This window comes from Pseudonaja textilis, chromosome 13, assembly GCF_049901715.1.
Source record: "Pseudonaja textilis isolate UNSWEBS1 chromosome 13, rPseTex1.2, whole genome shotgun sequence".
NCBI lineage: Eukaryota > Metazoa > Chordata > Lepidosauria > Squamata > Elapidae > Pseudonaja > Pseudonaja textilis.
In genome coordinates, this window is record NC_142002.1 from 10,806,164 (window position 1) to 10,950,342 (window position 144,179).

At 40.9% G+C, this 144,179-nt stretch overlaps 3 protein-coding genes across 8 annotated transcripts; 2 read left to right on the forward strand and 1 right to left on the reverse strand.

Annotated features, from left to right (window-relative positions):
* Positions 1-2,584: 2,584 nt before the first annotated feature.
* On the forward strand, positions 2,585-9,799 carry LOC113452419 (ras-related and estrogen-regulated growth inhibitor-like protein A). The gene is made up of 4 exons (XM_026723876.2): positions 2,585-2,789; positions 3,467-3,520; positions 5,759-5,835; positions 7,805-9,799. Exons 1-4 carry the CDS (start codon positions 2,651-2,653, stop codon positions 8,228-8,230), a joined length of 696 nt encoding a protein of 231 aa, XP_026579661.1. The 5' UTR covers positions 2,585-2,650; the 3' UTR covers positions 8,231-9,799.
* A 14,222-nt stretch (positions 9,800-24,021) lies between these two features.
* Positions 24,022-52,429, reverse strand: PEX11A (peroxisomal biogenesis factor 11 alpha). 5 transcript variants are annotated; one of them, XM_026709744.2, is made up of 9 exons: positions 52,222-52,429; positions 40,437-40,602; positions 37,926-37,990; positions 35,607-35,808; positions 33,036-33,118; positions 32,492-32,726; positions 29,330-29,502; positions 25,692-25,731; positions 25,224-25,438 (listed from the first exon to the last, which is right to left on the reverse strand). In XM_026709744.2, the coding sequence occupies exons 3-9, from the start codon at positions 37,971-37,973 to the stop codon at positions 25,338-25,340; spliced, it is 882 nt and encodes a 293-aa protein (XP_026565529.1). In that variant the 5' UTR covers positions 37,974-37,990; positions 40,437-40,602; positions 52,222-52,429; the 3' UTR covers positions 25,224-25,337. The 5 variants fall into 5 exon arrangements, with proteins under 5 accessions (XP_087797492.1, XP_026565528.1, XP_087797491.1 ...); XM_087941366.1 differs by lacking the exon at positions 25,692-25,731 and having other exon boundaries at positions 24,022-25,438; positions 37,926-37,984; XM_026709743.2 differs by lacking the exon at positions 25,692-25,731 and having other exon boundaries at positions 24,022-25,438.
* WDR93 (WD repeat domain 93) lies at positions 52,387-78,217 on the forward strand. 2 transcript variants are annotated; one of them, XM_087941364.1, is made up of 18 exons: positions 52,387-52,474; positions 53,413-53,725; positions 54,201-54,396; positions 54,677-54,741; positions 57,025-57,107; positions 58,481-58,637; positions 59,256-59,291; positions 63,828-63,915; positions 65,980-66,163; positions 66,833-66,903; positions 67,178-67,264; positions 68,147-68,278; positions 69,304-69,517; positions 71,226-71,286; positions 71,997-72,153; positions 72,574-72,733; positions 75,102-75,221; positions 77,093-78,217. In XM_087941364.1, the coding sequence occupies exons 2-18, from the start codon at positions 53,459-53,461 to the stop codon at positions 77,157-77,159; spliced, it is 2,145 nt and encodes a 714-aa protein (XP_087797490.1). In that variant the 5' UTR covers positions 52,387-52,474; positions 53,413-53,458; the 3' UTR covers positions 77,160-78,217. The 2 variants fall into 2 exon arrangements, with proteins under 2 accessions (XP_087797490.1, XP_087797489.1); XM_087941363.1 differs by lacking the exon at positions 52,387-52,474 and adding an exon at positions 52,479-52,573.
* The last annotated feature ends 65,962 nt before the right edge of the window (positions 78,218-144,179 follow it).

Here is a 144,179-nt window from a genome sequence, read left to right on the forward strand (position 1 = left end):
TAGCAGCTGTGGTTTACTGGATGAGAGGAATTTATTGCTCTGATTGCTGCTGCTATTACTCTGTAAACAATAGGCTGTAACAAGATGTTCAAAGCACGCTGGGTTTTTGAAAGAGAGCAAAACTCACTGAATTAAAATACATACCAAAAAACAAGCCCCAAAACACTAGATTCTGAAGCCGTGGAGCCCTAATAATGCTAGCGGGGCTCCTGCTAACTGATCCGGAGCTCTCCACTCCTTCCCCAGAGAAGTGAAGCTCTTTCCATCGAGCCCTATTAACCACACTGGTGGAGCTCTTGAACTGGATCACTTGGAGCCTTCAGAGTGCAAATATCGTACCTTTATTTAAATCCCTCACACAGCTGATAGAAGTATCTTCCACGCCAGACAATGCGTTTCCATTAATATCCCCCACACAGATTCCCCAGAGCCACATCATACAGCTGGCAGGGAGAAATAAGGAGGGAGGAGAAAGCCCTGAGGCTCTTAGGAGCCAAAAGTCATCCTGGATGGCAGAGGAATGCTTCGGTGGTCGAGAGGAGAGGAGAGTCTCCTCGACTGACCCGAAGAAAACCCCTCCATCTGAACTAAAAAGAGAACTGCCAGCATGGCTAAATCGAAACCAGGAAGGCAGCTGAGACAGAAGTGAAAAAGAAAGGAAAGATCTTGTAACAGCGTGCTTAGTCTTGGTAAGAATCACTCCAATTTCTGCAGTGGAATTTTCCTTGGAAAGTGGGACTCAAAGGAGGAAAATAGCTGCGATTAACGATCTGGAGTGACTGTCAGATTTAGTTTTTTTTTAAAAAAAGATATTGCAACTAGAAGTAACTTTAAAAGTAAAGGACAGATTGGATTGATTAACCCAAATTTCTGGACTGTATTTTTACTACTACTCAACTTGAAGAACTTTAGGAAACTATTGTAAAACAATCTTATTCAGAGACATATTGATTGTAGTTAAAGTGTTTTAATTCAGCAAGTTTTGCTCTCTTTCAAAAACTGTTCCCTTCCCACCAATGTGATTCCTATTTTTCTACTTGCATTTTACCTGCTTTGGAACTGCTAGGTTGGCAGAAACTGGGACAAGTAACGGGAGCTCACTCCGTTATGCGGTGCTAAGTGTTAAGGTAATTCCCCATTAGGAGAATGAGTGCATACAGGGAGACGTATAGAGAGTAGTGTTGGAATAATACACACAGAGCACACAGATACACTGTACAGTAAATGTAGGTTTTTACTTCCAGAAAGGTTTAAGCAAAGTCCAAAATAAGCAATCCAAAGTCATTCACAGGTAAAATCATTCAGTTTTTCAATCCAGGGATAGTTCAGTAACAAAGTCCAGTGTCAAAAAACAGTTCAGTATCAGACTTACATTAAATCCAGTAATATCAGTCAATTAGAAGAAATGGAGCAACGGCAATACTTTCCAACAGAAGGAAACAGAGATACACTCAGACACTCTCTTCTGAGACTCAGACTAAACAACCCAGGTTTCTGGCTCCATCTTATGGCTGTTTGAGAAACCACACCCAATTGCATGGTCTTGCATTCCCTTAAAGATATAGTACTAAAATGTTTATACTGGTTTATATATTTCTAACCCAAATACAACAATCTTCCAGTAATGTCACCTAACACTAGGGATTCGAACCACTGAACTGCTGACCTTTCTGATCGACAAGCTGAGCATCTTAGCCATTGAGCCACTGTGTCCCTTAATAGCAATAGACTTACAGTATATACTGCTTTACTGGCCTCTCTAAGTGGTTTACAGAGTCAGCCTATTTCCCCCAACAATTTTGGGTCCTCATTTTACCCACCTTGGAAGGATGGAAGGTTAAGTCAACCTTGAGCCTGGTGAGATGTGAATTGCCAAATTGCAGGCAGCCAGCAAGCAGCAGAAGTAGCCTGCAGTATTGCACTCTTGCCACTATGGCTCATAGTAGAATAATGGGACTGCTTTACAGGGTGGCAAGTATGACCAATTAGAACAAGAGGCACTAAATCTAGTAACTTTCCCCTCCTGGCAGCCTGGCAGATAAATATAAAATTAAATTTAAAAAAATTAAAATTAATACGTTGGCCTGAAACTTCCTCTTGCAAAACCTAGGGCCAGCCCAACCTACTTACGGATTCCTACCTTACATGAATATGTTCTATGTGACTCTCATGGCGTGGCTTTTCTGCATAGACACATTACTCTGCCTTTGGCTTTGAACATTGGTAACTGGCTCATCAGAGCCCCACCCTACATAGGGGAAGTATGTGCAACACACCGAAAAGACTTGAGTTTCTACAGATACAGAAGACTATGAGTCCCACCCGAATCCTTTAGTTACTCCAAGGTGGGTTCTGTCCATTGTTAGTTTTCATTTCATCCATGGATTTGGGGCGGAGTAGAATTAGCCTGCTAGATTTGTTAACTGAGTGATGATAACTCATATTCTGGTTTTATTGCTGTTAAGAATTTGTCAGTTAGTAGCTTCCAGGAAGGGAACCCCTCCCATTCCTCTGGCTTGGTATGATCCATGCAAATAACTCCCACTGGTGGCAAGTGAGAAAGGCTCATTCTTGTTTTGACTGAACAGGGGAAAACAGCTGAAACAGTTTCCCCAGCTGATAGTCTGGACAAAAAAATAGATCTTTATCAATGGTCCTCCGAATCCCCCTTCGCAGGAGTGCCAGCTTCACTCCTGACCACCAACCTGGGGCAGAGATCTCCACTTCGACCCCTGTGAAAATGGAAGCCAATGTGGTGGTCCTAGGAGCAGACCACGTGGGAAAGTCAGGTAAGTTGGCAACAAAACTACTCTAGGGCATTTGCTATTTTAGGCTGCAAAATAATCTCTCTCTGCTAAAAAACAACAACAACAACACTGAAAGAAACTTGCAAACATGCAATGCAAGCTTCTGCAGGGTATCAGTTAAAAGTAAAAGTTGCCCTGCCCAGAAATGGTAGACAGGTAAAATGCAATGCTGCAACATTTAATGAGTGATACTATTTAGATGTGGCTAAACAGTTCTCTGCTCCATTAACTAAACAAATTACTAACTGGCTTGTCAGATTCCGTAAGTGTTGCAGAAAAGCGAAAGGGAATTAAGGTGGTTGTTCACAATTCTCATCTTCCATGCACTTCCATTGCAATTATCTGCATGTTTAACACAGAGTGAGTCTTGTTGAATTCAGAGATCTCATGCCCATTTTTAGCTTGTTATTTTTGATATTGAAATGTACAGGGTCTGCACGAAAGATTAAAAATAGGGTAATGTGTTAAAGAACAAAGGTAAATGTTGAGAACACAGGTCTTTAAGTATTTGAATTTTATTTGGAAGCTGGGTTTATTTTTAATGGGCGGGGGGGACAGCTTCCAATTTTTTTTGCTGGGGAATGATAACATCCTTTCCCATTCCTCCTCCTGCCCCATCTGTTCTATATAACAGTTTAAACTCCCACTCTTTTTCACAGCTCTGACGGTGCGTTTCCTTACCAAAAGGTTTATTGGGGAATATGGAGACATGGGTGAGTGTTTGGATCTTTACACAGTTTGGGGCTGGTTAATAATCTCTTTCATCCTAGGAATGGTGGGTGATGGATGGACCATCAAATTGGACACCCACAAGAAAACTACCAGAATATCTCTTGGGTTTTCACCTTGGCTGCTGTAACATATCTGGACTTTAACACCTAGAATTCCCCAGCCAGCCTTGCTGGGTGGAGAATTCTGGGTGTTAAAAGTCCACACATCTTAAAATAGACAAAGTTAAGAAACAGTGGGCTAAGGGGTGATAGGGAAATAAGTAAGTTTCAGATTCATAGAGACATAAAAAGCAAACTCAGAATGCTACCCTGTGTTTATCTATGGGGTTTCAGAATTGAATAGAAAATAGGATTGGGTTGGGGGTAGAATAGAATAGAATAGAATAGAATAGAATAGAATAGAATAGAATTCTTTATTGGCCAAGTGTGACACACAAGGAATTTGGAAGGTACATTGGAGAACTTCTAGTCCAACTCTCTGCTCAAGCAGGAGACCCTATACCATTCAGACAAATAGCTGTTATGCTCCTGGTGGAGACTGACTCTGAGGAAGAAGAGGAACAGCCAACAGGGAGTGGAAGTGTGGCTCTGGAGGTTGTGGAGGAGGCTGGGGAAGGGAAGAGGCTGGCTGAGCAGTCAGAGGAGGACCCAGACCCATCTCCTCTCCATCCTAGGGCACACAGGGAGGAGAGGATAAGGGAGAGATGTGGTTTCCTCAGGAGGAGAGAACCTTGATCCTCTTCATGGGCTGCAGGTGTGACAACTGAAAAAAAGTTTGGATGTATGTACTGGCAAACGCTGGAAACAAATCATATAAATATATCTAGTTTATAGTCCCTCTCTGAGTTTGGTGTGTGTTATCTGTGGACATCCTCCATCCCTTATCTTGCCTAGTTTGTGTTGCTTTTTCCTTCTTCATGTAACTGTTGGTGTGGGGTTTTTTTTGTCTTCCATCAAAGATATTCGGAGCTTGGAAGCAAACTGAAGGAATAAAAGGGGCTTCCCCTGTTTTCTGTGACTGTGTTTTTTTGTATCCCACCCTTGATCATCACAGTCTCTTCTTAAAAGCCTCCAGTGATGGAGCACCCACAACTTCTGAAAGTGAGCTGTTCCACTGGTTAATTGTTCTCACTGTTAGTAAGTTTCTCATTAATTCCAGATTGGATCTCTCCTTGATTAGTTTCCATCCTTTATTTCTTCTCTTGCCTACTGGTGCTTTGGAGAATAAGCTAACCCCCCTCTTCTTTGTGGCAGCCCCTCAAATACAGGAATACTGTTTTCATATCAAACATATGACATATATTGTGTCATATATGCTATATGACCACATAGGTAAGATGGCTAACAACTTGAAAAAGAAAATGGATTTAAGTTTTAAAACATAATTTCAAATCAAATTTCAATTTCAAATGAAGTTCCATAGGCTTCAAAATCATTTAGTATTGAAAATCCTACCAAAAGAGATGGTGTTTTTTTCCCTCCAAAATGCTACGGTAAGAGAGGGGAAACTGAGCAGCACCAAATTAAACACAGTATTTGACCAAGATCACATGATACTCTGAAGTGATAAATGATTATTTTAAGATCACAGCGGGTGTTTTTAGAACACTTGAGGTAGAACCTAAACAAATCCAGGCCAATTTAGCCAGGCCATTAGCAAGCTTTACACATCTTGTCCAAAAGGAAAATAACTCTTATTTTAAAGCAATACCTCCAAAGAAGAAATTAGGCTGAAAAAAGCCAGGTTTGCTCTCCATGTCATCTTCAGACCATTTCATTTTAAAGAAAAATTATTTATGTAAAACATTTTCAGATAAGTGCACAATAATAATGGTAAACTACATGCCATAGTTTATATTCTAGAGTGGAAGGACTCACTATCATGCAATATCCAAAGTTGATTTGTTTCATTTGGCTTAATGGAATGTGTGAATTCAGTCACTTGTGGTTTATTTAAAAAACATTATCAAGCTAACCTTGGCTTGGTCACCACCTTGTTTGAGGACAAAATGCTCTTTCTTTCCTTCCGCTATGAAATTAACCAATATAATATCAGAGTTACATGGTGGAAGAAAAACGATTTAAAAGAAGACCAATGAAAAGCCAGCATAGGGCATGTATTAGGGCATTGAACTAGGACTGGAAACACGCAGGTTCAAGTCTCCCCTCAACCATATGGCTCACTAGTTTGTCCTGAACTTTCTGCTTTTCTCCACCCAGAATCTGTCTACACACACAGTTTGGCAGTAGAAGGCAAAGAGATTCTTTTTCACATCTGGGACTTTCCTTGCTCACAGGTAAGAAAGTAAGGATCACTATAAATATAAATCAGTGTCTGCATTTGTGTGCATGTATAGTTCAATATAGTTAAGGTTCAATGTAGTTATATAGCAGGGGTGGGCAAACTACAGCCCGCGGGCCACATCTGGCCCGTTGGTCATTTTAATACAGCCTGCCTCTGAAAAAAAAAAAATCCCCTCTGAAAAAAAAATTGGGGCCGGCCAAAAGAGACCCCGCGCTGTGCGCCATAAAATCGCACACACAACACGGAGCTGGGCAGCCACTTCCCTGGTGGCGGGGCTGAGGTCGCTGCCCAGGGAATGCCCACTGCTTTCCCTCCACCCGGGCTCCGCTCAGGTATCCGGCTGGGGCTGTCAGGAGTTGCTACCGCGGGCACAGCTCCGCGCGGCTCCAGTCCCACATTGCCTTGGGAAGGGAAAGGCAAAACCAGGAGCCGCTGAGCCTGAGCCTCTGGTGCCACTGCTGCCGTTGCAAAGCGCCACCGCGGCTCTTCCTTTTTGCCTTTCCCTTCCCAAGGCAATGCGGGACTGGAGCCGCACGGAGCTGCGCCGGCGATAGCAACTCCTGACTCAGGGGGCCTCCGAGGGGAGGGGAAGGAGGAGAAGAAGGGGGGGGGGGGGGGGCAATTCCCAAAAAATCTTGTGCTGACCCGGCCCGTCTGTCAAATTTTAAAAGTCAATGTGGCCCCCGAGCCAAAAAGTTTGCCCACCCCTGTTATATAGTTACCTTTCAATAACAAAATACGTGCCTAATAAAATCATTCTTCCCCTCCCCCACCTGCATTGTTTTTGGCTAATGACCATTCTCAAAGACAAATAAAGAAAATATATGCAGTAGGGTTGTGCATAGCTTCATTTTAGAAGCGGATTTTTAGAATAAATGGTTGCACAAATGCAAGACTTGTTTGCAAACTTATTAAAGCACCATGCCTGCATCAGTCTGGAAAAAGACATGGATTCCTTAATGAGATCAAGACAAGGAATGTGTTTATGCTCCCACCCATTCTAAAGCAGCTCATCTTACATCTAAAGCCCTTGAGTTGACATATATAGTTCTTTACTATCAAAGTATGGGAGAATATAGAACATGATAAAAACTCTATGCTGGTTGGTTTTGTAAAAAAAATATCCTTCCCTTTGCATTCTTTGAGGGGTGAATTCATTGTTATCTATATGGCTCCTGGCTACTTACCTATACTTTGGTTTAATTTTGAGGTCAGTTTTCTTTTCAGTTCAAGCAATAGGCATAGTATGTTGAGGCTTAACTCCAAAAAGGCTTGGGGAAGAAAAAGTGAGAATAAAAACTGGGTTTGACTTTTAATTTAAATTTAATGAAAATTAAATTACATTAATTAAGTACAATTATGTGAATGTTTCTGATGCAATCAATAATTTTAACCTTCTGACATGTTATGATTTGGTGGATTCTTTTGGAAGGACGCTGGGGCCCATATCCAAAGATTCAGCCGGCTGAACACCAGCTGAATGGGATTTAACTAACATAGACATCTCTCACACCAGACTTCATTTTGGTAGAAGTTGTGTTTTCACATTGCACCAAGCCACATTATGATTTGCTTGCTTGTAATTATGAACATTGTGGTTTATAAGCCATGTTGTACCTATTTTTATTCTATTGTTGTTGTCAGTATTTTCATGAAGTCTACCAGAAAGTTCTGATAGGTTTGGATAGTTTTTACAAAAGTATCCTTCCTAAGGATCTAGGAGAACCAAAGACATTGTGATAATATTTGGGCTGTTCTGGATGGTGCAACTTCTGTAATACAGGAGTTGAGGTTCTGTCCACTTTCTCCAAGTGCTTTTCCAGAACTTTTGATATGATGCCAAACACACAAAGCCATCATTAGCCCGACTGCTTTTGTTTCCCACATTTGCTCAAATAATTATCACTTTCAGACCAATCAATTAGCCAAAATGTTGCAAATGTACGTGTTTTCTTATTCAGGAGAAGTCAGAGGAGAACTCATCCAAAGACAAACGCATCCAATGGGCTGATGGATTTGTCTTGGTCTACAGCATCTGTGACCGTGCAAGCTTCAACAGTGTCCAACCCAAAGTCCAATTCATCAAAGCCACCAAGGAAAGTCCAAGCCAGGAGAAAGTGCCCATTGTTATTGTGGGCAATAAGCGAGATCTACACCATCACCGGGAGGTTTCCAGTGAAGAGGGACGTCTCCTGGCCCTCTCCATGGACTGTGAATTCTATGAGGTATCAGCAGCTGAAGCCTATCATGGAGCACTCATGGTCTTCCATGGCTTAGCAGAACGTATCTGTGAGGCTAAGCTGACCCTGAAAAAAGGCACAGGAATCCGCAATATTGTCAAGAGTGTATCCGCTGTCTTTGCTCGGAAAAGAACAGACTCAATGTGAAAAAAAAGCTAACTTTCTGTAAACACTGTGGGAGAACATCCTGGTTCCCACCCCCTTCTTATTTGGGTAGAGTGGAGCATGGATTTTGCTGATGTGGAGTCAGCCTCCTCATTCTGCTAATCCCAAAGGAAAATCAATCCAAGAGTTGGTCTGTATGGCTGTCCTGGGTGGAAATTCAAGAAGAATGAGGTTCTCAAAGGAAGGAAATGGCCATGCCTGTCTCTCCATGCTGAAACACCAGAAGAAAAGGATTTGCCCAAGAGAAAATTAACATCTTGCCCAAATCCACCTAATAAGTTGGAATTGGAATTTGGGAGTCTTATATTAATGTGGTACTAGTACTGTACAAGTTCCAGTACTGTAGTCACTTTGGTATTTACAGAGAGCTATAATATGGATGGAACATCATCACTCTGTCCCCTATGTGAACAGGGCTAAATCAGGGTACATCTAACCATAGTTTACTAGATTAACAACAGTGTAATCTTTAACACTGATCTGAAGCCATAAGGGGATATAATGTGATGACACCCTATTATAAAATTTACTCCAGGATGTCCAGGAGATGTGATAGAACATGGCTCCCAACCTTTTGGGCACCAGGGACTGGTTCCATGGAGAAAGGTTTTTCCATGGACTGGAGGGAGCGTGGTTTTACGTGCTGCCTGCATCCCACGGATGGGGTTTCACTTGCTTATATGGCCCAGTTGCTAGCATGCCACAGCCCAGTACTGATCCATGGACCAGTGACACCTATAGTAGAAGGTCTGTCTGGGTACTTGGAAGGTACCAATGTGGATGAGGAGGAGCAAAGTGAGACTCAACCCTAACAAGAGGAAGCGGTTGTCCATTCAGACAGTGACTGACTCTGAGACAACATCCTCCTTAGGTCTAGAGGACAGGGATTGCTTCCCCCGAAAAAGCTTGTTTCCAAACCAGAATGCCTGGATTCATATTCTACTGTAAGCCTAAACTAATTAAATGTAGCTTAATGCAATGGATGATCCCTGCCCATAACAATGTTGTTTTCTGGTTGAGAATTCAGTCTGAGTGCACAGAAGCTATTGATTTCAGAGGGATAATTTTAATAATCTCCTGCAAAAATAAATGGACCTAAATAGAGATCTACTAGTCCAATAGCAGAATTTCTGCTTTGCATTCAGAAGGTTCCTGATTTAGCTTGACTTTTTAAATTGGCAGTTCTCCAGATGTTGCCCCACTCCCTACCTCTGGATGCCCCATTGGATGGAGACTTCTTAATTAGATATGCCAAGTGTGGCAAACTGGCACCAGGCTTTAGCGGGAATCATTCCATGTTCTGGTGGGCTCTGGAAGGCCAACTGATCCAGTTAATACTGTAGTACTGCTTTACTATCTAAGAAACTAGGTGTTAGCAACATAACCAGAGGTAGGAACTGTCTATGGTTACTTTAAGCTAATATTGCACCTGCAAGGGTTTAATTTAAATATTTGTGCATGAAAATAACTGTTCTTCCTTGCTTCATCTCTTAAATCCAGTGGAATTTGAACATGGATAATTTGTTTGTTGTCTTAGTAGCCTCTCTATGTAGATCAAAGGCCACCTATCTCTTTGCCAGTAAGCACCTGCATGAAAAGAGAGAAAACAGCCCACCAAGGAAAGGGGAAAGGGGTGAAAGGCAAGGTAAGGCAAGGCAAGGCAAGGCAAGGCAAGGCAAGGCAAGGCAAGGCAAGGAAAGGAAAGGAAAGGAAAGGAAAGGAAAGGAAAGGAAAGGAAAGGAAAGGAAAGATGGATGTCAGGTCAGAGAGAGAAACTGGGTGGCCTCATCCATTTTTGGGTTTGTCCAGCAGCTCCTCCAACTCCCCTCACTGCTGTCATCAACTTGGGAGAACCATATCAGTTCCATCTCTCTGCTGAGATATGAGGACCTCTGCCAAAGTCTCCTCCAACCTCCAGTCCTGTCTTGCTCGCTTTTGTTGACTCAGTTTTTGCCAACCAGCAGCACAGCAAGTATGATGCTTAGAACTGGATGTCCTCATGCGTCTTTTCCCTCCCTCCTCCTTCCTCTCAGATGGCATACAAGGGCTCCTGCTAAGTGAGACACAGCACACACGCCTGTACAATTAAAGATGTGGCTTCCTTCCAGGCCCTTGTGTGGGTGTGTCAAGCCTTAAATAAGAATAGATAGGATAAGAGCTACAGTTCTTGTCTCCTGCTGGAAAACAACCCTCAGGCCTCTACAACTGATGAAAAGTGTGGGGGGGAAATCAAAAGAATTGATTTCCTAAGAGAGAGGAAATTCATTGGCAAGTATCTATGGAGATTCTCAATCATCCAAGTTGTGGTTGTCCCAGCGGTGCTTTTCTTTTCAAGAGGCAACTGGACTTTCTTGTTTTTCTTTGAAGACGTTTTGCTTCTCATCCAAGAAGCTTCTTCAGCTCTGACTGGATGGTGGAGAATGGAAGGATTTATATTCCCTGCAGACAGATGGTCATTTGAATTCTTTTAGAGAGTTTGTCTGTGAGACTTTGTCTGTGTCCTCAGGGTCACCTGAGTGGTGCAAATGGGTGTGGAGCCTTCTTGGAACTGCTGAAAGGACTGTGTTGTACATTAGAGATAGATGACATATCCTCCCGATTCTTTCACTGAGAAGTTAGAGCTGTGCTTTCTGCAGGATATTTTCTGCCCTGTGTCCCTGCACTGTTGAACACAAGTGCAAACTGTTGGGGATGAGTCTGCATTGTCTTCATCTCAAACTGAAGCTCAAATAGTTCTTGTAGTCTGTAATTTTTCTGGAAATCCGTTCATATTCCCACATAATTCAAAGCGTGTGACACAGCACAGAAAAGTCCCACAGAAAGCATAGCTCCACAACACAGTCCTTTTCAGCAGTTCTAAGAAAGCTCCACACCAGGGGTGGGATTCTACAGGTTCGCACCTATTTGCTCCCTTTTCCCTCCTTTGCTGGTACTTTGCTTGTGTGGAGTGACCATTCAAAGTTACAATGGCACTGAAAAAAGTGACTTCACACTTACGACTATTGCAGCATCCCCACAGTCATGAGGGGCCAGGTGAGGAGATGCGTGCCTCCATGTGAGTGATATTGAGTTGGCCACGCCCAGCCAATAACATGACCACCAAGCCATGCCCACCACCTAAGCCATGTCCACAGAACCGGTTATTAAAAATTTTGAATCCCACCCCTGCTCCACACCCATTTGCACTACTCCAGTGACCCTGAGGACACAAACAAACGTCCAAGTGGCCTCAACAACTCTTTAAAAAGAATGTAAATGACCAGCTGTTTGCAAGGAATATAAATCCTTCCATGTTCCATCATCCAGTCAGAACTGAAGAAGCTTCTTGGATGAGAAGCGAAATGTCTTCAAAGAAAAAAGTCCAGTTGCCCCCTGAAAAAACAGCTTTGGCACTGTTTCAGACAATCCTTCCCTCAGGATTATTATGAGTATTTTTATGGAAAGCAGGACTGATGTTTGCTGTGCTGAATTTCAAAGAGGCAGCGTAATATATATAATGAGATAATGATGTGGAGAAATGGATCAATAGACATTTCCACCACTATCATCATTCAGGCCAATTTATTTCCAATATTCAAAGGCAAGCATCATTGCAGAAAAAAAAGAACAAACCAAAAACTAAATCAATGTCAGTGCTCATCTCCATTCCCGTTTGGTGCAGCATCCACAATAGATGTGGTCATCCAGCCTCCACTTGAAGACCTTAGTGAAGGAGAACATATATCAGTCTCTATCACTGGTTCACAGCTCATACAGTCAAGAAGCTTTTTCTGATGTCCATCCTGAATCTTCTTGTTATTTTAACCCAGGTTCTGGTCCTGCTCTTTTGGGCAACAGAATAAGTCCCTTTCCTTGAAGACTTATGTTATTTCTCCTTACAGTCATCTCTTCTGTAGCTTAACCATACTGAAATCTGTTGAGCATTCCTTGGTTTCCAAGTCCTTCAATATCTTAATTACTTTTGTGATAAAGCCAGAATTTGTTGGATAAACCCACAAGCTGTGGCAAGCTGTATGGACCCAATGGTTTCAATTTTTTTTACTACTGGTTCTGTGGGCATGGCTTGATGGGTGTGGCATGGTTTGGTGGGCGTGGCTTGGTGGGCGTGGCAGGGGAAGGATACTCTAAAACAGGGGTCCCCAACCACCGGGCGGATCATTTGGTACCGGGCCGCAAAGAAAATAAAAATAAAATAAAAATGGCGGTTTTCTTCGCCTTCGGTGAATGCTGCTGGGATCAGGGATCAAGGACACAAATGAAAGAAGGGGAGGGAGGAAGCAACCAAAGCCTGTCCTGCTCTCCGGCTCAGCGGCTTCAGTTTCCTCCCTCCTCGTTCCTCTCTCAGTCGCTCTCTCGCTCCTCCACCAGCCCAGGAAGAAACTGCTTCAAAGAAGCCGGCAGGGTGGCTTTTCCTGTCGGCGCAGCTCCTCCGAAGCGCCCGTTCACCCCCACCCCGCCGCCCGCGGTTCAATCCAGTGCTCCGTTCTGCCTGCCTTTGTTTCTGGTTGTTTCGGAGTAGCTTTGGCTGAGAATAATAACTATTCGCCTCTTTTACTCAGCCGAAGCTGCTCCGAAACAACCAGAAACTAAGGCAGGCAGGCAGGCAGAACGGAGCGCTGGATTGAACCGCGGGAGGCGGGGTGGGGGTGAACGGGCGCTTCGGAGGAGCTGCGCCGACAGGAAAAGCCACCCTGCCGGCTTCTTTGAAGCAGTTTCTTCCTGGGCTGGTGGAGGAGCGAGAGAGCGACTGAGAGAGGAACGAGGCAGATACCTGAGGGATAAGGCGGAGGGAGGGAGGGAGGGAGACACCTGAGGGATGAGGCTGAGGGAGGCAGGGCTGAGAGGCCGGGCTTCTCAGCCATCCTGCAGGGACTTGTCCTGAGCCTCCCTGAACTTGGTGGTTTGCTGGCAGACGTTTTTTTACCCGACTAGGTAACAACATCAGATGAGGTAATCTAGTCAGGTAATGAAGCGTCTGCAAGCAAACCACCAAATTCGACTCCTCCCCTCCCCCTCCTTGAAAAAGTGTCTCCTCCCCCCCGCCGGTTCTTGAAAAAGTGTTTCTGCGTGAAACTGGTCCCTGGTACAAAAAAGGTTGGGGACCACTGCTCTAAAATCCCATTCCCTCCCCAGTCCCTACCTCACTAACCTGCTTTCCAGCTCCATTCTCCTGTGCAGGGCAACCAAAGAAGACCCAGCCAATCAGCTGGGACTCAATGGGAGGCAGAGAATAGATGGGGGTGGGGCCAGTCAGAGGTGGCATTTGCCAGTTCTCTGAACTACTCAAAATTTCCGCTACTGGTTCTGCAGAACTGGTCAGAATCTGCTGAATACCACCTCTGACCCAATCATGATTTAAGTGTCAACTAACAGTACTTAACAAAACAAAATCATTTTCTAATGCCCTTCTTACTTTTAACATTTGGAGTTAAGTCCTAAAATTTAAAAAGGAGTCCTGAGCAGGAGTCCTTTACCACAACTTTTCCTTAAAGCAAAGCCAACTTTCTGATTTTTGCATACAGAATACTCCGTTCAAATCTTTTGAGGTCCAATATTTATTTCACACTCTGTGATGCTTTTACAGCATCCTAATAAATGTAATTATCAAGCGTGTAAATAAATGTGTAGGTGATGTACTTTGGTTTTTAAAAAGAAATAAAAACAACACGCATATATCTCTTTGGCATTTTATTTTATTTGTAGCAGGTGGAGGAGAAAAAAAAGGAATACTGGTAGAACGTATGGAGTATATGGTAAACTAGAAAAACTTCTTGATTTGACTATGGTGTTAAAAACTTGTTGTTCAACATGACAAGTATAATATATAGCCGTGATGGCAAACCTATGGCATGCATGCCACAGTGTCACGCAGAGTCATTTGTGTGGGCATGCGAGCCCCAGCCAAACTTACCTGCACTGCACATGCATGCACCTCCCAGCTGATTTTTAGCCTGTTTGAGGCCGTTTTTGGCCTCCCAGAGGCTCAAGGGGAGCGTCTGCAGCCTTGGGAGGCTGAAAAATGAGCCTTCCAGAAATACTGGGAGTGCCAAAACAGGCCTGTTTTTCGGCCTCCAAAGGCTTCCCTCAAGCCCAGGGGTGGGATCCAACCGGTGTAACTACTGGTTCGGTGATTTTATGATTTGCGTGCACATGTAAATTGTTAGATCTGGGAGGATGGGTCCAAGAATGGAGACAAGACTCAGATAGAAACAACAGCTCTTTATTAGTGACTTCAGATCTGAGCAAAATATCCCAGCCGCAGCAGCCCCTTATATAGGGCTGGCTGCGGCTAGGCAGCCAAGGACGGTGATTTGAGTTTGCCGCGCTTGGTTAGACCAATCGCGGCAGCCCGTTAACTAGCCAATCAGATCAGTCTGAGGTGACCAATCATGATCCGCTGCCGGCGGGCCAATCTGAGTTGCAAGCTTTCAAGCCTGCTAGTCCGGAACATAAATCATCGTCAGCTTGCTGCCTGGACAGCTGAGCAGTGCTGCGTGCAAGTGCGCAGCAGTTGAAAAAGCCTCTTTTTTCCTGCTTTTTCAACCTCAGCTGTGCCGCGCAAAGCAGCTGAGGTTGAAAAAGCAGGAAATAAAGGTCAGGTAAGAGCCCAGGTGGGCAGGTGGGCCAAAACAGCAGAAGACATAGAACCAGTTCTATGTCTGCTGCTCTTCAGAGCTATCTGTTCTACAGAACTGGGCAGAACCGGTAGAATTCCACCCCTGCTCGAGCCTCCAGGAGGCCAAAAATGGCTGAAAACGGGAGGAAAATCAGTTGGGAGGCACGCACATGCGCAGTGCAAGTAACAGGGCAGGGAGGGGTATTGCGTGTGCATGTGCAGAGGGTGGGGCGCATTGCATTGTGGGTGCCAGCACATGCGTGCTTTTGGCACACCACAACAAAAAGGTTTGCCATCACTGGTATTTAGTCACAGAATAAAAGCTGTGGTGGGACAGTGGTCAGAATGCAGTACTGCAGGCTACTTCTGCTGACTGCTGGTTGCCTGCAATTTGGCAGTTCGAATCTCACCAGGCTCAAGGGTGACTCAGCCTTCCATCCTTCTGAGGTGGATAAAATGAGGACCCAGATTGTTGGGGGCAAGAGGCTGTCTCTGTAAACTGCTTAGAGAGGGCTGTAAAGCACTGTGAAGCAGTATAGAAGTCTCAGTGCTATTGCTATTGCTAAATCACTTTTTCAGTGCCTTTGTAATTTTGAATGGTTACTAAATGAACTGCTGTAAGTAAAGGACTACCTATATAAGTCTAGGTTGTATTGATATATATTTGTAAGAATGAGAAAAAGCTGCACATCCCTTTCTACATGGAATTCCAGCCATTGTTGGTTTCTGGGGCGGGACATACCTGGAGATAGGTACCCAAGTATACCTTCTGAAGAAGGAACGTTCCCTACTTCACATGCTGCTTTTTCTCAGCAGCTTGTCCCGTGGCTGTTTTCCTAGCTTTCTCATCCTTGCTGGATAAACTGTTCTTTCCAGTCTATTGACTATGCAGTCCTGGTTTCAATCAAATGGCACATGGTGTATACAGTGAATGATTTGCTGCATTACAGTACTGTAAACATGCCTTAAAGAGACCTCTGCCCGGAGATTTTAAATCATTTTAAGCACAGCAACATTTAGAGATGGATTGGGATTTAGATCCCCCATGAGAAAGCAGGCAAATGATGTTTTCAGCCAAAAAGACAAAGATGATTTCATGCAATTAACCTTTCAGCCCCAGAGGATTTTAGCTAATGCCCATATTACTTAAGCCCATCCCTATCCCCTTTGCTACTGTTCTAGAAAAATTGAGCAAGGAAATTGTCTTCTTAGCTTTATTCAATCCCTCTTTTCATGTGCTATTAGTCACCTCTGTGCGTAGCCCCCTCCTCCCCAAATTAAGAATTTTCTACTATTTCTTATTCCAGTTCTCCAGGGTGTACTCCCATTGTGCATCCGTCACTTTGTTCAGTCCTTGAGAATTATGGGATGCTTGTGTATTTAAGGACTGATTTAGAAATGCCTAGGCTAAGACTGAGAGAGCCAGGGATAAGGATTACAAAAACCAGTTAGTTCTGCTTCCTCCCCAGTTGCCTGAGCAGGGCCACAAAGGCATAAAGAGAAATTATTGATATCCAGTTAAGCAGTGATGGGATTCCAATTTTTTTGACTACTGGTTCTGTGGGTGTGGCTTGGTGGGTGTGGCAGGGGAAGGATACTGCAAAATCCCCATTCCCGCCCCACTCCAGGGGAAGGATACTGCAAAATCTTCATTCCAGAGGTGGTCTTCAGCAGGTTCTGACCAGTTCTGGAGAACCGGTAGCGGAAATTTTGAGTAGTTTGAAGAACCAGCAAATATCACCTCTGACTGGAAATTTTACAGTATCCTTCCCCTGCCACACCCACCAAGCCATGCCCACAGAACCGGTAGTAAAAAAAAATGGAATCGCACTCCTTCATTCCCTCCCCACCCCACTAACTTTCCAGCTTTCCAACTCTGTGCTCCTGTGCAGGGCAACCAAAGAAGACCCAGCCGATCAGCTGGGACTCGGGAGGCAGAGAATAGATGTGGGCAGGGCTAGTCAGAAGGTGGCACTTGCTGGTTCTCCAAACGACTCAAAATGTCCACTACCGGTTCTCCAGAACTGGTCAGAACCTACTGAATACCACTTCTGGAGTTAAGGCTTAGATAGGGAGCCCAGGAGCCCAAAAATAAAGACCTGCAGCCCAAATTTTGTTCAGTTCAAACCGACAACATGCATTTGTACCTCTTTTAGCTCGAGAGCTCCAGATTTTAGGTATGTTCCCCAGATTTGGTCCTCTTCTATGGTGAAGGACCATGGGAAAAAAAGCCACTAGGTCTCCAGCCTACTGTATATTAAAGAAATCTAGCTTGCTTTGGTTCCTGAATTCACTAATCAGTTAAGAATTTTTCCCCCCCTAACATTTAATCAGGAATGGCTTTCTCTTAACTTGATTATTATTTGCTATATAGTGGAACATTAGATACCATGGATTTCTTTTATGCAACTATTATTATGAGCCATGGAGCCATAGTGGCACAGTGGTTAGAGTGCACTGCTGCAGGCTACTTCTGCTGACTGCCAGCTGAATGCAATTTGGCAGTTCAAATCTCACCTGGTTCAAGGTTGACTCAGCCTTCCATCCTTCCAAGGTCAGTAAAATAAGGACCCAGATTGTTGGGGCAATATGATGACTCAGTAAACCACTTAGAGAGGGTTATAAAGCACTGTAAAGCAGTATATAAGTCTAAGTGCTATTGCTATTATTCAGGTCCTTTGGAAATGCTATTCTATCTCCTTGGAAAGGCTCATCTCCAGCTGATGTCTAACCCATTTATTCAATCTGTCATTGAATTTTTACTCTTTTGTTCCTCGTTATTATCTTTCTGCTTATTGAGGTTTGTCTGAATTCTGTAGTAGTACCAAAATACCAAATATTGGAAACAAATCACACATACAGAGTCACCCAGGGAAAGGGAAGCACAACTTGTCTAATTTCTGTTCATCATGCGGCTCCAGTGTCACAAATGGACACATCAAAGTCCAATTTGTTATTTCTTTCATCTCATGAGGTTTGGAAGAAACCAGTAACAAGATTAAGCAGAAATCTGCCATAACAGTAGACATGAAGAAAAGTAAAATGTTCTTTTTCACTGCTGCTGTTAAATGTCATATGAGCTCCAAAGACTTAGATGTTAATTTCGCTGCCAAGGCTGTACCACACCAAACCAGTCCTATTTATAGGCACTAAAGGTGGTAAAAAATTAACAAATTAAGGATTAGGAAGGTATATACTACAGGTAGTCCTCGACTTATGGCCACAATTGAGCCCAATATTGATGTTGTTAAGTGAGACATTTTTTTAAAGGAGGGTTTTGCCCCATTTTGCGATCTTTTTTTTTGCCAGATTTGTTAAGTGAGTCACTGCAGTTATTAAATTAGTTGCACGGTTGTTATAAGTGAATCTGGCTTCCCCATTGATTTTGCTTGTCAGAAGGTCACAAAAAGGGGATCACACAGGAAACCATCATAAATGTGAGTCAGTTGTCAAGCAACCGAATATAAATCGTGTGACTGAAATGAAACGAACCAAATGTTAAACAGTTATGATATTGATGTCATTCCTTACCAAGCACATCTAAATTATATTAAAGTAACCGAAATATCTTTACAATCCCCAAGGCATGTCCCTAAGCCATGGGGATGCTACTACGCTCATAAGTGTGAAAAATGGTCACAAGTCACTTTTTTCACTTCAAACGGGTCACTAAATGAACTGTTGTAAGGTGAGTACCATCTGTACATAAATAGATACGGGATATGTGTGTGTGTGTGTGTGTGTGTGTGTGTGTGTATAAATATATGGTATTCAGCTTTGTTCAGGTATTTTCCCACATCATTATAGTTGTGCTTTTAAAGTTGTAGTGAAGTTTCAGCAGAATATTCTGCCGAAATGTCGCTGCAACTTTAAAAGCACAACTCTGATGTGGGAAAATACCTGAACAAAGCTGAATATCATACATATAAATACCCGCAAAAACTTAAGAAAACGTGTGTGTGTGTGTGTGTGTGTGTGTACATATGTATGTGTATATACTGTATATACACTGCTCAAAAAAATAAAGGGAACGCTTAATGTAACTCCAAGTCAATCACACTTCTGTGAAATCAAACTGTCCACTTAGGTAGCAACACTGATTGACAATCAATTTCACATGCTGTTGGGCAAATGGAATAGACAACAGGTGGAAAGCATAGGCAGTTAGCAAGACATCCCCAATAAAGGAGTGGTTCTGCAGGTGGTGACCACAGACCACTACTCAGTTCCTATGCTTTCTGGCTGATGGTTTGGTCACTTTTGAATGCTGGCAGTGCTTTCACTCTAGTGGTAGCATGAGACGGAGTCTACAACCCACACAAGTGGCTCAGGTAGTGCAACTCATCCAGGATAGCACATCAATGCGAGCTGTGGCAAGAAGGTTTGCTGTGTCTGTCAGCGTAGTGTCCAGAGCATGGAGGCGCTACCAGGAGACAGGCCAGTTCATCAGGAGATGTGGAGGAGGCCGTAGGAGGTCAACAACCCAGCATCAGGTCCGCTACCTCCGCCTTTGTGCAAGAAGGGACAGGAGGAGCACTGCCAGAGCCCTGCAAAATGAGCTCCAGTGGGCCACAAATGTGCATGTGGCTGCTCAAACGGTCAGAAACAGACTCCATGAGGGTGGTATGAGGGTTGGACGTCCACAGGTGCGGGTTGTGCTTACAGCCCAACACCGTGCAGGACATTTGGCATTTGCCAGAGAACACTAAGATTGGCAAATTCTCCACTGGCGCCCTGTGCTCTTCACAGATGAAAGCAGGTTCACACTGAGCACATGTGACAGACGTGACAGGGTCTGGAGATGCCGTGGAGAATGTTCTGCTGCCTGCAACATCCTCCAGCATGACCGGTTTGGCAGTGGGTCAGTAATGGTGTGGGGTGGCATTTCTTTAGGGGGCCGCACAGCCCTCCATGTGCTCGCCAGAGGTAGCCTGACTGCCATTAGGTACTGAGATGAGATCCTCAGACTCCTTGTGAGACCATATGCTGGTGCAGTTGGCCCTGGGTTCCTCCTAATGCATGACAATGCTAGACCTCATGTGGCTGGAGTGTGTCAGCAGTTCCTGCAAGATGAAGGCATTGATGCTATGGAATGGCCCGCCCGTTCCCCAGACCTAAATCCAATTGAGCACATCTGGGACATCATGTCTCACTCCATCCACCAACGCCACGTTGCACCACAGACTGTCCAGGAGTTGGGGGATGCTTTAGTTCAGGTGTGGGAGGAGATCCCTCAGGAGACCATCCGCCACCTCATCAGGAGCATGCCCAGGTATTGTAGGGAGGTCATACAAGCATGTGGAGGCCACACACACGACTGAACCTCATTTTGACTTGTTTTAAGGATATTACATCAAAGTTGGATCAGTCTGTAGTGTTTTTTTCCACTTTAGTTTTGAGTGTAACTCCAAATCCAGACCTCCATGGATTGCTAAATTTGATTTCCATTGATAATTTTTGTGTGATTTTGTTGTCAGCACGTTCAACTATGTAATGAACAAAGTATTTAATAAGAATATTTCATTCATTCAGATCTAGGATGTCTTATTTTTGTGTTCCCTTTATTTTTTTTGAGATATCTGTATCTATATATCTATATCTATATCTATATCTATATCTATATCTATATCTATCTATATCTGTTGTGGCTCCAGGCTTGGATTCAGCTCCTGTGACTGATATGAGTTCAAGTGAGGAGGTCATGGCAGAAAAATATGAGCCGGCATGGCTCAGTGATTGGACTGGTAACCAGGATGAGGAGATGGACATGACAAAGGACGACAAACCTGATGTATTAGAATTGTCAGGACCTTTGACCTCCTCTGGTTCCTTATCTGATCAACAGCCGGGAATGGCTGACATGGAAGTTTTGAGTCTTCTAGTGGAGATGAGAACTTGGAAAATTTGTGGTTAAATGTAAAAAACAGAAGACGGTTGAGAAGGCAAAATCAGCTGGAGTGAATGAGGAGAGCGAGTCAGTAAATTAGCACGTTGCCTCAATGAGTATAAAGGACACAGCTGGGCTGGTACATTTTGCCAGGAACAAAGTGACTATTTGAGTGAGGACTTTACAGCAAGAAGCTCTGAGGCTGGAGATTTATTGCCAGGACTGGTTTGCCGGACAGAGTAAAGATTTATGCTGTGGTTTCTGCCAGCCGTTATCTTGTAAGACTTCTTTCCATTTGATTTAATTGTGAAACGGCTGCTTTCTGTTTTGTTCATTTGAATTTTGAAGGGGAGTCATAACATTATTGTTCCTGGCCACAAACAAACCATCTTTAAAGCAAGATGAATTCAAATCAACTGCAGCATTTGGTAGAGCAGCAACAACAACAAATTAACCAGCTACTGCAAAGCAATGTGACGCTTCAGAATCAGGTAACACAATTGCTGAATTATGTTTCCAGCTTATCAAGCCCTGCTGCTGTTCCCCCTGCCCCTCCTGTGAGGAAAAGCCCAGTATCCATGCCGGAGAAATTTTCTGGGCAAATGGACAGGTTCCTGGCATTTATGGGTCAATGCCAATTGTTTATCTCTCTGAGGCCTGAAGACTTCCCATCCGACCGGTCTAAAGTAGGATTTATGATCAGTTTATTAACCGGGCAGGCTGCTAATTGGGCTACTCCCTTGTTAGTTCAAGATAGCCCGTTGTTGAACAATTTCCAGGGTTTTCTCCAACAAATGAGAGTGATGTTTGAGAACCCAGTTAAGATACAAACTGTGGACAGATGGTTACGGGACATTAATCAGGGGAAATGTTCCCTGCAGGAATACGTTGCAGAATTTCGTTTGCTGTGTATGGACTCTAACTGGAACGAACCGGCTCATATGGCTGCATTCCAGGAAGGCTTGTCTGATGCCATCAAAGATGAGCTGGTCCATGCAGAGCGGGCTTTAACTTTGGATGCATTGATAGTTCAGTGCTTATGAATTGAAGCTCGTTTACAGCAACGTGGATGCAAATGGCTCATTATGGAACCATCTTCGTTTTCTCGTGCACAACCCACGCCACCGAGAGTTTTCCAACCCACAGTTAATGCTGAGGAGCCGATGGAGTTAGGCGCACTCCGCCCTCGCTTAACGGTGCGAGAACGTTCGAGAAAGTTCCAGGAAGGCTTGTGCCTTTATTGCGGGGGTCTGGGACATTTTGCTAATTCCTGCACTCGGAGAAGGACTCGCAGACCTGTGTCTGAAACCACTTCTGGCCCGTCGGGAAACGGGGTAGGCCCGACCTCAGGGAAACCCTAGGTCGGGCACATCCTCCACCCCCATCCCAAATTGCCGAAGTAAATCCTGGTCCTCCTCGGCATTTACTTTTGGACACTTGTATCTTCTTACAGTCCCAGAAGGAAGGAATTCCTGCCATTGCGCTGGTGGATTCAGGGGCTACAACCAGCTTTATGGACTGTGCTTTTGTTAAACATTTTGGAATTCCTTTGATTCCTGTGAATCCACCCATTAAGGTGGAAACTGTAGATGGGCGTGAACTCAAGTCGGGACCCATTCGCTGCGCTACTCAGCCAGTGCGTATGCTTATTGGGGATCATGAGGAGGCAATAAGTTTTTATGTCACCTCGAACCTTCATCTCCCTTTGGTGCTCGGAATGTCCTGGCTGCATTTGCACGATCCGTTGGTGGCTTGGTCGCAGAACGCCATTTCTTTTCCAAGCCTACAATGTGTGGACCACCTGAGGCATGTTTGCGCTGGCCAAGATATCGCCGCTCCTGCTGTCTCAATTCCTTCGGAGCCGTCGGACTTCTCTGATGTTTTCAGCAAACAGGAGGCAGACCGATTACCCCCACATCATGCTTATGATTGTCCCGTGGACCTGATGCCGGACGCTCCATTGCCAAAGGGGAGATTATACTCCATTTCGGAGCCCAAGTTGGTTGCACTCCGAGAGTTTTTGGATAAAAATTTAGCTTGGGGATTTATTCGACCCTCGTCGTCCCCTCTTTCGGCTCCCGTTCTTTTTGTTAAGAAGAAGTCGGGAGAACTGCGTCTTTGTTGTGATTATAGACGACTAAACTCTATCACCGTGAGGAATAGCTATCCCTTACCGCTCATTCCGGAATTGATGGAGCGGTTGCGGGAGGCTACTATCTTCACTAAACTCGATCTGCATGGGGCTTACAGACGTTATCTTGTAAGACTTCTTTCCGTTTGATTTAATTGTGAAATGGCTGCTTTCTGTTTTGTTCGTTTGAATTTTGAAGGGGAGTCATAACATATATCTATATCTATCTATCTATCTATCTATCTATCTATCTATCTATCTATCTATCTATCTATCTATCTATCTCTATCTGTCTGTCTATCTATCTATCTATCTATCTATCTATCTATCTATCTATCTATCTATCTATCTATCTATCTTTTCTGAGGTTTTTGTGGGTATTTGTATATGGATCTTTGGTTATTCGGGTTTTCTCCCGTGTAAAATTGGAAGTATTTTGGCGACGTTTCGACAAAATCTCATTTGTCATCTTCAGGCTTGTGTCTTTGGCTTTGTGCTTCTTGGAGTAATGTGAGCTTGCAGCTGTTTTTTCTTTTAACTGCCAGTGGGAGTGCAACTTGACTGGGTGGGGGCTTGGCTGTGTTCTGATTGGGTGGGGGTGTGTTCTGTTCAGGAGGGGCTTGGCTGTGTGTATATGTTCCAGGATCACTCTGGAATGCCAGATGACTTACCCTCTGGAAACAAATATTGTGGGGGTAAAACACCCCTAACACCCCTTGTGGCATTTTCCCTAAAATGGCTTCTACTGTACACACAGTGGACTTGCCATAGTAACAGCTTCACAGTACTCCACAAGGGGGCTCCCTCTCAGCCCTCCAAGGAAATGTCAGGAGATTGGCCAAGTGCAATCAAAAAAATGAAACACCAGCATAGATAAGAAACTCCTGAGGAGAGGAATAGAAGATTTGTGACTCTGCGCGACAGACAGTACAACAGGACTGGGATAAATAAATACCCAGGCAACAGGTATATAATAATAATTAATATAATATAATATTATTATGTTATAATAATATAATAGTAAATACTCAGGCAACGCTGGTTTATCCACTAGTTTTGAATAAACAAGAAATCAAGCTACCTTCAATGTACTTTGGTACAATTGTCTAAGAAGCATGGGATTGTCCTCACAAAGCCAGTAAAAGTTGGTCATTTTATTGGAGAATTGTTAAAGCTGTGCTAATAAAGCTAGCATTACAACAGTGGATGTAATTACTGGGTCACAAGGATCACGGGGGAGATTTCAGCTAAGTTAACGTAAGCAGTAAAATTAAGCAGAAGAGTTGGGTTGTCAGTTGCTTCATTCTCATAGCCCAAAGCCAGAATGTGGTTTTGTGAATCGCAGTGAATCCAGCCCTAGGGTTTTGTCAAGCCATGATTAATGGCTTAGTGTATCAATTGTGATTTTGCAATCTTTGCCGTAGCTAAGTGTGATATAAGATTTCAGCAACTTTGGAGTTGCTAAACTGTGTCTTTAACCTGTTGTATGAAGTCATCTAACAGTGACATATATAGCAACTCATAAGTGTCTACAGAGATTCTCAGTCATCCAGGTCATGGTTGTCTCAGATATGCTTTTCCAAAAGGCAACTGGACTTTCTTGGGTTTGTTTCCTTTGGAAATGTTTCGCTTCTCATCCAAGAAGGGAAGAAACTTCTTGTCAACCCCAAAATTGACATATGTGTAGCCATTTTATTTAGCCCTATTATATATTCCTTTTCTTTCTTTCTTTTTGCTGGTGGGGGGAGGGGTGTTGGGCTTGCCACATTCCTAAGGTGGGAGGAGTGGAGTGAGGTTTTTTTAGGCTAGGTGATTTTTCTTCCCATGGGAAATAAAATTGACCCGGCTGAAACCTGGAGGTGGAGGTTGATGACACCAAGCAACGTTGATTTACTTCTATTGGGGAATGTGACTTTTGGGGGCTATTTCTAATTTCCAATATTATGTGGTGTAATTCTGGGTTGTGTCAGATCCAGAATTACAACAGACTTTGCCAATTTGATGCTTTCCTAAATATAAGAGATTGTTTGGAAGATGGACTTTGTTCTTTCCTTTTTAAATGGATTTCATCACTTGGAAACCTGGATGACAAGCTAAATGTTTTCAAAGGGAAAAAAATGAAGGAAATCCAATCGCCTTGGGATAAAAGCACACTTGGGATAGCAATTCATACTTAACAAATCCTAGTTTAGCATAATGCCACTCTCTGGCTTAGTCTTTCTTGACAGCAGAGCTATAGAGTCTTGCGAAGTGTGCCCTCATATAGGTAGTTTCCAGACTGGTCCGGAACAGCCCTTCACTCCATCTCCTGCTGCTGGAGAAAGCAGATTTCTTGGCCACAGTAGATTCTGTTTCTAAGGGTGGGCTTTGATGAGGGGTGAGAGGCTCATCGAGATTGAGGAAGGGAAGAGGATAATGTCCCCGACTAGACCGTCTTTCTTGAAGCTTCTTGCTCTCAGGAGTAACAAACTGGACGCCATCTTGTTCTTGGCAAAATTCTGGAGAACCCATCCCCATTGTTTCCTCTTCTTTCAGCAAAACCCTTGGGAAGCTGAACTAGTGAGTGGAAAGTGAGAGAGAGAAAGAAAAAAAGAAGAAAGAAAGAGAGAAAGAGGGAGAGAGAGATCCCTGGTGATTTAAAGAATTATTTTCTCTTCCCCAAATCTATGTTTTCCACCCAACTTGAGGTCATATATCAATAACATTGGCATTTCCTGGACTTTGATACAACTCAAGGTCCCCTGGTTTTTGTCCTTCGGGAAAATTGTTTTCTATTCTTGGTTGGTAGGGAGTTCAAAGAATGACTGACCTATGTACGTTTGCTTGTCTGGATTTCCCCCGAGTGTTTCCTTTGGGAAAAGAAAGAAGAAGAATGGCTGGCTTTGTTTAATCTGCTTGACTAAAATTGTATTCATTGTGGGAACTTTAATCATAAGGTATATTACAGTGAATCAGACCATCGTGTTGAGGCATCCTTTTCTTTAAGCCTCTGAGGCATAACACAGACATTGTTCTTGGTTCCTTTTCAACAAAGATGTAGTATGTGGCATGAACTCAGACACCAACTGCCAAACTCAGTCAAAAATAGCCACTGTTAATAGTTGTTGGGGTGTCAGCTTAAGCAGCTGACACCCAACAGCTAACTTGCTTGTCTGCTCTAGTCTAGGATCCTGACAGGCAAAGGGTAACAGTTGATTGCATGTATTTTTCGTCAGGTGGGACACTCAAGGATTATTTATTTCAGTTCATGGTTAGTTCCTGGATGAAAGTTATTGTGGACTAGATGAACATTAGGGATTAAAAACAGCTCACAGCTGAGATGTAGGCATGTGTTGCTAGATTTAGTTCTCAATAACTCAAGGTGAGATACTCCTGTCTGAAATGTTGACAGTTGTGACTTAAATTCTAGGCAAGATTCCTTCCTTAGCAGTCAAGTGGTAAAAAAGAGAAGAAATTGTGACAACGGCTAAGAAAGAAGTAGCATTCTATTCTATTCTATTCTATTCTATTCTATTCTATTCTATTCTATTCTATTCTATTCTATTCTATTCTATTCTATTCCATATTCATCTATTCTATTATTTCGTAAATTCTATTCTTCTATTCTATTCCCTATTCTATTCTTTATTCATCCATTCTATTTTATTCTATTCTACTCTTTCATAAATTCTGTTCTATTCTATTCTATTCTATTCTATTCTATTCTATTCTATTCTATTCTATTCTATTCTTATTCCTATTCTATTCTATTCCTATTCCTATTCCTATTCTATTTTATTCCATTCCACTCCATTCTATTCTTATTTCTCTTCTCTTCTCTTCTCTTCTCTTCTCTTCTCTTCTCTTCTCTTCTCTTCTCTTCTCTTCTCTTCTCTTCTCTTCTCTTCCCTTCTCTTCCCTTCCCTTCCCTTCCACTCCACTCCACTCCACTCCACTCCACTCCACTCCACTCCACTCTACTCTAGCCCCATCTCCATCCCCATTCCATTCCATTCTATTCCACTCCAATATTTCATAAAGAGGATGCTAGAGACCAAAACCAAACAAGTGCTTCCCCTTTGAGCTACTGCCCACCCCCCACTTCAGAATGTAGGAAAGTTCTTCTTCACAGCAAGTTGGATTAGAATATGAGTCCATCTTGTTCTGTATTCCTTGCCAGAAATGGCTGAATGAGAACTGGATGAGCACTTCTCTTCCACTATTCCCTTTTAGACACCGACACTAAAGAACACAATGCCTACAATTCAGTAGGTGGCATTCAGCCATGCAAGCTGTTCTCCTGCATCTGTTGAGTCCCTTTTTCTAGACAGCCCCATTGGTGACCACATCTTACAATGAATTATGCATTGATTAAAAACACATCCTTTTAAATCACTCTCAAAATCTCTCTGGTTTTGGTTTCAATGAATCAAATTCAAGAAACATATAAAATCCAGCTCTTCCTTCCTTCCTTCCTTCCTTCCTTCCTTCCTTCCTTCCTTCCTTCCTTCCTTCCTTCCTTCCTTCCTTCCTTCCTTCCTCTTACTCACATTTTCCCTTCCTTCTTCTCTTAACTCATTTATTTTTCTTTCCTCCCTCCCTCCCTCCCCACCCCTCTCTTTGTGTTTGTGTATTTACACATTTATCTTCCTGTTTAAAATCAGTAGTCCCAATGGACTTTGAGAAAGATGTTAATCAAATCCATGAATAACTATATAAAGCCAGTTAAAAATAAAACAGCCTTTTCACCTTCACCTCCATGTCCCAGAGATGGAAAGGGGATCTTTACTAGAGATTAGACTCTCAAAACAGGAGGCAGCTGAGTTAAAACTTCTTCACCATGATTATCCTTCAAAAGAGACTCAAGCCAAATGCCAAACCCTTTTCTGCAGGGAAAACAAAACCCATAATGGGGAAACAGGGGCATAGTTTGAAAGCAGGATCTATCACTGGTTTCTAAGCAGTAGCTTTTTTAGTCAGGACTTGTCCTGATTTCTGAACCAAGAATCCAGATTTATTTTGTCTGCTCAAAATCTGGATAGTAGCTTAGGAAATGATATGCAGAGAATCTAGGAAATAGCTGAGCAAGGATGATTATGTTGTTCATTGGACAAAAGGATCCAAACCTCACTAAAATCCTGGTTTGGCTTTCTTAAGATAAATGCAAAGTTTATTTTTATTTGTTGAGTTTGGATGCTGCCCAACTTGCTTACATTAAGTGTAATGTGTACAATTAAATCATAAAAATCTAAAACCCACATAAAATACAATACCTCAAAATAGAGCCAGCTAAAAACAAGAATAAAATATGTTAAAAGTTAAAAGGTGAGGGGAAGGCTATCAAGGTGTCAATTGGCCCCAGGGATGGATCCTACTCAATGAGCTCCATGCTGGTTGGCAAAGCCAAGTCCTCAAAGTCCTATGAAAGACCAGGAGATCAGAGGCCTCGTTACCTCAGGGTGGGAGAAGTATTCCAGAAGGTAGGAGCTATGGCAAAAGAAAGTCCTCTTCCTAGACCCTGTCAATTGAAATTCTTTCACCCAAGGATCTTCAAACTTGGCAACTTTAAAGACTTGTGGACTTCAACTTCCACAATTCCTCTGCCAATCCAAGGAATTTTGGGAGTTGAAGTCCATAAGTCTTAAAGTTGTTAAGTTTGGAGACCTCTGTTTTAACCAATGTGATCCATAGCATACCTTCCCTTACTAACTGGATGAAATGGGTTGACATAATCAAGATGAGATTATTTCCAAGGTAACGCCATGTAGGGCTTTGACCAACACCTTGAATTGAATCTGGAAGCAAAATGAGCTCCTGCAGCCAAGGTGTTACATACTCGTTCAATTTGCACAGTAATCTACCTGAAGTCCTGATAAATTCTTATTCCATACTCCAAACTACTGAATATTCTGTGTCCCTGGAACAGCAACAGATCTTAGAGAAAGATCTGAAGAAAATTTTCTTTTTCTTTTTTCTTTTTTAAAGTATAAATTGAACACAAATGCCAGAGTAATTTCTCACAAGATGAAAAGCCATTTACTACACTGGTAAAAGGACATGGTGGTTCATTGGCTAAGACGCTGAGCTTGTTGATCAAAAAGGTTGGCAGTTCGGTGGTTCGAATTCCTAGCACCGCATAATGGAGTGAGCTCCCGTTACTTGTCTCAGCTTCTGCTAATGTAGCAGTTTGAAAGCATGTAAAAATGCAAATAGAAAAATAGGCACCACTTTGGTGGGAAGGTTCATGTGCCTTCAGCATTTAGTCATGCCAGCCACATGACCACAGAGATGTCTTTGAACAGCGCTGGCTCTTTGGCTTTGTAACAAAGATGAGCACCGCCCCCTAGAGCCGGAAATGATTAGCACATACAGTATGTGCAAGAGGAACCTTTACCTTTTTATACTGGTAAAGTACTCTTTGGTTCAAAAGCATATACAGATTTGTCAACCCAATGCTATGGCACTTACCAAATACGAGATCCACATAGCCAGTTTCAGTCCTGTGTCTTTGGTAACCTGGATGGCTTGAGATGTCTGTCTGAAAGCAATCTGGGAAACAGCAGCAACTGAAGACCTGATATTTGCAAGGGCACTGGAAGGAGTCGTCTTTTCTGATTCCCATCCCGCTGGAGACTTGTGGACTACAAGTAAGAAATGGGAAAATGGTATAATTAATAATAAACCAGACCGTTGTTCTCCTATAGATTAAAAGAAGTTAAATGATGCCATACAGTCTATGTCCATGGTTCTCAACCTGTGGTCTGTGGACACCTGAGGGGGCCATGATGTCATCACAAAGGCTTGAAGAAACATTATGAGTTAAATCTTAAATCTTGGGGGTCCGTGGCCACAAAAGGTATTTAAAGAGGGTCCATGGTGAAGAAAACATTGAGAACCACTGTTCTATATCACCAGAGCATCTCTGCCTGTGAGCAGTCTTGATTATGGATGAATGGGAAAAAGTAGATATTTTGATAGCTCAGGCAACATACATTTAATTTCAACTCTTCTTCCAAGCTGTGGAACCCACACCGACCTCTCAGACATTTAGAATAGAATAGCATAGGATAGGATAGGATAGGATAGGATAGGATAGGATAAAATAGAATAGAATAACAGAAAAGTTGGAAGGGACCTTGGAGGTCTTCTAATCCAACCCCCTGCTTAGGCAGGAAACCCTACACCACTTCAGACAAAGGGTTATCCAACATCTTTTTAAAAACTTCCAGTGTTGGAGCATTTACAATTTCTGGAGGCAAGTTGTTCCACTGGTTAATTGTTCTAACTGTCAGGAAATTTCTCCTTAGTTCTAGTTGCTTCTCTCCTTGATTAGTTTCCATCCATTGTTTCTTATCCTGCCCTCAGGTGCTTTGGAGAATTGCTTGACTCTCCCTTCTTTGTGGCAGCCCCTGAGATATTGGAACACTGCTATCATGTCACCCCGAGTCCTTCTTTTCATCAAACTAGATATATCCCCAGTCCTAGCAACCATTCTCTATACGTTTTAGCTTCCAGTCCCTTAATCATCTTTGTTGCTCTTCTCTGCACTCTTTCTAGAGTCTCAACCCCCTTTTTTGTCAGTGTCAATCCAGAAACAATGGAACTATGGAACATCAGCTTTCCACTTATGAAAAAAAAAGCTCCCTCCACAATTCTTATAACTTGGATTTTGAAAACATTGCTGTAGCAAATGATGTGAGTTTGTGTGCAGTGTTGAAAAGGAATTGTGACTCATATTCAGCAAGTTCTTTAACAACCTCAAAAAAACGGAAGTCGGAATGTTTCTAGCACCATCTTGTGGAAAGAGGGGTACTGGAGCCAAAGGAACTGCAACCATGTAACTTGACATTGTTGGCTAACCCCAAAATGTCTTATAAGAAATCAGGATTACAACATTTGAATTCTGAAACCAGAAAATACCCAGGTTTAATTTCTGATAAACAAAATGAGTTTATGAAACTAAGAAGACGAGCATCTCATCAAAGGAAAAGCTCTGGCTGCCAAACAACATATGTTGTTTCTTTTTTGAAAAAGGAAAAATAAAAGATGCTCTCTCTTTTTATTTGGATACAATATTTTAAGTGGAACCAAAACAACCATGCACAAATAATGACAGATTATATCCTCAATCTGATTTCTGTCACTTTTTAGTTCAGACTGTGGCAGAGATACAAAACTGCCTAATTTACATTCTATTTTTATATAATGTTATTGAAGATTTTTTTAAAAAAAGGTAGATAAATGCTAATACAAACTAATATAAAGTAAGAGAAAGAAAACAAGGAGAAAGCTAAGTGGAAAAAAGTAACAGAAATAAAAGAAAAATAGAAAAAAAGATACTAAGAAATAGTTTCTGATCTTTCTTACAGCAGTCATAAGTACAATTACAAATTTATCTCTTAGTCTATGATTACAACATAACAACATAATTCTTTTCTTTTTATAAGTTGTCCTGTCTAATAATCAGAACCATAAATCATGTTCATTTTTTCCTGTTCTATGCAAAAAGTCCATAAAGAGTTTCTAGTATGTAATAAACATATTGTCATTTTTTAATCAAAAAAGTCAACTCAGTTATCTCAGCAAATTATCTTCATCAACCTTTCCATCTCACTGGAGTTATAGACTAAAACAGTGTTTCTTTATCCCAACAGTTTTGCTGGCTGAAAAACTCTGGAAACTGAAGTCCACATATCTTAAAGTTGCCAGGGTTGAAAAACTCTGCTCTAGAGGTCTGCAAAGGGACAAGGTTAGCAGAATGTTCCCTTCACTCAGAGGTAGGAAGATAAGCCAGCTCTGATGACAATACCAGACAGAAAGTTACCTTCTTGTATCAGGAACATCTGAGGACCTATCTACTTTTTGAAAGCATTTTTTTTAAAGTCTGCCCAGTTTAAAGATGAAGAATAAGAAGCTACAGTAGGAGAAGTGGATCTTGAAATGGCTTATTAGGAGAACAAATTGGGCATATAACCTAGCTTAGAACTAGGAGATGGAGCAAACACAGTTTGAGATATTTATGGAGGCCCACCTAGGTTCAACTACTGGACTCTTTAAAAATTAATAAGAATTAAAAAAAAACAGTTGCGGGTTCACACAAATCATTATTTTGCTCTCAGATCCAGTTTGGAAAACAGTTTTGTCCCCTATGTTTGCAGCTGCTGAAAAGCCTAATTCATAAATTCAGTATGAACCTGTCCTACACCAATCCTAGTACAGTCTCAAACCTGTCACTAGTTATGGGCTTGTTAATAACGATTAGCCACTCTTCAAAAAGTTATATAAAGATTAAGACTAGGCAAATACTGTATTAAAATTTTCTTTTGAAAAAAAATAGATAAAATAAAATTTTATAATATGAGGAAACAAGCAATTTGTCTCGAACTGTGTTAATGTCAGAACAATTTAGCTCTGTAACAAATATGGAAATATATTGCAATCTCTCAATAAAACTTTATATGCAATGTAAAAAAAAAAATAGAATAACACGACCAGGTAATCTCCATTGAGGAACAAATAAGACAATCCTGAAATATCTTGCTAAGCAGAACACTAGGGTGCATATATGAAGTTTTCCAGCTCCAAGATGATTTTTTTTTTTACAATAGATCAACCGAGCACTATATTAACCTGAATTGGGCTCCATTTTCCAATCCTCCACCTTCTCCAGCTTGTCAGTTGCAGAGGTTTTAGCTACCCGGTTCGCTTGTCTGCTCTTTGCATTCTCTGTCTTGATCTTCAGGTTGTTCTTGGACTGCTCATTATTTTCAGCAGACAGTCCTAAGACTTTGTCCAGGATGTCCACGACAGAGCATATAGCATAGTGAAGGTGAGCTAGAATGGTGTCCTTCAAATCAGATGTAGCCTGAGGAAGAGATAATGGAGCAAGTTCTTTATGACCATTTTACATTTTCAAGCAAGATCTGTCTGGCAGAATTAGCAGAAAAGTAAATAGGAAGAAGGAGGTCCAGGCTAGTATAGTCCTAATGGAGAATTCAGCAGCTTCTAGACAGATACCAACATTTAAGTCATGAAAGCCTACATTTTTGAGATGAGAGCTATACTTGGAACATGGGTCCAGGATGAAATAAGTGCAGCTAGGTTACAATCCTGGTCTAATTCAGCAAGACAGTTTTCTTATGCTTTTTTTTTTTAAAAAAAAAAAACAACTTACTTCTTCCACTGGTTTCTGAAGGATAGGTATCTTCTTCTCCAAATGATCCAAACCTTGGCAAGCCAAAACATTGGCTGCTGCAACTGAACCAAAAAAAAGGAGAGAAGAACGTTAAAACAGTCCTGGAATGGAAGGGATGGTCAGCCACTGGACTACTTGATTCCCCTATATCTTCACAAAAATTTCACCAAGAATTGGAAGGGCAAAAGAAAAATCAAAAGAGGGAGAGAGAAAAGTTTAATAACTGGAATGAGAAATGGAGGGGAATAAGAATGGGATTACTAGGTATGTATTAAGAGAAAGGACCAGAAAACAAAGAGGAATAGGAAACAAACAAGGATGAAAAGAAAGTCCAAAGAGTGAGAGATAAGGGGTGAAAAAAAAGGATAAGGAAGGAGATTCCACAAGGTAATATGTTGTGATGTATAAGAATATATTGAAAATAGTATTTTGTAATGTATAGATGATTCCTAAGGTGTTTGAGAAAATACAATGTGGAATCTGAGAAAAAAATGTATATCTGTGTTATATACTAGACAGGGAGATTGATATTAAGGTAGAATGAAGGTGGTTAGCTCGAATTATTAATCAGAGGGGACAATTATATTTACAGATAAGGATTGATAAAATGACAAATGTGGCAGAAAAAAGTAATATGAGAAATGACAACAGAAATATAGATGAGAATTTTAGATAACATTCTAAAATAAGATATAAGAATGTATTAATATAACATGAATTTGAATTGGATAAGATAAGCTTAATATTTAACAATAATAAGAATGACGCAATATGAAACTAAACAAATATAATGAACAGGTAACTATGGTTATGTTTGTATTGAGATGTGAAACCTGGAACCACACTGCTTGCCAAATGAGAATTTTTTATTTTAAAAAATAAAATAAAAGCAGGGAGAAAATTGAATAATGGAATTACTAGGTATGTTTAACTGATATGGTGGTAGGCATTTGGAGAGAGTTTTGAAAGGTTGAAAATAAGCATTGAAGGATTATGAATTAATGTGAAATATATGCATTGAGAGATATGATTGATATTTTTAATTTTGCCTATACTAAACTGTATGATATATTGATGTCACACTGTTAATGTATTGTTGTGCATATGCAGATTGAAATAAAAAAAATTGGAAACAAAAAATTTCACCAAGATTCATAGACAATGTTTGAGTGGTGCACTAAAACCACAGTTACAAGACATGCTACCATGTTACAAATTGCATTCCTCATCGTAGAGTGTAGTTATGTGCAAACCTCCTTTTGGAGAATGGTGCATTTTGGAGAATTTTAATATGTGTCATCCCTCTGCTGGACTATGTTCTTCCAGAACATAGGGGTTGTTTGACAGTTATCTATAAGTCAAGTTTGCAACTGAAAATCATTGATATGGCATTCCATGGCATGAAACAGCTGGAGTGCTGCCAGACTTCAATGCTACCAGTATGGGGTATTCTGGAAAATCTCTGAACTATCTTGGAATGATCTGGTAGAAATTCAGCATGGTTCAGAGAAAGAACTTTATGGAACTCTATGGTTTATTATATTTTCCACAATGTTTCCCAAAGGTGCTTTTTCAGGAGGCAACTGAACTTTCTTGTTGTTGTTTTTCTTTCAATACATTTCGCTTCTTATCCAAGAAGCTTCTTCAGCTTTGACTGGATGGTGGACAATAGAAGCATTTATATTCTTGCAGACAGCTGGTCATTTGCATTCTTTTAGAGAGTCATTGAGGCTATTTGGAGATTTATCTGTCCTCAGGGTCACCTGAGTTTGAGCTGAAGAAGCTTCTTGGATGAGAAGCAAAACGTCTTTCAAAGAAAAAACAAGAAAGTCCACTTGCTTCCTGAAAAAGCACCTTTGGGATAACCATAACCTGGATGACTAAGAATCTCTACAGACATTTCCCACAATGTGCCTTACATAGCAATACTTCAAGCCATGGTGGGAATTCAAAGGCACTAATGTACAAAAGAATTGTAGTCAAATAAAATGATTAATATTTATTCACTTATTGAGTCACAGAACAATGGGCTGTAATTTATTTAATTCTCCAGAAAATCCAGAATGTGTCAGTAATGCATCTACCTGGGGCGCTACCAGTGGTGGTATTCTACAGGTTCGGCCTGGTTCAGGTGAACTGGTAATAAAAAATGCTACCATTTGGCTGAACTGGTAGTAAAAAAACAGCTACCAGTTCAGCTGAACTGGTATTTCTTTTTTCTTTTTTCCTCCTGATGATCAGCTGTTCTGATGATCAGCTGTGCTGGATACCCCTCGCTGTCTTACTGCTTCGCCCAGGAGGCAAAAAAACAAAAACAAAACAGAGCACACGGGAAGAGGGTGTTGCTGCAAAAAAGAAAAGCCAAGAAAACCCAGTCCCATGGTCACACCCACCTAGCCACGCCCACAGAACCAGGAGTAAAAATATTGCATCCCACCACTGGGCACTAAAGAATGGACTTAAAGGTTAAAGCAGCTGACATTGTGAGAAATGTAAATGGAGCGGGGGGGTGTTGGGACCTTTTCAGAATGAAGCTTGTGCAACACTTACGTTGAGGCTCCAGCTTGTGTACCACAGGCTTCACACTCCACAAAGCCAAGGAACTGGCATTCTGGAGAGCTCGCTCATAGGTGGCACATATGGATGCCATCAAGGGATGAATCTCTTTGGCACTGGCATACATCCTCTGGAGACTGCTGAGGGCTGAATTCACCACAGGAAACTGCAGAACTCTCTGTAACACACTGCTTTGCTGTACAAGAAAAAAAAAGAGGATGCAAATATAATCAGAGGAGAGAAAATATCCCTTGAAAGAACAGTGAGAACATTATAGTAACTATCATTTATTCTTAATCTGGTTTAGAATTGACTGGGATCTGGCACCTTTGCTATCCAAAGCATAAGTTATCTATGGGATTTCTTTCCTAGACAGACCTGGGGATGCTGTGTTAACAACAACAACAACAACAACAACAACAACAACATTCCAAATGGCCCATTGATCAGCCAAGCTTGGTTATTTATTTAGCAATCTCGATCTAGGGAGAAATATCCTGAGTGTGAGAACAATGATTCTGTAAAATGTCTTGCCTTCAGAAGTTGTGGGTGCTCCATGGCTGGAGGTTAAGAAAAGATTGGACTGCATAAGCTATGCTCCGTATCATACATAAAAAATAGCTTGTGTTTGTCAACCTTCAGAACAATCTTGACTTATGGCAACCACATGGACAAATCCATGTCCTTTTCTTGGCAACATTTTCAGAATTGGCCTGCTACTGTCTTCTTCCTGAGAGAGAGTCACTATTCCAAAGTCACCCAGGTGGCTTCACACCAAAGGCAGAATTAGACTCAAAATCTCCCCGCCTGGTGCATTTAACCAGTACAACAAATGGGTTTGAAAGAACAACCAGTGGGACAATTTTCATCCCAAAACAATGTAAAGGAAAGTTAAAAGTAAAGGTTCCCCTCGCACATACGTGCTAGTCGTTTCTGACTCTATGGGATAATGCTCATCTCCGTTACAAAGCTGAAGAGCCAGAACTGCCCAAAGACGTCTCTGTGGTCATGTGGCCGGCATGACTAAACACTGAAGGCGCATGGAACACTGTTTTCTTCCCACCAAAGTGGTCCCTGTTTTTCTACTTGCATTTTGACATGCTTTCGAACTGCTAGGTTGGCAGAAGCTGGGACAAGTAAGAGAACCTCACTCCATTAGGGGAAGGTTTCGAACCGCTGACATTTCTGATCGACAAGCTCAGCATCTTAGCCATTGAGCCACCACGTCCCCTTAAAGATACGTCTACCCATTTGAAACTTCATCCTTCCCCCCACCCCGCCCCTGCAAGCTGCTATTTACAAAAAATGTGAAAAAGGCAAAGAAATATTCTTAGAGCTTTACATTTAGGCTATGGAATCTTTTTTTTGTTGTTTCATATTATTTGCAATCCAAACTCTTTTCTGGAACAGTGGCCTGGGTTGCTCTCTTTCAAATGAAACAATTATGAAATACAGAGATAGCTTTAAAAAAAAAAATAGCAGGGATAGTGTCTAATTCAGCCAAGGTTAACATTTGCTTTAGCTTGTAGAAGTAGATCAGGTCTCCTGAACCTGTCAGCTATCTTTTTAAAAAGACATTCAGAAATAGTATAAATGGTGTCTCACCAGACATTTGCTGATGTTAATGATTTTTTTTTTGTAAATTTTACTGGTTTTTAAAGACAAACAAAAACAAACAAAACATAAAAACATCCAACTTTCTTCCATAAGTGTACAAACAGTGTGTTGGTTGGTTTACAAATTTTTTGTGCATCCATTTCATAGTCTCAATTACAGTTACATTGCATAATAACTCATATTATCAATCCAAAAATTGAATACCTTAATATCATTATTTATCAATCATTTGACTATAATTTTGTTCATTCATACTTTACGAGATAACTATAATTTACTTAGTTTATATTATAACAATTCATATAATCCTCCCAAATCTATCCTAGAAACATTTTATAGATATAATAATAAAAAAAGAAAAGAAATACATCTTTATATATTCGTTATTTTCTAAAATTCTACATATTCCATTATTATATTTTATTATCTAACCATTGATAGAAAAGGTCCCAAATTTTGTAAAATTGTTTATCCTCTTGTTCTCTAATTTCAAATGTCAATCTACTCATTTTAGCACATTCCAATATTTTCTTAATGGTTTCCTCCTGCAATGGTATTTTCTCATTTTTCCAATTTTTAGCAAATACAATCCTAGCCGCTGTTAATACATTTGGATGTTAATGATTTTTAAGCCATTTTGAGAGTGATAATTATAGCTTTATTATAAAAAGGAGGTTCCCTGTTGGATCAACTTACCTTGGGGCTTCCATTCTGCATTACTGGTTTGTTTTTCGCTGCCATCATCAAGCATTAGCCTGCAACTAAATCATGGGACATGTATAAAATGTTGCATAATCCAGGGGTAATATAGGGAATAAAGATGCAGGAGAGTTTCAATAAACCAAAGAAATTACCGCATATATTCACACAGCACCTAAGTAGGCTATGAAATTCGTGGCCATAACACAGAACAAGGTCCCCACCTTACAGCAACTATAAAAGGGGATTATATGATGACAATGCATTTCTCTTCAAGCTTTCCCATGATAGGGGGTGTTCATAATGTGAGTTGTATTAAGGATATGAAAATTACTTTGCCATGAACAAAATGAACAAAATGAAGAGGGGGGTCAACCTATTTTCCAAAGCACCAGAAGAAAGGACAAGAAGCAATGATAACAGATAACAGATAATCAGAGTTGGAAGGGGCCTTATAGGTCATCTAGTCAAACCCCCCACCCAAGCGGAAGATCCTACACCGTTTCTGACAGATGGGAATCCAATCTCTTCTTGAAGGTCTCAAGTGATGGCGCTCTCACAACTTCTGAGGGCAAGCTGTTCCATTGGTTAATTGTTCTCAATGGATGGAAACTAATCAAGGAGAGAACCAATGTAGAACTTAAGAGGAATTTCCTAATGGTGAGAACAATCAATCAGTGGAATGGTTTGCCTCCAGAAGTTGTAAATGCTCCAACACTGGAAGTTTTAAAGATGAGTTTGGATAACTATTTGTCTGAAGTGGTGTAGAGTTTCCTGATTAAGCAGGGGGTTGGACTAGAAGACCTCCAAGGTCCCTTCCAACTCTGCTATTCTATGTTTTATTGTTGATGGAAAGACAGATGAATATAGGAACCAATGTTCCTGACTCTTGTTCAATTAATCCCCATTCCAAAGAGGAAATTCCAGTAGTTTGCAGGAAATATTCTTCTATAAGATTAGAAAAGTTCATTTTTGCCCTTGCTTATCTACTCTTTTACAGAGGATCTGTGAATGCTGAATACGAGTCCCACTAAGCCATAATTCTAATGACTAATCTTTTCTATATATAAAAATTGGAATGCAATTCCAACCAAACTTGGTACACAGATGACTTACTCTCTGGAAACAAATACTGTGGGGGTAAGACACCCCTAACACCCCTCAGGGTGTGTGAGTACCTTAAAATGGCTTCTACTGTACAGCACAGTGGACTTGCCATGGTAACAGCTTCACAGTACTCCACAAGGGGGCTCCCTCTCAACCCTCCAAGGAAATGTCAGGTTATTGGCCGAGTGCAATCAAAAAAATGAAACACAGCGTAGACAAGAAACTCCCAAGGACAGGAATAGAAGACTTGCGACGCTGCGCGACAGACAGTACAACAGCGTGAGTCCCAACTACAGGATTTTCCTGTCTAATACAGGATTGGGATAAATAAATACCCAGGCAAAGCCGGGTTATAGGGTAGTATAGAATAAGAAGAACAAAAAGCTTTCTATTGTGCTCTCCTTCTGCATTTGGAATAGCCAAGTCTTAACTTCTCTCCTGAAACCCAGAAGAGAAGAAGCAGATTCGATCTCTCTGGGGAGGAAATAGAGACTATGAGAGCAGTGACTGAGGCCCCATTAGGTGGCATTTTTGTACTGAAATGGAAGGAAATGACCCTATTTGAGCCAATCCAATAGAAAGACAAATATTGAAGAAGGTGATTCCTCAGATGACCTTTAAAGGTGACAATCAGAACGTCAATCCCACCCAGAAGCAACCAATGCAGCTCCCCAAAAGGCTCACCTTAATATACCGAGATAAACCCATTATTGCCCAGGCCACTTCATTTTGTAGATTCCAAATTCATTCTAAGGATATTCTTATTTTTACCCCATTACAGTAATCTAAACAGGAAGTGACTAAGACATGAATGACTGCAGCATGGCCCCCATTGCTCATAATTGGCACACCAAATGTAACTACAGTATGCAAAAGCCCCCCTGGCTACAGATGCTACCTGCTGATCAGTTGCGAAACCCCCTCTGATGAACGCCATTCAGAGTCAGAGATGGCATTTCCGTGGACTCCTCTGGCCTACCAACCCAAAGCTAATCCATCTCAGATGGATTCAGTCCGAGTCTGTTCGTTCAGGTGCTCCAGGATTCTGGCTGCAACAATTATTCAGCCTCATTAAGAAAGGCCATTCTTTGCATGCATGACTGAATCCTGAGGATTTTAACAGGATGGGGAAAATTAAGCTCCTATTACATGGCTTTCAGCTTGCCCATGTACAAGAGAGGACTTTAATCTCTCGGAAGCAATGGCCAGGTTCTCACATCACACAAACCCAAACTTGTTTGTTTGGTTTGGCATGGCCCAGTGCACTAACCCAACTACTGTAATTATAAACCATGGCTTGCTGGTCAACATGTTAAGCAAACCCAATTGTGGCTTACTTACTTTTGGGTGGTAGCTAAAGTGATTCTAGAAACCAATTTCAAAGTAAGGGAAGGTACTCACAGGTTGCAGAAGTCAAGCAGTTTTGAACAGGGTGCCAGCAGTGCCGTCTCGACAGTGAAAGAAGAAACTCATGCTCCAGACTGTAATGCTATGAAGCCCCACCTTCCAGCTCAATCATTCTGCCAAGCTTCTTCGGGGATTAAGCAAGATGGCTCCCTTGGGCCCCCTGAAACTCAAACAGATGTCTGAAATACCATCCAAGTGCAACTCCAGATTATGGAAAGAATTGGCCAAGCAACATAACAAAATGTGAAAACTCGTGGGATCTTTGGAAAGTACCTAACCCAACTCTTTTTCGGGGTGGGGTGGTGAATCCAGGTGCTTTTAGGGAATTCCTTGCTGATCTCCCTGTCCTATTTAAAAAGGAACCTTGCCTGATTAAGATGCCAGGGTGTCAGACTAGGTTCCCTGTGGCACATGCTTTATTTTCTTTATCACCTTGGCAATTCTTGGCATACACCTGGAGGTACACAAGAGAGAGAAGTTCTGGTGAGAGAGAATTTCCCTGAAGATGGGCTCCAGCATGTGTTTAGAAGACTAAACCTCCAGACGGATCCAGACTGGATCCTGCAATACTACCTCTCACTTGTTAAAGACACATGCAGCTTTCCAGTGAATTGAATTGAATTGGCATCCTTTAGTCTCAAGAGACTATGGTATCGTGCTATGAAACTGGTAACTGCCACTTGCCGTGTTGTTTCCATGCTGTATGCAAAGCTGCAGTGTCCTCTCCAGAGCACAAGGCCTGGGTAATTGAATAGGGAGGATAAACTGTTACCCAAGCTGCAGATTCCCCCTTCTCCACGTCACTGAAATAGTCTAATGGAATGGTAGAGCCGATACGATTAGTTCCAGCTGCATCACAGGAGTTACCAGAATGTGATTGTACACAATCACAAACTGCTTCCAAGACTCTGGCTCCAGCTTTCCAGTATAGGAATATAAATGTATTAAGACAATGCTGTATGTGGAATCATCTGCTGTGGGTCAGGGGAGTGTGCAAAGAGATACTGGACCTGCCCAGAGTAAGTTCCCCATATTGTGCACTAAAAGCCAATGCAAATTGGCCCTTCCTTCTCACCGTATTCAGCCTCGACACCATTACATTTCATGTTAATTTGTGCAAAATCAGCAATAGCCTTGTTGTTGTCGTTGTCAGGTAGCACAATTGTCCTTGGTGCTGTCTGAGCTTAGTTGTTTTCTTGTTGAAGTTTCATTACCCAACTTCAGTGCATTGATAATGTTAACCTAGTTTGGGTAATGAAGAGAAAGCAACCAAGCTCAGAGAGCACCAAGGACCAGTTCAACCCTGAGCTACAAATATTCCCTTCTTTTGGCAAAGCCCTGGGGCTGGTGGCAAATCAAAGTATGTGATGGGCACCCTCAGAAAACTGCTGCTAAGTTAAAGTCTATCCAAAAGTATCCATCTACCATCCATGTCGATCTTTCTGGACCACGTCAATCTTTCTGGGAGTTATACATCATATAAGGAAGACCTTTATGAACCCAGAAGCATAATGCCAGAGCTTGTTGGGGGGGGGGTGGTTGTGGCATCGAAACCACCTATTTATTTATTTTTAATTACAAAATATTTTTGAGAGTCAGCTGCAAGAAGAAGTCTGCCAGGCTCCAAGGTAGATGTCTAGGACATCTATACTCAGTCATTGCCAGCTACTCCTTTATAACTATGAAAAATCCTTCAGTGAATTCCAGAGTTTTCAATATGTTTCATTTTCATGCTTAAGTAAACAAGATTTATTTTTGTTGGAGACGTAGGGAAAGATGGATCAGCTCTTCCTTGCCCCACCACTTAATCTAATACCTGCTTCTTTTTGACTCTTGAAAACTACCATTTCCCTTTGCATGTTTAATGCTTTTCACCCTAATCCATTACTCCATGATGTAGGCAAAAAAGCAAAAGAGATTATGTAAACTAGAAATTCTTCCCTTAAGCCTGGCAAAGGGTCACTGAAGCACAAAGGGCAACAGCCATTCCAAAATGAAATATTTGGCAACAACTTTACTGTTGGCAGAGAGAGGACTGAGTGATTGTTAAAATATATATACATATTCCAGAAGACAAATTCATCTTTGACTTAGACATTGGGGACATTAAAGGAGACAACTGCCCTTCACCAATGAAGACACAACATATGCAGAGAAATTTAACCAGCATCTTAGGACATGAAGATGTTGGCAGAGAAACTTGAAACTTCATTTAAATTCCACGTCCAGTTAGTTCTTCCTGCTTACTCTCTCATGTGGCTCTCATTTGCAAATGTCCTCTTAAGTTTCTCATGCACTTTGGTAATGCAGCTTCAGGGCCAGAGGTGGTATTCAGCAGGTTCTGACCAGTTCTGGAGAACCGGTAGCGGAAATTTTGAGATGTTTGGAAAACCGGCAAATCCCACCTCTGACTGGAGATTTTACAGTAGCCTTCCCCTGCCACACCCACCAAGCCACGCCCACAGAACCGGTAGTAAAAAAAATGGAATCCCACCACAGTTCAGGGCCCATAAAATCCAGTGAAATGACACAATGCTCCTCTAGAATGAGCTTTAGAAAAATCTAATGACTCCCATATCAAAATGGTGCTGGAGTTGAGTTCTGTTACCAAACTTTCCTATGAGAAACTATTATCCTCCCTTCCCTTCAGATCACATCAATTTTATATTCGATTTTCTTCTTTGTCAGTGCATCCTTCCACTTATTTTATTACCTTGTTGATTACATTTACTTGCCGCCCATCCCGCTGTGGGGCTAACCTAGGTGGCTTTTTAGAGTTTTGGTTTTTACCTTTTTTAAAGTTATTGTTTACAGTTTGCTTTGTATTCTTTTAAAAAGTAACTTCCCCAACTGGCTGCTAGCCAGCCCTCAGTCATTTTGCCAATGGGACCAGAGGTGGTATTCCGCAGGTTCTGACCAGTTCTGAAGATTTCCGGTAGCAGAAATTTTGAGTAGTTCTGAGAACCGGTAAATCCCACCTCTGACTGGAGATTTTACAGTATCCTTCCCCTGCCACGCCCACCAAGCCACGCCCACAGAACTGGTAGTAAAAAAAAATTGAATCCCATACCACTGGATGAACTGACTATCTAAAAGATAATGACTTGTGCCGCAGTGGATACATTAACTCTGATGTTACAAGAAAAGGAGGAGTCCGAGTATTATAGGATCTGGAAAAACGGTATGACTGGATTGAACTAAGATAGATGGATGATGAAAAATTAATGATAAGCAACATATAGGTTAAATGCTTACATTTGCATAAATTGTATATACTTGTAAATAATGCACAAAATAGTAGTATATGATGAATGCCACAAACAGTTAATGTCAAGATATTTATACTTTTTGTTTGTTTTTAAAGTTATAAAAGATTAATAAAATTTATTAAAAAATTGTTTTGAATCCCACCACTGAATGGGACCCTTAACCAACTACAGGTAGTCCTCAACTTATGGACACAACTGAGCTCAACATTTCTGTTGCCAAGTGAGACATTTGTTAACTGAGTTTTGCCCCCATTCTCGCCAGAGTTGTTAAGTGGATCATTGGAGTTGATAAAGTTACTAACCCAGCTGTTAAGTGAATCTGGCTCCTCCATTGACTTTGCTTGTCAGAAGGTCACAAAAGGGGATCACAGGGTCCCGGGATACTACAAACGTCATAAATAGGAGTTAGTTGCCAAGAGTCTGAATTTTGATCACATAGGGAAGCTGCAAAGGTCGAAAGTCTGAAAAACGATTGTCCCTTTTTTCAGTGCCGTTGTAACTTTGAATGGTCAATAAATGAAGTGCTATAAATCAAAGACTACCTGTATACATCTTACTATGCATTATAAACTAACAGTGGACTCATTTGCAAGGTGAAAGGTTTAGATATTCTTTTATTTACATTTTTTCCCTCAACCAAGTACAATTGCACTTATTTCAGAGAGAATCGGAATGCTGAAGAAAAAGGCACAATAGTGTTTCTTAGTCCCATCTGCCAACCAAGGTGAATGGTCTCATTTCTAGCAATGCATAGATTAAGTACAAACACACACACACACACACACACACACACAAACACTTCACCCTCATCTCCACTGAAAGCACCTGAAAACAATGCTCCAATACTGTATACCCTTCTTCCGGGGGATCAAATGTGTTTTTGATGAACATGTGCTCATCTTGATTTCACAGGCAAAAAAATGAGCGTGGCATAAAAACTAAAAGCATAAAAAAACTTCACACTCTGACCAGAAACAAAAATAACTAAAAGTTAGCTAGAGACAGCAATTTGGCTGCCTGTGAACATGTAGTTTAATGTTTCTGGTTAAAGAAGGTTTGTTAAGCTCCGGAATTCATCCCAGATAACAGCAATAAAACCTTATAAAGCAGGGGAGAGGGGATTACATAATCTGAGAAGGCCATTCTCTTTCAAATTAATTTCAAATCTGCTGCTCTCTATCCCAGAATAAACAATGGACTGGCTCCTCACCAAGGCTCAATACTGACACATCTTGAATAGTGTGAGTTTTGCTTCTTTGGTTGCATAGCTGGAGAAAGATCTTCAATGAAGGGCCCTTTATCCCTCTCCAGACTTAACCCAGGTCAAGAAGAAAGAATTCAGCTAGGGGTAAGAAGAACAAAACTCCATCATCAACGAAGGGAAGCCAATATGCACAAGGTGTGTGAGACGCCACTGTGCAAAAGGGGAGTCCTGAGAGAAGCTCAGTGTTTCAACCTTAAATGCGGCCTCATCACAGTAAGGATTCCCACCAGGGAGGAGATCAGGCCACACAGCCCTATAACTCCAGGGTTGGTCTTGTAGATGCCCAGACGATCCAATGGACTAAAGATATCGCAAAGGTTCTTCACCGTGTCCAGCAAAAGGGGTGGATAGTTCCTTAATGTGAGGAATGCAAGCAGGAGAAAAGTCTGTAGCTCACTGTTGGCCAGGAAAGCCATGTTTCGGAATTTTTGCCTGCCAGGAGTCAAGGTCTTTTCAGGACTTTCAGTCTGGATGGATGCTGTCTGCTTCATGCGCCAGCAGAGCTCATAAAAATCCTTGACCAGGTTTATCACCAGGGAATAGTAGTAACACTTGGTCGCCCAGTTGCGCCACTTCTTCTGGTTGATCTCCGAGAGGAGCCCAGCGCTCTGCACCCACAAGACAGTGTCACAGGCGAAGTACATAGCCCGGTTCACATTGGAGGCAGTCAGGCAGAAGCGAGGAATGGCGTGGGGCAACAGGGAAGCTTGATGGGCTGCCACTATGGCATGCACGATATTGCCAAGCCGAAACACTGCAAGAGAAACCAGAGCTGAAACATAGTGGTGGGAAAGGCTTAAGATGCCCCTGATGCATTCCATAGTGCAGCCATATACTCCATCAGCTTTGGACCATAACATCAGGGGTGGGATTCAAATTGCTTAACAACCAGTTCTGTGGGCATGGCTTAGTTGGTGGGCATGGCTCGGTGGTCATGTGACTGGCTGGGCATGGCCAACTCAACATCACTCACATCAAGGCCCGCATCTCCTTGCCTGGCCTCTCATGACTGTGGGGATGCTGCAACAGTCATAAGTGTTAAAAATGGTCATAAGTCACTTTTTTCAATGCCATTGTAACTTTGAATGGTCACTCCACACAAGCAAAGTACCGGCAAAGGAAGGGAAAAAAACTCCAGAGAAGTTTCTGAGACAGGAAGTCTAGTTCTGCCAAGAATGTAATAAGGGTTAACAGAGATGCAGTTTCTGTAAGCAACACTAGAATGTTTCCTTCCTGCCTTCCTTACAGGATTAGGCCAATAATTTCTTCTAACAACTGGTTCTCCGAACTGCTTAGAATGTTAAAAACCGGTCCTAGCGAATAGGTGCGAACTGGTAGAATCCCACCCCTGCATAACATAATTCAAGATCTCTTCTTTGGGCTACTTCAGAGGTGGTCTTCAGCAGGTTCTGACCAGTTCTGGAGAACTGGTAGCGGAAATTTTGAGTAGTTCAGAGAATCGGCAAATATCACCTCTGACTGGCCCTACCCCCATCTATTCTCTGCTTTCCAAGTCCAGCTGATCGGCTGGGTCTTCTTTTGTTGCCCTGCACAGGAGAACGGAGCTGGAAAGCAGGTTAGTGGGGTGGGGAGGGAATAGAGATTTTGCAGTATCCTTCCCTTGCCACGCCCACCAAGCCAGGCCCACAGAACCGGTAGTAAAAAAAATGTTGAATCCCACCACTGGGCTATTTCATCTCTGGCAGCTGCTCAGTCAATAATGGTAGAAACCATTATGACTGAGACTGTTAAGTGCAAAATGATTTGCCCCAGAATGTTCCAACCTCAGTGAGGTTTGAGTTTCTGGTGCCACTTCCTGAACACTCAGAATGGCCTGTTTCCCAGGTTCTCTTTCTTCTATCTATCTATCTATCTATCTATCTATCTATCTATCTATCTATCTATCTATCTATCTACCTACCTACCTACCTACCAACCAACCAACCAACCAACCAACCATCTTCTGTGTCCAGAAAATCTCTCTTTAAAAAGAGAAAACATGATGTTTAAAATTAATATAATAATCTAAATAAAAGAAAACTTTCAGTAACTATATAAATAAAGAGTATAAAAATTAAAACATAGAAGGAATTTAAAGCAGGTATGTGTCATTATATAGCATTTGAGGCCCAGAAAGTAGGTCTGAATAGCTTTATCATTGCCAGGAGCAAATTGTCCATTGTACATGCTCCATCAAGATTCTGGCATATCAATAAATGTTCATATCATATAAATTAGGCCTCTAAGGGTACCTTAGGGCAAGGGTCTTCAAACTTGGCAAATTTAAGGCTTGTGGACTTCAACTCCCAGACTTCCTGAGCTAACATGATTGGAGGAAGAATTCTGGGAGTTGAAGTCCACAAGTCTTAAAGCTGTCAAGTTTGGAGGCCCCTGCTTTAGGGTATAGGAAGAACTTACAGGAAGATTGCTTAATGAGCTGGGAGCAGAAAGCAGTTAGACCAGCCACAGAAAGAAAAAAAAATCTTATCTAAAGGGAAAAAAATACTCAGGTTCTTTGCTTTCTTCTGGTAGCTTTTTGAATGTTTTGAACCAAGCCACAGTGATGGGGTCCCTCACCATTCCTGCAATCAAGTCCCACCATTAAAAGAAAGGCTGGGGGGCAGATACCAAGCCCCCAAGCACAAATGAGGACATCTGTCATGTCAAAGCTCAAAATACATAGCTCCCTGACTTCTGGTTAAATGCCATTGAATGTGGATGATTTTAAATGGAAATGAAAAGACTGCTGTGCTTAAAAATGCAAGCACCCCATTGTACAATAGCAAAGGTAGGGACTGGGAAAGGATCAGGCCAGTCAAACAGGCTATTCCTTCCCCAGATAAAAAAATAATAATAACACATTTCTCATGTATGCATGGCATGCAAACTAATGAAACATAGATTGGGACACAAACAATCCAGGCCATGTAAATGCAATAATCATAAAGTGACATGCTAATTTAGAAATTTTGATTAATAAGCAAACTAGACTTTCCCAGGCAGGCACAAGGAATGAAAATCAGCAGGTAGGAAGCAGCATTCCTATTCAGAGAAACCCAAAATGTCAATCATTGCCCCACCTCCCACCTCCTCGTCTCACCTCCCCAAAGGCCATCAAGAGAACAGCCCAAATATTTATTGACTCAGGAAGGCAGGAGGAGAAAAATACAGAATTTAAACCTCTGAGCACACTTATTTAAAGGGCTTTGATCGCCAATATTCCTGCAGTGGACACATTTGGATATATTACATAATTCCATCCATAGGAGCTACAATAGGCACCAAAACTGGACAAGGTTGAAGTAAAGACAAATTCTCCATCTACTGCAACCAATAAGGAACCCTCGCCATTAAATTCCTATCAGGAGTTGTCCATGAAACCAAAATCTTATGCGGGTGACAAAAATTAGAGCACAATCCTAGGCATTAGGATTAAAAAATGCAATATTTTCTTTTCTGGGACCTCCTCCTAAATAAGGATAGTTGTGAACTTCAGCCTGAGTCGCTGTGCCTCAACATTAATAAAATCTTGGAAGCAGATCAAAATTGCTTCATAGCTTACACCTTCCCGTAACCTCAGCAAAAGTGAGTTTTGATTGATAAATCAAGGATAGGTTTCCTGTCCACTCATGTTCAGTTATCACAGACTCTCTGGAAAAGTACTTGAAATTTTCTTGGACAGGTTTTTTTTTTAGAAGCAGTTTGCCATTGCCTCCCTCTAAGGGCTAAGAGAAAGTGATTGGCCCAAGGTCACCCAGCTGGCTTTGTGCATAAAGCAGGACTAGAACTCACACTTTCCCAGTTTCTAGCCTGATACCATTACATCAAACTTCCTCTCAAGGAAAAGTTTACAATATTCCTAATTTGTAATCCAATTCTGGTACACAGTATTAATCTCTCTCCCTCCCTCCCTCCCTCCCTCTCTCTTTTAAATGCAACTGTTCTTTCTGTCCCACCCACCTATCCCTTATTTTGGGATGATCAGCAATCCATTTCTTTTTCTTTCTTCAATAGGCAGTATCTAAAACTAACATACTCACTCTTGCGTCCTGAGCTCATGCTCGATTCCAGAAGTTTGAGCTTCATAATTACTTTCTCCCGATGAGTCTTACGCTCTAAAATATAGCTAAGCAGCATGCATGAATATTGAGTTGCTCTGGAAAGGGAAGGAAAGAGAGGTGCATTGCTGGTCACACATCACAGGCAAAACACAGGCTGTGTCTACACACAATGAAACAGAGATATATAAATATGAGTGCAGGTCCCTCCCCATGCAAAAGATACTACAAGACTGTTTTGCTCTAAGGCAAATCCTCTAATATTTGGTTTTGCACACGGTAACATTGCTCAATCAGCAGAGACATTGCAAGTGGTGCATGAGAATCTATTATGCTCAATTATTCTGGAAAAACATGGTTATTTCCAAAAGCATTTGCTGGCAAAAAACCAAAACCAAAAATATTTGTCTCCTTCCAAACATCTTGCCAGCACTGGCTATCAGGAGATCAGTTGTGAAGCAACTATTACGCCCAATGGGATAACACTTTGAATCCTACCCAAAAGGTATCATAAATGGGATGGAATGAATCAACAAACAGCCAATTCCTTGCATCTATAGAGTACCCGTGATGATAGATCACAATAGTATTTTTTTCGTACCTTTTTCCTCCTATCTGTCCTGAACACCCATGGAACTGAACCTGGGAGCTTCATACCACCTTTTCCTGCATTACACATCAAGCAGCAGCTTGGTTTAACCAGCCAACAGTTCTAGTAGGACTTTTGATATTGGGGTTCAGTTCCATTTACAGTTGTGGAAGAACTGATTCCATTGAGCCTAGCGCTAACATCCAGTCCAATGTATTGCACAGATGGTTGCACTGTTGCAAAGATACAATTGGGCGAGAGATTGCTACCCACACATTGCCTCGAGGGGATGAAGGTGAGGCAAGTTGTGAAGCTGCCAAACAAATCCCTTGGATCACCCAGCACATAGTTCAAGTTTAAATGCAGCATGCGATGCTGAAAGATACGTTTATATAACACCAGCAAATAACAACACAAAGCAAGTAAGGTTGAGACAATGGTGGTTAAGGCAGGCATTGGCAACTCTTTGGCATGGATATTTTTTCCTCCTCTCTCAACAACCTTGGGGGAAAGAGATGGGGAAAAATTACTAAGTAGAGGTATATGTGGTATGAGAATTATATAGGTGTTCATAATTCTCACACCTATATAAGGCAGTAAGATCATCATGTTCACATTCTTTGTTTTACTCAAAAGCCTTCCCCTATTAAATTATCGGGAAAGTCTGTTTCTCCTACCAGATTTTCTTTTACATGCTCTTATTTATATTTTGTGGGATGATGCAGGGATCATTTTCCACTTTGGGATCTGGTTTCCATCCTATTTGTTGGACATCTTCAATCTTCCACCACCTTCTCCAAAAGCTTCCTTGGCTGGGAATCCAGGGAATTGTAGCACCAACATATCTGGAGAACAACCAGCTAAATATACCAGGATTGGGAATTTTGGCCTGTCTGGGGATGTAGTTTACGGCTCTGTACAATCCACAAGAGAACAGTGCTCCAGGATATCATGCTGGCCACATGACCACAGAAATGTCTTTGGACAGCGTGGGCACAACGGCCTTAGAGATGAGCACCATCCCCTGTAGCTGAGTTAAAAGGGACTTCTTTACCTTTACAATCCACAAGACAAGGCAACTCTGAGCCCCACCCAGCACCTGTTAAATCTCAGTAATTCTCCACTCTCTTTCATTGCTGACACTGCATTATTTTTATGTGTAATTTCCATACGGGAATGGAGCCATGTTTGCAAATCACTCAGAAAAAGGAGTGAAGCGCTATGAAGAAATACATCAAATATAAATTAAGGAAATCAGATCTACTGATGCCTCTGTTGAAGCAAGCCTCAATGTAAGTATTCCTACAATTCCTTCAAATTATCAGATTTGTGATTGCCATTACAAAATGGCCAAAAATGACTAATGTGAGCCTTAACATGTTGTGCAAACTCATTATGCAGCACCAGGGAACAGGTTGCTTCAGGAAGCAGATGACCAGGTTATGCAAAGATACCTATAGCCTACATTCACACATCCTGATTCATCAGGTCTCATGAAGCCCAAGGGGGTACAGGAATACACTGCCTTACGCCTGATTGGTTGTTGTTTTTTCTGTGGCTTTCAACTAATATCCAGAACCCATGAGTCCTTTGGACTTGAAATTTGCTAAATTTTATAAAACATGGTAAAAATGATCACAAAAGCCTCTTGTGATATAAAACGTCGTAAAACATTTCCTGAGATCCACTGCTGAAGTTTGACTACTCATACAGCTCCATCATTTGTTTAATATCTCTCAGAACCTCTAAAAACTTTTCCAGGGAAGGCGCTGAAGGATCTAATAAGGTCAACCTACTCCCCCACAGCACCTAAGGGCAGGACAAGAAGTACTTAGGTGGAAGATCATTAAAGACAGGCTCAACCTAGAACCAAGGAGACATTTCCTGACAAGTGATAAACAATTCATCAGTGGAACGGCTTCTCTCCAGAAATTGTGGATACTCCATCACTGCAGTCCAAAAGGTGCTTTTCCCCCACACCCCAAGAAACAACTGGACTTTCTGGTTTTTCTTTGAAGATGTTTCACTTCTCATCCAAGAAGCGAAACGTCTTCAGAAAGAAAAATCAGAAAGTCCAGTTGCTTCTTGGGGGAAAAAAAAGCACCTTTGGGACAGCCATGACCTGGATGACTGAGAATCTCCAGACATCCATCTGAAGCTCTTTTTGAAGCTTTCAAAAAGAGACTGGACAGCTATTTGCCTGCAATGATATAGGGCAAGGGTCTCCAAACTTGACAGCTTTAAGGCTTGTGGACTTCAACTCCCAGAATTCCTCCTCCAGTCATGTTAGCTCAGGGATTCTGGGAGTTGAAGTCTACAAGTCTTAAAGCTGCCAAGTTTAAAGACCCCTGGTCTAGGGTCTCCTGCTCGAGCAAGGGGACTGGGCTAGAAGACTTGTAATATCCCTCCCATCTCATTGATTCTATGTCCTATCTTAAACAGGAGTTGAAGTGGGGAGGGTCGTGAGAACCCAACCAGAAGGCGTGACTAAGGAGTGCCCTGGCCCAAGGGGGTGGGGGTGGGGGCTCTGCAAGCTCCTTGCAAAGGAAGGGGGGGCCCGCCACCTCCTTATTCTCCGCTCTTGCGCTGCTTTCCTCACCGAAAGAGTCGCTCCCGACCCTGCGTCTGGTTGGTGAAGTGCACAAAAGCCTCCATGCCACCTGCAAGCCCCACTGGACCGCTGCAAACTCTGGACTGGAATCAGCTGTTTCTCTGGGGGACGGAGGGAGGGGGGCGGGGCTGAACCTTGGCCACGCCCCCGCGTCCCATGCCCTGGACTCCCCTTTCCCTTCCTTCCCTTCTTCCTTCCGCCCTGGGGGTTGCCATAACAACGCGTCAACTTCCGGAGACAGGTGTGCGCTGGTTGGGGGTGGGTGGGAAGAGGCAGGTGTGTGCGCGGAGGCAGCCCGAAGCCAGGAAGAGCTTTGATTTGGGTTCCTCTGCCTGCTTGGGTGAATCATTTTTGGAGAACTTCTTTCCCAGTTTCTCGGGGGAACTGCAGCACCCATCATCCCCAGCTGATGGGCTTTGCAGTTCGGCGCCTCTAAAAGCCCCCAGATGGTCACCTAGTCCTAAGATGATGCCAAAGCGCAAGATTTCTGGTTGAGGTTGAGCTTTTGGAATGCCCTTGAATCTGTTTTGTTTGGTTTTGGTTTTGGTCGTTTCTGTTCTGTTCTGTTTCGTTTGTGTTTCATATTATTTGTTTTTATTTGTTTTTTGTTTGTTTGTTTCTCTTGTTGGTTTTGGTTCATTTCTGCTTTGGTTGCTTTTGGTTTGTTTGTGTTTTGCTTCCTTTGTTTCTCTTTTGTTTCTGGGTCTGCCTGGCTCATACTTAGGGGACTTTGGATAGTGTACAAAAAGTTCCCCCAAGAGAAAAGCAAAATGGTCAGTCAGTTATTGCAAAACAGTGTTATGCTATGTGGAGAGCTGGCAAGAGTATTGTGTAGGATTGCAGTAAAATAATAAATCTGTTGTATAGAGGGCCTGTTGGATGCCATGTTAAGGCACCTGGTTAGAAACCAGAACATTGTGAGTTCTAGTCCCACCTTAGGTATGAAAGCCAGCTGGTTTACTTTAGACCAGCCATTCTCTCCTCAGAAGATTCTTGTTGTTGGGAAAATAGGAGAAAAGAGTATTATGTATATTTGGTGCTTTGGGTTATTTATGAAAAATAAAAGTGGGTTTAAAAAAAAACCTTTAAAATAAACTTCGAGGATGATCTTTGTTTCTCTCTTTTTCAAAACCAAATTCTATCCACCCTGATTAATAATTGGATTGAACTTTATTGCAGAACTCAGTTGAGCCAAGTGCAGGGCAAGAACGCTGAAGAGAAAAAAATGCCTTTCTATCTTCGGAAGCAACACTTTGACATTCCTCCACCCACCGAAAAAGACTGGCTTAAAAAAGACGAAGAAGAAAATTTCTTCCTCAATGACCCTGACCAACTCCTAGACTCCTTGCCTCAGCCTTTCTGCATGATCAATAAAATATTGAAAGACTTATTTGAAAGAGCCTGGGATCGAATTGAAGAAAGACGCCCATTACAAGAGACGAAGCAACAAAGTTTCACACCCTTACTCTGTTACCCTACAAATAAATTCATGGTAATCTAAAGCTCTTTCAGATAAATAATCCATGTGACATAGGCACCATATTTTTTTCCCCTCCACAGTGGTCATCCTCTTGGACAACTAAACTGGTTTTATTTTGGCTTAACAATGGTATAATTTCAGTGAGATATGAATTGGACATTACCACAAAGACATACCCAATCTAAATATTTCTAGATCATTTCTTTACCTCAGAGACCTCTTATTTATAATTCCATCAAAACCATTAAAATTACCAAAGGTTTATTAATCATGTTTTAATGAGTCAGAGATGTTAAAGCAAGGAACCATTTAAATATCAGATGAAGTAAAAAAATATATCCCCACATATAAAGACATTGTAGTATAGACGGATGGAATTAAGATGGCATTCATATTGTACATGTTTCTGAGATAGGCATCATGTTCTCTTTTGAATCTTCACATTTCTGAGGTAGACATCATATTCTCTTTCTTTGGATCTTCCCAGGTATCGGGAAGGGTAAACTGCCTGTCAGCTTCCGAGGGGTACATCTTTATCGGACATTCCACTGGGATTTCTGTCTTCAGCTCAACCACCTGTGAGAACTTGTGTACTTGGGAGGTCACCAAACTTGAAATTTGCACTATTCAGCTAGCAGTTTTTTGTGGTACTTCCCATCTCCTTGGAACAGTGGATGAGATGGGTAGGTAGCTATGCATTTATATTTTTTAAGGAATGATTGATTAATTTGCAGATTGCTTTCACAATTTATTATGAGGGTCTTCAGCAAAGTCTTGCAAGATGAGTTTCAAGTTTTTACTAGCTGTGGAGAATAAATTGTTTTCTTCAAACAGAAGAAAATTTACATGATTTTCATTTATGGTAGTATTCTCAACCAATCAAAGTATGGTTACTGAATAAATAAAGGCACTTTTGAAGGAAAAATTGCCCTCCCCTAGAATCATTCTTGTTTTGTGTTCCAGGTTTTGCACGTCTTTTTCTCTTTGTCAGGGAAAACCTCTTGCATATAAAATCCATAAATGAAATGGTGAGTTTATCTCATACTAGTGCTTATCTTTATCTACCTGTCAATTTTCAGTTGTCTAAATTGCAGATTTTTGAACATCCCAGTTTATTAATGTCCATTGTGGCATACCCATATTGCAGTAATCTTAAAAAGTTGCATTTTTAATTGAATTTCTACTGTTAGAGTTTAAAATCTAAGCAGAATCGGAAATGGTTAAGACTTAAAGGACTGTAGACTAAATTTAGAAGGAAAAACAATATAGGAGAAGGGTGGGTCAAACCACTTGCACACTGCAGCCAAGAATGCTGCATGGACACTTCAACTTGAAGATTTCCCTTTTTTCTTCATTCATTGGGAGGATGCTTTGCATACATGTCTTCTGAGTGCACTTTTATGACACATCTGGTTAATGACTATGGTCAGTTTACAACAGTTCATTTCGTAACTGTTCAAAGTTACAACATCCCTGAAAAAAGTGACTTACTGTGATGACCCACGGTGGGATACAAAATAAACACAGTCACAAAAAACAGGTACAGCCCCTTTTATTCCTTCACTTTGCTTCCAAGCTGCAAATATCCTTGACTGGAGAGAAAAAACTCCCACACGAGCAGTTACAAGAAGGAGGAAATGACGTTTAAACTAAAAAACAAAAACAAACAAACTATAAATGTAAAGAGTAAAAATGTTTAGTTTAGTTTACTTTATTGTCATTGCACCTCGTACAACGAAATCAAACACCATCTTCAGTGCACATCATGACCACAACCATGAAAATAAACACAAACACACATCCTTCACACATTGAACCGGAAACCCCTGATACCAAACCAACGCTGCACTATACAGCAGAATTCAAAAGAGCTACTGCCCTGGGATAGAAGCTGTTTTTCAGCCTATTTGTCCTTGTTTTTATTATTCTGTACCATCTGCCAGGTGGTAATAGTTAAAAAAAATAGTTAAAAAAAGGGGGATGCCCAGGATGAGATGAATCTTTGAGGATGTTTTGAACTTTCTTAAGGCAGCGGGAGCTATACAGCTCTTCCAAAGAGGGGAGAGGGCAACCAATGATCTTCAGGGCAATGACGTTAGCCCTCTGGAGTGCTGTTCTGTCTGCCATTGTACAATTGGCAAACCATACAGAGGTGCACTAAGTTAAGATACTCTCTTTGGTACAGCGGTAGAAGGTCACCAGCAGTTTTTCATTTAGTTGTTTTCTGAGAAGTCTCAAGTAGTATAATCTCTGCTGGGCCCTTTTGACCAGGGCTGCAATGTGGGCACCCCAGGTCAGGTCCTCTTATAGGGTAACACCCAGAAACTTAAAACTGGCCACTTGTTCCACTCGGTCTCCATTGATAAGCAAGGCCCATAAAAATGCCTATAAATTTAAAGAGTATACTCTATAAAGAGTAAAAAACAACACAAACCAGGCAAGATAAGGGCTGGAAGATATCAACAGATATCAGAACACACACTGGGAAGGATGCCAAACTCAAGAGAGGAACAATAAACTAGAGATATTTCCACACTTTGTTTCCAGCACTCACCTGTACACATGCCCGTCCCCTTATCCAGTTGTCACAGCTGCAGCCCATGAAGAGGATCAAGGTCCTCTCCTTCCCAGTAGACTATATCTCTCCCTTATCCTCTCCTCCCTGCATGCCCTAGGATGGAGAGGGGATGGGCCTGGGTCCTCTGACTGCCCAGCCGGCCTCTACCCTTCCCCTGCCTCCTCCACAACCTCTCTGTCAGCTGTTCCTCCTCCCCTCAGAGTCAGTCTCCACCAGAGGCATGACACTTAAACGATCATTTTTCACACTTATGGTCACTGCAGCATCCCCATGGCCACGTGATCAGAATTTGGACGCTTGGCAACCGGCTCCTATTTATGACGGTTGCCGTGTCTAGGGGTCACGTGATCCCCTTTTGCGACCTTCTGACAAGCAAAGTCAATGGAGAAGCCAGATTTGCTCAACAACTGCAGTGATTCACTTAACAATGGTGGCGCAAAAGGTTGTAAAATGGGGGCATGATTAACAATTTTCTCACAGCAACAGAAATGTTAGGCTCAATTGTGATCAATAAGTCGAGGGTTACCTGTACTGGGCTGAAATTTTTTTTTGCCCCCAGACCTTCTCCAAGAAAGACTTTTTGCTGTAGAGCTGCACAGCTCCCTGAGAAGTCTGACAGAATTTTCAGGGAGCTTTGCAGCTCTACAGCAAAAATATCTAGTATTGGACTCCTTGCTATCCTGGTTGGACAGGCCTAGCCTGATCTCATATTTCATATTCTCCTGTTTGTCAGGAAGATATCAGCAAACGGAACATCTGCATGGCACTGGAGCTTTCGCCGGAGAGCGACTATGCAGGATTCTTGTTACAAGGCAAGTCTTAGCCTTCCTTAACCATCTGATGGGCTTAAGATCCAGATCCACAATTGGGTGGTGTTGATATAAAATAAGTCTTTAAAAGTAGCCCTTCCTACTGACATACTTAATACGTCCTACTGATGATGAAATTTGTTTGAGTCCATACCCTGGAGGCCCACCATTATTTTTATCTATCTATCTGTCTGTCTGTCTGTCTGTCTATCTATCCATCCATCCATCCATCCATCATCTATCCATCCATCATCCATCCATCCATCATCCATCCATCCATCTATCTATCTACTCAAAGATTTCATAATCTTGACATGGTTTTGTTATTTTCCTTTTATATGGAGATGTGGGAATACATTTGGATATCTTTATAATTCATATATACAAACAACAGTAATTTGCACCATAAAGAGCCAGCTTGTTTTTTTCTTTCTCTAAAACCTGATTTGTATCATAATGTGTCATTATCTGGTTAAGAACAGTTGTATTGAAATCCAAGCTGCATTATTAATACAGGAACATTCCAAATAGTATTTAATATTTCAGGTTTGGAGACAACGGATACTTTGGAATGTATGTTTGCTTTTTTTGTTTTGTTTTGCACTTTGTAAATCAGGCTCAAGCAGTTCTTCTGCCACTGACTTCCCTTTTATATATACTCAGAACTTTAAGGAATTTCCATTATAAATTTTCTAAAACTTCTGTAAATTGCTTGAACAATGGTAGACAACTTGAGCCTGTAAAATATTTCCCTATTTTACCCCCAGTCTGAGCCCGTTTCAACTGCAGAATTAAGCTTTGGACCATTTTAATAGCAATAGCACTTAGACTTATATACCGCTTCACAGTGCTTTTACAGCCCTCTCTAAGCGAGGTCAACCTGAGTCAACCTTGAGCCGGTGGGATTTGAACTGTCAAACTGCTGACACTCAGCAGTCAGCAGAAGTAGCCTGCAGTACTGCACTCTAACCACTGTGCCACCACAGCTTTTGTATCAGCATAGACTGCCCATAGTAGCTTTTGGTGAGAAAGGCAGCTATATGAATTTGACAAATAAATACTTAAATATGCTTAACATAGTTTCCAAAAACAGCAATAGAAAAGTCTTAGCTCAACTTGTATCCGTCCCACTTTGTCTCATCCCTAAATTGGTCCCGTCATCCATCTAAACTGGACAACATTTACAGCTCCCATTTGTCCCATCTTACTTGTCCTAGAATTCACAGTTCATGAGCAGGGGCAAAAAACTGTGAATCTGGTTTTGTTGTTATGGGACACTGTTAATAATAAGGACCCTCCTACATTTTAAAGGACTGTGAGACCTTTCTTCTCCTTCCTGATTGCTTAATGTACTTTCTTCTGATTTCTCAATAAAGGCAGCTCTGAGACTTGGCTGGAGATTTATCGATTGCCTAAGGATGCCTGGCAGAAGGAGACCGAACATCTCCATGCAATTGCTCTCCCAGGTTCAGGATCTGTCAAGGACATGGGACTCAACCAGCTGCCAGTACAAGAGAAATTACCAGAGAAATCTATGGTAAAAAACACTTTTAAGAGGTCCAAATGTTTGGCATCTCTAAAAGTTTTCTTTTAACTAAAGAAAGATCACTAATGTTCTAAAGGCACCTTACTGCTAAACTACCTTGATTCTTAACCCAACGTTTAAACCATACTGTAGATCTGCTATTGACAATGATGTTGCTATGTATTGCAGCATAGGTATGGCTGGAGAATGAGCCCATATTTCTCTAATTGTGTTAAAAGTGCCTAAAACAGCTCAGTTGTCTATGGGGCTCTTCCTGAGAATTAACCTTAATTCTGGATTATTTTCTTCTTAAAATTTATATCTGGTGAAGCCAGATAGAAGCATCCTGGCATTTTCTTCTGACATAATACTTCTCCTCTCTATGATGTCTATTCATCGTTAGCAATTAATTAGTGGATCTTTGATTAAGATGAGCCAAGTTGATAGAGTCCTTTTCAAATAAGAATCAGAACCTCGTTGGTTTTCTGGTGTTGCTGTTGTCTGGTTTGTGGGCTAAACTAATTCCACAGGAGTGTAGTTTTAGGTAGAGTCAGAATATCTATCTAATCCCTTCTACTGTAGTATTGTTCTATGTATTTCTAAACCATGGGTGTTTTTGTATTTCTGTAGCACAAGAATGTTGATATTCAAGTAACTGAAGACCTGGTAAGCAATCCTGTCTTTGAACTCTATAAGGCTGTTAAATGGCTGAAGCAACCTTGGTCAAACAACTAGATTGTCAAGAAGACTGCTTTGAGAAGGAGTGTCACGCCCCTGTTGGAGTCTGAATCCGAGGAGGAAGCCAAACAGCTGACAGGGAGTAGGAGTGTGGCTCCGTTGGCTGTGGAGAAAACTGGGGAAGGGCAAAGTCCAGCTGGGCAGAGCAGGGGAGAGGTAGAACAAGGGAGAGGGGATTCAGAGGAAGACCCAGGCCCACCCCCTCTTCATCCTAGGGCATGCAGGGAGGAATGGAGAAGAGAGCAACGTGGGTTGCATGGCTTATGGGGGAGGAAAGGGCCCTGATTCCCTTCATTAGCCACAGCTGGGAAGAGAGTTTAAAATAAATGCATGCTGCGTGTGGCAGCTGTTGGGAGCAAAGGTGAGTTTATCTTGTGTTGACTTTGCTTATCTGTGTACCTGGTGTCTTCCCAATTGTGCTGAGTTATTGCCGTGCCTTCATGTCTGGAATTCTTGCTCCTGCCCTGTTGGATTAATTACCTCATTTTGCCTTGATTGGACTTACAGTTACAGTTTTTGTTGACCATGTTTTGGACTTGATTCTCTGCAGCCAAAGGTTGTTCCTGAGATAGTTTTTCTCCAGCCAGAAGGTAACCATGACACTGGGGGCAAAGTTGGAGCTAATAAAGAGACTCCTACAGATTATCTGACTGTGTTGCCTTTGTGCCACGCCCCGGGTCATCACAAGGAGTTTATAAAATGGGGTACCATGGATACATTTTTTATTCTGTATATGTTACTCCCAGGTAACACACGAGAAAGCAATGTGTTTATGGTTGTCTCTAATGGAATGCTTTTGTCCCACTTTGAATATGTACATTGGAAAAAGCACATTTTTTAAAAAAAACAAATTTTATTAATTTTACAAAACAATATACAGACAAACAAAGCATAGGATATAATAACATAAGAGATCTTTTTCTGAAAAAACCAATAAGACATCTTATTTAAAGACAGAATAATTCCAAATTATCACATTTCCATATGAACACAATTTAATATATATATTTACCTTATATATTCAACTTCATATCTTATCCCAACTTCTCTTTATTACTCCCTTTCCTTCTATTTATTCAAATTATATTTCTTTTACTTTAGATTGTATACATTTTTTATATCCATCTGTCTTATTTACAATTTCATTATTCTCTTCCAACATTCTTCTTACATTCTTCTAAAATTTTATTAATTCAAATGTAGACGTACAAAACACAAAACATAAATACCTAAAACTTCTTTTGGAAAGCGGCTTACCTTGGGTTACCTCTTTTTATGCAGACATAAATCAAATTCATACTCACTTAATATACTGTTTCATATCTTAATTAACATTCTGTATTTTCTATATATTTTCTCTTCTCTAGTCACTCTCATAATTCTATTATATTTATTTCATCTCATTTTAAATAATTATACTTGTATCTTTTGTCTGTTCTCTTCAATTATCTATTTATCTTTTCTTTCTAATACAATATTTCTCCTGTAATCACTGGTTGAAGTATGACAACTTTTTATCTTTCCCCTAAATTTGACACTTGAAATAATACATACTTTCCATACTGATTCTGCTTAGCACAAAGTACTGCATTTTGAAATAGTGAAACAACAATAAAAAAGGGATTGAATTTATAGTATAATCAAAACAATATTCCATAGAGAAATAAACTCTTACTTTTAAACATTTTGTATATTCCCTTTAATACATTATTAACTCATAATATTTCAATTTTCTAACTCAATTTCAAGTACTAATATCTACAATACAATCTTATATACTTTTGCAGAATCATATATTAAATTATAATTTACCCTTGTCTCTGAAAAAAACCTTTTTTTAAATATCTTGTTTTAAACCTTTATGGCTTCTCTTCCCTTTTCCCCTTCCTTTCTTATCAATTCTAGTCTTTTTACCCCCCCATCTCTCAAATTCCACTTTTTTGATTTTCCCTCTCTAGTGTTTCTCTTTTCTGTTGCTTTCTGGCATTGTATCGATTTTTCATCTTATTTTCCCCTTTCTTGGTTGCTTTTTTAGGTTCTGAATTCTGCATTTTCTTCCCCCCCCTTATTCTTTTCAGCTATGATTTTTTGTCCATTAAATACTTCCTCTTGAATGTATTGTCCATTAAAGATGGCTTCTCCTTCTTCATCCCAATCCTCTTGTTCTTGTATTTCTTGGTAAGCAGAAATCGCCATTTCCAAAAAACGAAAAATAGAACCAAGAGAGTCCTTGCCTTCTTGTTTATCTTGTTGTAGCTTTTGAAATTCCATTTGTAATTCTTGCACAGATAATGCCATTTATTATTATTATTATTATTATTATTATTATTATTATTATTATTATTATTATTATTATTATTATTATTTTAAAGAGCAACCCAAATGTTTCTAGTCTTTCAAGAAATAGTTCCCCAAAAGTCACAAAGTCACAAAGCAATCCAAAAACAAAGCAGACAGTTCCATTAACACTTTCTTCTTCTTTTTTTTTCCCCTTCCTCCTGGGGTGAAATTCAATTAGACCGTTTCAAATAATTTTTTAGAAGCCTTATTGTCATTAATTTCTAATCTTATACATTTTAAGCAGTCTTCTTCAATAAAGTCTTAGGATAATTTTTTTTACCTCTTCCTTCCCACTTATAGCAATAAACTTTTAATTTTTAATTCCAATTTTCCAAAATCTTTTATCCCCTTGGCTTTAATTTTTAGGTTTATTTACCTTCTTAGCCGAAGCAGGTTTTCCAGATTTCCATCAGCTACTTCCGTAGGGAAGGAGAGTGAAAAGAAATAACTTTCCCTTTCACTTTCTTTTGCTGCTTACACAGTCTTTCTGGGAACAATGTAGGCAAATTCCAAGTTTTAAGGGCTCCTCTTTGTCCCGGTTCAGCCAAAGAAAAAACTTTCACTTTCTTCCTCCTGCACTTTCTTATCCAGCTGCAGACTTCTTTGTGGCGGCCATTGCTGACCGCTGCTCCACCACCTTGGGAAAAGGGGGTTTTGCTGGCTGGGGAGGGGGTCTGCAACACCCCCAAAACCCTGTCTGGATCCCCCCTGTCTTCAGCTGCCTCTACAGGGCAGCTATATCCCCCAAATCCACCTGGATTGGGGGTACCTCAGCAGCGAGCGCAGCAGGGATCGCGCGGAATTGCAAATCCCTGCTGCCGCCGAAGCCTTGCAAACCGGAAGTCGGAAAAAGCACATTTTTAACAACAACAAAAAGGTGGAGTGGTGGGATGCTCCAAAACAGGGGGATAGTCTGCGGCATCCCTTTTATTTCCAAGAGTGCCTGTGGACTTGAGTCAGGTCTCAAAAACTTTCATGGCAAATGAAAATGGTAGATAGCTGCAGCTCAGTGAACCCTTGTGCCAGAAGAAGAGATTGAGAGAATCAGGGATTACAGGCAAAATCCTGGGTAAAAGAGCTCTAGATGACAAAAGGGAAATTCTGATAAATTGATGGAGGGAATCGATTGTGTGCACCATGTGTGTGTCTGCCCACAATGCATTTGCAAAAAATCTATAGGCACTCACCCAACCCCCAAAAGATTGAATAGTCCTGATCTAGTAGATCCCGTTTTTTGATATATTTCATGACTGTCTTGTCAATCATGAATGGTGGTGAGTGAGAAGTCTTCAAGAAGTCTTCTAGGGCTTGTTTCCTCCACAAAACTTCAAAGAAAGCCACTGAGTTCTGACTTTAGAACTGAAATGGCACTCTGGGGCCATGAAGAACCCAGCCAGTCAACAGAATCCAGCTGATTTAGTACAGTGCCATGCTAAGCATCTGGTACCAGAGGCTGACAAAGTGGTGAAACAATGCAACATGACAACTTAGACCCTGCCTTTCAAACTTGCACCCTGATTCTTGACACAAAGACGTAAATCATGGAATTCTCATTGGGATGTTGCAATACATGTTTCATCATTTAACTCCTTTGCTACCACAACCCCCTCCTCCTCATGCTCACCTATGAACTCTTAGCCTGATTGGTTAATTATGTCTGAAGAGGAATGTTTTTAGGACAGGGCAGCAATGTCACCCAGAAGTCTGCAGTCTCCTTTAGACTGTTGGGCATATTTGGAATATTTCAAATTTAACATTGGGCTGTTAAATTTCAGCCATTTTCTAAGGCTGTGGTCTCCTTAGAAGATGCTTGCTGATAGGGAAAGAACAGTATTAAAGTGATTGATACTGTCTGCAGCCAATCACAAAGCACCTATTTATGATTTATTATGTTTTCCTCCTCTTCTTCCTCCTCCTCCTCCCCCCGCTCCTGAATATTTAAGAAAATCGCAAGAAGCTGGATCTCTGCTGGCCACCGCAGAAAATGATATTGGTGCTCACAGAACCATGCTGTCTATTTATAGTCTAACCAGAATCTGCCCAACTACCAAAATCCCAATTTTATTTATTTATTTATCCCAACAATAACATATTGTTCAGAATTACCATTTTGATTCTTTGTAGGATTTGCAACAGCTGCTAAGCAAAATTGAATCTAAGCTGCTTCCCCCCGTTTTACTGTTGAAGGTCAGGCCACCGAAGCCTCTTTCAGGTTAGAACTTTCTTGACTCCTTTCTGCTTTCTCAACATTTGTGCTTTATTGTGCTGGGGCAAACAAGCAAGAAAAATCAAACTATGGAAAGCAATAGGTTCCTGCCCTTTGGAATATCTTGCCCCTCGAAGTGAGGTCGGCTGCAGCCCCCCTGACCTTCTGCAAATGCTTAAAGACCTTTGAAAGCCTTGGAAAATCTTGCCATTTATTTCTAATAGCTCACCACTGAATTATAAAGACATGATTTCAGGGTGCTCCAGAGCCGTAGAAAGGTGGCTTGTAATACCTGTGGGATGTCGTATTGACTCTTGTCAGTAAGAGGTAGCAGGGAAAGGTATTATCTGGAGGATGAGAAAGAATTCCCCCTATAAGCTGAATGTAAGACGAGTTAGCAGAAACTACTGAAAAAGAAAAAGGAGGCAATGATCAGAAGGTAGCTGTAAGAAAGAAAGAGGAAAAAAAGGGAAGAGTGAGCGTGTGAGTGAGCTGGGGTGGAAGGAAAGAAAGACATAATGAAAGAGAGGTTCAAGAACTAAAAACAAAAATCACTTCCTAAGATCTCCGGGAGAGAATCTGACATTTCAGTTAGCAACACCATTGCTGACCCAAGCCTTTCTAATATTGTCTAAGAGGCTGGGTCAGTTATGTGAATTCTTATTGCTATATTATTATAATTGTTGATAACTACTTGCAATAAGCACTTTTTTAATAATGGGGTAATGAAATATTTATATTAATTGGACTGAGAGATGCTTAAAAGGCTTCATTCTTTAGGGGAGAAAAACGAAGCAGAGCGAAGTTTTTACAAAAGAGGAAATGTTGGACTTTGTTTTATAAGGCTGATTCATTGCACCTCCTAAGCTGCACCAAGTGGGACATGTATCTTCAGATACTATTACCTCCAATATTCTCAAGAGACCAGTTGAAAGGGAGGGGAAGAAATGTTAATTTTGAGGAGCTGCTGCCTGTGCCAGACTTGGGTGTTGGCAAACGGATCCCCTTGTGGTCATCAACATATGGAAAGAGCATATTTATCTCTCATATCTGTGGGTTTGCTCATGTTTCTTAGTCTTAGCAATTTTGAGATATGACAACTTCAACTCCCAGAATTCCTTAGCCAGCATGTATGGATTTTAGCTCCCAGAATTCTGGGAGATAAAATTCACACATCTTAAAGATGCCAGGTTGTTGTGGTCCATCAGCAGCCTGTGGAGATGGCAGCAGAGTTGGACAGTGTGGAGGAAGATGGGCCAGTCTGGGAGACTGGGGAGGACTCAAACAATGGTCCTGCATCTGATGCAGAGATTGGGCCAGGGCCATCTGGCAGTTATGTGTTGACTACAGAGCTTCCAGAATCTGACAGTAGCGAGGCAGAGGAACAAGGGGAGCCTGTTCCCAGTGCGCATGTGCACAAAGCTGCCAGAAGGCAAGAACAGTTAAGACAAAAGCGGCGACTTGGGAGTAAGGCTTGGAGGTGATTGGCCCTCCCATAAGACATAAAGGAGGAGCAAAGGGACAGGAATCTTTGCAGGAAGCAACTTTGTTCGTACTAGTCGGTTTGAAACCTGAAGCTCGTGTTGAATTTGTGTTCTGTTTTGGCCTCATATAACTAATTGGACATTTAGTCATTGGCAGCATTTCAAGGAAGATAAAGGTGCATGCTTATCAGACTTATCCTGAAGGACTTTGACAGACTTCCATGGGACTATTTACAAACTGTTCCAGGCTCATTATGGGCTGTGAATGACTAAAATTCACAGCCGTTGAAATAAAGAAAACAGGGTTTTGGGACTAATGTGTGTTTGTTAATGTCTCCATAAGCCAGAACAAAGGTTGAGAGACCCCTGCTTAGAAATAAACCACACTGTATTCCTTGGGATTTGCTCCCAGGCTTTCAACCTGAGCCTCTTACTTAATCAGTTCACCTATTTCTTTTTTCTAAAATGTCCAAGGATTATAACTTCTCCAAATTAAAGATAAACAAGCAAAACAAGCAGAAGCAGGTTTCAAGGATATTGGATTGACGGAAAGGGGGCTTTCTAACACCATTTCGTTGAAATTTAGCAAGTACATTTAGGAGTCCGTTTGAAGCGTTAATGAAGAGTGATGAAGGACATGTGATCGGCATGGGCTACAACACCTTGATCAGAGACTGCCAGGTGGAGTGGCTGCAAGAGCTTTTTAACAGCAAGTTCCAGCAGTATCTGGAGATCGAGGATGACCTGGAGAGCAAAGAGGAAACACCTAGGTAAGAGAAGGAGAGGATCTGCTTCTGCTGTTGATTTCCAGTTGCATTGTTGAGAAAACATAACCATATTATATAATTCTGTTACTGAGATCGAAGCTGGGTAAGGTACAGGGACCTTCATCTGGTTTCCTAAGATGATTTGATAATGTTTTTCTGATTTTTATAATAGCCTTCCCATACATTTTTCCAGTTGTTTTGGCCATCAGGATTTGAACCATAATAGATTTGGAGGGAATCAGCTTACAGAAGGCTATTTATAATCTGCATTTTAATTGGAAGATAGGAATAGTGGTAACACTTAGACTCACATCCTGCTTTGTAATGCTTTACAGCCCTTTCTAAGTAGTTTACAGAATCAACAAATTGCCCCCAACAAACTGGGTCCTCATTTTACCAACCTCAGAAGAATGCAAAGTTGAGTCAACCTTGAGCCGGTGAGGATCAAACTGCTGGCAGTGAGCAATGAATTAGCCTGCAATACTGAATTCTAACCACTATGCCACCACGGCTCCTTCTCCTTTTTGTGAAAATGTGAGCGACGTGCAAGTTACCCTAATAAATAATGCTCCCCTAAACCAGTGTTATTGGCTCTCCTAAACTGTTACTGGCTTCCTTAAATCTCTTGATAATGTGTGTGTTTTCACGAATTGTCATCTCTGTCTATTTTAGTTGTGCAAAATTCCATTTTCACTTACCTGGCCGCACCTTTCAAACTGGAACTGAATTAAAAACTGAGACAGGTAATTTTCCCATGCTGGGCAGGACTTTTGACAGTCTTGATGAAACTCCTTCAGCAGAATTATAGTTTGAATATGAACAGAGTCAATGTGTTTAGGCCCAGGAGTCTGCGCTCTGTGGGTGGGATTTGAACTTGCATGTTTCTTTCCTGATTTTCATTTTCTCATGCTCCTTCCAAAGGAGAGAACAGAGGGTGGGAAAATAAAATCCTTTGCCTTTCAAATCTTTCTCAGGGCCTTATCTCTGAGTGCCTTTTGTTTTGTTTACATTTTCTAGATACGCCTGTCGCATTCAGTGTTCACTGGAGCAACAGTCACAATCTTTGCTTCTATTTCCTGAGTCGTCCACCCAAGGAAAAACCTGGTAATGCTACTGTGGAGTCCCCTACAAGAATTTTCTGAAGTTTTAGGTGCATTTCAGAGTTTCTGGTGATATATTTCAGACACTTCAAGGCATAATCCTCTGTACAGACTGTTTTTTGGGGGGGTGGCGGGAGGGGGCTTGAAATTCAATAGCCAAATCCTGGTATCAGATCATATTTCATAAAATGGTGGGGGGGAAATCACAAGAATTTGACATTGGGAGTTGCCCCATGATTTTAGTTCCATTTGTTAGCAGAAAAACAAGAAAAGCAAAGTCTAAACAATGTGTATAGTTTTCGGTCTTGAAGAATAGCTTTAGACAGGCTGCTTTTAAAATTAGCCACTTGAAAAATTCTCTTTTGCAAAACATACTTTGAGATTACGCATTTTACTAACAGTAGTTTGTTTTTGTCATAGTTGTGTTGAATATGCCACAATTGATTAGATTTATGCAACATTTGTAGTCATAAATCGCAGTGGCTAAGTTTACATAGCATGTTAAGATGAAACCAGAACTGAAAGTCACTTCATGAGGGTTTAGCACAATGTGATTATTTAGGTACAGGTACTGTCTGGGTCAGACAGTTGGCCCATCTCATTCAAAGCTCATAAATGCTAAAACACATAATTCAGCACCACCATGGGACCCTGGATTGCCAGTTTCTGTAGTAATTTTATATAAGATGGACTCTGCTTATTCCTATGTGTATTATTATTCCTATGTGTATTATATTCCTATATTCCTGCTTATTCCTATGTGTATTATATTCCTGTGTGAATCAAAAAGAGAGAGGTGGAAAATCTAGAATGGTTCTAAGCAGAAGATAACATTCTTTTCCCTACTATGGGGCCCATCTCTCATATGATCTTCTGTTCCTTCCAGATTCTGATCCCAAACCAGATATTATTTGGCCATGTGCTGCTCCGATTGTATATTCAACTCTCAGCTCTTGCGCATCTTACTTTGCTTTTGTCTGTGAAGATAAGGCCATTACTTTGTGGGACACATCAGTAGGTGAGCTTTTCCCCTATTGGCTTGGGAAAGTTAGAAAAAGAGGAATTCTCACCCTGAAATTTTAATGCAGTGGCAAACAACTTTTTTTTTAAACCAAGAGATTTCTGAGTGATGGGCCAGGACTTCCCTCCTTAAATAGCTGGGTACCATTTTCCTCTGCCACCTCCATATAATTAAACATCTTATTTTATCACATATGCACCCCAAATTAAATTTTGTTGGAAACCTTGTGGGAGAGTTTAGACTTTGTGTTTCTCCGAAAATAAAACCCTGTCTTATAATTTTTTTGCCACCCAAAAAAGCACCAGGTCTTATTTTCAGGGGATGTCATCCATTGACTAAGCTCACTTGCGTGTGTCGCCCCAGCCTCCTTTTCGCTGCCAGAGGCCTTCAGGAACTACTTCTTCTGCAGCTGGCAAGGCTTTCAACTGAAGGCCTTTGCATCCAATAACAGAGCTCCAGATCGATCCAGAGCTTTGTTATCAGCTACAGAGGCCTTCAGGAAAGCCTTGCCAGCCTTACCAGCTGCAGAAGAAATGGGCTGGCAAGGCAGATGCCGGGGTATGCGAGGCCTGGCTACACCTGTCCAAAGGTAAGTAGAAGGGCAGCTCCACCCACCTACCCCCATCCCCACCCTAGCTTAATTTTTACCCGTGCGCTCTGGAGTGGGTGGGATCTTAATTAGGGCTTATTTTGGGGATAGGGCTTATAGTGGGCACATGTGTAAAGATCAAGATAGGACTTGCTTTCAGGGTAGGTCATATTTTCAGGGAAAATGGATACTTAAATGTTTAGGAGATTGTCCAATTTTAGAAGACTCTGGACAGCATACAACATGGGCTGGGCTTGTAATTTAGTTTCTAAGAAGAAACCTAATGGCATTTTTGGATAGCTTAAGCCTTAGGCTAATAGCCACTCTACTAATTTATTCAGAAAGCTGAACTCTGGCATAGTAAAATAAACTATAAAGATAACCTTGATGAAGAGGAGCCTGCTACCCTATGTCTCCATTTGTGCTCTTCTAGGATTTCCATTGTGTGCCATGATACTTCCAGAAAACTACACTGCACGAAATATCCAATTCATGCCACGTTTGCTACCATCCAGAGAGAAAATATCTTGCTGTAGCAAGGATCCTGCCCACACCATGGTGCAGCTTTTGGTGCTCAGCACAGATGGATCACTTTACCTGCTCACATCCGGGACCAAAGAATTTAAGTCCAAGTTATTAGGAATTAGGTGAGGCAGCCCAGCTAAGGGTCCAGGACATTTGGGCAAATGGGGATGATTCCCATGAGTGGCATTCTCTGGCCCTGATTTCCCCTGAAGAAGAAATGCATCCTATCTTGCCAACTCCCATGCCACGATTGTGTTCATGATGAAAAGGCATTACATTTTATTACTGTTGGGGGATGTCCATGGATATGACAAGCCAAGATCAGTAATATCCTCATTTGAAAAGAGTGTTGGGAGTTGGAATCCACTGTAGTTACAAAGTGAGGGTGTTTCTTAAAACAATGCTGTTCATTCTTAATTCATTCTGTTTGTTCAAGAAAACAAATCAGAATTTAAGAGAGCGGATTGGGAAAACAATGTATTAACTATGATGGGGCAGATGTATGAGAGTGATAAACATGCCAAGAAAAAAATGTCTCCATTGAAGAATGTAAACCTGTACAAACCAAGTTCAGAGAACTGGTTTAATTTTTTTTTTACCCTTCCACCCTTTTCCATGGCCTGTTTCCCTTAATTTCACTATCTATTGACACATTCTTGGAGGTTCAATGGTACTGTAGCATTTTATTTTTCTTAATAAAGTCCAGGTGGATTTGGGATGGTATTTTCTCATGGCCAATATGACTACTATTGTTTTTCCTCAAGGACAGAAATTTAATCTTTGTAGATTTTTAAAAAGATTTAGTGGGAACTTCTGGTGCCATCCTAGAATGTTATCCTGCTAGCATGAGGATTAATAACATATTCCGTGTAGAAAAATGGAATTCTGAGAAGTATCCAAGATGGATGGAAACTGAAGAAGGAGAGATTCAACCTGGAAATAAGGAGAAACTTTCTGACAGTGAGAACAATCAACCCATGGAACAGAAGTTGCCTTCGGAAGTTGTGGGAGCTTCATCACTGGAGGCTTTTAAGAAGAGGCTGGACTGCCCTCTGTCAGAAATGGTGTAGGGTCTCCCACTTGGGCGGGGGGTTGGACTAGATGACCTACAAGGTCCCTTCCAACTCTGATCTGTTATCCAGGGGTGGGCTTCAAAAATTTCAGCAACTGGTTCTCTGCCTGGTTGCTGGGTGGGCGTGGCCATGGTAGGCGTGGCCTAGTCAGCCTTCTGCACCACAGTGAAGGCGGGGGTATTTTTGTGTTCCCCAGGCTCCGGAGGATTTTCTTGAGCCTCTGGGAGTGCAAAAACAGCCTCCCCCAGGCTCCGGGCCCATTTCTGCCTTCCGGAGCCTCCGGGAGGCTCACTTTTTACCCTCCCTGAGCCTCTGTGCGGGCCCTGCACTTATCTCGCATCCAAAACAGGCTGCGTGGAGACTCCTGGGAGGGGCGGGGCAGAATGGGAGGAGGAGGGTGGGATGGGCGGGGCCAGCCAGGAGTGGGATTTGGCGGTTCTCTGAACCACTCATAACATTAGCTACGTTTCTCCCGAACCTGGGTGAACCCGTAGCAGCCCACCCCTGGAAGTACGTTTCTTGACCCCTGCACACACTATCTCTAGACTGATTTACTGAGTACACTGAAACAGGGTTATGGGCAATGCAGAATAAATCCCATAAGTCTTAATGATCATTTTTAGATCAGAATCAAAGAAGGACTGAAAACATTTCTCTTAAAAACAGTTGTATGACTTATGCCTCTCTTGGCCATGAACATGCTTTCCTCAAGATACCAAGTGAAAAAAAAGTACATAAAGTCTCTTTTTTTATATAGACCTGAGGTTCCTGATCAGACAATCAGTGCTGTGGCAACCATTCCAACATTGCCCGATGCTGTGAGTGCCATATTGTTACTTTCTTAAAGTGTCTTGTCTTTCCAGATCCAAGAAACTTGAAGGTGGGAAAGATCAGGGAGAAATGCTTAGAGATGAAATATCTGAACACAAAATAATCAGTGGTGATGTTGGATCTCTTGTGTGTCGATATAACACAGATGGCTAAATGATAGATGCTGTACTGGACCAAGATCTATGTTAATGGTGGTGGTGGCATTTTTTAAAAAAATTATTTGTATCCCGCCATCATCATCATCATCATCATGACTACAAATAATTCAAAGTGGCAAACATCCAACAACCTTTCCTCCTCCTATTGCCCCACAATAATAATCCTGCAAGGTGAGTTGGGCTGAGAGAGAGGGACTGGCCCAATGTCCCCAGCAGGCTTTCATGGCAAAGGTATGATTAGAACTCCCTATCTCTCAGTGATTGGCCCAAAGTCATCTAGGTAGATTGAATGCATAAGACGGGACTAGAACTCACAATCTCCCGGCAATTGGCCGCAAAACACCCAGCTGGCTTTAATGCCTGAGGCAGGACTAGAACTCACAGTCTCCCCTTTCTAGTCTGGTACCTTAACCACTAGATGAAACTGGCTCTTTGTAAATTGTAGCTGTTGGCTTAACACATAGAAGTCATTGGGTTGCTATAAAACAACACCCATGAGTGTATGGAAGATCTGCATGTCATTTTTTCATTTGTGCCAGGTACTAATTTTCTTCTGGATTGGCGTCATTAATCTGATGGATACCACGACAGATGAGATCATTTGCCGATTCATGATGGCACCTTCATATAAAGTGGCATCACCCTGGCAGCCAGTTTTTTCCATGGATACAAATGGCAGGTGGTTAGCCATCCAAGGTAAGGAGTTCTGGAAATGCAACGTACACCACAAGCACATAAGGAGAGGCAGGGTATATTTTCTTTCTTTACACATGTCTTGAATTTCTTCAATTGCTTTCTCAGCTCTCAAGTGCTGACTCATCTTCAGCTTTTCTTTCTGTCTCTACTTTAGAAGAGGGTTGTTAGATCCTGCTAGTATCCTCCTTGGAGCACTTCCACAGTGCCATCATTTTTTAAAGCATTTTGAAGGCGATTAACAGTTGTTTCCATGTTTGTTGGTCTCAGAGCACTGAGGAGGACAGGTAGCTCAGTATGTCTTACTTGATTTCTCCGTTAGTATAATTCTTGATTAATCAATCCAAAGCGAACCTTCTAGAATAGCATTTACATAGAAGGAAGGCCAGAAACATCTCTAACTCTAAGCTTGCAATCATGCAGGGGAGTCTAAGGTTGGTAAAGCAGAAATGGAGACCATCTTTATTTATGACTTCAGTACGTATTCTTTCATGGAAACGTTTGCTGCAAAAGCTCAGAATCTCCCTGCTGCCTCTCCAGAATTGACCTGGGACAGACGTTGTGATCTTTTTTTAAACAACAAGTAAGTTGACAAGCCACATTCCCCTATGGGGATATTCTTATGCAATGAGACTAACTTTTTTTCATGAATGACTGCTCTTTTTCTTTTCTTTTTTAAAAAAGCAAAATTGGTACCCTTCTAAAACTGCTGCCAAATTAATCATTTTGAAAGACAGAATTAAATATATTGTAGGAAGGCATATTAACTGTATTTAATGTCTTTAATTTCATTAAATATGGGGGTTTTTTGCTGTGGTTTTTCCCATAGTTTGGTTTGGTCCATTTACTTTTTCTGGAACGTAGCCTCTGGTCAAATTCAGTCCTCAACTTCCAAAAGCTTCTTTAAATTTTAGAAAAAGATCTTTACTGTTTCTAGCTGAACTATTTTTCCAGTCCTAGTTATCCTGCGGGGAAATGTGCACTTTATCCATAGAATCACTAGGTGGCAATATGACGTGTGTTATGAATTTATGAATAGTTAGTTCTACACTTAGAAGATGAATAAAGAGATAGGTGTTGCTTCAAACAAATGAGGATAATGTTTAATAATTATGCAAGCTATAGACAAGGAAAATTCCAGTTGGGTTTATTTGGTTTCATCTTAGCTTGCTATGTGAACGCAGACTACAAGCTTTATATAGTGCACAAACTGAGTCACTCTTGGTTTGTCTGGCCCAATGTTGTCCATGGTGGCAGCTATTAGTTTTGGGTGTGGAACTTTTTAATTCTTCAAAGTCTTTCATTGGAATTGTCAAAGGACAGACTTGGGGCCTCTAGGATCAAGGCACTTGTTTTTGTTCAAAGGCCATTTCTGCTCCCAGTGCCAAAATATTTCCTGCTTTGCTCAGCATTGGGTCTTTTACTATCATGGTTTGTGGCCATGACCTTGACAAGACACAGCCAAGGGAACAGTGAAATAAAAACTGAGCCCACAGATTTTGGGAAGAGCAAGAGGCTCGGAAGTGACCCTCCCTAGTTTCTTTGGCTGTAAAGGAGATGGTGGAGGGAGAGATGTACTTTCAGACTTACACAATTCTGTTCAGGTAACTTCACAATAACAGAATAACAGAGTTGGAAGGGCCCTTAAACCATTCCAGACAATCAGAAAAATGGCTGTTCTTAAAAACAGCGTTGGACCACCTACAGCTTCTGGAGGCAAGTGATTCCACTGATTAATCATTCTAACTATCGGGAAATTTCTCCTTAGTTCTAGGTTGGTTCTCTCCTTGTGTTGTGGCCCGCCGGTGGCTGACGGAGCTGGCAGCAGAGTCAGACAGCGAGGAGGTTGGGGAGGAACCTGGGCCAGTCCTGGAGGCTGAGGAACGCTTGGACGAGGACTCTGCGTCAGAGGCAGAGATGGGGCCAGGGCAGGCTGGCAGTCATCAGCTGCCTTCCAGCTCAGATAGCAGTGAAGCAGGGGAGCTTCTGGAACTGGTTCCCAGCCTGTGCATGCGCAGAGCTGCCAAAAGAAAGGAATAATTAAGAACTCAGGGTCCACAAGGGAGTAAGGTCACATGGTGAATGGCTCCTCCCATCAGGATTAAAAGAGGAGCAAAAGGGGAGGGGGCTTTGGCAGGAAACAACTCACTCGCTCGTTTGTTTGTTCCAGCCTCGTGAAGATTTGTTTGTGTAATCCAGCCCTTCCCTGTCAGCACTGCGTGTGGAAATATTTACCGGGCAACTTTCCAAGATAGATAAGGTCTGAGCTAATTAGTATATCTTTGTAAGACAGTTTGCCAAGCTGTTGGCTGAATGTGAATACACTAAATTCACATTCATTTAATAAAAGAGGTCTTACCAGGACTAGGAGTTGGTTTAGTGCTTTTGGGGGAAGCCTAAGACAGAACATCTTGATTGGTTTCTTTCCATGGTTTCTTATCACAACTCAAGAAATCAGGGTCTCTTCTTAGCCTCTTTCCCTGTCTATATTCCTGCTGAGAGCTCAGGTGCCTTTTATCTGACCCTTTCCTTGCTGAGTCTCATTGCTCTGCCTTTGATGGTCATTCCCACATGCCATGACAGTTACCTTTTGGATTGGGTGCTTTCTCCCAACTCTTCACACTCTGAACAGAGGGAGCTTGCCAGGAATTAAACCAGAGAAGAACTCTTTGGTAGAACATATTTTCAGTATGCTAAACTAACACTCTTTAGCAGAAGCAGCTGTTAAGCGCAATGCCCTATTTATAGAGTTATTGTGCCAATCTATTTGCAAAGGCTGCTAAAATCCTTTTGCTGGAAGCACTGTGAAAACTTAAAAGTGCCATACAAATCCAGGAGCAACTATTTGCAGCCTGGAGAACCTGGTCACAAATAAGTTAACCCCCAGGCAATGAAGACCAAATGGGTTCAGCCCAGGGAGCTGGAATCACTGTTTTGTATCTCCTGGATAGTTTGCAGAGGCTGTCCACAATTAGCCAACAGATGCCAGAATGCTGGAGCCAGCTGCAGGAATATGCAGCTACCTTGAAAAGGAAGATGTTTGGTGAAGTGAACGTGTATCAGGAGTCCAGGTTGGTTCTCTTCTTTGTTGTCCCCATCCCCCCGAGACAGATGCTGAACCATAATTGCTTTGACCAACCCAGAACAGATGTTGTTCTTTGTGTTTCCTATAGCAAAGATGCTTGGCAGATATTTTGCATGTCAACTCAGGCTAATTTCAGGCAATAGAGAATTGTACTTCAGATATGTGCATGGTAACAGATTGAGTTCCCTATTTCTATACTCACCTCCTTCATTAGCTGGGTTAAAAAGTGCCCATGTTTCCTTCGCTCCACCGCTTTTGACAATGGTTGCTACATGTCACGTTTAAAACCACATAGCTGAAGAAGTTTTTTTTTTTCAGAAGTGAAATGAAAAAGATTAATTAACCTAACCACTTGGTGAATTTTAACAGCCAGAATTCTCAGCAGTGGCTGTGCTGACGTGGGCATTCTGGCGGGTAACATAACATCCACTTGTTTGAAAGTTCATTTCAAGCTGAGCAAAATATTTTGGATATAATTAGACAGGTTTTGAAACCGAGCAGGTCTTTTGATGATTATTTGCAAAAGTCCTATTGTGTTTATTTATATATATAAAAGCGAAATACCATTCATGCATCATCACAAAATTTCCAGAACTGTAAAGCCTATGTACTTGAAATTTGGCACGTATGTTCCTCTTGGCTTCTAGGTGCTCACTAAGAAAGGATTTTTCAAAATGACCATCAGAGCAATAGTATTTCCTATATTATTATTAACACGCTCTGATGCTAAGGAGTTCTACTCCCCTCCCCACCTAAAAAAAATCTCTTCCAAATGCAAAATACAAGCAGAGGAGGTTCAGTTTCAGTTTTAGTTTCACAGCACCAACTAGCATTAGTACAGAACAGTTGAGCTAAGCCAGGCCCAGGCTCTTTGTTGTTTCCTTGCTCAGACAGCAAATACTGCTTCACTTTCAAAACAGCCCTCAACTCTCTTACACACTGACAGGACACTAGCCAGATGTATACCAATGGATGCTGGTAGGCAGAGGCAGAATTTTTTCCCCTTATTTTCCTCTCCAAAAACTAAGCCTGATCACATAGTTTCGTAGCGAAGCATGGGTATAGAGCTAGTCCTGTATATTTGCTGTGATATATTAAGGAGATACCACGGATGTGGCGAGACTCTGTTTCAAAAGTTGACTCTGGCATGCTTCTCTAAATCGAACGTCCAGTGAGAAGGGAAATCTGTGAGTACACTTTCTACTCAAACCTGCTACTCTTGTGCAAAGACTGGATTCAGAGATTTCAGTCAAAGGCAGCTTGAACAAATCAGATTTTTCTTCTGAATTCATACAGATTTTAAAAAAATGACTCTAAAGTCCAGCAACTTGATGGCTTCTTGTGCATGCATACAAGGGTACTTTCCCCAAGTCTTTCTGAATCAGTTAAGGCAAGCTGAGGTTTTGTTTCATCCCTCAGTTTTTAAGGGTTGGGGAAAGGAGGCTTGCCTTTGCTTTTTAGACCGCACAGAGCCCATTTTAGAAAGTACACTAAACTTTTTGTTTATTTTCCATCTCAAAAGGAGGGAAAAATTTGCAGTCAGACTATATTGTATTTGCAGAATTCTGGAAAGGATCTGAGGGCCACAAAAATGGGTTGGCGGACATATTATCTATCCTAGCAATAACCTGTCCATTTTGTACCATACCTATTGATAGGCCTTCTATTGAAGGGCAGGCAATCACTGGACAACGGAAAAATTAAAAAAATGTACTTAGGGGACACTTGATTCTCTAGCCACTAGGAATCCTGACTACTGATATCTAGAATCCGGTGCATTTGCCTTTACTTTCCACTTTATGTTATTTCTAACATCATAAAAATAAGCTCTCTTACATCAGTTCTTTTCTGTTTTAGCTTTTTTCCTAGGACTAGTGAAGAAATATTACATGTTGAACCGACACCTGAAACACCATCAACCTAAGTAGCAACTTTGCCATCTGATTCCATTGTTGGATCCTTTTGAATAGCATCTGGTTTCTAGAAACTACATTTAGAGGAAAGGAACAAAGTCAGAAACCAGTAGTGGAAGAATTCGACATGGGAAGAGTCTCCAGTTGCCCTTAGAGGTTCAAGGGGTAATCTCTGTTATACAGTTCAAAGTGCAGGAGAGAGGGACCAAATTCCTGGGAAATTAAGGTCTGTGATGCTAAGGAACATATAAGAAAACTCTACCAATATACTTGTTTCTCTTCCTTTTTGCACCTGCTCAGACAGATCTTAAGCCTGCCGATAAAGCCTTCATTTGGTTATTTATTTATTTTTTTTAAAAAAAGATGGACCTGAGCAATAGATGTCATTAGTACTCTTTTTACAAATAAACATAGCTGTTACTGTCGTAATATTGGAACTTTCAGAAAATGAAATAATCTGGTACGATCGGATTACAATTTCAATTTCATTGGGTAGACGTCCACTGATGGTTAATGCGGTATTCCTAAGCCAATAGAGGGCATTCTTCAACAGAATCATCACCCATTTAGGAGGATCAGATGTAACAACAGATCATGGTTTAGCACTATGTGAGTAAAGGAAGAGAAACCTGGGGATCTTTTTGCTTTCCCCCCGCCATCGCAATTCCATTTCCTTGATTACGTTCAATGTGACCGTGAAATAACGAATTGCTAAATCACAGAACATTTTAAGTCATAATGTTGCTTGTGTGCGGTGTGATGTGTTTTGTGAATCCAGTCATTGTTGCTTCTGAATCACTGGCTAGCTCAGTGAGCTTGGCAAACCCAGCAAATTAAGCAATTCAGAGTTTAGCACAAATTGAAAAACCAGTTATAACCTGGGCTGATAAATAGTTGGCCTGCTCTCACTCATCGGCCTTTGGTCAAAACAAAACAACAAATTGTAATTTAATTCTTACAATCCTGAAATAAGTAACTTCCTTTCTCAGTTTACTTGGTCTGGAGATTCTGGCTGAAACTTTACTTGTTTGGTGTGTGTGTGTGTGTGTGTATGTGTAGAGGGAAAATGTTTCAGGAAGCTTGTTTCTGTGGTTGCAGATTTGCAACAGCTGTCCATTGGTGACTATTAGAGGCTGTATTCAATAAATAGAATTTTAGCAGCTTGGCAGTCCACAAGAGAGCACTCATACAACACATCCCAATTCTATGGGTTCCTTTAACAGCTTCTGTTTGCTGCAGGCCAAATGGACATCAGCAATGTGTTTTAGGGAACTAAATAGGAATGCTCAGTATTAAACGCAATTGGCTTCGTCCTATTATATCAGCCTGTCCCAGGTATATTGTAGACCCCGTAAGCTAAAGAACTCTGATCGGTGAGATCCAGGAAGAGAACCTTCTCTGCTGTTGCCCCCACCCTGTGGAATATTCTCCCCCCTCTCCCCCAGAGGTGAGGCCCTACTCTCTGGGCCTTCCAGAAAGGGGTTAAAACATGTCTCTGGGGTCTTGTGTGGGCAGGGGTGGGATTCAATTTTTTTAACAACTGGTTCTGTGGGCGTGGCTTAGTTGGTGGGCGTGGCTTGGTGGTCATGTTATTGGCTGGGCGTGGCCAGCTCAATATCACTCACATCGAGGGATGCATCTCCTTGCCTGGCCTCTCATGACTGTGGGGATGCTGCAACAGTCGTAAGTGTGAAAAATGGTCATAAGTCACTTTTTTCAGTGCCATTGTAACTTTGAATGGTCACTCCACATAAGCAAAGTACCAGCAAAGGAGGGGAAAAAAACTCCAGAGAAGTTCCTGAGACAGGAAGTCTAGTCCTGCTAAGAGTGTAATAAGGGTTAACAGAGAGGCAGTTTCTGTAAGCAACACCAGAATATTTCCCTCCTGCTTTCCTTACAGGATTAGGCCAGTAATTTCTTCTAACAACTGGTTCTCCAAACTGTTTAGAATGTTAACAACTGATTCTAATGAATAGGTGCGAACCAGTAGAATCCCACCCCTGTGTGTGGGGAACCCAAAGGAGCACACAGTCATGGGGTTGGTTGGTGCCATGATAGCCCACCCTGTCCCTTTGTCGACTAATTTTTAACAGGAATTAATTATTTTTGACTCCTAATATTTTCTTTTAAAACATTGAATTTTTAATACTAATGTTTTAATTCTAGCATTTTAATTTTTACATACTGTTTTTGTGTTTTGATGTTTTATCATACACCACCCAGAACCCCTCTTTGGGGGAGATGGGGCGGTGGTGTTGAGGATTGTGAAAAATAAACAACAAACAAACAAATCCAATAGATCATTGTAGATGCTCCATTGCTGGAGGTTTTTAAGAGCCTCGGTGGCGCAGTAGTTAGAACTCAGTACTGCAGGCTACTTCTGTTGACTGCTGGCTGCCTGCAATTTGGCAGATCAAATCTCACCAGGGTCAAGGTTGACTCAGCCTTCCATCCTTCTGAGGTGGGTAGAATGAGGACCCAAATTGTTGGGGGCAATAGGGGGGCAACTCTGTAAACTGCTTAGGGAGGGCTGTAAAGCATTATAAAGCGGTATATAAGTCTAAGTGCTATCACTATTGCTATTAAGAAGAGTTTGGACAGGCATTTATTTGAAATGGTGAAGACTCCCAGGCTTAAGCAGGGGTTGGACTAGATAGAAGTCCTCCAAGATCCCTTCCAACTTTTATTCTGTTATATCCGTAAATATGGAAAGCTCCAGTTTACTGCTCTGCCTGTATATTTCCTATATCTTTTCTCTCTTTCAGGACTACACAGTTATTTATATAACTGGCCTGGCATTGCTTTTTCATGGTTGTTTTTGTACATGTTTGGAAAAGAAGCTAATCCATGCATAATGATGGAGCAATGGTCCTTCACCTTCTGTCTAAATTTTATCTGAGAGACTGGATCATACTGTCTCTTCTACCAAGACCGCTCATTGCCCGTTCGCTGCAAAAGTATATGTAGAAAAGGAGAGCTTTAACCAGTTTAAAGGGAGCAGGGAGGCGGGGAGCAAATAATATTGCAATATTGTGAGCCACAGTGGTGCAGTGGTTAGAATGCAGTAGTGCAGGCTACTTCTGCTAATTGCCAGCTGCCTGCAATTTGGCTTCTGCTGACTGCAGGCTGCTTTTGCTGACTGCTGGCTGCCTGCAATTTGGCAGTTCGAATCTCATCAGGCTCAAGGTTGACTCAGCCTTCCATCCTTCTGAGGTGGGTAAAATGAGGAACCAGATTGTTGGGAGCAATAGGCTGAATCTGTAAACCACTTAGAGAGGGCTGTAAAGCACTGTGAAGCGGTAAATAAGTCTAAGTGCTATTGCTATTTTAAAGTATTTATTCATTTATTTTGTCAAGTGATTATTAAATAACGGGTATAAGTATAAACATGGTTAAGAATACATGAAATGGATATGAATAAGAAAAAAAAGAAATAGGACAGGGACAGTAGGCACGTTGGTGTGCTTATGCACAGACCTACAGACCTCTTAGGAAAGGGGTGAGGTCAATAGTAGACAGTCTAAGGTTAAAGTTTTTGGGGTTTGGGGCAGAAACCACAGAGTCAGGTAGAGTATTCCAAACATTGGCCACTCTGTTGCTGAAGTCATATTTCATACAATCAAGTTTGGTGCAGTTTACCTTGAGTTTGTATCTATTGTGTGCTCTTGTATTGTTGTGGTTGAAGCTGAAGTATTCATTGACAGGTAGGACATTGCAATATATAATTTTATGTACTATACTTAGATCGGACCAAAGGCGGCGTAGTTCTAGGTTGTCTAGGTCTAAAATTTGAAATCTGGTGGCATAAGGTATTCTGCAACGAGTAGAGGAGTGGAGAACTCTTCTTGTGAAATATTTCTGGACTTTCTCAACTGTATTAATATCAGATATGTAATGTGGGTTCCAGACTGATGAGCTGTATTCAAGTATTGGTCTCACAAATGTTTTGTATGCTGTAGTTAGTAGTGTGATATTACCGGAAAAAAAGCTATGCAAGATTAGGCTAACAACTCTTAATGCCTTTTTGGCTATGCAGTTACAGTGGGCTCTAGCATTTAGATCATTTGAGATGAATACTCCAAGGTCCTTGACAAAGTTTGGGTCATCAACAAGGTCTTGACTATTCAGCTTGTATTTTATTTTCTGATTTTTTCTGGTAATATGTAAGACAGAGCATTTATTTGTTGAGATTTGAAGTTGCCATTTGTTTGACAATTCTGATAAATAGTCGAGGTCTTTTTGAAGGGTAGCAGTATTGCCGGTGGTATTGAATAGCATTACATCATCAGCGAAAAGAACACAGTTGCTCTTAATATGATCACAGAGGTCATTTATGTAGAGTATGAAGAGAGTTGGTCCTAGTACGCTGCCTTGGGGGACACCACTGTTGACAGGTACAGTATTTGATAGGATGCTCCCAATTTTGACCATTGGTTGCCTGTTTGATAGGAATGCCTCTATCCAGTTATGCAGATGTCCAGAGATACCATAAGATTTAATTTTAGGAGTAGTTTGTCATGTACCACTGAATCAAAGGCTTTACAGAAGTCTATGTAAATTGTGTCAATTGCTTTGCTCTGATCAAGTTGTGTAGTCCATATGTTTTTGCAGTGTAAGAGTTGCAGATTACAGAATAGTTTTTTCCAAATTGTTTATTAGAGAGTAGGTTGTTTGTCTCTAAGTGGAGGATAATGGATTGGTTAATAATTGATTCCATGACTTTACAGGTGACGCAGCATAAAGAGACTAGTCTGTAATTTTCAACTAGGCTGGGGTCTCCCTTTTTGAAGATGGGGATGACCATGGCTTGTGACCATAGATTTGGCAAGGAGCTGGTCCTGAAAGATTTTTCAAAGATTATGCTTAGAGGTTCTGCTATGGCAGTGGATAGCTTTTTTAAGAAGTAGGCACATATTCCATCCAGTTCAATATATAAGATGGTTTTAGATTGCACAGTGCTTTTTCAACATTGTCTTCTGTAAAATCGATATGTATTAGACCCCACCCGTTTATTGGAGAGAGAATGCAAATGCCATCTTCACAGCCTTTCTATTCCTTCTCACATTTCTCCGCTTAAGCCATCTTCACTATGGTCTAATTCGTTTTGCAGTCTTCTGAAAAGCTGGGTCTTGTCAATTCGGATAACTTGAGGCTGGAACAATTGGAATTAGAAATTAGAGTTAGAAAACAAAGGGCTTTATTTATTTATTTCATTGTCACCAGATGACAGCGCAAGCTAAAAATCATTCTAAGTGGTGTTCCACCTCCCAAGAAGGTCATCTGGGAGTTACAAAGCACCAGCAGAAATGATTGATGAGACATTAACAAAGGGCACTACAGCATACTTGCCAGTGAGAAGACCAGCAGGGCCGAATTTTAGTGTTGATTCAAAAACATCTTCCTTGCTCTATGGTGAGAATGGCACATTTACAAAGGCTGTGTTTTCCCTCTTTTTGAAATCCTATAATTTGGCTACAAGAGAAGATAGAAATGTTTCAAAAGAAAAATGGAACAAAGCGGGCCCTTTATGTTTTGTTAAGGTCTAGTTTTGAAATAACCCCCTGAGTAAGTAGGGAAAAATGATATCTCAAGAAGAGCAGGGAGGGGATTATGGGTGTCAGACCAGCCATTTTACTGCCATTGTCCCTCCAAATACTTTCAGGATCAATAATAAATAGGTTATTGAAAATGCTCCTGATTAACAGTGGATTTGTTTTGGTAATTGGCAATTCTTTTTGAAAGCTGTCCAGATCAACAGTACTGTCTGAAACTTGCACAATCTTTTATTAAGATCTGTTGTGGGTGGAGGAGAAGCAGCAGCAGAGCCCAGGGGCATAGTCAAGAGAGGAATCAGCCTACAATCTTTACATTCCCACAAACAAACATCAACCCCTCTTGAATTCCATTAGCTCTTATCCAGTACCAAAATAGTGCCAGCCATTAATTGACTAGATTCCCATGCTTAGGCATCGAGAACTACGTCAGTTTAACTGGAACTTAATGTATAGCTCTCGTCTTTCGTATCTGGCATTAGGCTAGTTTTTAACCTCTTGTGCTGCCTCATTCATGTGATTGACTTAATTCATTTGCTCTTGCCAGAGTTTGGTCCTCTCTGAAGCCTATTTAAACAGATCATGAATTGTGCATATTCCACAACACATCTAGACCAAGCCCCTGGAAATGGTGGATTGCTTGAATATTAACAATGGTGCAATTCTCCATCTTTGCAAGTTATGCCACAAAGGGCTTATCATGCTTTTCTGGTAAGCACTGTTCTACTTCAACACCTTTCTCCAAGCTGACTCATTCCAAATATTCTTTGGACTGCAATTCCCAGAATCTTCACCAATCATGAGCTTTCCTTCTCTGCCTCTGTGGCTACATAGATGGAAACAAGCTATGCTATCAATCCAATCCCTCCATACACAGTCCCAAAATAATTGGGTTCATTTCCATCATCTTTAGCATCAGTTTATTTTTGAAAGTAAAAAAAAATAATCCGTGCTTGTTCCCACCTTCCCAGCATTTTCTAATAGCAATTTAAATAGCTATTTAAAAATACAAGTGGTTTGTAGGTCACTATTTCCCAAGGAGCATTATCTGACATTGTACATTGTTCTTTTCTGCACTAGTAAAATCATTTTGTTCTCCCAGGCTTTTTGAAGTCCTGGGGTTTTCTAAGAATTTTTTAATTGAAAAGATTAAAACATTTATCCCCTGTTCTTTCAGTCTGAAAGATTTTTCAGATCTTTCCTACCTCGTGGAATCTTCAAAGATAGATCAGAAAAGGAAGAAGTCCAGAAGTGTTTCTCCTAGAGCTACAGTTCTAATGGAGGGTGTTGTCATAGTTTGTGGAAATGATTTTGAGAGATAGGAGGAAGAGTTGCAGACTGGACAACCATGATACAAAAAAATATCTCAGCCCACAGAAGGTAAAGAGCTCTGGAAAGTATATCAGAGAAAAGGGAGAGAGAGAAAAAGAAGAATTCTCACATGCCAGAAAAAATAAAGAATCTTCTATGTCATGAAACTTCCCGATTAAAGCTTCAAGCTGTGCTACTGAGGTGGATGAAAAGGCATACTTTTTGAACTGCTGAAAATTTAATAATGGCCAATGGTGATTTGTCTTGCCCATAATAGTGCATTTGATGCTGCTTCTTTCATTTTCTGTTCATATTTTTGTTCAGCTACCCCTCCACTCAACTACATATGGGTTACAGAAGAAGAAGTTGTAGAAGAGAAGGCAATGAGGAGGACTGTCTGGTCATCTGAATAAGCTCTTTTTATGCTGGCTGGGGAATTCTGGGAGTTGGATCACGTTGATGCTTGAGAAACAAGTCTTAAAGTTTTCAAGTTTGGACACCCCTTTACTCTATAAAGAGACCCATGAACATAAAAACTACATGCTCCACTCCCTAACTTCCATCACAAACAAGGTGTGATGCTTTATCTTCTACCAAAGTTATTAAAACTGGAAAGACAAAGTGTTGCTGTGCCTTTTATCATTAGTGACCTATTTGCCACTGAAAAACACAAGGACAGCATTTTGTGCATGAAGTCACTGTTGTAGCCGTGGCTGCATTCATGTCCTCCCACCCACCCACCCACCCACTGGGAGCCAGGTCTCAAGGTTTTGTCATTTATTTGTATTTCTTGCTTCCCCACCCCCCTTTCACTTCTGAAAATGAGAAATTCCCCAATAAACCTGCTAGCCTTTGTCACCTACCCCCCATCAGCATATATATTGAACAAACTACAAACTACTTGAAGTGCAACAAAGATGTTTAGGGGACTGGAGGCTAAAACATATGAAGAACGGTTGCAGGAATTGGGTATGTCCAGTCTAATGAAAAGAAGGACTAAGGGAGACATGATAGCAGTGTTACAATATCTCAGGGGCTGCCCCAAAGAAGAGGGAGTCAAGCTATTCTCCAAAGCACCTTAAAGGCAGGACAAGAAGCAATGGGTGGAAACTAATTAAGGAGAGAAGCAATTTGGAACTAAGGAGAAATTTCCTAACAGTAAAATTAATCAGTGGAACAACTTGCCCCCAGAAGTTGTAAATGCTGCAACACTGGAAGTTTTTAAGAAGATGTTGGATAACGATTTGTCTGAAGTGGTGTAGGGTTTCCTGCCTAAGCAGGGGGTTGGACTAGAAGACCTCCAAGGTCCCTTCCAACTCTGTTATTCTATTCTATTCTACATTATAGGGATTGCTGACCATTATGACAAAAAACATTGTCCATAAGGCTTCTTGAAGAATTTTGCCTGTAATGGGATTCTGATGGAGGATCCCATATACAAGGAAGCGATAAGGTTATGGGTGGCCAGGGGAAGAATCTCTGGCAATTATTCTTAGACACTGGCATAATGAAGAGGAAAGAAGTGAAAAAATGTGGCTTCTAAAATGTGTGCACTTACATTAATATACCAGTTTTATTCTTCTACCCAGGTTGGTAGCTCTAGAATATTTTTTTCTGCAGTGAATGGAGCTCTCATTTCAAAACAGAATGCAAGGCTAAAGATCCAATATCATAAGCGTTCTTCTGTTCTTTGCTGAATAAATGACTAAATCATCTCTTGGAATTCTTTATAAGATTTTGTGGGAGAAAAATGAGAGAGACCAGTCTACCAATCGTTTTCAGAAAGGGGTAAAATTCAACAACTGGATTTTAAGCTCCTTTTCCTCATGCTGTGGTTTTTTTTTTCATATAACTGTTACACAACAGTAACTAATTTATTTATTAATCTAATTTTTGTGCAGTTAGTCCTTGACTTATGACCATAATGGAGCCTGGATTATGGTTGTAAATTGTGGAAGTAGTTAAGCAGGTAACCATGTAACCATGACCAATTTTACAATCTTTTTTGCAACCATATCTTTTAAGCAACCATGGTTTTAAGCAAACCATATCCATATTAACTTTTCTGATCCACGTAATTCTTTTTCATCCCTCTGATACCAGTTTTAGTCCATGGTGGATTTGAGCAATGGGAGATCTAGTTGTTGAAACTGGGCAATTCCAGGTTAAGGAAAGATGACCACAATCAAAGCTAAAATCTCAAAAAGACCAGAAAAAAGGGTTACAGCTCAATTATTTCAACTACTTGGGTCTTGATATTGCTTTGGAAACTAAACATATTGTTGAAGCCAAACGCCTATTAGAATTCATTTTTCAGTTAAAGGTCAAAACAACAAATTGAAACCAGCTGCAGTCTATAATTTCTATCTACATTGTAATTTGTGCGTGAGTGCATTATTACACTTCCACCAAACTAATGTCTCTGGTGGAATTTTGCTCCATATGCCGGAGTGGCTATTAGCAATTCTATTCATTAAGAAGTGTTTCACAATATTGATAATTAAAATACATTTTTTAAAAATAAAAAGCAATGAATTCTGTATTCAGGTATCAAAATTCATATGGTTCTCAGGAGGATTGGAGAAACTTTGGCTTTCGAGCCTCTGGTGCCCTCAAAGGACAAGATCCTGCTCTTTTTTTGTCATCAGAAATATTAAGATGCTTCCTAGTTTGGTTTTATTTTTTTTCCTGCATTGTGGTTTCAGATCACTTATGAGAATTTTGCTGTACTTAGAAAATGATGCCCTTTGAATCCAGAGTAAAGTATCCTGAGTCATAAAATATCTACAAAGGTGGGTAAAGACAAGCACATCATTCTAACAACATTGGGGTTTAATGCTAACAGAAGTTTAAATAATTATAGAAATATTCATACAACAATCTGCTTCCCCAAAACTCCAAGTGCAAATTGAAATTGACTTCTGCATATATACTAAATTGGTTGAGTGGTGTGGTGGCCTGGAGGTGGAGGTCTCACCTCACAATCAGGAGGCTGTGAGTTTGATTTAGGTAGAGGCAGATATTTCTTTCTCTGGGCATGCTGAGAATATATCTGCTACACAAAGCTCTGCATTGGTGACAGGAAAGGCATCCGGACATTAAAACTCTCTGCTAGCTTTATTCAGTTGCCCAGACTCTACCCCATGAGAGATTATGGGGTCATTAAAAAAATAAGATATATACAAAGTTGGTAAAGCAAACTTTACTACCGCCATTCCTTAGCACAGATATCCAGTAGATGTCTCAGAGATATAACGTACAGGTTGTCCTCAAGATATGGCCATAATTGAGCCCAAAATATATGTTGTTAAGTGAGACATTTGTGAAGTGAGCTTTGCCCCATTTAACAAGCTTTCTTGCCACGGTGGTTCATGTGAATCCCTGCAGTTGTTAAGTTAGTCACCCAGTTGTTAAGTGAAACTGGCTTCTCCCTTGACTTTGCTTTTCAGAAGGTCACAAAAGGGGGTGATGTGATCACAGGACACTGCAACTGTCACAAACATGAGTCAGCTGCCAAGCGCCTGAATTTTGATCACGTGACTGTAGAAATGCCACATCCATTGTAAATGTGAAAAACAGTCGTAAGTCACTTTTTTCAATGCTGTTGAACTTTAAACCAAGGATCTTCAAACTTGGCAAGTTTAAGACTTGTGGACTTCAACTCCCAGAATTCCTGAGCTAACATGACTGGAGGAGGAATTCTGGGAGTTGAAGTCCACAAGTCTTCAAGCTGTCAAGTTGGAAGACCCCTGCTTTAAATGGTCACTAAACAAACTGTCTTCAGTCGAGGGCTATCTGTGGGCATCATGACATCAACCCCCATTACATGAACTATTATGTAATTTGTGTGTCATGCCCCTGGTAGAGACTGACTCTGAGGAAGAGGAGGAACAGCCAACAGGGAGTAGGAGTGTGGCTCCAGAGGTGGTGGAGGAGGCTGGGGAAGGGCAGAGGCTGGCTGAGCAGTCAGAGGAGGACCCAGGCCCATCCCCTCTCCATCCTAGGGCACACAGGGAGGAGAGGATAAGGGAGAGATGTGGTCTCCTCAGGAGGAGAGGGCCATAATCCTCTTGATGGGTTGCAGATGTGAGATCTGCATAAGAGTCCGGACCTGCATCCTAACAAATGCCAGAGACAAATTAATGTTTTATTCCTAGAGGAGGTTTATCTTGGTTGGCGTTCTTCCAGTGGATTGTACCTGGTTATCTTTCTGAAGTTGGTAATTATTTATCCTGGTCTGTCATGGAGCTTTATTCAGTGCAGTTTGTTTTTTGGTCTTTGCTTCGTTATCTGCTCTTTGAATTTGAACTGTGTTTTCTTCATTTGGAATGTTATTTTGAAAATAGTTTAATCTTCATCTGTGAACAATTAAACAGTGAAGCCAAGTTGAAGGCATTAAAGGACCTTTATTTACATTTTGGTTTTTGTTATATTTCTGATACACTCTGGGTCATCACATTGTGGCCATCACACAAATGAAATGATGGCCACAATTTATATACTTCATGTCACATGGGTGATGCTGTGACGTTGCTTAGCCATTCATTCATCCACCATAGCCTTTATTTTTAGGAAGCTGCTTCCTAAAGGGACGGATTTAGTTTTTTGATCAACCTAAGTAAGAATAGAAAATAGGGAAAATATGATATTCTAATGACTTCAAACTTATTCACTGAGTCCTCTCACATTAGACTGATTCATCACGATTGTCCCAAATAAATAAGCTGCCTTCCTGCCTGGTTGCTATCACCTCTTTCCATAGTTAGAGTCTGTGCACACTGGGCAGACATGTAGAGGAGAAGCTATTTCAATCACCACATCTCCATGATGAGAGAATAATTAGGTAGCTTCTGCCTGTTATTTGCAGATGTGAAAAGCACGGAATTTACTGATTTAAACAAGCACATAATCACAGCACCGACTTTGTCTTGAGAACGATGTCTATTACCATCCTCGGCACAGTTCCAAAAGATTTTTTTTTTTAAAGAATAATCTTCAGTCCTGAAAAGGCAACAGTTTGCCAAAACAATTAGGATGAGCATGTCAGGGTTCCAAGTAACGCCCCCAACAGAATCAAAACTCCAAGGCAATCATCTTCCTCAAAGCAAGAACTTATTATTAGAAATGTTATATTGGCACATCTGGGGGAAACCCGAATCTAAGATCCCCACATTTTCCCTCCACCCAAATCCAAAATCAAACATCCATTCCCTTCCATTCCCATCTGCATCACATGGCCCAATCAGGTACTTTCTCAAGTTCAGCCAAAGTCCAGTCACTCCTGCCCAGGTGCTGTTGAGATGTCCTTGAGTCCCAAGGGAAAGAATGTTGTTTATGATTACACCCCATACCATTCTCCCCTCCCCCACCCCGTTCCCACAGCCTGCTCAACCATTGTGGTGGCAGCCCTGAGGGCTCTCATCAAAGATGGCACCACAGCTGACAAGACAACGGTGGGATTCAATTTTTTTTTACTACCGGTTCTGTGGGCATGGCAGGGGAAGGATACTGCAAAATCTCCATTCCTACCCCACCCCACTAACCTGCCTTCCAGTTCTGTTCTCCTGTGCAGGGCAACAAAGGAAGACCCAGCCAATCAGCTGGGACTCAATGGGAGGCAGAGAATAGATGGAGGCAGGGCCAGTCAGAGATGGTATTTTCCGGTTCTCCAAACTACTCAAAATTTCCCCTACCAGTTCTCCAGAACTGATCAGAATCTGCTGAATACCACCTCTGCTGACAGAGCTTTTGTATATGCGCATGCATATCCACACACATTCATCTGCATTTAAGGTTATATATTCATACAAGTTTCAAAATTACAAATGGCAATTTACATAGAAACTTGCATAGAAATACAGAATAGGATTCTGTAGGCAAGGGATTTGTATCTCTTTCTAACTTGCAAATATAGAGTGCTTATGAATGATTTCCAAATTCTGTTCTATCTTTTAATGATTTTTTTTTTACTTGTGCCCGCACAGATTTTCCCCTTTACTTCACTGAGTAATAGTTTACCAATCATGGATTACTGAATTAACTCAATTAAATCTGGCTTTGCGTAGCCTATTGAACTAATCCCCAAATGGGATTCACTCAACACATTCAGCAGTAGTATCTGGTGTGTTATGCAATCCATCTATTGTGGCTTAGATCAACCAGGCTTTGTACATGGGTCACCTAAAAATAGTAATCTCTGCTATTGTGCTACTCTGTCCCTCTGGAATAGCGCAATATCGGAAAGTAGAAACTCCTGGACAAAATGGCAGTGGCACAGAGACATCATCATAGTACTCACAAGCAATGTTTAAGGGCAGATGAAAAGAAATAGCATCTCGAATAAAGACAGGGCACTAGGCAGGTAGCTAACTCAAGTTCCTCTGGTAGGGTTCAAGATATAGAAAAGGTCAGGACATAAATACTCTTCTAGCAACAGCTTGCTACAAACTACCTACACTCAAAAAATATACTAGTCCAGTTATTGACCTGTACTATACATTTGTATTAGCAAATGGAACTCAATTAACCTTTAACCTTTAATTAATGGGCTTACATTCTCTGTCAATAACCTACAGTAAATGATCATAAGTTTGATATGACATGGAAACACTACTGTTTTCTTCAACCGACATTGCCACCATGATCTTTCTGAAATTAAACTCAGTGTCAGCCAGAGGTGGTATTCACCAGGTTCTGACCAGTTCTGGAGAACCAGTAACGGAAATTTTGAGTAGTTCAGAGAACCGGCAAATACTACCTCTGACTGGAAATTTTACAATATCCTTTCCCTGCCATGCCCACTAAGCCATGCCCACAGAACCGGTAGTAAAAAATTTTTGAATCCCACCATTGGTGTCAGGTAATAGTATTTCAAAGTTGGGCCGTATAAAATGTATTTAAAATAAGAGTTTGCACATGACTGGGCTGATTACTTTTGGAAAAGTCTTACTTGTAAGTTAGCTCATTGACTTAGGCTTCCTAGCGGGACAAATGCTCATTTCAAAGCTGTCTCCCTCTGAAGATTTAAAAGCATATGTTTGGGTGATTTTTCTCTTAATGAAAAATGCAAAGTAGATTTGGGGAATCTCAGATTTTAATTCATTCATCCATTTGGTGGAGTCAGGCAGCGTACAAATTTAATAAATAAAATAGTAATGTGTAGCCTGTCTTCTTTCTTGAAAAGGAAAAGCAGCATCCATAGGGGTTACCGTTTACCCAAAGATGCTTTTTTCAAGAAGCAACTGGACTTCCTTTGTTTTTGCTTGAAGACGTTTTGCTTCTCATCCAAGCAAAATGACTTCAAGGAAAAACCAAGAAATTATCATTTATTTACTCTCCATCACCAGGACCCTGTAATACAGGGTGAAGAATGAAGTTGAGTGTACATGTTGCTGTTGAGCTCAGATGTAAACCTAGATCTCTCTTGGCTAAGTCTAGTGTCTTAACCATTACATGAGTTACATTTTGCTTTGAAACCTTTGTACTGCATATCCATATTGTTGTTAAATCAATAGTAATGGTAGTACGGACCTTACCTACAAAAAGGTTGCATATTCTTGAAGCAGATCAACATAGTGGCTTATAGTTTTTGGACTCTCCTTCAGAATTTAGTTCTGAAAGTGATTCCTCAATGAACCCCTTAGCTGCAAAAATCAAAATTATTCTATAGCCACTGGAAAAGCATTGCTCCAATCCATCACTTGTCATCTTTGTTGTTTTACTACTGCAATCTTCCAATGTTCCAATTCTAGAACAGGCTTCATTCAGATCCATCTTCCCATCTCTTTCCGTACCCTTCGGTAACTCTCCATGGATGTTGATGGTGCCCTATACATTATTAGCTGTGTTGATGGTGCCCTATACATTATTAGCTGCCATTTTTGGAGTTTGGTTGCATTTGCAGCCAGCAGCCTGGGCAGAGAATACTGTGATGCAGATAGATGAGATAGTGAATTTGATATAGCAAATTTCATCGGCTCTCCTTAGTCATTTCTGCAGTTGGGGGGAAAATTGGAAAGGCTGCCAAGCTGAGTATTTAGGAGAGGAGAAAATATAAATTGGCTTTCTAGGCAGAAGAGAAGCAATGCATTATCATACCGAATTCCAGTTGTAGCCTGCAACTGTTTCTGTCAAGTTGCAGTTTCATCCTGATGTAGGTTTGGCTTAGACTGATAACAAGCAGTCAAGTGGTATAACACATCTTTTGAACCCGACAATGTATTGTCAGTTTTGATAAGAATGTTAGTATAACTTCTTCCCCAAGACTCTTTCTAAGGGGTCTAAAGTTTCATCCTCTTCTGCTTTGGTTAACTATGAGAGATCTCTGTAGTCCTTCTACAGACAGTTGCTATGAGTAGCTACATCCCAACTGGGGCCAGCTGGACTTGAAGGCCATATGAAATCTCTTACCTGGAATTTCCTCCTTCTACTTGTGGTGTGCAGAGGTTCAAATGCAGTTATTGCAGGCAAACTCTGCCCACAGTCAGAAGTTCAGTCTTGACTGGCTCAAGGTTGACTCATCCTTCCATCCTTCCGAGGTTGGTAAAATGAGAACCCAGATTGTTGGGGGCAAGAGGATGACACTGTAAACCACTTAGAGAGCGCTGTAAATAACTGTTAAGCTGTATATAAGTCTATGTGTTATTGATGCCCTCTCCCAGAAAACCTACCCTGCCAATTTCAGCCTCAATATCAATTGACAGCTTCTTTCCCTGATAGTTCAACTGTCACAAGGGCTCTTTCATAGGTCAGATAGTACCCCAGAAGGTTTCTTAGTGGCATTGCTGGCTACCCTGCTTAGAGATGCAACCAATCTTATTAGACCTCACCTGTAGACCACATCTGGCTTCCTAGGCCTGTAGCTGCTGGATCACCTCCATAAACTCTTAATGAGTCTTTCGGCTAGAATGCTAGTTGTGTTTTGTTCATGTAAAGTCAGTGAGCTAGTACAATTCTAAATGAAAATGCTCATTTCATGTTCTCTTGTGTTTTCATTTCCTAAAGCTCATGTGCTTTCCATCCCAATATTGAAAAAGTTGATCAATTCTGAAAGTTCTTTTTCCCCCCTCTCTTTAATAAAGAAAATGACATTCTCATGTTCCATCAGCCAAATTCAATTGACACAGGCACTTTCAGCACTCAGAGCAATAGACCTCACCTCCTGCCTTACATAACTCTTAATATAAAGAGAGTTAAAAAAATAATAATCAGAAAGGAAGTGAAAATCCTCAATCATTATCCAGCTTGGGATTCAACGTAGGTAGTCGTCAACTTACAATAGTCCTTTTAGTGACCATTCAAAGTTACAGCAGCACTGAAAAAAGTGACTTATGACCATTTTTCATACTTATTGCTTTTGCAACATCCCCCCTGGTCTCAGGGTCAAAATTCAGATGCTTGGCAAGTGGCATGTATTTATGTTGGTTGCAATATCCTGGGGATTCCCTTTTGTGGCCTTCTGACAAGCAAAGTCAACGGGGAAGACATCCACTTAACAGTTGTGTTACCAGGGGTGGGCTTCAAAAAATTTAGCAATGGGTTCTCTGCCTGGTTGCTGGGTGGGCGTGGCCATGCTGGGTGTGGCCTAGTCGGCCTCCTGCACCATGGCCTGGGGGCCCATTTTGCCCTCCCCGGACTCCAGAGGCTTTCCTCAAGCCTCTGGGAAGGCGAAAACGGCCTCCCCAGCCCCCGGAGGCTCTCTGGAAGCCAGAAATGGGCCCATCTCCGGCCTTTCTGAACTTCCGGGAGGCCCATTTTTCACCCTCCCTAAACCTCTGCATGTGCCCTGCACTTACCTGAACCCAAACGGGGCGCGTGGAGACTCCTGGGAGGGGAGGGGTGTGGCCAGCCAGGAGTGGGATTTGGGGGTTCTCCAAACTGCACAGAATCTTATCTAGGGGCTCTCCTGAACTCCTGCCAACCCCCAGCAGCCCACGCCTGTGTGTTACTAACATAACAACTGTAGCAAGAAAGGTCATAACATGGGGCAAAGCTCACTTAACAAATGCTCACTCAGCAAGAGAAATTTTGGACTCAATTGTGTTCGTAAGTCAAGGACTACCTGTATGGTAAAGCTCCCTTTCTCCTATATTCTTAGTCTTTAAAATGTCAAGTCCTTTTTATGCAATTATTCCCATGGCCATTGACCCGTTTATTCAATGGTAGTTTTTTCTGTCCCTGTTTTCTAGTTGTGTGGTTGAAGATAGCTCTGTTTGGTGATTAACTTCACCTCTAATTTCCCTTCCTCTTTACTGCTTCTTTGAAGGAATTGTATTTTAATTCAAGGTGACTAATTCTGTCAATCTAATGTATGCAGATTCTCTCCACCGCTATATTATCTTATCTGTCCTGACAGTGAAGCGGCTGGCGTCCTTATAAATCAGATGAATTATCTCATTCAACGGTAATGACATTTCTATTTTATAATTACTTAGTGGTGATACCCTTGTAAAGCCTTCCGCCTAATTTGGAACCACAACGGTCAATCAAAATGCACTTCATCTCAGGATATCACAAACACCATCTTATCCTTTTAAATCTAATATAATCCTGCAAAGGTTTAGGAGATAATTTCTAGCTTAAGGTTTGCAAAGGAGTTACATTTAACAGTAGTGCTTCTAACTTTCTCCCCAGGGAAACTCACCTGGCCTCTAATTGGAAGTCATTTAGATGCCGTGTAATCTTTGTAAAAACAAAACAAAACAAAACCAAATATCTAGACTTCAATATCCTATTATTATTTCTGAATTTTTCTTGTACCTTTAAATGAAACTCTTATCTTGTGCTTCAAGATAATTATTTCAGGTATTGCTAGTCAAAAAGGCATTGATAATTATACTGGTGCCAAAAGAAATATGTAAATTATTCTGGATCATCAGTGTCTTAAGACTATGGCTCTCTTCAAAAAAACATCCTCAACCCATTTATCTCTTTTCTGAATTCCCATTATATAGTGAATCATGAGCCAATTAAATGAACTGAGCTTTTAGAACATATTCAGCTACCAAATAACCTCCAAGCTTATATCAACCGGTGTTGTCTGTGAATATAGTCACTTTATCTTTAACTGACCCAGTTAAACATGTGGCATGAGCTCAATCCATACATGAATGCCAGGAGAAGAACTTGACCTGAAAAAGAACAGAGTTTAAATCCTTTTTTTTTTTTTGCATCTGTTTGTTTCTTCCATCTTTTTTCAGCTTCCAAAGTTGCAGGTTTTATGACATGTTACCTAAATGTATAAACATTTGAGCAATTGGTAGCACAGTGGTTAGAGTGCAATACTGCAGCCTACTTTTGCTGACTGCTGGCTGACTGCAATTTGGCAGATCAAATCTCACCAGGCTTGAGGTTGTCTCAGCTTTCCATCCTTCCGAGGTGGGTAAAATGAGGACCCAGATTGTTGGGGACCATAGGCTGACTCTGTAAACTGCTTAGAGAGGACTGTATAAGCACTATAAAGTGGTATACACATCTAAGTGCTATTGCTATGGTAAATTCCAGCCGAGCTAAGGAGGCCTCTTCCTCAGAATAGGATCAGGTTAAGGAGCCAAGCTTCAGTCCTATCAATGAATACTCACTCAGAAGCAGAATCTTGGTTCTGAGGCTGAGAATTTGTCTTAGATTGAGATAAGGTCTCCAACTCTCAAGAATGCAGGAAGAAATGGTGGACTAGTCTAGTGCAGTCATTCTTTTGCATTTGGTTTTCTACTCATTTCCTCCTAAATTTTTCTAGTGTCCTAGATTCACCTACAATTTTTGATTCAAGTTTATGAGGTTTTACTAAGAAATGATGTTTTCCAGACTATGTTCAAGGTCCAGAATGAGCCACACTTGCAGTTCTCAGTGGCCTACAATTCACCTACGTCACTACTATTGCGTGGGCTCTATGTTACTTTCTGGATGTATTGAAGGTGTTGGTTATTACTTTTAAAACTCTGTGTGACATAGAGGCTTTATTGCTAAGCTAGCTTTGTTTATCTTCTTTTTGCCTAAGGGTTGTACCTCCGTTTTTATAATATTTAGTTTTTAATGCAAAATTTATAAATTTTCTATATTTTGAGGGGAGTGTTATATGTGGTTTTATCCATTTGCTTTGCACTGCCCAGAGTCACCTTTGGTGATATGAGTGGCCATCTAAATTTGATTAATAAATACATGGTTTGTATTGGTTGTTGTCAGCTGCCTAGAACTATGATGGTGCAGATGGTTAGAGTGCAGTACTGCAGACTACTTCTCCTGATTGTCGGCTGCCAGCAGTTTGGCAGTTCACTCCTGACCAGCTCAAGTCTTCCATGCCTCCAAGGTTGGTAAAATGAAGACCCAGATTGTTGAGGGCAAAAGGCTGACTCTGTAAACTGCTTAGAGAGAGCTGTAAAGCACTGTGAAGCGGTATATAAATCTAAGTGCTATTGCTATTATGTGAGATAGTTGGCCATATAAGTTCTATAAATAAATAAATCCAGTACATGGAGTCTCAGTTGCAGTAGGGGGAATATATAAATGCCTGGGGTAATCAGAAGCTTGATATTCTGCTAGAATAGCTGAGATGTGCAGTCTTACCTTAGTACTTGTCTTGCCCCTGTTGGAATCTGATTCTGAGGGGGAGGTCGAGCAGCTGACAGGGAGTAGTAGTGTGGCTCTGGTGGCTATGGAAGAAACTGGGGGAAGGGCACAGTCTGGCTGGGCATTCAGAGGAAGACACAGGGCCATCCCCTCTTCATCCTAAGGCATGCAGGGGGGAATGAAGAAGGGAGCAATGTGAGTTATATGGGTTATGGCGAGAGAAAAGGGCCCTGATTCCCTTCATTAGCTGCAGCTGGAAAAACAGGATTTAAAAAGGGTGTTTGCACAACGATGCACAGCACCTTGCTGGAAGCAAAGTGTGAATTATCTTTGTCAAGTCTTATCTGGATTCTGGTGTCGTCCCAACTGTTTGTGTTTTGTTATCTTTTGAAGTCTGCAATTCCTTATTCTGCCCTGTCTCGTTAATTGCTGCAGCGTGGTTTGCGTTGGTTTTTATTTATAATTTACATGTACTTTGGGTTCGGATTGAATTTCTTCCCTTTAAAAACTGTTCTTGGGAGAGTTTTTTCTCCAGCCTATGATAACTGGAAATTGGGGGCCAAGTTGGAGGAATTAAAGGGACTTTACCTACTTTTGTGACTTTGTTGCTTTTGTGCCATGCCCCAGGTCACCACAGCACTGAAGATCTCTTTCCTATTTGTATGTCATCATTGATGACTGGGCTTGATTGTTGGTTGGATTTCACCCTGTGCACCTTAATGTTGGATGTGAATTGCTTTCTGGAACCTGGGATGTTGCAACTACCTAGCTTAAGACTATGGGCAGATTTATGGTTTATCACTTGGAACTAGTTACTTGGAACAGTAATTTATAGTTGCTCTGCTTTACCCCTGGCCAGCATCTCATTAGGCCATGAAGCTAGGTGAAATGAATTTGAGACACCTTCCTTTTCCCATCCCAGAAATCGTGTTTAGGGATATATATTTGGCAAGCAGCTTGGGTTACACCTTATAAAATGACTAACGTCTATTATCCTTCTCTGCCATTTATCTGTTTGCATAGTGGCTGCTGTCTTTTGGAGTTTTGTTTTGTTTAGCCACCGCAAGCTATTTCTTTAAAGTTTACACACATCCTGGAACAATGGGGAACAGATGACATGTAATAAATAATAAAATGGATGATCTGAGGTAGTGAAAAGAAAGATTTCATAAGGCATTTTCCCACCTTCTTTGCAGCATAAAAGCAGGAACTGGGGGAAAATGGTCCTTTGATAAATCTTAAGAAAACTGCAAGCATCATGTTAGCAGATTATTTTGCAATGAAGCAAACTGTATGCTTGTGTTTAGTACATGCTTGGATAATACAACCACACATGACTAATAGTAATACTTAGGAAAGCATTAGGAAAACACCCTACATTTTCATGAACATATTATGTTGAATATATAGAAATCTATTCATTTGTTCTACTTACACATCATCAAATCAATTCCGACTCACAGCAAAAACATCCACGGTTAAATTGTCTAGGGTAAATATAAACAAAGCAATCAATAACTAATTGAAGTTATTCATTGTAGCCCTATTACAACATATCAGTAAATTATCATAGAAAACAAATCAACAAAACCAAATGAAAGAGTATTAAGGATTAAGTCATTAGATGTAATTCAAGGTTAGTTAAGAATAACAAGTACAAACTATTCAAGCAAAACACTCTTAGGAAAAATTCCATCAAACTGCAGAAACTAACAGCGCCAGCTGAGTTTGGACAACACAAATAGACTAGCCTGTCATTAGTGGTTTAAGCTCTGATAGGCTGATTAAAAAATAAAAACAATTTTTCAACTATCCTTGAAGCATCAGCTAGACATAAGGTCATGTTCAGGAGTGGGATCCTGCTTTGATAGGGTCCCTGTAGTTGGGAAGTCTTTAAAATCAAACCATACATGTTGCTTTTTTATCTTAAGGCAGAATCATCATCTTCATTAATGACCCCATAACCCCTTGTGGAGTCTGAGCAACTGAATAGAGCTAGCAGAGTGCTTTAGTGGCCGGATGCCCTTCCTGTTGCCAATGCGGAGTTTTGTTCAGCAGATATATTCTCGGTGTGCCCAAAGAGAGAAATATCTGCCTCTACCTAGGGACTGGACAACCATTTACCTGAAAGGGTGTAGGATCTCCTGCTTGAACAGGAAGTTAGACTAGAAGACCTGACAGTGAGAACAATTAATCAGTGGAACAACTTGCCTCCAGAAGTTGTAAATGCTCCAACACTGGAAGTTTTTAAGAAGATGTTGGATAACCTTCTGTCTGAAGAGGTGTAGGGTTTTCTGCCTAAGCAGGGGGTTGGACTAGAAGACCTCCAAGGTTCCTTCCAACTCTGTTATTCTATTCCAGTGGTGGCTAACCTTTTTGGGCTTCTGTGCCAAAAATTATGTGTGTGTGTGCCAGTACCCAGAAGGCAATGTGTGTCCCCCCTCACAACCCCTGCACATGCGTGCACAATCCCGCCCCCTTACCTGCACTGTATCTCACAGCTGGCTTTTGGCCTCCCAGAGACTTAAAAAAAGCCTCTGCAGGCTTTGTAGGATGAATAATAGGCCCATTTTGTCACTTCTGGTATTACAGGAAGTGATGAAATCAGCCTATTATTCAGCCGAAAAAGGCCTCAAACCAGCCGAAAAATCAGCTGTGAGGTGCATGCATGCTCAGTGAAGTAAGTTTGCCTGTGGCACAAATGGCTCTGTGTGCCACCTATGGCACACGTGCCATAGGTTCGCCACCACGGTTCTATTCTATTCCAAGGTCCCTTCCAACTCTATGATTCTGTTCTATGTTTGTAGGTTCCTTTTTCTGGTTCGTTAGCATATTGCACAAGCCCAGTCTTTGGATTTGTTCATGGTTCAGTATATTTGCAGCCAAATTATGTGGGTTACACAAAGCCCACCCCATCATCTGAGATCCCAGTTGTTCTCTCCAGGTTCTGCTTGTATCACCACCTCTGTCACACAGTTATTTATTTATTGAATTTATATTGCTGCCTGTTCATCCATGGTGATTCAAGGTGGCTTACAGAATATAAAACAACAATAAAACTAACAAAAAGAATCAAATAAATTAATATAATACAATATAACACAATCACCACCCCCCACTTCCCATCCCACCCCCGCCGACAGCAGATCACACGAGCCATTTACTGGGCTCCATCCCACTCGGGGTTCCCCAGGCCGGCTGGTAAAACCTGGTCTTCAGTGCCTTTAGAGTTAATAGTTCACAAATGCCAGTTTGGGCTCATGCGATTTTTTTTTTTCTTCATTGCATTTTATTCCAATACCAAATCTATCAAAGTTTTCATCATCAGATAGTAACACTTCCATTTAGGGTCTCTCTTTCTTTCTCTCTGTCTTTTCCCTACCCATTATAACTGTATGTAGCATCAGCTGAAAATCTCTTGGAGAGAACTGTAAATAATTTAACCTGTAATTTTCTTAGGACTGCACAATGACTTACCATTTTGGATGTCATATAAAAGATATTACTTTTCAGACTCTAGTTGGAATTTATCCTTAACACACAGTCTGTAATTTATACCACTTGAAGTTGACAGTCACAGAACTCTCTCACTCCTATGGCCTTTCTCTTTGGTGTGAAGCACTTCCGAAGTAAATGTTTATTGGCCATTATCTCAATGAATTACAGAATACATGCCATGCATCACCAACCACTAATATATGGCAGACAAAGCAAAGAGGCTGATGGGTGACCACTCGTTTTCATCCTGTTGAGCTAGAGATGAAAAAGCAACAGAGCTCAAATGATGATGTATGATATTAAGGCTAATATAATATCAAACTTATACAAGTGATTTCCCTTCTCTAGTCATTGGTATGCTGACTGGGTGACCAGTAGCTTGTTAACTACAAGTCAAGTTTTCTCGCATGCCCTTTCCATTTGCTTATCGACATCATGCAAGGATAGGCTCATTGACCAACTCTTTCATTACAGGTAGTCCTCAATTTGCAACAGAAGTCAACAGTCACTGTGTCAACTTATAAAATATTTTATGGTTTTTTTTAGAGTTGCCAACAGAAAGGGAGGGGGGAGCAGTGCATTAGCTTGCAAACCAAAACTGCATTCCATAGATGTTTTCAAAGATAGTAACTAGGTGACTGAAGTTTCTGCCGTGCAAAATTCTAACTGGAGAGCATGTTTGATGGCTCTTGGTTATGGATGTGTCCCATTGGAGAATATGAATTACGATACACCGAGGGGGTGGGGGGGAAACCAGGATCAAGGGAGACAATGAATTATGTGCCTCAGAGTTGGCTACACCCAGGCAGTGCCAGAAAGTTTAAACTCCTAATAAATCATTTTTAAGTTTTGGAAGTTTGGCTCAAGACTCATGATTTAAATGGGGGTAATTGCTGGAATCCTGACACACTGAAAGAAGCAACTTACAACCATTTTTCACATTAATAACCGTTGTAGCATCCCCACGGTTACATGAATAAAATTCGGATGCTTGGCAAACTGACTCATTTTTATGACAGTTGCAGTGACACATGATCCCCTTAAGTGACAAGCGAAGGCAATGGAGAAGCCAGATTCACTTAACAGCCATTTTCCTGATTTAACAACTGCAGCAATTCTCTTAACAAATGTGGCAAGAAAAGTCGCAAAATGGGGCAAAACTCACTTAACAAATGTCTCACTTAATAACACACCTCTTGCGCTCAATTATGATTGTAAGTCAAGGACTACCTGTATCTGTATATACAGTGGTAGTTTGGTACTCAGCTGTTTGAAACTCATTGAATTTGATCAGGGGTGGGTTTCTACCAGTTCTGTCTACCTCTGTAGAACCGGTAGCTCTGGAGAGTAGCAGACATAGAACCGGTTCTATGTCTGCTGATGTTTTTGCCCACCTGCCCACCCGGGCTCTTACCTGACCTTTATTTCCTGATTTTTTTCAACTTCAGCTACGTGTGAGGCACAGCTGCGTTTTAAAAAGCAGGAAAATGGGCTTTTTGAAAGGTTGCTTCTCTGCACGCAGCATGCTGATGATGATTTACAGGTGCGCACTGGCAGCATGCAGGGAAGGACATCGTAAATCACTGAACCCCGTAAATGACCGAACAGGTAGTTAACCCTATTGTATCCCACCCCTGAATTTGATACTGAACACAATTTGATTTGAAAATTTTGTCCTGGTACACATGTTTTGAAATATTGCAGCTAAACTAGACATATCCATCAGTTCCAACTAATCACATTCTGGGCAGCTGATGGTGGTAACTATGTGGCTAAACCCAAGTTCCACCTATTTCCATTCTGCAATAGGACACCAACTGCAACTTCATTTTTTCCAAAACAGGATCCATTCCAGCTAGGTACTGTTTTTTTTTTTTTAAGAATCAATCAGCTAATCCTATCTTTTGAAATATTTAGCACCTCAACAAGTTGTGCAACATTTTTCCAGCCACATGGAACGACTTCCAAAATAAGAAAACAACAGGGTAATAAGGTGGGTCTAGGACAAAAAAAAAGCCTAAGGTTGATTTAATGCTATTTAGATATCAATTTCAGTAAAATTAAATTCAGCTAATGGGATTATTCTTGAGAATATTTAATCTTTTTTATTTTCTTGATCACATTAAAAGCTTTTAGGGAAAGTTATTAGGGATCCCATCCATCATGTTTCTTGTTCTAAATCCTGACATGCTTATATTCCATTGATTAATTCCGTGACACAAACTTCTGGATAGTACACAAGCTCTCATGAAAGTCCTCTTCTTCTCTGGATAGACACCTTGAAATCTGACTAACAGCCAGACCAGAGCCAAACTAATTGCTTTGCTGGATTCTGTAGCCAGCTTGTGCAAACTCTCAGAATGAACCAGGAAGATAGGCACTGTGTACTCATCCATCTGTTTATTCCACGGGATCAAATGACCTGTTGGCTCATGGCACCTGCTTAATTTGTTTTGATTGAATAAACTTTGGAGGCAAATGTTCCTTCAAGTTATGAAAAGAATACTTGGCCCCATATCATCTGGACCATGGAAGATTTTTTTAAGCTTACCGTAGTTTGCCCTTGAATATCAGGAGTTTTTAACTTCACTCTAATTCACATTTCATTTCCATCTGAGAAAAAGATCTCAACCTGTTTCCTGAGAGTTATTTTGATGGTGGCAAAATCCAAATGTAAAAAAATAAATACATATATTTCCCAGACTAGTGACTTATTGCTGAACACTAGACATCATCTCTTAAAGGGTAGTACCAGACTTATTCTATCTTCTGTATGAGAAACTCAAGGTAAACTTTTAGGTAAAAGCCATCCTTTTTTGTAATTTTTCTCCTATTTTCTGGTTTTAGAACTGGATGATGAAACAAATTGTTAAAAAGTATTTTATTCTCTTCCTGTAATGTATGATAATCCCCTTTATGAAGGTAAGTTTCTTGTGGGCAGGCAAATCAGCAACTTCCTCAAGAGATTACCATACTAATTCAAGATGAACAATTGTATTAAAAAGAGTTGCTTCATTGATTTTTTAAAAAGATTTAAAATCAGTTTAATGCCAACAGGACCTTTTAATCTCATTTAGTATCATGTGGTACATAAAAAGGTAAAAATTTGGGTATCCCAAGAAGATCTAGGTACAGCAGTGGTTATAAGACATCAAGAACATCAGTTTTCTAGTAAGATAAACAAAATAACAGAATAACAAGTGTTGGAAAGGACCTTGAAGGTCTTCTAGTCCAACCCCCGCCCCCCAAAAAAAGCAGGAAACCCTGTACCATTTCAGAAAACTGATTGTCCAGTCTCTGCTTAAAAACCTCCAGCGATGGAACATCCATAACTTGTGGAGGCAAGCCGTTTCCTCTGATTAACTCTTCTGTCAGGAAATTTCTCTTTAGTTCTAGGTTGGTTTTCTCCTTGATTAATTTTCCATCCATTGCTTCTTGTCCTGTCTTCAGGTGCTTTGTAGAATAGTTTAACCCCTTCTTCCTTGTGGCAGCCCCTCAATATCAGTACCCTACTGCTATCATGTCACCCCAGTCCTTCTTTTCATTAAACTTGGCATACCCAATTCCTGAAACCATTCTTCATATATTTTAGATGTAACATTTTTGTTAAAAAATAAAGCAGAGGCAGGTTTAAAATAGAGGAAGAGCTTTAAATAAAGGGACAATGTTTATCTTTGTTAAGTGAATCCATTGACTTTCTTTGTCTGCTGGGAAGATTGCAAACAGTGATCACATCACCTGGAATATTGCAAACATGATAAATACCACTGGCTGCCAAGCACCTGAATTTGAAAGGGTAAGGACCAGTTATGTCACTTTTTTTCAGTGCCATTGCAACTTTTGAACAGTCGCTAAATGAATAATGGTAAATCAAGGACTATCTATATCCTCTTTAGAAAAGGAGGGAGAGACATAGATTTTGAGAAAGGGGTGTCAGAAAAAAGTGAATATTAGAAAGAATGTTTGCCCCCTCTATTTTTAGCCATGGCCTCATTCATTGTTTGCTCCAACCCCATTTATCATTTGCTACTCTCCAAGAGCTCATTCTGGGGGAAACAATGCAGTTAACCAAAATAAAGGCTGGTAAAACTGGTCTAATCTGAAGTACAGTGGTAGCATTAAAAAAAATAGAAGAAAAGAATAATTAAATGGGCAATTTTCTTCTCTATTCAGCTCAGCTCCATGGAGCGGTAAGCTTCTAAGGTATGAGAATCTTCCTATTATTTTAAATGACATCTCCATGGTAGCAAGGTGTCATGGCTTCAAATATGAACCAAGAGCTTCTATTTAACCAAAGAGCATGCTCATCAATTCTGGGGTTGGAAAGATACAAATGGAAGCAAACCACCATTTGTCACAGTCAGTTCACACATTAATTAAAAATCCAGACTGCTTGAGTGTTATGACAAACAATTGTTCCTCACTTCCTACTATATCATGGACAAGATGCTGTATTTATCATTGGGCCTTTATCCTACTCAAAAGAGAAGAACTTCACCCAATGTATCATTTATTTCAAGTTTGCCTGTTTGTGTGCAGGTATTGTACAAAGACTTTCTGCTTTGATAAATCCAAAGCAAATACAGCTCTTAATTTTCCAGCTGGCTACACAAATTCTTAATTAAAGTCAAATTTCTATAGAAATTGGTTTTTACACCTTTTGCCCCACAGACCTGTGTCAATCAAAGTCTGCAGAATCCACCAGCAGGAGTCAATATGGAGAAATGAAGAGGGATCCAGTTTCAAGAATCCACTCATTTGCTCTGAGGAGATTTGAGATTGAAGTTGATGATTCAAAGAGATAATTGTGTAATGTCATAATGAAGAAATCCCAACATTTCATTTTTCCCATGGTCTTAAATTTTGAATGGGAGATTTGGGGTTCTTTCCCTTGACATTTAAAGTGACTATTTCATGGTTTTACATTACAGATTACTTTATATAAACCCTGCCTCAATTTAGTGCAAAACCATTAATTCTTGTGGCGAGATGGCTGACAAACAAATTTAATAAATAAATAAAACTAAATAAAACCACATGATTAGTTTTCAGCCATATACAGTAATCAGAATGGTTTTTGCAGCCCCACAGGGATGTAATTTACCCCTTGTGAAAAGTTGTATTAGGTAATGTAAAAGGTGTAGATTAATTTTAACGGTGCTTAAAGGCAGAGAATTCATTTTAGTTTTGTCTCACATTTTGGTGCTCTTGGAAGAAAATAGAAATTTGTGTGAGCATCCTTTATATCTAAAGAAGCCATAACTGGTTATTTTGAATAGTAACAAGCATGTCATTGAAATGTTAACCACTGTTACTCATAAATCAGCTTCCCACCCCCAGACAGTCTCAATTACAATAGTTTCTCTGGTAAATACTTTCTCTAAGATAAAATTATAGCCTTCTGAATGAATATATCAGTAAACACATTTGAAATAATGATTAGAATCTCTCTTCTCCCTTTTCCTTCTTCCTCTAACAAAATTCTAACAATTTGTCTTTTTAAACAAAAAGGCCTGAAGTGTTAGAATTGTTTGGATCACACATAAATGCACCAAGATCCTGCAACAGATTCACTGAATAAGAATCAAATCTCTTCAGGTTCCATTTCCAAATATAACTGAACCCATCTAATAATGTTTCAGTCCTTGTGTAGCTTAATCCCCCAAGGAAAAACCCTGTAGATTGGTACTCACAGAATAAGAAAACAGCATGAAGAGGCCTGATCCCTTGTAGAAGAAAACAGCATTCAGATAGCTGTGCAGTGCTTCAGACTTGATCCCACAGGGGATCAAACATGAGGAAAACGCATTGCTGTTTTAAGGTTTATGCTTGTAGTCCAAAGGGAGCTACCAAGTGCTTTGGATTTGATAGCCAAAAGGTGCTTTGAACTCACAATGGGACAACTCACCACAGCCAACTCGCCACAGAACAACTCACCATGGCCAACTTGCCAAGGGACAATTCGCTGCGGGACAAGAGTAACACTATTATTGAAGAAATAGTGGAATAGAATCATTAAAGAAAGAATGCCAAAGGAGTCATAAAATGAAATGTGAATGACAAAAGTTAAAATCATTTTTAAAATTAATTTAAATAACTAAATTGAATTGCTGAATTGTCCTGCAGCAAGTTGTCCCTTGGTGAGTTGGCCATGCTGACTTGTCCGTGATGAGCTGACTATGGCAAGTTGGCCTCAGCAAGTTGGCTGCGGTGAGTTGTCCCATTGTGAGTCCAAGGCACCTGTTGGCTATCAAATCCAAAGCACTCAGTAGCTCTAATAGCCAGGACCCCAGAGAGCTCCTTGAGGATGCTAGGTTTTCCATCCAGTTGTCTCCCACTCTTGGAGATTCTATGGACCAGGTTTCTCCATATCTTCCAATTTTCTTACAAGAACATAACAAGATTTATTCTACAAGAAAAGAACTGTTGCCCAAACCCTTAATTTTGGTCATCTGAGGCCTTCAAAACCATAGGTTCTTTCACAATATGATTTGCCTAGAGAGTGTATTGACCGAATGGACAACTTGGAGGCAACAGCAGGAGCAAAACAGAATGTCATCCACAAAAGAGCAAACTGGGGAGGTTGCTCATTGTCTTAACTCTCCCCCCACCCACTCCACCCCAACAAACTTCCCATCTCCACCACTCACCTTTGTTTGTCACTATTGCCTCTTTTTCTGGGCAGGTGGTTCACTTTCATTATTGAAGTTGTTTACAACTTTTCTTTTATATATGACCTGTATAAGTTCCAAGCATTCTTGGAAATATAGATGGTAATTAAGTTGGACACTTTGTTCTGCAGCAAGCCAATTTCCCACTTAATGTTCTTTGTTTAATTAAAAGATTCTAAAAAGTAAATTTGGGTTGGGCAGGATTTCTGGTTCATTCTAAATCGAATTTCCATGCATGTTACATTAACCATCCATGTTTCAGACAACAGTGCCCTTTTTTTAGCTATTGATCCTGCAACTTTACTTTATTTGAGGGCATTTGTAATCCATAGTCAGTCAAACTTTTTTCTCCCTTAAGGCTACAGTATTTTAAATAAAATAACAATCTGTTTCTCTGTTTTATTATTCCTTAGTATTTTGCTTACATCATGCAAACAGATTGAAATCACTGAAAAAAAGCACATGATGTAAGTAAGCAAGCATTATTATTTGCAATCAGTTGGGAGGTTTCATTTTTCTAACATCAGTTTGCCTTTTAAAATAAATTCAATAGCAGAACAATGCATATGAAATCTGCTCTCTACAGGACACAATTGGTAGTTTTAAAATTATTTTTTCTCTCTGGATTTCTATTTCAGTACTTTTCTTCATATTTTTACCTGGAAAGGAAATTCTATGAAGTGTGATGCTCTGATACAGAACCCTTTGTTCTGTGAATTTACCCACTGTTCCAACTTGCCAAACTCTTTTTATTTCAAGATTATCACATTGGAGAAATATCGCTCTTTCTGCCCACTCCTCCATGAACTAGCTGAAAATCCACTAACTCTTAACAAGGAGATTCTTTTTTTCCGACAATTAAATTGCCCCTGGGAGAAGCCCAATGGTGATTTTTTGCATGTTTTATACTAATTTTATGAAAGATTAAAATTTACTATAATAAAAATTATTGTACAAGTTAACAATCCAAAGGTTCCTAATAGCTGAAAAGCAATTAACAAATTCCAAAAGTGATTATAAAAGGAAGTATCCTTTTAACACAGTACCCTTTTAAAAAACGCAACCATGGTTTAAATAAGATGGTTCATTTCTTCATTTTCCAGAGCTCTAAATTTACCAGATATTGCTGTCTTGTGGTCTTCTTGCAAGAAGCAATAGTATGGAGCACTTGTAGGTCATCTCTTTGTCCAGAAAGGAATTATGAAGTGCAGGTCCACTTATTGAATCTTCATTTTCCTGTGATTGTTTCCTCTGCTTTTTGTGGGGCCATATTCAGTTCACCATTTCTTCCCCAGAAGTCCCCAGAAATTCTTCTTATTTTGTTGGTAGTCAAATTCAGAATCACTAATCCGATTTTTAATATAATTTATTGCATTTTAAAATCAATAACATATGTCAGCAGTATTAATAGGACTTGTTGGTTCCTCACCAGTTTGCTTTACATATTACTAGACCAAAGAAATGTCAATATTGACAATTTTAAGCTGAGGGCTGCAGAGTAAGGAAGCAAGATAAATTACAGATTCCAGATCAAAATCCTGGAAGTTCATGAATTACTTTGGCAGAATTAGTTTGTTTGTGACAAAATTGCTTTAAATGTTCTCCTTTTAATATTAACCAGAAACTGGAGTGTAGAAAAATAAATGGATCCTAAAATTGCATTTGTCAGTGCTATTTGCTTTCTTTATCTGCTAATTATTGTTCTTTATTGCCCTCACTGTCCACAATTGTGCTTGGACAAACCAATGTGTTTGACTAATAGATAGGAAAAGATACATGTTTCAACAGATGTTAGTGATACATCAGATATTATATGTTATCAAGTTTTATTTGTTCATTTCAGTTATAACCAATTCTTGGAGATTGGATGGACAAGTCCCTGCAGTTTTCTTGGCAGGGTCTATGACAACTCAATGCAGCCAACTTGCCATGGCCAACTTGATGCAGCCAATTCACCCTGGCCACCTTGATGTGGCCAACACACCATGGCCAACTTGCCATGGAACAACTCGATGTGGGACAAGAGTTACACTAATATCAAAAAAGTAGTGGAATAGAATCATTTTTTAAAAGGATGATGAAGGAGGGACAAAATGAAATGTGAATGCCAAAACTTAAACTAATTTCACTTCCATCACGTCATCACAGGACAAGCGAAGGCTTGAAGAAATGTTATGATTTAAATCTTGAATTATGTTTTGGGTGGTCCGTAGCCATGATGCGTGACCACAAAAGGTATTTAAAGGGGGTTCATGATAAAGAAAAGGTTGGGAACCACTGATAAAGTGCAAGATCAAGGAGAAGCAACCTGGAATGAAAGAGGAACTTGCAATGGATGGGAACTAATCAAGGAGAAAACCAACCCAGAACTAAGGAGAGATTTCCTGACAGTGAGAGCAATTAACCAGTGGAATAGCTTCCCATTAGAAGTTGTAGGTGCTTCATTACTGGAGGGTTTTTTTTTAAAAAATATAGTTTATGAATTTTACAATGAAAACCAACTGACAATACAAACACAAATAAACTGAAGAAAGGAAAGAGGGAAAAGAAAGCAAAAAAAGAAAAATTTAGAGAAGAGAGAGAAAGGGAAATAGAGAGAAAAAGAACAAGAAGAGAAAGGGGAAAAAAAGGAAAAGAAGAAAGTTAAAAGCATTCTTATTTTTTACAGTTTGCAAGGTCTTTTTTCCATAACCTTAATTTGTGTCATGTTCACACACCTGTTCTTTGCTTATATCGCTGCCTCATTGTTGTAGGTTAATATTTTTCTCTTATGCCTTATAAAATATAATTTATCTTTGGTCAATCCAATTATACCAACATTCCCAGCTAACATAATATAGTGAAGTATCTTTGTTTTTTAGTGCCAGAGTCAGTTTGTCCATTTCTGCACATTTTGAAATTTTTTCAATAATCATTTCATCTGATGGAATTTGATGTTTTTCCAGTATTGAGGGAAAGCTAATCTGGCCGCTGTTAGGATGTGTATTGTTATGTATTTGGCTTTTTGGGAAATTGGTTTATCAAAAATCCCTAGCAGGAAGGACTCTGGTTTGTATTCGATCTGCTCTTTGGTAATTTCTTCCAACCAAGTTTTGATTTTCTTCCAGTACTTTTGGGTTTCTGTACAAGTCCACCACATATGGAAAAATGTTCCTTCTTTTTTCCTGCACTTCCAGCAATGCGAACTCGTATTAGGGTGCATCTTCGCTAATCTCGCAGGGGGAAAGTGCCATCTATAAAACATTTTGTAAAGATTTTATATGCTGCTGATTTGGTGATCTTATTATTTCTGCCCCAGACTTTCTCCCATTCCGCTAAAGTGATGCTGCGCCCTACGTTCTTACTCCAAGCAATCATATTTCCTTTTATGATTTCTTCTTCCAATTCTGTTTCTAATAAGTAATTATAGAATTTTGTTGTGTTTTTTTTATCTGGCCCTAATAAAATTTTATCTAATTGTTGAGGTTTATTATTAATTCCGAATTCTTTCTTGTCTTGTTTGTATCTACTTTGGATCTGGAGGTAGACCCATTGATCATTTTTTTGTCCTTGCTCCTGGAGTTCATGCCTCGGTTTCAAATTTCCTTGTGGGTTCAATAGATCTTTGTATTTAATCATTTTGGTAATCTCCAAATTGTTTGGGTGAATCATCGCCTCCATAGTTGAAATCCATATTGGTACTTTTGTATAATGTTTTTTCTGTATTTTCTTCCAAATTGTTAATAGTGCGTCTCTGATTAAGTGTCTATGAAAATATTTTTGACTGGTTTTCCCTACATCCCATAAAAAGGCATGCCACCCCCTTTGTAAATCATGGCCTTCTAGGAATAATATTCTTTTGTTGGATAAGTTCACCCAATCCTTCAGCCAAACCAATGAGGTAGCCATATGGTATAACTCCCAGTTTGGGAATGCTAACCCTCCCCTGCTCTTCATATCCTGCATTGGTTTAATGTTTATTCTGGGTTTTTTACCTTGCCAAATGAATTTCAGGGTTATTCTATTGAGTTCTTCAAAGAACTTTTTGTGCAATTTAATTGGGATCGTTTGGAATAGGTACAAGAATTTGGGGAGAATGTTCATTTTAATGGTGGCGATCCGACATAGTAGTGAAATTTGAAGTTTGCCCCATGATTCTAAATCTTTCTTTACCTGATGTATCAATTTATCATAATTGTTTTCTTTAAGTGTCTTACAGTGTGGTGTTAGCCAAATTCCTAAATATTTCACTTTCTTTGTCACTTGTATATGCATTGTTTGTTCTAGTTCTATTTTCTGTTTTTCTGTTAGATTTTTAGTCATTAATTTGGTTTTTTTTCTATTTATTTTAAGCCCTGCTACTGCTCCAAATTTCTCCAATTCACTCATCAGATTTAGACCCCTGTCTATTGGTTCTTCGATAAAGAAAATCATATCATCCGCAAATGCTTGCAATTTATATTCCTCTTTCTTAACCGTTAATCCCTTTATATCTGAATTCCGCTTGATTCGCATTAATAATGTCTCCAATGCTAATATGAAGAGCAGGGGAGAGAGTGGGCAGCCCTGTCTCACTCCTTTTTCTATCTTTATTGGGTGAGTACATTCCCCATTTATTATTATATTAGCTTGTTGTGTGTCATATATAGTTGTTATGATATTTTCAAATTTGGTGCCCAGATTCAAATTATAATTTTTTTGAATTAAGAATTGCCAATTTAGATTAGCGAAAGCCTTCTCTGCATCTAAGAACATCAGTGCTACTTGTTTTTCAGGGTGGGCTTCATAAAATTCTAGTGCGTCTAATACTATTCTTAAGTTATTTTTTATTTGCCTAGTTGGGAGAAATCCATTTTGATCTTCGTGTATATACAAATTTAACATTCTCTTTAGTCTGTTTGTTATAATAGAGGTGGATATTTTATAATCAGTATTTAAGAGTGAAATCGGCCTGTAATTATTTATATATCTGGGGTCTGTATCCTCCTTCGGGATCAGCAAGATCAATGCCCCCCTCCACGAGTCCGGCATCCTGGCTGCCAATAAAACATCATTAAAAACTTCCACCATAAGTGGTCCAATTTGTTCTACTATTACCTTGTACAGCTCCCCTGGAATCCCATCAGGGCCTGGAGTTTTGTTATTTTTCTGGTTCTCTATTGCTGATTTCAATTCTGCTTCAGTGATATCTTTATTCAGTAGTTCTACCATTTCTTCCTCAATTACCTTGTCCGTTACTTCGTCTAAGTAATTTCTTATTCTATCCTCACTAATGTCTTCTTTTTTATATAGATCTTCAAAGTATTTATGAGTGATTTCTTTTTTCCATTCTATTTCTTGATATATGTCTCCCTTACTATCAATTAATTGATATATCAATCTCTTTTCTTTCTTTTTTTTAACTTGTAAGATAGCCATCTTCCTGGCTTGTTGGCATGTTCAAAATAGGTTTGTCTGGTCAAATTCAAATTCATGGTCATTTTCTCTTGTTCAATTAAATTCAATTTGTGTTTAACTAATCTTATCTGATTTTGCAATTTTAAATCTTTTGGACTATTCTGTAGAAGGGTTTCTAGCTCCTTAATTCTTTGTTGTAATTTGTTTTGTTGGGAATATTTTTCCTTGTTTCTCTTGGCGTTATAAGAGATTGTTGTACCTCTTAATACCACCTTCATTGTGTCCCAAATATTTTGTTTCGTGGTTTCTCCATTATCATTTTCTTTTATAAAAAAATTTAATTCCTCCTTTAATTTATTAATGTATTCTTTCTCTCTTAAGTGAGTATTTAGCATCCATCTTTTCTTTGGTTTTGCCCTGCCCTTCCATATTATCTGAATTGGGTTATGATCTGCCCATTCGTTAGGCAAAATTTCCACTTCTTTTGTCTCGTTTGCTATTTCCCCATTCATCCATGCCATGTCTCTCCTTGTCCATATTTGGTGGGGATTTGAATAGAATGTAAATTGTTTTTTTTTTAGGGTGTAATCTTCACCATATATCTGTCAAGCTTAGTTCTTTCATCGTTTCCCTACAGATCTTAGGGAGCTCTCTCTTCCCCTTTTTATTCTTTCCGCCATCACTGTGGTCTTTTTGAAATTCAGCATTAGAGTTGAAGTCTCCAATAATGCAAATGTTTCTCTTTTGCAATTCAACCAATTTTCTATATAGGTGTTTAAAAAACTCCTTTTGATCTCCATTTGGGGCATAAATTATTACTAAGAGAATTGGGATGTTATTAATCCAAATCTGCAAACCCAGAGTCCTTCCTTCCGAATCTGACCATATTAGCTCTGACTTCAGATCTTCTTTCATATATACTGCAATTCCCTTCTTTTTCTCCTCATCTGCTGGTGTGGTAAATAACTTTCCTAATTTCGGGCATTCTAAATATTTTTCATCCTTCTTCTTTATATGCGTTTCTTGTAGGCATATTATATCGGCATTTTGTTGGATTAATTTGGTTAATATCCTTTTACTTTTATTTGTCAAATTTAAGCCGTTTATGTTTATTGATAGTAGTTTTTTTCCTTCTCCCATCTATTCAGTTCTGTTTCGCTCTTTGACGTGTAACAATTCCTCTCTCTTCTTGCGCTTGTGTTTGTGTGGTTCCTTCTGTCTTTTGTTGTAAATGAGTATTCTCTTGGTTCCCTGCAGTTCCAGTACTATTTTTGTATCCACCAAGTTCTTCTTGAGAATTTGTTTCCAATTCCTCCCTACTACTTTGCTCCTGTGGGCCCACCATCCATTCGTAGAAATCCTGAGCTTTTTCCGTAGTGTCTATTTTGATTTTCCTCTCTTTCCACGACACTAGCATCCCTTCTGGAATAAGCCATTTGAATGTAATTCTTTTCTGGTTTAGGTAGGCTGCCAGAAACTTGCAATCACACCTTTGTTCTCTTACTCTCCTCGGTGTCTGTTTAAGGATCACAATTTCTTTGTCTTTGTACATTATTGCTTTATCTCTAGAGGTTCTATATATCATATCTCGGACACATCTTCTGGTGAATCGTATGTGGACTTCCCTAGAGCATCTTGCATAGTTTGTATTGACCCGGTAAACTTCATCGAACTCTTTTTGAATGTCATCTTTATCCATCTTCAATAGATCGGCCAGAATCTCTGCCATCAAATATTCCAGGTCTTCCTCTTTGGATTCTGCCACATTTTGAAATCTTAAGTAGGTTGTTGCCTTGTCCATCTCTAGGAGGACCAATGAGTCCACCATTTCTTTGCTCGCGTTTTTAAGATCTTCATCCACTCTTTCTAATTCTCTTTCCGTTCTTTCAGTTCTTTTCTCTACCTCTTTTATTATAATTCATTTTTATTATATTCATTTTTCTCCAAGGCCTGCTGCAATACTCCCACTTTGTCCTCTACTTTGAAGATGTCCGCCTTCATTTCTGCCTTTAGTTTCCCCATCTCTTCCTTCAGATCGTTAATATCTGCTCTTGTTTCAGTGTGATTTTTAATCGTTTCTTGCAGTCTTGTCAGTGAGTCCTGTAAGGTTAGAAACATTGCTTGGATGTTAGCATTCGAAATGCTAGTTTGCTTCTCTATTGGTAGTGTTTCCTCTATTGTTTTTTGTGCCATAGGTGAAGTCGTTGCCAAGGTGGTTATTATTGTAGGGTTGACCTTTCTGCTGGATTTCAGTGCTGTGGTGGTTGTAGAAGTCATTTCCCTTATAATTTGTTTTTGTTGTTGTACAATGCTAAATATATTGTTCCAATTTGGCATTCAGTATTCTTAACTCTGTTACTAATATTAACCAAGATCTATCAATCTATTAAATAACTATATTCTCAACTAATTGGTAAGATGTATATGTATTTCTCTGATTAAACTTAAATATAAAGCAACCTTAACTACAAAATATATTAACTTCATAAATATACTAACACCATAAATTATAATATTAATCTAGAAAGCTCTAAAGTTATTAAATAACTTATACTTAATATTCTTACTATCTCCCCTATGTTCCCATTCAAAATATAACAATCCCTATTGCTATTAACTTAACTAGATTAATTAATCCAATATTTTAACAATCTTATATTTCTTTACTGGATCTGCATATTTATTGAAAAAAAGACAGAAGAAAAGCAAGCATATTTCAAGATAACATAACACCAACTAATAGAAAAGAAAGGAGTCTATTACAAAGAAGAGAGTAAAAGGAAAGAAAAGGGGAGATTCTAGAAATAAGAGTTTTTAGTTTTCACTTTACAATTTGGGAGCTTTCACTTCGAGCACACCGGAAGTGGGGGATGAAAAATTGCTGAGTAACAGCTACCATTAAGCAAATTTCCCACTCATTCAGAGGCTTCCGATTTTACTTGTTTTTTTGTGTTCCTTAATTAGCTTGATCTGATTTCCTTCAAATAGAGAAAGGGAACTAGCTCCTCCAATAGAACAATGTTCTCAAGTTTCCCAAAACTTGTAGGATAAATTGTGTCAGTTCAGTCAGTTAAATATGTTACTTTGTTGTAGCCACTTCAGCGTTTTAAATACCGCCTATGGCGCCGCTCTGTCCTTCCCTCACTCAGCTTCTGGCTCCGGTTTGGTAACGTCTGTTCAAATGCAAATGGTAACTAAATCTCTCCAATCACTCCCTGGTGCTGATCTTCTTAATTCCTCTTTAAATCTTTGTTGTCTCCATCTCTCTTCTGTCTGCCGAGCCCCTTCACTTTCACTTGTCGCGTTTGCTTTTAGCCGCTTTCTCTTAGGGCTCCAGGCAGACGTTCATACAGGGTATGCCAGCCTAAAGTCAATCTGTACTCTTCCAGTTTTCCTCTCTGCCACTAACTTTTATCACCGCTCTCTTTCCCAACAAGCTTTCAAACTGTCACTCACTCTTTCCTTCACATTGGTGGCAGCCCGGACTTCGGAGCCTCCATTGACAGGGGGCTGTTCTTGAACGTTGGGCTCTGGAGAGCTTCCTCTTCATTGCAGGGGGGTTGCCTTCCCCACACTACCATCCGAGGTTCCCCCACACCAGCACGAGTCTCTCCAAGACTCGAGCACCCTGAAAGATCGCACCAAACTCAAGAAAAGGATAGCTGAAACCGCGAGCGGATTTCTGCCCCTCTGTTCGTCCTTGCCTCGCCACCGGAAGTTCTCCATTACTGGAGGTTTTTAAGAAGAGACTGGACAGCCACTTGTCTGAAATGGCATAGTTTCTCCTGCTTGAACAAAGGGTTGACTAGAAACCCCCAAGGTCCCTTCCAGCACTATTCTGAATTCTAAAGTTGGGAGAGTTTGGTACAATGTAGCAATTGAAACCCTGCCCCTATTGTATGTGCACTGCAGACCATGTATGTTCAAAAGGGCAAGACTTTATTTGCAACAACAAATTGTCATCTTGTAGATTTGGACACCCACTCATCCCATAGTCCCTAAATAAGCTGGCAATGATGTACTGGAGAAGAAGGAGAAGAAATATCCCTGGAAAGAGAAGAAGCTGAGAAGCCAAGCCACTTAGGGCTTATTTCCCATATCTTAAATTGGGGTATGCAAACTCTGAGTCAGGAAATCTCCAGAGGGCTAAGAGCAACCTGATGATTTTTTTTTTAAATAGCCTGTTCAGATTTGCTCCAGCTAAGTGGCATGCTGTCAAAACTCATTCTGGGCTTAGCACCTCATTTTGCCTTCCCAAGCTTGCAACAGGCAATTCAGTCCTGCAGACTTTGAGAGGACCTTGTGCTGGATAGCTTAAATTTTATTAATTAAAAGTGGCATATTAATTTCCTGCCCAATTCTAATGCCAGGGACAGGAATAAACTGGAAGATGGATAGAAATTTTTTTAAAAAGTAGTAAATGTCAAGATCTCTTGGTAAATTGAGCTTGTGCTTTCTTTTTTAAACAAAAAAGAGGCACTAGGATGAAGTGACAGCCCGAATTGGTGTCCAGCATTTCCAAAAGGAGAACAGGAAAACAATGGAGAATGGGTGGCTTCATTTATCTCAAGCAACAGGAAGCAGTTGCAAAAGAATAAAAATTGGGCTGGAGATGCTTTGTGGCAATTGATAAACTGACAGCTTCATCTGGAGATGGGCGAGACCTGCAGCTATTATAATTATGTTGCTATCCCCTGGTAACCTTTAGATCTATTACAATTTGCATCCCTATTGAAAAAGATAAAGCCCAATCAGTTGAAATGCTAAACTGAAACAACCTTGAATTTGGAGAGACGGAAGATAGAAAACTGCGGAGGGCACAAGGATGGAAAGTACATCTTGATTCTCACACCTTGTTCGAGACAGAAATTCAGGGAGGAAGACATCGGAGCTGTGTGCACATCAGACACTTAAATTATCACAGAATGACATGGTCTCCGGGATCCTGCTAATCATCTGTTTTAAACATTCCAGGAATTGTGCCAACTGCAGGAGTCCAGGCAGTTCAAATGAATATATAGGTTTATTGTAGGGGAAAACTCTTTGCAAGAATCTGAACTGCTAACGGTCAAAGCAAATTGGCACTAGAGAAGAGTCAACAGAATTCAAGATGGGCTGGAGTTAGATCTCTTGTGGGCACAAAGAGACTCAAGACTTATGATGCATTTGACCCCTCCCTCAGGTTCCACTTGGTCATCTCCTATAGATTGACTACTACATGAGCTGGCTATTGAACCATCCCGTTATTTGTGTTCATATACTACATTAAAATAAAGTACCAAAATGGGATGGCCTTGCGCAATATGCTAGCAAACTAAAAATAAAACAAACCAGGATATAACCAGACTGGCAAGATCACTGCTACAGCAGGACAGGCAATTCAGCCATCCAATACAAAGATGTTGGCAATTGAAATTCAGATTTCAAGAAAGACTATATTTTTCCCCAGCCTTCTATGGAAGGGTGGAAAAATGAACTTTAAGATCTTTGCACACAAAGCATGTAGGCTATTGCTGAGCTACAGCCAATCCCAGTGTCCCAGTTTTGAAAATGACTGATTAAAATATCTTGTTCCGATATATTTAAAGCAAAGATCTTTGATGCTTTGAATCTTGGCACAGATGCCAAATTGCAAAGTGTGCCCCACCAATGAACATTTCTAAGGGTGGGAGCTGGGTGGGTGCAGGGAGGGGAAAAAGAGATTCCCTCCCCTCCCCTTCCATTATCTGAAAACAGATCTCCACCCTGCAAAGAAACAAAATGTACAGCTCCAAGCCTATAATAATTACTTGGCAAGCAGACTGTTGTTGAAATATCAGGTTATTTTGCCAGCCTATAAAACTGAACCAGAAATATCATAAAAACAATTGTTAATTTTAAAAAAAAAGTGTGAGAGAAAGGAAAAAGACCCTGCAGGATAATAGTTTTACTCTGCTGCTTTTGAACATTTCCACTGAATCAAGTTCAAGATAATTTTTTTTTAAAGTCCAGGACAAAATTGTACCCCATCAAAAGGTACATGAGATGCAAACAAGATGTGTACAGTCAGGAGGAATGAATGAGTTGGATGTCAAAGAAAATAAAAAGCTGGAAACTAAAGGTATATTTATCAGATGAGACTATTCTATAATATATTTCTATCCCAGTTTTTCCTCTAAGACTATGTTTCTTAACCTTGGAAACTATAAGATGTATGCAGTGGTGGGATTCAAATAATTTAACAATCAGTTCTCTGCTCTAATGATTTCTTCCAACAACCAGTTCACCAAACTGCTCAGAAAGTTAACAACCGGTTCTCCCGAAGTGGTGCGAACTGGCTGAATCCCACCACTGGATGTGTGGAATTCAACTCCACTCCCCAGAATGGCTAGGGAATTCTGGGAATCCACACAGTTGCTAAGGTTGAGAAGCATGTTCTATGAAGTTCAAGAAGACAGCATAATTACGTTGTTTTGTTTTGTTTTTAGGAATTAAAAAAAAACTTCTAATGAAAAATCTTAATTAAATTCTAGAATCCAAGAGAAGAAAAGAAAAGAAAAATCTTTGAGAACTTTTTCCTCCTCCCAACTTGAAGTAGATATCCCAAAACTCACCTTGGGGATAGCCACGAGGTAATCTTCGTTGACTGAAAAAATCAGAAGACCAAGACTTTGCCTACCTACCTATCTGTCCACCTATCAAATTTATATGGCCACCCATCTCACGAATGAATGATGACAACATCTTGTTCTGATATATTTAAAGCACAGTTGTTTGAAGCTTTGACTCTTCCCACAGATATATAAGGATATATAAGTAAGTTGGGAATTTGAAATGGCATCCAAGAGGTAGAGTGCTAGCTAGCCTGAAGAAGATTTGACCAAACCAAACTAGTTAGGCACAGATAATTTGTTTATTTGTTCCAATTTGCCTTAGCAGAGCGGTTATAATAGTAGGCCTGTAGATTAACTAGCTAGATAGAAGGTCTTTCTTTCCATCCACAGAATTCATTTGCATGGAGTATTTATTGAGTATATTGCTCACTGAGTACCTTATATTAAAGGCATTAATAAATATTGTGAACTTCCTGGGAGAACTCATTAGCATTCCCCATAATCTACTGTCACCTTTCTCCTTCAGGGCATCTGTAAAAATACGAATATGCAGAGTTGGATTCATCATTTGAAAAAGGAGAGATGTTGAAATCCCCTTGCTTCCCAGGAGTATTGCACAGTGTTGCCTAGGTGAACTAGTTTTCACACAACAAGTTTGAAGCCTAGGCTTTCAAAAACAACAACAACATCAACAAAAGCCCTCAACCCCAAACCCTCATCCTAAATGTTTTCTGTTGCACTGGCAATGTTTTTGAGAGGATGATAGTTTCGAGTCTTCCGTCTAAAATAATTTGTGGATAAAAAGGACATTCTTAATACATTTTGAAGAATAGTTGCAAGGAATTGGGTGTGGCTAGTCTAAAGAATTGCAGTGAAATGAATCGCTGCAGTTGTTAAGTTAGTAACACCATTGTGAAGTGAATCTGGCTTCCCGATTGACTTTGGTGGACAGAAGGTCTCAAAAGGTGACCCTGCAACCGTCATAAGTACATGTCAGTTGCCAACCCTCTGAGTTTGCATCACGTGACCATGGGGATGCTGCAATGGCCATCAGTGTGAAAAACGCCCCCTTTTACTTGAACATGGTAATCTCATACATTCACTAAATGTAAGTCGAGGATTATCCGTATTAGATATTTTTGCCACCTGGTATTATTTATAAAAATAACCAAGGTGAGCTATAACTATATGTATCCATACAATGCTCAGCCCATCTTTGCTCTTTACTAAAATGATGATTGTGCTGTCCAGACAGTTTAAAATTAATGGGATTTGGGCTAGTTAGTTAGGAATTGTGAGCTGTCCCCTTAAGGGAATGCATCATGGTAAATGTAGTTAATGTATCCTGGGAAATGTAGTCCATGTCATGTGGTCACATCTGTAATCCTGATTGGTAACTAAATTGACCCTTGTTGGGCTGGGGGAGGCTCCCTCTCTCTTCCCTGAACACAGCCTCGTGGTAGCAGCTCTACCCCCTGCCTCTACGACTATGAGATAGAAAGATTAATGTCATTTACACTAAGATTTCAACTATGCAAAGAATTGGACATTAGATGCATCTCAACATAACTGTGAGTCACCTTGAGGATACCTAATATAATCCAATAAAAGAAACTTTGTATGGAAGAATTTGTAGAGTTATTCTATCTGTCTTTAAATTCAGCAAGTGAATCATAAGACAGAATAAATAATTAATAAATAAGACAGAATAAATAAGATTGACTTTGATGGACAGAAGGTCTCAAAAGGTGACCTTGCAACCATCATAAATACATGCCAATTGCCAACCCTGAGTTTGCATCACGTGACCATGGGGATGCTGCAATGGCTATCAGTGTGAAAAACGTGGTAAACGTGGTAATTTCAAACATTCACTAAATGAACATTTGTAAGTCAAGGATTATCCATATTAGGTATTTTTGCCACCTGATGTTATTTATAAAAATAACCAAGGTGGTCTATAACTATATGTATCCATACAATGCTCAGTATGTATCCATCTTTGCTCTTTACTAAAATGATGATGATGATGATGATGATGATGATGATGATGATGATGATGGAGGAGGAGGAAAGAGAAGAAAATGTATTTCCATGCCATGATTGCATATTAAATCTCTTGCAGGCGCAGCAGCGGCCAATTGTTCTTCTTCCTCTTGAACGTTGCTGGGGGGAGGCGGAACAAAGATAGCTATGGAGCAGCAGCTTCCCCGCTGAGCTCTTTATGATATTTTATTTGTCCTTGAAACCTCTACTAAATGATTTGTTCTGGTGTTTTCACCAAATCAAAGGCCGCACATCAAGAAAGGGAGAATTCCTAAGATGTAGAACTTATAGTCAGAAAGAAGCCTCAGTAAACATCTAGCAGAGGGGGTGTTTACCCCTCTTTTCCCCAAAAAGAAAAGTAGTAGTAGTAATTATCATCATCATCATCATCATCATGAAATTGATAAAATAATAAAAAAATACATCAAGAAATTGCAGCTTCCTGCAATAATACTAGCGGAACTGCAAAAAACAGCGCTACTCGGAACATTGAGGTTCTCCGCATCCCTTTGTCCAGATCTGGAATCTAACTTTTCACACACACACACCACACACACATATATATATGGTATTCAGCTTTGTTCGGGTATTTTCCCACGTCATTATAGTTGTGCAACGTTTCGGCAGAATTTCATCTGTCATCATCAGGCTTCTGTATAGTGTTTGTCTGTGAGTCAGACTTTCACAGCCGTTTCTGTTTTAAATTTGGTGCTAGCCTACTGCTGTGCCAGAATGGTTTTTTCTTCATCCTGATTGGTTGGGAGTCTTGGTCTGTGTTTATTGGTCTTGGAGTTTGCTGTGTTCTGCTCAATTGGTGTTTCAAATATCTTCTGTCTGTTTGTAGCTTTTTTTGTCTTGATTGGCTGGCAACATTGTGTTTCCTGTATTGGAGGCTTTTAGCATGGCTTGGCTCCAAGTAAACAGACGACTATCATTTATTAGGAAGCTAGGTTTCATCTGGGTGCCTGGTTGGGGTGTGTTTGAGCTGGAGGTATCGGGTGGGGTCTGTTTGTGCCCAGGTGTTTGCCTGGCTTGTGGTGTGGAGAGACTATACAGAAGCCTGATGATGGCAGATGAGATTCTGCCAAAACGTTGCTACAACTTTAAAAGCACAACTATAATGATGTGGGAAATTACCCGAACAAAGCTGAATACCATACATATAAATACCCGCGAAAACTTAAGAATATATATATGTTATGACTCCCCTTCAAAATTCAAACGAACAAAACAGAAAGCGGCCGTTTCACAATTAAATCAAACAGAAAGAAGTCTTACAAGATAACGGCTGGCAGAAATCTCAATCCACAGCATAAATCTTTACTCTGTCCGGCAAACCAGTCCTGGCAATAAATCTCAAGTCTCAGAGCTTCTTGCTGTAACATCCTCACTCAATAAGTCACTTTGTTCCTGGCAAATTGTACCAGCCCAGCTGTGTCCTTTTATACTCATTGAGGCAACGTGCTAATTTACTGACTTGCCCTCCTCCTTCGGTCCAGCTGATTTTGCCTTCTCAACCGTCTTCTGTTCCTTACATTTAACCACAAATTTTCCAAGTTCTCATCTCCACTAGAAGACTCTCTCAAAACTTCCCTGTCAGCCATTCCCAGCTGTTGATCAGATAAGGAACCAGAGGAGGTAAAAGGTCCTGACAATTCTAATACATCAGGTCTGTCTTCCTTTGTCACGTCCATCTCCTCATCCTGGTTACCAGTCCAATCACTGAGCCATGCCGGCTCATATTTTTCTGCCATGTCCTCCTCACTTGAACTCATATCAGACACAGGAACTGAATCCAAGCCCGGAGCCACAACATATATATATATATATATATCATAGATTTTCACGGGTACAGGTATGTAGGTCTTGGCGTGTTCGGGTCTTTTCCCGTGTAAGATTGTGAGCATCTTGGCAATGTTTCAATGAGGTCCCACTCACCATCTTCAGGCTGGTGCTTTCGGCTTCGTGCTTGTGTAAGCAAAGTGTGATCGGAGCTGCCGTCTCCCTATATATACTGGTGGGGAGGTTGGCTGTGTTGTCATTTCTTGATTGGTTGATGGAGTTGATGTTTGCAGATTGGCTGGCTTTTTCATAAGAACATGTGCGGCTGAGGTATTGGCTGTGTGTCTATCAGCCTCCTGTGTTGTAACAGCCTGGGTAATGGGCTGTATGATGACCTTCTGAGTTCTAATGTTTTGACATCCTGGGTCTTGTGCTGTAATCTCCTGGGTCGTTGGCTGTGTTGCAACATCCTGAGTGTTTGTGGTGTAACCTCCTGAATTCTGTGATGTGATATCCTGAGTGGGTGGCTGTGATGTGACATTCCGGGTTTTGGTTTGGCTCCAAGTTTGAGGCCTGGATATGTGTTCATGTCATGTGTCTGTCTGCTTGGTTTGGGGGATAGGGTGTATGGCAGCTGGTGATGCAGCCATGGTCTGGTTTCTGGACAGTGGTTGTCTTGTCTATGGGATGGGTTTGGGTTTGAGTCTGGTGAGTGAGAATGGTGGTGGTGTCATGTGTTGTTTTGGGTCCAGTGTTGGTTTTCATGGCTGGGACTCGTTTGTTGGTGAGGGCTAGTTTCCAGATGTCTGGTAGACGGGACACATTGTCCCGTTTATTCATGTTATGGGGGTGTTTCTCTATTTTGATGGCTTCCCTGATTATTGTCTTGTTGAAGTGTTCAGTATTGGAGATTAATTTGGTTCCCTCAAAATTAATTTCATGTCCTGTGGCTTTAAGGTACTGGAAAAGGGAGGAAGTATTTTCTTCTTTTCTGATTGCAGTCATGTTGCAACACAGCCAATGACCCAGGAGATTACAGCACAAGACCCAGGATCTTGTTGCCAAGATGCTCACAATCTTACACGGGAAAAGACCCGAACACGCCAAGACCTGCATACCTCTAGCCATGAAAATCTCTCTCTCTCTCTCTCTCTCTCTCTGTGTGTGTGTGTGTGTGTGTGTGTGTGTGTGTGTTGTGACTGGAAGGATTGAGCCTGCTAGGAGTTTTGAATCTGATGCATCTGAAGATGGAAGGTTTGAGCCTGCCATGAGTTTGGAGTCTGAGGTATCAGAGGACACAAATGTGAGCCAGGAGGATGAGAGAGTGTCGGAGACACGGTCATCTCCAGAACCTTCCACTTCATTCATACCTCAGGTGTCAGCAGCTGATCCACAGAATGAGCCAGAGGCTTTGAGTGATGACGAGACTGACGGGTGTTGGCTTGATGCTAGGACTAGAAGAAGATTGAAATGTCAATCACAACCTGAAAGGAGACGTCAAGCCAGGGATTAATTACAGAGACTGACACGCCCCTCCAGGGGATTTAAGGAGGCGTGCTGGCTCTCAATCTTTGCTTGGAGCAAAGTGCATTTTTGGATTCAGAAGAATACGTTTGAACCTCTTGGATGCAGCGTCATGATTTATGATCAGCTCGGACTTGCCAGACAGATTCCAGGAAGACTGCCAAGGACTGTGTAAACAGAAACTGTTAACTCTGCCTTGTCTGTGTTTGTCTGTTTGAACATTTGAACTTCGGAACTTTAGATTCTCACCTGTGGATACAGGTGAGACAGAACATATACACACACACACACACGCCGTATATACCATATATACCATATATACCATATATACCATATATACATACATACATACATATATATATATATATATATATATATATATATATATATATGGATCTTTGGTTGTTCGGGTTTTCTCCCGCGTAAGATTCAAGTATCTAGGCAACGTTTCGATGAAGTCTCATTCATCATCTTCAGGCTTCTGTCTCCGGCTCTGTGCTTTTCAGAGTAATGTGAGATTGCAGCTGCTTCCTCCTTTTAACTGCCAGTGGGGGTGGGACTTGATTGGGTGGGGGCTTGGCTGTGTTCTGATTGGGTGGGGGTGTGTTCTCATTGGTAGGGGGTTTGGTTGTGTTCTGATTGGTTGGGGGTTAGCCGTGTTCTGATTGGTTGGAGGCGTGTTCTGTTCAGGTGGGGCTTGGCTGTGCTCCGGTTAGTCTTAGTTGCTGGGGATTTGAGCTGGTGAGTTGTGATCTTGCTGTTTGGCTTCGAGTTCGTGGTCCTGTTGCATCTTCATAGTGGGTGTCGGTTTGCTTCATGTATGGCTCGGAGGGGTTTGAAGTGGGTAGTGATGCAGCTGTAGTGCAGCTTCTGGTCCATGGTCGTGTCTCATCTTCTGAGTGGGTGAGAGTCTGTTTTCTGCATGGAAGTGTGGTGGTGGCATCTTGTGTGGCTCTCATGGGTGTGGGTCTGGTGTCCTTCTTCATGTTAGGTACTGCCTGTTCATGAGGGCGGGTTTCCAAATGGCTGGAAGGCGGGAAGTGTCATCTCGTTTGTTCATGCTGTGTGGGCGTTTTTCTATCTCTATGGCTTCTCTGATTATTCTGCTGTTGAAGTGTTCGGTTTTGGCGATAGTTCTGGTGTTTTTAAAATCAATTTCATGTCCTGTGGCTTTGAGGTGTTGGACCAGGGAAGAGGTCGCTTTCTTCTTTTTGATTGAGTTCTTATGTTCTTCAATGCGTGCATTTATTCTTCTGTTAGTTTGTCCAATGTATGTGGTAGGGCAGGCAGTGCAGGGGATTTCGTATACCCTTGGTTTTCTAATTCGATTTTGTCTTTGGGGTTTCTTAGGATGGTGGATATTTTTCTGTTTGTGCAGAATGCTGTTTTGATGTTGTGTTTTTGGAGGATCTTGCTGATTTTGTCTGTAGTGCCTTTTATATATGGGAGGAGGGCTTTGCCGTTTTCTTGTTCTCTGTCTTGGATTTTGGTTGGGGTTTCTTTTTGGATTAGGTGGGTAATCTTCTTTCTTTGGAATCCATTGGCTGTAAGTACGCTGGTGAGAGTGTGTAGTTCGGTTTTTGGTGTTGTTCATCGGCTAAGCATTTTGTTCTGGAGATGAGTGTCTTGGCTACGGAATTGATCTGTGCTGGGTGGTGGTGTGAGAGTGCATGTAGATAGCGGTTAGTGTGTGTTTTCTTCTGGTAGATGGTGTGTCCTAGGGAGCCATTGGATCTTTTGTATACCAAGACATCTAGGAAGGGAAGTTGGTTGTTGGCTTCTGTTTCCATGGTGAATTGTATTTTGGGGTGTAGGCTGTTGAGGTGTGTGAGGAAGTTGTTCAGTTTTTCTTTCCCATGTGGCCAGATTATGAAGGTGTCATCTACGTATCTGAGCCAGAGTTTGGGTTTGTGGTCGTATTTTTCTAGAGCTTGTGTTTCAAAGTGTTCCATGTAGAGGTTAGCGATGACAGGTGAGAGGGGTGATCCCATGGGTGCTCCTTCTATTTGTTTGTATTTGTATACATGAAGCAAACCGACACCCACTATGAAGATGCAACAGGACCACGAACTCGAAGCCAAACAGCAAGATCACAACTCACCAGCTCAAATCCCCCAGCAACTAAGACTAACCGGAGCACAGCCAAGCCCCCACCTGAACAGAACACGCCTCCAACCAATCAGAACACGGCTAACCCCCAACCAATCAGAACACAACCAAACCCCTACCAATGAGAACACACCCCACCCAATCAGAACACAGCCAAGCCCCCACCCAATCAAGTCCCACCCCACTGGCAGTTAAAAGGAGGAAGCAGCTGCAATCTCACATTACTCTGAAAAGCACAGAGCCGGAGACAGAAGCCTGAAGATGATGAATGAGACTTCATCGAAACGTTGCCTAGATACTTCGAATCTTACGCGGGAGAAAACCCAACAACCAAAGATCCACATATAAATACCCGCAGAACCTCAGAAAACAAATATTGCACCTCTACGGGAGGAAACCCACCATCTGACCAGGACTTATGAAAACTTGAAGTCCAAAGAGCCTCCATTTTATGTGACCTTGCATTCCTATGCAACTGCCGAGATCAAAATTTAATTCCCACAAGCTTCCAATTGAAATTCCACACCAACACAGCAGCCACCAAACGCATCCTTAAAAGAACAGAACTGGCCCTAATTAGAAATGAACTTCACACGAAAAGGTTTCTCCTAGACCAAATCAACAAAGATCTCCTCACACTCCACCTCAGACTCAGCAACAAGATTCACCCTCTACTTTGGGACAAATCCAACAACTTGCTGTCTGGAGAGCCGAAACACAGACCACCCTCAAGACAGATACTCACACCAACAAACTCAGGAAACTACAACAATGCCAGAAACCAACTCCCCTCCCCACAGCCACACATGAAACAAACATTGCACAACATCTCAGACAAGATCCTCACTGAAGCTGAAACCAAGGTCCTTTCAAAAGGATTCAACTTTGCTGTCGCTCCCAAACACATCCCCACAGAAACCATCATATGTGGAGTTGAAACCAGCCTGACCAAAACCAACCCTGATGATGCTAACAAAATCAGACTCGAAATCACCAACATCCTCTGCACTAGCAAACCACCCAAAAGCAACTTATCCAAAGAAGAACAAACTGCACTACTTAACCTGAAAGAAGACACCAGCATAATAATCCTACCAGCAGACAAGGGCAATGCGACAGTGGTTATGAACACATCTGACTACCAAACCAAGCTAACCAACCTACTCCAAGACCCCACATACAAACCCCTAAAGACAGACCCCACCACCTACCTAGAAAAACTACCAAATCCAAAATAAAAGCCTCCCCATCAGTGAAGAAATCCAGCAACGAATCATACCCAGAGAAAAATCATCCAGATGCCCCAAGCTTTATGGTCTCCCCAAAATACACAAAGAAGGAACCCCACTCAGACCAATAGTCAGCTCCATAGGCTCACCTCTACAAAACCTAGCCAAATTTCTCGCCAAACAACTACAACCTTATGCAGAATCCATCAACTCACACGTAAGAAACTCATTCCAGTTCATCGAGATCATAAAGAAACAAAACTTACAACCTAGCGACCTACTAGTAAGCTTCGATGTCATATCCCTCTTCACCCAAGTGCCAATAAAAGAAGCCTTGACAGCCATCCAAAACAAATACAACCCCCCAAGCACATCCTAGATCTAACCAACCACTGCCTATCCAATACATACTTCACCTACAATGGACAAAAATACAAACAAATAGAAGGAGCACCCATGGGATCACCCTCTCACCTGTCATCGCTAACCTCTACATGGAACACTTTGAAACACAAGCTCTAGAAAAATACGACCACAAACCCAAACTCTGGCTCAGATACGTAGATGACACCTTCATAATCTGGCCACATGGGAAAGAAAAACTGAACAACTTCCTCACACACCTCAACAGCCTACACCCCAAAATACAATTCACCATGGAAACAGAAGCCAACAACCAACTTCCCTTCCTAGATGTCTTGGTATACAAAAGATCCAATGGCTCCCTAGGACACACCATCTACCAGAAGAAAACACACACTAACCGCTATCTACATGCACTCTCACACCACCACCCAGCACAGATCAATTCCGTAGCCAAGACACTCATCTCCAGAACAAAATGCTTAGCCGATGAACAACACCAAAAACCGAACTACACACTCTCACCAACGTACTTACAGCCAATGGATTCCAAAGAAAGAAGATTACCCACCTAATCCAAAAAGAAACCCCAACCAAAATCCAAGACAGAGAACAAGAAAACGGCAAAGCCCTCCTCCCATATATAAAAGGCACTACAGACAAAATCAGCAAGATCCTCCAAAAACACAACATCAAAACAGCATTCTGCACAAACAGAAAAATATCCCACCATCCTAAGAAACCCCAAAGACAAAATCGAATTAGAAAACCAAGGAGTATACGAAATCCCTGCACTGCCTGCCCTACCACATACATTGGACAAACTAACAGAAGAATAAATGCACGCATTGAAGAACATAAGAACTCAATCAAAAAGAAGAAACGACCTCTTCCTGGTCCAACACCTCAAAGCCACAGGACATGAAATTGATTTTAAAAACACCAGAACTATCGCCAAAACCGAACACTTCAACAGCAGAATAATCAGAGAAGCCATAGAGATAGAAAAACGCCCACACAGCATGAACAAACGAGATGACACTTCCCGCCTTCCAGCCATTTGGAAACCCGCCTCATGAACAGACGAGTACCTAACATGAAGAAGGACACCAGACCCACACCCATGAGAGCCACACAAGATGCCACCACCACACTTCCATGCAGAAAACAGACTCTCACCCACTCAGAAGATGAGACACGACCATGGACCAGAAGCTGCACTACAGCTGCACACTACCCACTTCAAACCCCTCCGAGCCATACATGAAGCAAACCGACACCCACTATGAAGATGCAACAGGACCACGAACTAGAAGCCAAACAGCAAGATCACAACTCACCAGCTCAAATCCCCAGCAACTAAGACTAACCGAGCACAGCCAAGCCCCCACCTGAACAGAACACGCCCAACCAATCAGAACACGGCTAACCCCCAACCAATCAGAACACAACCAAACCCCTACCAATGAGAACACACCCCCACCCAATCAGAACACAGCCAAGCCCCCACCCAATCAAGTCCCACCCCACTGGCAGTTAAAAGGAGGAAGCAGCTGCAATCTCACATTACTCTGAAAAGCACAGAGCCGGAGACAGAAGCCTGAAGATGATGAATGAGACTTCATCGAAACGCTGCCTAGATACTTCGAATCTTACGCGGGAGAAAACCCGAACAACCAAAGATCCACACATAAATACCCGCGAGAACCTCAGAAAACAAATATTGCACCTCTACGGGAGGAAACCCACCATCTGACCAGGACTTATGAAAACTTGAAGTCCAAAGAGCCTCCATTTTATGTGACCTTGCATTCCTATGCAACTGCCGAGATCAAAATTTAATTCCCACAAGCTTCCAATTGAAATTCCACACCAACACAGCAGCCACCAAACGCATCCTTAAAAGAACAGAACTGGCCCTAATTAGAAATGAACTTCACACGAAAAGGTTTCTCCTAGACCAAATCAACAAAGATCTCCTCACACTCCACCTCAGACTCAGCAACAAGATTCACCTCTACTTTGGGACAACCAACAACTTGCTGTCTGGAGAGCCGAAACACAGACCACCCTCAAGACAGATACTCACACCAACAAACTCAGGAAACTACAACAATGCCAGAAACCAACTCCCCTCCCCCACAGCCACACATGAAACAAACATTGCACAACATCTCAGACAAGATCCTCACTGAAGCTGAAACCAAGGTCCTTTCAAAAGGATTCAACTTTGCTGTCGCTCCCAAACACATCCCCACAGAAACCATCATATGTGGAGTTGAAACCAGCCTGACCAAAACCAACCCTGATGATGCTAAACAAAATCAGACTCAAATCACCAACATCCTCTGCACTAGCAAACCACCCAAAAGCAACTTATCCAAAGAAGAACAAACTGCACTACTTAACCTGAAAGAAGACACCAGCATAATAATCCTACCAGCAGACAAGGGCAATGCGACAGTGGTTATGAACACATCTGACTACCAAACCAAGCTAACCAACCTACTCCAAGACCCCACATACAAACCCCTAAAGACAGACCCCACCACCTACCTAGAAAAACTACCAAATCCAAAATAAAAGCCTCCCCATCAGTGAAGAAATCCAGCAACGAATCATACCCAGAGAAAAATCATCCAGATGCCCCAAGCTTTATGGTCTCCCCAAAATACACAAAGAAGGAACCCCACTCAGACCAATAGTCAGCTCCATAGGCTCACCTCTACAAAACCTAGCCAAATTTCTCGCCAAACAACTACAACCTTATGCAGAATCCATCAACTCACACGTAAGAAACTCATTCCAGTTCATCGAGATCATAAAGAAACAAAACTTACAACCTAGCGACCTACTAGTAAGCTTCATGTCATATCCCTCTTCACCCAAGTGCTAATAAAAGAAGCCTTGACAGCCATCCAAAACAAATACAACCCCCAAGCACATCCTAGATCTAACCAACCACTGCCTATCCAATACATACTTCACCTACAATGGACAAAAATACAAACAAATAGAAGGAGCACCCATGGGATCACCCCTCTCACCTGTCATCGCTAACCTCTACATGGAACACTTTGAAACACAAGCTCTAGAAAAATACGACCACAAACCCAAACTCTGGCTCAGATACGTAGATGACACCTTCATAATCTGGCCACATGGGAAAGAAAACTGAACAACTTCCTCACACACCTCAACAGCCTACACCCCAAAATACAATTCACCATGGAAACAGAAGCCAACAACCAACTTCCCTTCCTAGATGTCTTGGTATACAAAAGATCCAATGGCTCCCTAGGACACACCATCTACCAGAAGAAAACACACACTAACCGCTATCTACATGCACTCTCACACCACCACCCAGCACAGATCAATTCCGTAGCCAAGACACTCATCTCCAGAACAAAATGCTTAGCCGATGAACAACACCAAAAACCGAACTACACACTCTCACCAACGTACTTACAGCCAATGGATTCCAAAGAAAGAAGATTACCCACCTAATCCAAAAAGAAACCCCAACCAAAATCCAAGACAGAGAACAAGAAAACGGCAAAGCCCTCCTCCCATATATAAAAGGCACTACAGACAAAATCAGCAAGATCCTCCAAAAACACAACATCAAAACAGCATTCTGCACAAACAGAAAAATATCCACCATCCTAAGAAACCCCAAAGACAAAATCGAATTAGAAAACCAAGGAGTATACGAAATCCCCTGCACTGCCTGCCCTACCACATACATTGACAAACTAACAGAAGAATAAATGCACGCATTGAAGAACATAAGAACTCAATCAAAAAGAAGAAACGACCTCTTCCCTGGTCCAACACCTCAAAGCCACAGGACATGAAATTGATTTTAAAAACACCAGAACTATCGCCAAAACCGAACACTTCAACAGCAGAATAATCAGAGAAGCCATAGAGATAGAAAAACGCCCACACAGCATGAACAAACGAGATGACACTTCCCGCCTTCCAGCCATTTGGAAACCCGCCTCATGAACAGACGAGTACCTAACATGAAGAAGGACACCAGACCCACACCCATGAGAGCCACACAAGATGCCACCACCACACTTCCATGTAGAAAACAGACTCTCACCCACTCAGAAGATGAGACACGACCATGGACCAGAAGCTGCACTACAGCTGCATCACTACCCACTTCAAACCCTCCGAGCCATACATGAAGCAAACCGACACCCACTATGAAGATGCAACAGGACCACGAACTAGAAGCCAAACAGCAAGATCACAACTCACCAGCTCAAATCCCCAGCAACTAAGACTAACCGGAGCACAGCCAAGCCCCCACCTGAACAGAACACGCTCCAACCAATCAGAACACGGCTAACCCCCAACCAATCAGAACACAACCAAACCCCTACCAATGAGAACACACCCCACCCAATCAGAACACAGCCAAGCCCCCACCCAATCAAGTCCCACCCCACTGGCAGTTAAAAGGAGGAAGCAGCTGCAATCTCACATTACTCTGAAAAGCACAGAGCCGGAGACAGAAGCCTGAAGATGATGAATGAGACTTCATCGAAACGCTGCTCAGATACTTCAATCTTACGCGGAGAAAACCCGAACAACCAAAGATCCACATATAAATACCCGAACCTCAGAAAACAAATATTGCACCTCTACGGGAGGAAACCCACCATCTGACCAGGACTTATGAAAAACTTGAAGTCCAAAGAGCCTCCATTTTATGTGACCTTGCATTCCTATGCAACTGCCGAGATCAAAATTTAATTCCCACAAGCTTCCAATTGAAATTCCACACCAACACAGCAGCCACCAAACGCATCCTTAAAAGAACAGAACTGGCCCTAATTAGAAATGAACTTCACACGAAAAGGTTTCTCCTAGACCAAATCAACAAAGATCTCCTCACACTCCACCTCAGACTCAGCAACAAGATTCACCTCTACTTTGGGACAAACCAACAACTTGCTGTCTGGAGAGCCGAAACACAGACCACCCTCAAGACAGATACTCACACCAACAAACTCAGGAAACTACAACAATGCCAGAAACCAACTCCCTCCCCACAGCCACACATGAAACAAACATTGCACAACATCTCAGACAAGATCCTCACTGAAGCTGAAACCAAGGTCCTTTCAAAAGGATTCAACTTTGCTGTCGCTCCCAAACACATCCCCACAGAAACCATCATATGTGGAGTTGAAACCAGCCTGACCAAAACCAACCCTGATGATGCTAACAAAATCAGACTCGAAATCACCAACATCCTCTGCACTAGCAAACCACCCAAAAGCAACTTATCCAAAGAAGAACAAACTGCACTACTTAACCTGAAAGAAGACACCAGCATAATAATCCTACCAGCAGACAAGGGCAATGCGACAGTGGTTATGAACACATCTGACTACCAAACCAAGCTAACCAACCTACTCCAAGACCCCACATACAAACCCCTAAAGACAGACCCCACCACCTACCTAGAAAAACTACCAAATCCAAAATAAAAGCCTCCCCATCAGTGAAGAAATCCAGCAACGAATCATACCCAGAGAAAAATCATCCAGATGCCCCAAGCTTTATGGTCTCCCCAAAATACACAAAGAAGGAACCCCACTCAGACCAATAGTCAGCTCCATAGGCTCACCTCTACAAAACCTAGCCAAATTTCTCGCCAAACAACTACAACCTTATGCAGAATCCATCAACTCACACGTAAGAAACTCATTCCAGTTCATCGAGATCATAAAGAAACAAAACTTACAACCTAGCGACCTACTAGTAAGCTTCGATGTCATATCCCTCTTCACCCAAGTGCTAATAAAAGAAGCCTTGACAGCCATCCAAAACAAATACAACCCCCCAAGCACATCCTAGATCTAACCAACCACTGCCTATCCAATACATACTTCACCTACAATGGACAAAAATACAAACAAATAGAAGGAGCACCCATGGGATCACCCTCTCACCTGTCATCGCTAACCTCTACATGGAACACTTTGAAACACAAGCTCTAGAAAAATACGACCACAAACCCAAACTCTGGCTCAGATACGTAGATGACACCTTCATAATCTGGCCACATGGGAAAGAAAACTGAACAACTTCCTCACACACCTCAACAGCCTACACCCCAAAATACAATTCACCATGGAAACAGAAGCCAACAACCAACTTCCTTCCTAGATGTCTTGGTATACAAAAGATCCAATGGCTCCCTAGGACACACCATCTACCAGAAGAAAACACACACTAACCGCTATCTACATGCACTCTCACACCACCACCCAGCACAGATCAATTCCGTAGCCAAGACACTCATCTCCAGAACAAAATGCTTAGCCGATGAACAACACCAAAAACCGAACTACACACTCTCACCAACGTACTTACAGCCAATGGATTCCAAAGAAAGAAGATTACCCACCTAATCCAAAAAGAAACCCCAACCAAAATCCAAGACAGAGAACAAGAAAACGGCAAAGCCCTCCTCCCATATATAAAAGGCACTACAGACAAAATCAGCAAGATCCTCCAAAAACACAACATCAAAACAGCATTCTGCACAAACAGAAAAATATCCACCATCCTAAGAAACCCCAAAGACAAAATCGAATTAGAAAACCAAGGAGTATACGAAATCCCCTGCACTGCCTGCCCTACCACATACATTGGACAAACTAACAGAAGAATAAATGCACGCATTGAAGAACATAAGAACTCAATCAAAAAGAAGAAACGACTCTCTTCCCTGGTCCAACACCTCAAAGCCACAGGACATGAAATTGATTTTAAAAACACCAGAACTATCGCCAAAACCGAACACTTCAACAGCAGAATAATCAGAGAAGCCATAGAGATAGAAAAACGCCCACACAGCATGAACAAACGAGATGACACTTCCCGCCTTCCAGCCATTTGGAAACCCGCCTCATGAACAGACGAGTACCTAACATGAAGAAGGACACCAGACCCACACCCATGAGAGCCACACAAGATGCCACCACCACACTTCCATGTAGAAAACAGACTCTCACCCACTCAGAAGATGAGACACGACCATGGACCAGAAGCTGCACTACAGCTGCATCACTACCCACTTCAAACCCTCCGAGCCATACATGAAGCAAACCGACACCCACTATGAAGATGCAACAGGACCACGAACTAGAAGCCAAACAGCAAGATCACAACTCACCAGCTCAAATCCCCAGCAACTAAGACTAACCGGAGCACAGCCAAGCCCCCACCTGAACAGAACACGCCCAACCAATCAGAACACGGCTAACCCCAACCAATCAGAACACAACCAAACCCCCTACCAATGAGAACACACCCCCACCCAATCAGAACACAGCCAAGCCCCCACCCAATCAAGTCCCACCCCACTGGCAGTTAAAAGGAGGAAGCAGCTGCAATCTCACATTACTCTGAAAAGCACAGAGCCGGAGACAGAAGCCTGAAGATGATGAATGAGACTTCATCGAAACGTTGCCTAGATACTTCAATCTTACGCGGGAGAAAACCCGAACAACCAAAGATCCACACATAAATACCCGCGAGAACTCAGAAAACATATATATATATATATATACATACATACATACATACATACATATATATATATATATATATATATATATATATATATATATATATATATATGACATTAAATCAGTGGATTGATTGAAATTTTAACACATTGCAGCTAATACAACGGTGTGTCGGTGTATAGTGGCAAGAATGAGGAGGCAGAGCAGGGTGTCCAAAAATGAAATTCCCACTGTGCTTAATTCTCCAGTTGAGAAGAGTAAGCATGTCCTTTAAAAAAAAAAAAAAGGACCACGAGCGAAGGCCATTTCTTCACTGATGGTTTGTGGTTTTAGCAGAAATTGAAACAGAGAAAATATCACTATATTTTTTAAGTGCTGATTAGTTTCCGGTTTGTCGGCTTTGGTGACAGCAGGGATTCGCTTTCTCCACGATCCCTGCTGTGCTAGCCGCCTTGGTGCCTCCGATCCTGACGGATTTGGAGGCTAAGGCTGCCCTGTTGGTGCAGCTGAAGATAGGGGGGATCCGGACAGGGACTGAGAGGTATCGCAGACCCCCTCCCCAGCCGGCAATAACCCCCTTCTCTCAAGACGGTGGAGCGGCGGTCTTTATGGCCGCCATAAAGAAGCCGGCAACTGGATAAAGAATGTGCAGGAGGAAGAAGAAGGAGTTTTAAAACGAAAGTTTTTTCTTGGTCGAACTGGGACCTTAAGGACATATTTAACACCTGGGAAAGTATTGGCTTTTTTCTGGACGCTACCATGTTCCCGATTGATGTTTTCAGCAGCGAAGAAAAGTGATGAAAAGGGGAAGTTACTCTCCCTCCCTTATGGAATTAACAAATGGACAAGGGAAACCAGCCTTTTAATAGAAGGTAAAACCTAAACTCCTTTGTTATAAGTGGGAAGGGAGAGGCTTGGAAAAAAAAATTTTTACTCCAAGACTTTGCTGGAGGAGATGCCTTGAAGATAAAGAGAATAGAAATTAATTCTAAAAAAGATTTAAAGCACAGACTGGACGTTTTTTCTTTCCCTAACTTGACTTCACCCCTAGAAGAGAAATTGTAAAAGAAGTTTGTACTCTGCCTGGACTGTTTGATGATTGCGGATTTTGGGACTTTTGGGAACTGTTTTAAGTTTGGAAATAACTGATTGGCTTAATAATAATAAGAGGATACAGAAAAAGAAGAAGAAACAGTTTAAAATGGCTCTATCTCTTGATGAACTAAAAAAACAATATTTAAAAATAAGGAAAGAAGGCAAAGATGTTATGGGAGAAGCCCTTTGTTTCCTAGATATGGCGCTTGTCATGTGTCAGCAAATTAAACAACAGCTGGAAGAAGCCGAGGAAGAAGAAGCCATTTTAATGAACTAAATGGTGTGACTAAGAAAGAAAGGAGAAAGAGAGAAGCGAAAAGGAAGGACTTAAGAAATAAAAAAATATTTATGAAAGAGAAAAAGAAGATGCAAAAACAACAGAATGCTAGAAAGCAAAAGGAAAGAGGAATGCAACAGAAAGGGGAAACCAAGAAGGCAGAGGTTTGGAGAGGAGGGGGTAAAAAGTTTAGGCGGGCTAAGAAGGAAAGGGAAAAGGGGGGAAAAAGTTACAAAGGTATAAAACAAGATGGAGAAAAGAAATTTTTTTAAGGGATAATGGGTAATGTATGGGTTTTTTTTTTTAAAAAAAAAAGGGGATTCTGCAAAGTACACATGAGTATTGTAATAGTGGTATTTGTATTATAAGTAGATAATCAGAACTTTTTAAGATCTAATAAAAGACTAAAATATTAAGGTATAACTTTAAAATGTTTAATAATGAATGATATTAAGTTTTAATAAAATACTAAAGGGAATGTTTAAAATATTAGTTTAAATATAGAGTTTAATGGATTGATGTGTTGACTGTTGTGGATTTATTATTGTAGTATTGGTTTCTGAAATAGTAGAATGTACTAAGCAGAATCTGATTGGGATTTAGGTGTTATTTTAAATTTTAATTTAGGGGAATGATAGAAAGGCATCATACTCTGATTAGTGATTCCAGGGGAAACTATTCTTTTTTAAATTGGAAATGAGACAGATGTAAATGGAGAAATGGACAAAAGATATAAAAATATTTTTCTTTAAAGCAAGATTAAATATATAAAACAGAATTAAGATGAGGCAAAAGTGGAGAGGAGTTATATAATAGATATAGAATGGTAAACAAGATAGGTAATGGTATATAAGAAGAGCATGAATTCAATTGAAGTCCATACAAAAAGAGGTAATCTGGGGCCAAGTTACTTTCTAAAAGAAAGTTTTATGTTTTTATGTTTATGTCTTATGTGTGTGTGTTCAACTAAGAATTAAATAATAAAATCTCGGAGGAAGACTAGATGAGAATAATTATAAACAAGCCAGAGGAAAATATAAATGTGATGATTGAATAGCAGATAAATTAGAAAGGAAATATGATTGAATAATGATTAAAGAGAAACAATGTGGAATTTGGTAAAGGGAATTTACGTGTTTATATGGAAATGGGATAAATTATAAGTATGTGATATAAAGCAATGTGTTACCTGCCTTGTAAAGATTTACAATGGAAAGAGGTTTTATGTTTTTAATGTTTAATGATGTTTTGTTTTGTTTGTTTGTTTGTAAAATCAATAAAACTTGTTTTTTAAAAAAAGAACATATACACACACACACAGGCCGTATATACCATATATACCATATATACCATATATACCATATATATATATATATGTGTGTGTGCGTGTGTGTGTGTGTGTGTGTGTGTGTGTATGACATTAAATCAGTGGATTGATTGAAATTTTAACACATTGCAGCTAATACAACGGTGTGTCGGTGTACAGTGGCAAGAATGAGGAGGCAGAGCAGGGTGTCCAAAAAATGAAATTCCCACTGTGCTTAATTCTCCAGTTGAGAAGAGTAAGCATGTCCTTTAAAAAAAAAAAGGACCACGAGCAAAGGCCATTTCTTCACTGAGGGTTTGTGGTTTTAGCAGAAATTGAAACAGAGAAAATATCTGCTGATTAGTTTATTTTTTCCCATGCTTAAAAAAAAAGAAAGAAAGGAAAAATGGATTAACTGGGTTGGCTTCTGATGCAGTTGGGTGACCTTGATGATAGGAAAGAGTAGATGTAATAAAAATAGAACAGCTGCTAAATTGGACATGCTTTTTGAATACCTTATTGAATTTTGGTAGGACCTGAGTAACAGGCCTAAAAATAATAGCAAGTTATTGTTAAGAGACAAGAAGCAAAGTGGTGTTTAACAAACCCATATCAGTTTTTCTAAAGGGTGAGTACTGAACTCTGTTTCACAGATAGGAATTGGAACTACAGTATTTGTAAACAGGTTGATGTGTGGTCTAATTCTGGATAGAAAACAGAAAACATTTGGTTAAAGATAGAATTTAAGACACTCCTTGGATGAGAAGTGAAATATTTTCAAAGAAAGAAACAAGAAAATCCAGTTGTCCAGTTGTCCAAAAGCATCTTTTGGATCTGATACAAGGACATCCTGAAATTCAATTGGCTTGAATTTGACATGAAGATGGTATGAGACATTATTTCCTATTTCTCCACTTGCACAGTTGCCTCCTCCCATTCCACCTTGGTGGGGTATAGCCTACAGTACTTTGGGGGGCTGTAAGATTTGTGTTTACCTGGGAAATTTGGGGCTGTTCCTCTCCCATATTTTCCTACATGCTTGGGAAGTTATGATGTGCCCTATACATTGGTGGCTCAGGGGCTAAGACGCTGAGCTTGTCAATCAGAAAAGTCAGCAGTTCAGTGGTTCAAATCCCTAGTACTGCGTAATGGAGTGAGCTCCAGTTACTTGTCCCAGCTTCTGCCAACCCAGCAGTTTGAAAGCATGTAAAAATGCAAGTAGAAAAATAGGGACCCCTTTGGTGGGAATATAACTGTGTTTCATTTGCCTTCAGCATTTAGTCATGCCAGCCACATGACCACGGAGATGTCTTTGGACAGTGCTGTCTCTTCAGCTTTGTAACAGAGATGAGCACCTCCCCCTAGAGCCGGGAATGACTAGCACACATGTGTGAGGGGAACCTTTACCTTATAGCTCTTCAAAAGATTCTTGCTGTCCGCTGCCTAAATAGATCAGGGGTCTCCAACCTTGGCAGCTTTAAGACTGGACTTCAACTCCCAGAATTCCTCAACCAGCTTTGCTTTTCAAGTCCACAAGTCTTGAAGTTGCCAAGGTTGGAGACCCCGGTATAGATTATCAGGGATAAGATGTGTAGTCCCCAAGCACCTGAAGGGTCATACATTTGCCATGCCTATTTCCAAGCTATTAGCCCTTCCAGACATTCCAGACAAGAAGCACAAGGAAGAATATTAGATCTATTTTTTATTGTTAGGTTACTTTAACAGACTCTTACAACGGAGAAAGTATTTTCCTCCCCCTCTCCTTTTACTCTCCAGAAAACTAGGGAGGATCCCTTTCAGAGGTGGTATTCAGCAAGTTCTGACCAGTTCTGAAGAACCGGTAGCAGAAATTTTGAGTAGTTCAGAGAACCAGCAAATACCACCTCCGACTGGAGATTTTACAGTATCCTTCCCCTGCTACGCCCACCAAGCCCCCATCTGACTGGCCCCGCCCCCATCTATTCTCTGACTCCCATTGAGTCCCAGCTGATTGGCCGGGTCTTCTTTTGTTGCCCTGCACAGGAGAATGGAGCTGGAAAGCAGTTTAGTGGGGTGGGGAGGGAATGGGATTTTGCAGTAACCTTCCCCCTGGAGTGGGATGGGAATGGAGATTTCACAGTATCCTTCCCCTGCCATGCCCCCCAAGCTACGCTTACCAAGCCATGCCACGCCCACCAAGCCATGCCCACAGAACTGGTAGTAAAAAAAATTGAATCCCACCACTGATCTCTTTGGTAACACTTCTCACAACTCTGTGTACCAAGATATCTTTTGAATGATGGTTGTCCAGTCTGTGGCTCTTCTTCCTGTCTTCAGGTTTATGTCTACATACCATTACATAAGCATACAATTTGTGGTTTAAATTACACATCTCTCTCTCTCTCTCTCTCTTCCAGGACCACTGTGGATAGCTCAGAAGAAGAGACCGCTGGAAAGCAAAGTGGAAAGCACCCCAAAACAGTCCTAATTCTGGCTGGATACTTCTTTAGTATTAATAAGAATGGGTAATCTGCTATCCTCAAGATATTTTGGACACCCTCTTCCATCAATTCCAATTCCAGGGAACTGTACGAATTGTAGGAGGTGATAGACAGATAAGAGTTTTGAATTATTACAGTTGCTTCTCTTTGAATTTCTGCCATGTACAGCTTTGGGATTTTATTTGAAGGTTTAGGGAATGATGGATAGTTGCTACATTGGCGATCATAATGAGAACGATGATGGAAGATTAGAGCAGAGAGCATATGATGTGAAGGTGGACTTGTAGGAGATTAAGAGGACTCTATTCCACCAGTACTTGCATGTCTTAACTGACAGTATAAACAAGGACAAAAATGAAATGGATTTACTTTCCAAGTCTTAACCCGCATCGAGGCTTTGTGAAACAGTTCATGTCAGAATGGTCCTTCAAAATGGAATGCTGGATGGGGGTTATTTTCCTATTGATTTCTTTTCCATTTGACTTATTTGGTACCATTAGGTTGGTGTCTTCTTCTGAACAATTCAAATTCATGATTAGGATTCGTAAATCGATTTTCATAGAGGTGCAATGGCTCAGTGATTCAAGACATTGAGCTTGTCAGCTGGAAAGCTGGCAGCCCAGGTTCGAGACCCAAGTGCTGCATGATTGGATAAGTTCCCGTTCTTGCTCCAGGTCCTGCCCATTGAAAGCATGCAAATGCAAGTAGATAAATAGGCACCACTTCGGTGGGAAGGTAACAGCATTCCATGTAGCTCAGCATGCAGTCATATTGGTCACATGACCATGGAAGTGTCTTTGGACAACGCTGACTCCCTTGGATAAAAAACAGAGATGAGCACAGCCTCCTATAAACAGACTCAAGAGAAATCTTTACTTTTAATTACATTTGCATAAAAAAATCCTTCCAAACTAAAGCTGGAATAGGAATATTGATCTGGAATTTATCTTCCTTCAGTAAACCTAATACAATATTCCAGAAGAAAATGGAATTTATCCCTTTGCTGAAAATTCAAGATCGGAATATATTTTGGGTAGGAAGTTTCTTTTTTAGAGGCAATCAATGTCTTGTAATTACACCTTATTTTTACCTTTTAGTGTAGCTTTTTATGTTGGTGTATCTCTGGTCTGGAGCATTGTTGACCTCAGTAACTTTCAGCATGTAAGCAATCAAAATCAAACCAATTTTGATAGCACATGAGCTCCAACTCCAACATCACCTGATAAAGATGAAAATGAAGAGGAGGAGGAGGAGGAGGAGGAGGAGGAGGAGGAGGAGGAAGAAGAAGAAGAAGAAGAAGAAGAAGAAGAAGAAGAAGAAGAAGAAGAAGAAGAAGAAGAAGAAGAAGAAGAAGAAGAAGAAGAAGAAGAAGAAGAAGAAGAAGAAGAAGAAGAAATTTATTCAGTTGAGTCCAACTCTTGGTGATTCCATGGGCCAGGTTTCTCAATGTCTTTCCAGTCTTATGCTATTTTTTGGAGTTGGTCCATGCTTTGGCTGGTGTCAGTTTTGATAGTGTCCAACCACCATGTTCTTTGATGGCTTGGTTTCAGTTTACCACTAAGTCTTCCAAATATAATTGCTTTCTTCAATGAATTCCCCACATGACCTGGCCAAAGTAAGGGAGACACAGCTTTGTGATTTTGCCTTCTAGTGACATGCCTGATCTTAACCTGCTTGTTAATCATCTTTGTGTCCAAGGACAACATCACCTAGGCCCCAATGCATTGCAGTAGGGCTGCAGTTCAAACACCTTTTGCTTATTTAACATTATAAATGCTGGCTATTTTCACCCAGAACCTGGATCCCTTTTAAAAGGCAATTAATTGCTTGCTGAGAATTCACCAGGCTTTCTAATTTCTTCTCATTACTCCCTCACCTGGGATCATCCAAACAAAGCAGAAAAGCAAGTAAAGCAATTCTGCTTTGAACAGCAACAGAAATCTGCTTAACTAAGAGACTTTTTTCCTAATTGTGCTTCAAGATGGGCTCTTCTTCTCTCCCAAAGATTTCTCTTTTACATTTGAGGAGTGAAGGAGATCGTCCATGCCCTTTGGTTTCTAGTCAAAACCCTCAAATGGTGATCCCAGGAATATGTTTTATATACCATAATGGTCCTCCCACTCAGGAACTTTTCTACCACATTTACTTTGGCACTGATTAAGCTGTTGCAGTGTAAAGATTGACAGATTTCTACAGGGGCTGGATGAAGACAGAATAACAGAGCTGGAAGGGACCTTGGAGGTCTTCTAGTCCAGCGGTTGCTAGAAAATTTTGGTGGGCCGTGAGAAAATTTTGGTGGGCCGCAGAGAAATCTCAGCCCCAGAGCACCCCCACAAAGCAATTAATCCAGGCTGTGCAGAAACATAAGGCTGCGCCGCCCACATGGCCCGCGGGAACCCTCCCCGCCCACTCACTCATTACCCGGTAAACCTGCCTGCTAAATTGCTATTTTTCCTTTTTTCGACCATCAGCTGTTTTGCTGTGCCAGGAGATTTAGATTAGCTAGGAAGCAGGAAATGGTTGGATTTCTTGCTTTCTAGCCAGTCTTTAGATCTTTGGCTCAGTGCAGCCAAACCTCCCTTAGGATTGAAGGTTTGCTTGCAAGCAATTTCAGTGCAGACTCACAGCAAGCAAATTTGAGAGACTGAGCTAGCCGATGGCAGATAGATAGATCTCTGAATGAAGCTGTGATTCTGTGAGCAACTCAATCTGCCTGCCTGCTTTGCCTGATTTTGGGTAAAAGTTGCTCTTTTTTTATAAAAAAATCAATATTCATATAAATATTTATAATATTTACATGCAAGCCATGCCCAACCAGTCACATGACCACCAAGCCACACCCACAAATTAGGCCACACCCACAGAACTGGTTAGTGGTCCCTGGGATCTAAAATTATGAGTTTGGTGGTCCCTGAGGTCCAAAAGATTGGTGACCCCTGATCTATATCATCATCTAGCATGTCATTTTCTCCAACCATATAGCTCAGATTTGAAGGAAATATCAGCTATGGAAGCTTGTTTGCTGTCCATCATAAGATGTTTGTGTCAGAATCATTTGTAGGATAAGGAGAAATTTAGCAATTCAGTTATTCTAGGTGCTTGATAATTGAGAAGGTCGTGAACCTGACAGCAGAAAAAAATCTATCAGCAACAAGAATTATATGGACAAATAATGTTAATGGAGAATATTTGTAGCTCAGGGTTGAAATGAGGGGTCCTTGGTCCTGAAACACCTGCAAGAAAACAACCAAGCTCAGAGACCACCGAAGACCCCTCATAACTAATGCTGTTTCTTTCACTTTGTGTGTGTGTGTGTGTGTGTGTGTGTGTGTGCGCGTGCTTTGGGGAATAATCCATGGTAATCAAAAGGTTAGAAAATGTTTACAAAGCTGACCTCTTCCATCAGGCAGTCATTGGCTGGCTTTCTCATCTCTTAAAGAGAAAAGACAAGAGCAGGTTTCAGTTGGTGAGTCACCCAAACTGTGCAGTCAATAGCTACATTAATAATGGGAATCCTCCCTTGAGAATAATTTGAAACAAGAGGTTTCTAAGTCAAATATGAATGTTTTATGCAAGATAATGATCAGTTAGATGAGTGGCATGGTGGCCTAGTGGTGAAGACACTCACCTCCCACACAGGAGATTGAGATTTCAATCTTGGATAATGGCAAATATTTCTCTTAGGATGCAAAT

What these genes read in the sequence shown, in the direction of transcription:
- LOC113452419 (XM_026723876.2), top strand. Translation starts at nt 2,651, where the DNA reads ATGGTCCTCCGAATCCCCCTTCGCAGGAGTGCCAGCTTCACTCCTGAC. An exon ending in AGACCACGTGGGAAAGTCAG is followed by an intron (nt 2,790 to 3,466) that starts GTAAGTTGGCAA and finishes TCTTTTTCACAG; the next exon opens with CTCTGACGGTGCGTTTCCTT. An exon ending in GGGACTTTCCTTGCTCACAG is followed by an intron (nt 5,836 to 7,804) that starts GTAAGAAAGTAA and finishes TTTCTTATTCAG; the next exon opens with GAGAAGTCAGAGGAGAACTC.
- PEX11A (XM_087941366.1), bottom strand. Translation starts at nt 37,973, where the DNA reads ATGATGGCAGCGAAAAACAAACCAGTAATGCAGAATGGAAGCCCCAAG. An exon ending in TGCAGAATGGAAGCCCCAAG is followed by an intron (nt 35,809 to 37,925) that starts GTAAGTTGATCC and finishes TTTCTTGTACAG; the next exon opens with CAAAGCAGTGTGTTACAGAG. An exon ending in GAAAATGGAGCCCAATTCAG is followed by an intron (nt 29,503 to 32,491) that starts GTTAATATAGTG and finishes TCTTACTTGTAG; the next exon opens with TCCACAAGTCTCCAGCGGGA.
- WDR93 (XM_087941364.1), top strand. Translation starts at nt 53,459, where the DNA reads ATGCCTTTCTATCTTCGGAAGCAACACTTTGACATTCCTCCACCCACC. An exon ending in TAAAATCCATAAATGAAATG is followed by an intron (nt 54,742 to 57,024) that starts GTGAGTTTATCT and finishes CCTGTTTGTCAG; the next exon opens with GAAGATATCAGCAAACGGAA. An exon ending in AATTACCAGAGAAATCTATG is followed by an intron (nt 58,638 to 59,255) that starts GTAAAAAACACT and finishes GTATTTCTGTAG; the next exon opens with CACAAGAATGTTGATATTCA.